General features: G+C 51.7%; 5 protein-coding genes across 15 annotated transcripts; 2 read left to right on the forward strand and 3 right to left on the reverse strand.

Moving 5' to 3' along the window:
- Positions 1 to 5,335: 5,335 nt before the first annotated feature.
- Positions 5,336 to 53,203, reverse strand: NCOA6 (nuclear receptor coactivator 6). 7 transcript variants are annotated; one of them, XM_054845049.1, is made up of 17 exons: positions 52,642 to 53,202; positions 44,856 to 44,958; positions 40,682 to 40,794; positions 39,247 to 39,399; positions 38,870 to 39,143; positions 35,893 to 36,048; positions 35,194 to 35,316; positions 33,612 to 33,740; positions 31,186 to 32,001; positions 28,238 to 28,384; positions 26,307 to 27,426; positions 19,502 to 19,623; positions 15,629 to 18,607; positions 13,960 to 14,028; positions 11,958 to 11,994; positions 9,188 to 9,336; positions 5,336 to 5,936 (listed from the first exon to the last, which is right to left on the reverse strand). In XM_054845049.1, the coding sequence occupies exons 5-17, from the start codon at positions 39,102 to 39,104 to the stop codon at positions 5,890 to 5,892; spliced, it is 6,129 nt and encodes a 2,042-aa protein (XP_054701024.1). In that variant the 5' UTR covers positions 39,105 to 39,143; positions 39,247 to 39,399; positions 40,682 to 40,794; positions 44,856 to 44,958; positions 52,642 to 53,202; the 3' UTR covers positions 5,336 to 5,889. The 7 variants fall into 7 exon arrangements, with proteins under 7 accessions (XP_054701024.1, XP_054701023.1, XP_054701025.1 ...); XM_054845048.1 differs by lacking the exon at positions 40,682 to 40,794; XM_054845050.1 differs by lacking the exons at positions 40,682 to 40,794; positions 52,642 to 53,202 and adding an exon at positions 51,302 to 52,151.
- A 6,908-nt stretch (positions 53,204 to 60,111) lies between these two features.
- On the reverse strand, positions 60,112 to 80,279 carry GGT7 (gamma-glutamyltransferase 7). 2 transcript variants are annotated; one of them, XM_054845504.1, is made up of 16 exons: positions 80,073 to 80,207; positions 77,515 to 77,638; positions 77,049 to 77,275; positions 75,476 to 75,627; positions 74,421 to 74,535; positions 73,284 to 73,351; positions 72,560 to 72,633; positions 71,916 to 72,109; positions 69,558 to 69,645; positions 68,772 to 68,899; positions 66,586 to 66,674; positions 65,689 to 65,841; positions 65,073 to 65,190; positions 64,209 to 64,346; positions 63,123 to 63,222; positions 60,112 to 61,597 (listed from the first exon to the last, which is right to left on the reverse strand). In XM_054845504.1, exons 2-16 carry the CDS (start codon positions 77,528 to 77,530, stop codon positions 61,434 to 61,436), a joined length of 1,824 nt encoding a protein of 607 aa, XP_054701479.1. In that variant the 5' UTR covers positions 77,531 to 77,638; positions 80,073 to 80,207; the 3' UTR covers positions 60,112 to 61,433. The 2 variants fall into 2 exon arrangements, with proteins under 2 accessions (XP_054701479.1, XP_054701478.1); XM_054845503.1 differs by lacking the exon at positions 77,515 to 77,638 and having other exon boundaries at positions 80,073 to 80,279.
- Positions 80,280 to 83,812: 3,533 nt separating this feature from the next.
- On the reverse strand, positions 83,813 to 92,650 carry RAB5IF (RAB5 interacting factor). Its single transcript, XM_054845671.1, has 4 exons — positions 92,444 to 92,650; positions 88,915 to 89,018; positions 86,756 to 86,885; positions 83,813 to 85,573 (listed from the first exon to the last, which is right to left on the reverse strand). Exons 1-4 carry the CDS (start codon positions 92,576 to 92,578, stop codon positions 85,532 to 85,534), a joined length of 411 nt encoding a protein of 136 aa, XP_054701646.1. The 5' UTR covers positions 92,579 to 92,650; the 3' UTR covers positions 83,813 to 85,531.
- Positions 92,651 to 97,006: 4,356 nt separating this feature from the next.
- On the forward strand, positions 97,007 to 106,416 carry MYL9 (myosin light chain 9). The gene is made up of 5 exons (XM_054845898.1): positions 97,007 to 97,158; positions 98,220 to 98,293; positions 103,958 to 104,161; positions 105,303 to 105,464; positions 105,688 to 106,416. Exons 3-5 carry the CDS (start codon positions 103,978 to 103,980, stop codon positions 105,858 to 105,860), a joined length of 519 nt encoding a protein of 172 aa, XP_054701873.1. The 5' UTR covers positions 97,007 to 97,158; positions 98,220 to 98,293; positions 103,958 to 103,977; the 3' UTR covers positions 105,861 to 106,416.
- A 6,902-nt stretch (positions 106,417 to 113,318) lies between these two features.
- On the forward strand, positions 113,319 to 121,681 carry TGIF2 (TGFB induced factor homeobox 2). 4 transcript variants are annotated; one of them, XM_054845904.1, is made up of 3 exons: positions 113,319 to 113,379; positions 114,693 to 114,931; positions 118,927 to 121,681. In XM_054845904.1, the coding sequence occupies exons 2-3, from the start codon at positions 114,728 to 114,730 to the stop codon at positions 119,509 to 119,511; spliced, it is 789 nt and encodes a 262-aa protein (XP_054701879.1). In that variant the 5' UTR covers positions 113,319 to 113,379; positions 114,693 to 114,727; the 3' UTR covers positions 119,512 to 121,681. The 4 variants fall into 4 exon arrangements, with proteins under 4 accessions (XP_054701879.1, XP_054701878.1, XP_054701881.1 ...); XM_054845903.1 differs by lacking the exon at positions 113,319 to 113,379 and adding an exon at positions 113,496 to 113,683; XM_054845906.1 differs by lacking the exon at positions 113,319 to 113,379 and adding an exon at positions 113,721 to 113,884.
- Positions 121,682 to 121,896: the final 215 nt, after the last annotated feature.

Consider the following 121,896-nt stretch of genomic DNA (forward strand, 5'->3'; position numbering starts at 1 on the left):
GCCACCGTTTCCGGAGTGGCACAGACGTGCCCCCAGCTGGCTGCACCTCCTTGGCTGTCTGCACTCAGAAGTAGCTGCTGGTGGCGGGGGGAACATGGCAGCACCCCCACCAGTCCTCAGAGCTTCCCCCCAAGTCCTTCTCCACAGGACTGTGTCTGGTGACCTCCTCAGCATGGCTGCTCGCATGGACAGGCCGAGGACAGACACCCACCGCCCTCCCAGCCTCTCCCCCGCAGGGGACTGCCACCGTCTGACCAGCCAGGGACGTTAAAGGGCCTTAAATGGGGTTGGGCACCTCAGGGCTTGTCTTCTTCAAGGTGGAGCTTTCCATCTCCACCCATTTTTCTCAGATCTGCTCAATACAACATCAAAGTCACGGATAGCTTCCCGGCATCCTCAAGGGCTCCGTCCTTGTCCCACTAACGCGACCAGAGCGACCGTCACGGGTCGCGTGAACGTGGCTGCCGAAGCTGGACAAAGTGGCGGGAGAGACTCTGCGCGGCTGGCAAGTCCCTCTTTTGGCGAGAGGTGTCCTCAGACCCGTGGGAGGTGCTGCCTTCTCCTCCGCTCGACTCCAGGGTGCCAGTGCGGGAGCACCCACCAGCGGCGGGCTCTGGACAACCAGCCACGGCTTGGGCAGGAGGTGTCCCCATGGCCTCCCGTTTCATCCCGGTCATCAATGCGTCACCAAACCACCTTTCTTCTTAAGAGAGATCCGTGTCAGATCCGTGTCAGAACTAAACTCGCAGCTCTTCCCTTGAGAGGATGAGGATGACAAAAGATGAGCAGCTCCAATTAATAGCAAAGATGGCTCTTACGTGTAGTCCTTTTTTTTAAATTTTTTTTACAGAGAGGTGACACGCAGGTGTCCCCCCTTGCACTCACTCCTTGCTAATACCTCTGGGCTGGTTGGGGGGGTTGTTTTTCCAGCCCCATACCCCGAGCAAGCGCGCAGCTCCGTTAGAGGGATGCTGCCGCATGCCCCGGAGCACGAGAACACTGCCCGAAGCTTCCGCTCCATCAGAGCTAACCACGAAACCCCCTCTGCCTTCCACAATGATCCTATTTTATCACCTGGGGGGGGGAGATTTTATTTCCTTGCAAACAGAGGGGGAAACCAGCACAGTAAATTGTAAGTGTAGCTTAAAAATGGGTTGCACAGGGGAGCCCGAAGTTCCTCCGCTCTTTCACGTTCCCCTCGTGTAGCCCCGTCAGGGAAGCCGGGAGCAGCTATGCCCATGTCTCACTGAAATCTTAGCCTCAGCTTTGTATCGACGCAATGCCGCTTTGGGAAACCTGGGGATGAGGGAGCAGCACGAGGCATAACAGTAAAATAGTAATATTTTCTCTTGTATCATAAATATATCCGTACAGAGCCACCGAGCACTGCAATATTTGATTTGTATGTATCAACCCTAGGTATTCTGCTTGTAAAACTCATCCACACGCATTATCCATCTCCATGCTGGACTGACTGTACATGTGCCTTTCACCCTTTTTCATGGTTTGTCATCTTTTCTTAACACAACTGCAGAACTTGAATAAATCAGTGAACTATAGTTAAAAGTCCTATGCAAGAAAAGATTGGGGAGTCAGTTTTGGAAATTTCTGTTTTTCTCTGTTCTTTTAAAAGTAGATGCTGGGATTTTCAGAGAAGCCTAACAGAATAAATGCCCTAAAAAGCATTTAGCTTTTTTTAAAAAAAAAAAAAAGCTAAAAAGCATTTAGCATTTCAGCTGCTGAATCTCTTAGGCAGCTTTGAAAAGCTCAGCCTAAACCCCAGTTCCTCGCCGGTTTGTGCGTGGAGAGCGAGCAGTAGCGGCAGAACGAGCACCAGCACTTTGCCAGGACAGACGGCGTGTTCAATAGCCGGCGTTTCCTTTCAAGAGAGCGGAGAAGAAAGCGCTATTTGGTCGGAAAAGGTTGCCTTAAGCCTTCCCTAAAACACGTCGGAGACCGTTATCGTCCCCGGCCGCCAGCCCTGCGCCCGCCACCGCCCCGGGCGGAGTGTTGGACCCGGTCGGGGTGTCGTGGAGGACCCACGCCGTCGAGCAGATGCCCACGCAGCAGTTCCGCGTCAGCCGCGCTCCGCTGGATGCCTTACCGCAGTGGGACAGCTTCCACACCGGGATTTTGAGAAAAGGAAAAGAAAAAAAAAAAAGCCCCACGTTTTTCTACATCACCTATGCTGTAGGACTGAAACCGTGTCCGAAACTCGAAGCTAACGAAATACGTCCTTTTTGTGTGTTACATGTTAAATCGGTGTAAGCAAGGTTAGTAGAGAAAGGGTGTCTACTCCTCGTAGGACATTGTTTAAACATTTGCCGTGTGTCAACAGACTGAAGGACACGACTGCCTGGAATACGTTATGTAGTGTGTATGTAACCTGGGTTTGGTTGTTAGGTTGTAATGCTGTCTTTTGACTGAAAAAAAAATCTAATATAAAGAAAAAACACAAGAAATAAAAAAATATATATTTAAACTCTATTTTATGTGTATTCCTCAAAAGTCTGCAAGTGAACGCGTTTGCAAAAAGCTTTGGGTTTTAAAATAAGCTTTTAAAATTCAACGCCGTAACTGTCAGAGACAAGTCGATAGAAAAAAAGTCCCCTTTGAAGACGAGGATGCACGGGGGAGGGGATGGTACAGGCTGAGCAATTTGAGGGGATTTTTTTTTTCCCTCTCCCCAGTACCAAACCCTAAAACTCAGCAGCTGATTGCAAGGGCTAAAGCCCTAAAGACGAGCCCCACATCGGCCGATCTCTGCGGCATCAGCGGTTCCTCCAAGCACGCCCACAACAGCCCAATCCGTTCTTACCACCCACCTTACGACTGAGCGGCAGAGATGCCTCCACAGCGATGAAGAGCTCGGAGCACCTGACCGATGAGGAGAGGCTGGGAGCTGGGACTGCTCAGCCGGGAGGAGAAGGCTCGGGGGACCCCATCCACGTGCAGGTACCTGATGGGGGGAGTACAGAAGACGGAGCTGGACTCCTCTCAGGTCAGGGGCAGGATGAGAGGCACAAATTGAAATAAAAAAGAGAAACTCCACTTAAATATCAGAAAATGCTTTTTTACTGCAAGGGGGGTTGACCACAGGAGCAGGTTGCCCAGTGAGGTTGAGAAGTCTCCATCCTTGGAGCTACCCAAAAGGAGAGCGGACACAGTTATGGACAACCTGCTTGGGGTGGGGTGGGACGGGGCTTTCCGAGCCCAGCAGCCTGTGGCCGCGCCAGCTCCTCCGGCAAAGCCGAGAGGTGCTCCGGGTGTTCCACCCGCGATCCCCCAGCTGCTGGGAGAAGCACTTCAAGGAATTGGTGGGTTAGGTATTGGGAATGAAAAAAATACGTAAGCACGAACTTTGATAAACCTTCTCACGGGAAATCCAAATTCAGCAGTGGGAGACAAAGCTTGGGGTCGTTCAGGCTGGGATGGACCTCAGGAGTCTCGGTCCAACCGCCTGCTCACGGCAGGGTAAATACAAACTCTGACGTTGTGCAGGGCTTTGTCCAGCCGATTCTTGAAAATCTCCAAAGAGACAAAGACAGCGCCCGCCACCTCTCTGAGCCCCGGTCCAGTGCCCAGCTGTCCCCAGGGAGAATTTTTTGTTCCATCCAGCCAGAACTTCCTCTCTTTCCATTTATTCTAGTGGTGACCCCTCCTCCCAGCACCCACCTCCGTAAGAGCTCCATCTTCTCCAGTAGCCGGAAGGGTGATGAAGCCCGCCTGTCCCAGTCTCCCCTTTGGCCGGGTGTCCCCAGCCCCAGCCACCTTGGTGGCCCCGTGTCCCCTCTATGTTATCAACATCTTTCGTGTGTGGGTGGTGGAACCCAGGTGATAACATTCCAGATGTGGCCTCCCAAGTGCCAGGAAGAGGGGAACGATCATATCCCTTACCCACCGGCTACACTTGTGCTAGTGCAGCCTGGTGCGGCAGCTCTCCTCGCTGCACTAAGCCAGGCTTAGCTTGCTCTCCTTGAGGGCTCTGACTGCCAATACAAGGATCCTCGGCTCCTTCGCAGTGTAGGATCTTGCATTTGTCCTTTCCCAAGGTCCATGTCCCTGCAAACGGTGACCCTGTCCTCAAGCTCATCTGCTTCCCCCAATGGGGTGTTTTCTGCAAACTCAAGGGCATCCCCTCTCTGCCCTTACTTCGTGGGACGTGGACCTTGCCTGTGAAGACTTTCCAGTTTAGCGGACTTTGTCCGGCTGCTCGTTCTCCAGAACTTCCCAAGGGACCTGATGAACGCTAGGCTGCCTGCACCCTCACCCAGGCTCGGTGGGCAGGACGTCAAACAGCGACACCTCTCCCACCCCACCAAAGCCTTCTGACGGGTGGGAGGACCCTGCCTGGTCCTTAGCACTAACCGACACGTGGAATAAAACCAGCGCTGTGAACTGGCCAGCTAAAGGTGAGGGTTAAGAGACGTGAGGTGGAAATGGGCCGTTTCAGAGACTGCTTCCTATTGACCGTACTCGCGTGCCTGAGGGCACACAGAAATATCTACACGTGCACGCAAATGTGTACGTATGGATCTATAATCCTCAAGGAGTAGATGCTTTTTGTGGAAACCAACTTCATACTACCTGGTCCGGTAAAGTGAGAGGTGTGAGCACCCAGGGGGAGGAGGGGTCTCGGAGAAGCAGGGCTCTCGGGTGCGGGAGGAGGCACCGTTCCTCTACCGACGGCTGACTTCTCCCATGCAAAAGCCACAGAGCATCCAAACTCTGACAGCGAGGACCCGAGACATCAGCCTGGCTCAGTGTGACCTTGTGCACAAATAGGTAATTTCTGTCATTATAAAAGGTGACGGTTTATATTTAATGACAATTTATATATAATCAGCCTTTTGATACACATTTTTTAAATTCCGTAAGAAAAGAAAAAGGGTACGAGTATCCATTTGTGCACAAAGCAGCAAGCCATCTGAAGAGACTGGCTCCTCAGGTTCTCACCCAGAGCCTGACCTACTTTGCGCAGCAGAACACACAAACCGGTCGCGGCCGACGGCAGCAGAGCCGCCCAGACGCACGCACACCGCGTTTCACAAAGTCCTCAAACTGTTTAATACCGCATTTTTCTCTGCCACATGTTACCGCCGAGCAGCTTTATTTGGGGGCAGGGAGCGCCGGGGGCCGGGGCTCCTGGCATCCCGAGGGCGGCCCTTCCTCCTGCTCGCAGGGACAGCTGCCTCGGCAAATTCGTTTGCGGTTAAACAAATTCCTTCCTAAAGCTCCGTATAAGGAGCTTGCAGGCCTAGAGCTCTAAATAATCCCTTCGGTCTTCCTGTTCAGAATGATGCTGTTGTTGCTGCTAATAATAATACAACCCAAATTATAGGACAATAACATTTATTTAGAGCATGAGGGATTCCACATTATACAAACCCTTAAATTTAATTCTTTTGTCTCACTGGTCCATTTCTACAACAAATACATCGGATCTACTATATAATAAAATTATTTACATTTCCAAACAAGATTGGGTTTGTTTATAAACCCTCTTAACTGCTATTCACATACAGTACTTAAACAACAGCACAATACATTATTTTAATACCTAAAAATGACAACCCTGTATTCTAATTTGTTTATGAAACGTGGAAACAAATTTACAATTGTCTTCCCCTCCCCTTCCTTTTCATACAAACACATTAACCTAATGTGCTAACCCTGGACTTCACTTTGTAAATCCAGGGGGTTTTAGAAGAACCCAGTTTTTATATCTATTTATCTGTTTTTTAGAAAAAAAAAATCATTTATTGGGAACAGGATAATATTAAAATGACTTACTGTACAGGATTTTATTTAAAAAAGAAAAATCACAGCTCAAAATTGCTATTGGTAAATTCACACTCATTTACAAGTTTCATGTTTCCATGCAGTAATTTACTTGGATTTTCTTCTTTTTGACTGCATTGCACTGGCACTCGTTTCTGAAATTAAGAGAAGAAAAAAAGCATGGATACGAAGTCGGTAAGCCATTCACCAGAGGTGCACAGATTGCCCTTTTATTTTTTCCAACATCACACCAGAGCGGAAACCTCTGAAGACCAGGATTTCCACAGAACCGGGACGGACTCTTCACGAGACGTGACCCGAACGGACCCTTTCCCCCGACGGCCGCCGTCAGCAGCGACACAACACAAACTTCCCCCTACCTCCTCTTGGGACGCTATTTCCGAGCGTAGCGAGTTTAACATTTACAAAGTCCTGATATAACGGCCTCACAAAAAAAAAAAAAAAACGTTCTTTAACTGCGGCTCCCCACACGCCACAACTTGCTGGGCCGTACCAGAGGGAGAAGTCCCCGGGAACTGCGGCGCTGGGCACAAACTGCGGCCGTCAGCCCCAAGCAGCACGGGGATGGCGTCATAAAAGCCCACTTAGGAAGGCATTCCGGAGCCTGCCACGCGAGTGAAGAATCTAGTTGTTTGAGTCCTTGGAAAATCAAGTCGTTAGAAAACAAGACTCTTTGGTGGTACCTTATGATTCACAGAAAAACAGCGTACGCAGAAAGGCAGAAAAATGTTAGCGCTGCAGCAGAACAACCAGAAGCACTCGCAGAAGCTGCAGTGAAAGCAGATGATGTTGTCAGCGCACTTACCAAGGCACTAAGTTTCCATTTCAAAACAAAAAAAAGAAAGAGTAAAGATCGCGGGTATTTGCATCTTTAGATTACTTTTTTTCAAAATGTGATTTTAAATGTTGGCGATGTATCTTTGGCTCTTTACGATATTTTCCAAAAAAGCTATTAGAGCTGTGTGTATTTTAAGAGTCAAAAGGGAAAAAAATTTCCAAGACATCTAAAACTAGAAAAGCAACGGTACAACTCCACGGCTGTTAAATGGTGAATTAAAAAAAAAAAACAAAACCAAAACAAAAAAACCCCCCAACATTTCAATATTTAACAAACTCGAAGTTACAGTAAATGCTGAAACAGCCCTTGCTGGAAAGGTACTCCGCAAAGGGAAAATACCAGTACAGCACCAGTTCTCAGAAGCGAAACATCTCAACAGGCCCCTCCAGTCCCCGCAGCTCCCTCCAGGCAGCGGTGCGACCTTGAAAGCAGCTCGGGCAGCTGCAGCACTGGCTGTAGCCGTCCCTGCTGCTGCTGAAGCCCCCAGCACGCGGCCCAGTCGTCCCCAGCACCCCGTGAGCACCCCCAGCACCTCCCTCGCCTGCTTCTACCCAAAACCCGCACGCCGAAGCATGCCACGCACACATGGACAAGGGCTGATTGCAGCGTCCTCTTCTCTTGGTTATCCTTCTGCCGCCTCCTTCCCTACGCTTAGCGAGGGAATTCCTACATGAACGGGCCCGAGTCCGCTTCTCCCTCCCTGCTCTGTTTAAGTTTCTCCTAATTGCCCTTTTTAAAACGACCTCAGTCAGCCTCTGCCTCAAAAGGTAACGTCTCCCAGCCCCGCGGTCTCTTCAGCACGGATTAGCGAGTTTGTGGGGACACAGCTAACGTAAGCGTGGGTGTCCAGGAGGAGGCCAGGAGCACCCAGAACAAACGGGCTGCCTTAAGCCATGGTTCACTCTAATAAAAACGTAGAACAGAGTAGGCACGAGCGGCAAACCTCGTTACGCTTCTTCGGCTACCTCCCTGACCCTCCAGCCTGTCCTCCTCCACAGGAGAGTCTTGTTTTGCTCCTTTTCTCTACAATTTGGAAGTAGGCAGTCGCCTCCACGGAGATAAGGTACTCAGAGCCCAGGGGACTACACGGAAGGCTGGACCTATGTTTTCAAGCAAAACCCTCCGATACTGCGGCAGTTTCAGATGCACGTTTTAAAAACAACGATTTTACTTACAGAGGTAAACGAATAACAGAGTCAGTACAAAACCCTCAGGTGAGTTCTGGTATTATTTGGATTTGATGTATTTTCACGTTCCCACATTTTCAGAATTTGACGTGCCACTGGTTGTCATGTTTAGGTTTATTCATTACAGTATGTGGGACAGGTCATACGTCTCGGATGCCCTCAAACTCAGGAAGGTATCACCAAATCAATTTTACATTTGCTTCACATTTTGCAAACTTTTCTTCACAATCATGAAAGATAATTTATTTTTACAATACAGACTTAGATTCTTCTGCACAAACCTGCCACAAGAAGTAAATTTAATTAAATTCAGCAGCCACAAAAGTGCAGAACATAATAGGTCCCTCCGTGTAACCTTGGAGAGTCATTGCACAATTACGGATAGCTGGAAGTCTTCTCTGAAACTCTTAAAATGCAAATATTCTTACCATCAAACTTTAGTATCTTCAGTATGGAAAATGGTTGCTGAATTCAACTTGACTTCCTTTTATAATAATTTTATATTAATACCTCTTTGTTCTGTACGTTATCTTTAAAATATTGGTCGAATGTTGTCTCTTGATGGTCTCTCTCTCTACCCTCTCGCACAACTTTTGTCCATCAGAATTTTTCTGACCCTTAAGCATAAGGAGCTGACAGAGTTAGCTTCAGAAATGCCGAATGGCACCGTGGACCGTGCATTCCAGTAACGACCGTGCGTATCACGCAAAACGCCGCATACCTCGTTAAAGATTGTAACCCGTGTAGAAATAAGGCACGTCAGCAACTGCTAACGCCGTGGGTTAATATCTGTAACTTTAGGATTTCACATGTTCTTGGAAAGAACAGCCGAGGCGCCGTGCAGTAGCACGCAGCACTCCTCGATGCTCCAGGCTGCCATCCCAGCAGCGTCCTGAGCGCGCCTGAAGCGCAGCGTTTGGCTTCGCAAGAGCTGACCGTGCGCTTGGGAAGACTCAAGCATTTGTCTTGTGTCTTTCAGGCTTCGAGGGGAAAAAAAAACCCAAACAAAAACAAAGGTCCCTTTTTGACTTGAGTACAGTCCTTTTAACGGCAGTGCGTTTCTGCCAAGGGAATTTGACTTCAACTAGGCAAGCTTGCTGAGCACTACGTTGACGAGTACTGCAGAAAACAAGTTCCACAAATTTAACAACGGGAAATTCATACAAGATTTACTGCCGGCACAGATGTCGGTGAATACTTCAACACCAACCTGTCTCTAAGTCATTGAAACTAGAGTTAAAAGCACGCAACACTCACAAGCTGTAAACCATCGTTACGAGGCAGTTATTGGAAGGGTTATTATTTGGGGAAGCGCGTTACTTCCTGCCCTCTCCAGAGAAATGACGGCTGTGCATTTTACCTTTTGCAGTGCTGGATGCGGATGCTGGTCTGGAGGACCTCTTGCGCTGTCCGTTCTCTACAGTGTCCTGTGAAGCGGCAGAATCCTCTGTTCTTGAATTTCTTCTATTTGGAGTTTTAGACTTTTCACAATTCTCTTTTGTCTCATTACTAATAAAGTGGGACAAAATATTTCTGATGAAGTGTAAGAAGAATTATGTTTTTCTATGCAACTCAGACAAGCTGGAGGATGGACCGACACAGGTACCAGTTCCGGACTATTAGCACTGAAGATATGAAATGCTAGAGATACCAGAAGTTTTATCAGATGAAGAATGACCTGAGTAAGCCAGAGTATAGTCCGTTTCTATTAAAAATTATCAGAGGATACAGAATTGAGAAGTCCTCAAAGAGAATATTTTCAACATTAGAAGACCAAGAAATTAGATGCATTATAAATTGTCTGCTCTGTTTTCCACAGGTGCCACCATTACTGAAGTCTAGGAAAAGCAAACAAGTTACATTAGAGACTGCTACGATATGGGAATACAGAGTTGAAATTGCAGATGAACATAAGGAGGAATTACGAACTCTTCAGTGAGTATGCTGGCTTTAGTTTTTACTGAAAAGACTCACTCCATTGATCCAAATGATTTCTTCCCATATTAAAAAGCTTAAGGTTTATTAAAAACTTTCTTCAAGCTTTAAAGCTTGAAGTGAAAAATCTTTTCTTTTTTATAACAGAAAGCTTTTTCTGCTATAAAAAATTAATTTTTGGTAGTGTGGAAATCCATGTTTCTTGTCACTGGGACAATAAATTTTGTAGTTAAACTCCTCTTTTATTTTATCACTCTTAAACCTGTAAACTCATCCTGAGGTTTGGGTGTTTTCTCCTTAATCCATTAATGTCAGACAATTTCCGATCACTAAGTGGTTTCTGAAGATTAAGCTAAACTTAGCTCCTGTGAATTCAAAGGTAAGTAATTAAACAAATACGTTATTCTGCTGATAATGGAAAAGGAGAAAGAAAACTCATTTCATGCCCTTTGGGTGATACTTGCAAGATTTCAGGAAAGGCTGCCTTAATCAGAGATCTGCCTGAAAACACACAGAGCAGACTGTGCGTTACGGAGGTTCCACTAGTGTCCCTGTTTCCAAGGAAGTCCTGCTTTGAGAGGAAAAACTACTACAAATACTTGCAGTTTTAAGTAACAGCCATGTGAAATAAAACACAGTTTGTCTATGGAAGGAGAGACAAACATTCTCAAGCGAGGAAACACACAGCAGAGGAGAATATGGAAGCACGTGGATTGTCTCAGATACAAAATTAATACTGAAATCTCTTTTCCCGTAGTGTTACGGGCAATCTATAAACCAAATCCCCAGTCACAAACTGGTCTCTGCTAAGTAACCTGGGCAGCTGAAACCCGGAGGTGAGCAAACAGGCATCCTCAGCTGAAGTTCAGCTATTACAGGTAAGTTTTACAGATTCTAGCAGCTTATCCACAGTTTGGATTGTCTCAAAGGAACCAACACATCACTTCTTTCCTTTTATAGGGGGAAATCAAGTTGGCCCAAGTAAAAATAATTCTAGTGCTCTGTAGGGTGCAAGGTTCCCTGAGACGTGTACTCTATGGTGTTTAACTCCAGGAGCTCAAAGCTGACCGCTGTGACTATCGGCCATCACTAGATTTACAATTTGCCTGAAAACTTTCCTTCTTTTCCGGTCTTGCTCAGAAAAGCATCAGTCCGGAAAAATCCAAACAGAAATGCGCTCGCGGTAATTTGATGTGCTGAATGACTTTGGAGAATGGTCACGCAAGGACACTTTGTTTGGAGAATCTGCTCATCTGCCAAGTGTCACACCTTCGGCTTTTTAGAAAAATTCTACCCTAAAAAAAAAAACTCGTCGTGAAATTTCAGTTTGTCTCTGATCACCTAGAAAGATCCCAATCCACGTGAAGGTAAATACAGTTAAATATTCAATTCGGAGTCATTCCTGATCTGAGAAAATGTATTGCATCACCTCCCTTACAAAAGGCCTTACTCCTGATGAACCAGGTGAGCGGACTGCACCTCTTGCCCCGGCTTCGGGGATCACTCCACTGACGAGGACATCGTCAAAACCCGGCCGGTTGTGCCAGCACAGTTATCCAAAACCCTGTCTGTCATTACAGCTGCTTAGACTGAGTTTAAGAGCCTGGTGGGTTCAGAATCTAACAGAAATAGATCTTGGAAACCGTATTTTCTTCTGACAGAACACAACCATTTGGAATTTGATCTTTTAATTATGGAATGTCTTAATCGGGACAAGAAGAAGTTTCTACCTGGCTCTCCTATTAGGTTTCGGCAAAGCGTCAACAAGCAAACACAGAGGGAATCTGGAGAAAGCAGTCACGAAGGCAGACGAACAAACTTTAGAAAGATTTACTTTCAGAAAACAAACATTCACAGGACAGCTAAGCTGCAGGCTTTGGGGGTTTTAGTTTTGATTTGTTTTCAGGAAATACCGAACAGTGGAACCACCAAGACCCTTCCAGGACATGAAACACTCCGGTCTGAGGGGATAAGAGGAAACACTGCCCAAAGCACGAAGACAGACTTGGGAAAGTTACCTTACGTTCCGCATTTCAGCAATGTTTTGAAACATTCAACTAGCCCCATGTCTTAGCAGGACAGAAAGGGTATGGACAAGAAGATGAAAAGCAGTAGCAGAAATTGTGCAAAGAGAAAGGGACTTCCTCCCACGAAAGCTATTATCTATTCTGCATCTACACAAACTATCTCCTTACCTTTGACCAGCAACTACTGCAGCATTTGTTTCAAGTTCTACAAAAGAAAAAGATAATTTTAAAGTCTGCTGTAGAAGTACATACCCAGTGACAAGGCAGGACTAGCTCACATTTTTCTCATTATGTATTAGGTCTGAAGAACAAACTTCTCTCGGCTACCGTTTCTCGCAAAGCAAAGCAAGCTCACATATCAAACAAGATACTGCATCAGCCAGGTGCTCCTTCTGATTATGGTCTGCACCAGCCAAGGCACAGAAGTTAAAAGGAACCCTGCAAAGAAAACTGCAGAGAAACTTCCTGACAAGGGCTACAGTCCTCTCCCTTTTTTAAACTTCCATTTTAGACAGTTTATTACTTCTAAAACTTCTAGGGTTTATTAGTTTTAAACCTTAAAAATACTAATCTGCATCTATTAAGCACATAAAATTTAGCCTTAAGCCAACTACCTCTCCCAGCAATATCTGGGACAGTTTTATGAAGCCCAATTATACTTCTGAATTGGAAAAAAAAAAAAAAAATCTCTCAGGAGACGACATAAAGAGAAGTCTGACCTGCCTTCTTTTTCTCTCTCCCTCTCTCATAGTGATTTTATACCTAGAGATCAGGTTTCCTTTTGAGCCTTCGCTACAATAAACAACTCTCTTTTTCATCATACAAGATTTCTAATCTTTTTACTGTCCATATTTTAATTCTCCCCATATCCACCAGATCCTTTGTTGAGAGGGAGTACCTATACCTAAACACAGCATCTCTCGTGAGAAACCGCTGTGGTTTAGGGATTACCATTACGATGCAACGTATTAACTCGCTGTTCATTCGTCACGTTGCCTATCGTGTTCTCCAGCTCACCCTTACGCACCCTACAACCTCTGGGACAGCAGTGCACAAACCTGCGGCTTTGCCTTTAAGATCGATTTAGCACCCAAAGTTTTGCTGGAGTGTGCACAAGGAATAAAGGTGTAAAAAACCCAAAAAAGTCAGAAAATGGGTAATATCTGTCCCCTTACAGTAAATACGCCTTACAGTTTGTACTGGTGGAACGTCAGACCCTTCAGTGTAAATGTATATAGCACCGTCTGGGAAAAAGAGGTGCCTTGGTAACAAAAGAAAAATAGACTAAGCAACAGAAGGACAGAGTTACTTCTCTTTCTAGCCAAAATCTGAACAGGGAGAATATCCAATAGTAAAAATCGATAACGTCGGTGCTTCCCCCAGCAGGAACTCCCTAACACCGCCACATCAGCACTGGGGCAACGAGTCGGACGTAGACTGACAGGGTGCATGAAGGTCTATAAATGAAGTTCAATTAAAGCAATTTAGTACTATTTTTACTTTCTGAAAGCTTTACTTCCATCAATTTGCCATCTCCAATACGATTAGAGAGTGGCACTTCCTGTGCACAAGCCCACATCTATCCATTTTCCCTACTCATCTTGGATATTACTTATTTAAAACACCACCGAATTGATGGTGAAACACCATGATATAGATGGCAACAACAAAAAGTCATCTGCCAGGGCTGCATCCTTGAAACACTGCCAAGGGTTCATTAAAAGCTGAACAGGGAAAAAAAAAAAGGATTATAACTCTAAACCTTAGATTCTCAGCATGGCTTTTGAAAATATTTTCAGAAGTGTCCCATGTAAAAGAAAAACTCCTATTTGCTCTTAACAAAACTTCAAAGGTCAACCATAACACATCATCACTAATCCAGTCCCTCCAGCTTACGACTGTCTAAAAACTGCCTTGGTGATTTTTTCATTTGTTTTACTTGATCCCATACTGAAGCTCCAACAAGGCTTTGGAGACTTCTAAAGCACGATGTATCTAAGAAAGAAAAGCAATCCCAAAAGCACAAATAATAAAAAAACCCCAAAACCCAACCCCCAAACTACCAAGCATAGTAGCGACCATTAAATACGCACTAAAATAAATGCATTTTTAGTTACAAACATAAAGAGATTAGTTCACCTATATTCTGCTTTTCCAAAGTAAGATTTACCTGTTCTTTGAACAGTACTGTCTGATGTTGCAACTGAACTTTTTTTCTGTGTTAAATGTTGAGAGGATGCTAGAATAAAAGTGGAGGGAAAAAGCATTATTTTCAAAGGGAGTCACAAGAATTTTCTGTTGTGCGATCGGGCTGCTTTTACAAAACGCTGTATCTTCCAGCTTACTGCATTTTGGCATTTACAGATGCCCTGTTTGTAACCTACCCTCTACTTTCCCCCCACCACGCACACCTCCCCGCTTTTAACCAACAACTTGGGCAAAATTATCCCAAGCAAGTTCTCTCAAACTGGATTAAGTGATGAAATTAAGTATCATAAACCGCATTTCTAAAGGTAACAGTTTTTCACCAGACTGAAAAATTAAAGGAAGTCCTAGAAATTAAAATTTAGTCTCTCTCAGTGTAATGCTTGTTTCGACAGAAGTTCTGGGGGAAAAGAGCATCTTTGTTAACGAATCAATGCCCTCGCTCTTTCAATTAAATTGCAAGAGTGCAATATATGCTCCAGAGGCTCCCTTGAAGTCCTTTGGCAATAAGATGATGTGACTTAACATTTCTCAGGTTGCCAAGTTAAAAAGTAAGACAGAAAACCAATTCTCGTTGGGCTAATGCTTTCTAGTCTTTTGTTATATGTGATAACGAACTTAGGAAGAACATGAAGACAGAAAGTTAAACATTCCAGTTTAAAAAAAAAAAATCCACTTCCATTTTTCTCCTAACAAACCAGGATTCCTTCTGTGAAGCTCCAAGTGAATATCTCCATTTTCTAGTGGCGTGCAGCTACGACATACATCTAATAGCCCCCGGGAAAGTCACATTTGAGCTGACGTTCTGAGTTCCACTGACTTCTGTGGATTTTATCTTCCATGATTTTATCTTCTGTGTCTAAACTCGCGATGTAAAGCATAACGGATATTCAGACAGCTTACTTCAAGAGTGATGGTTTATTTCCACACCGTTTTCAATAGATTAACAATGTCATAAATAAAGGCTGTCAGATCCTCAAATTAAAATAGTAAAGGAGAAAACAGTTCAGATGGGAAGGTATTTTATGTATTTGAATTGGGCGCTTATTATCACTGTTTCAGGTATTTCCCTGAAATTAGCATTTTAATTTTTCCCTAGACATAAGGGGTTTTGGAGTTTGGGGTTTTTTTTTTTCCCTTCTGAAGGTTATTCAGCTATTTCCCTAAGAGGGCTAAGGTTATTCAAAGAGGGAACTAGTATTATTGACTCAAAATATCATAATTAAGTCAATGAATTAAGTTACAAAAATAAAAAGTCTCTGGCAAGACTGAAGCAGAATACCAGTATATCTACCAGTATAAGAGCACCTTAAATATTACTTTTGCCATTACTGACACATCCACCTTTTCTCCCCACTTCTAACGGTTACGGGAAGTCACTCCTCTGTCACTGCGTTGTATGTTCATGACAAATACCCCATTTAAGCAGTAAATGGAAACAGAAATAAAACATCTGAAACGTGAATCTTAGTGAAATACAAGCCTGCGTATCACTCTGATATTAGAAACAAAAAAGGAGTTGTCAGCCTTGGCTACGGTGTCTAAACCTTATTACGGTCATGGAAAAAGGCACCTCGGAAGCTGACAAAAGCAATCTCATTTCTTCCATTTATGCAGGGTAGCACTGGACTCACCTGCGCTTTGCAGCAGCTCCTGATGTGCTGCTCCTTTTTCCTCTGCCACACCGACCCCGGTTTGCTCAGCTGGTAAACCGCCGGGGTTACTACCGTTAGTGCTCGGTGCTGCAGGCGCGAGGTCTGGGATGGCGGGAGTGGTTACAACCGATAGTACGCTCGTAGGAGGAGTGCTTGTTGATACGCTCGGAGACGCAGAGGCGGGAGCAGCAGTGCTGACGCTCGAACTGCCAGGCCCAGAAGTGCTCTGTTTTATAAGACTGGGTGCTGGAGGTGTCACAGTTTTATTTTCTAGTTCTGCTGGTGACTGCTCTGTTCCCAAACTATTTGGGACCGACGTTTCTAGTCCCTGACCTTCTGCTTCTCCATCCAAAGCGTATTGCTCTTCCCCTTTCTCAAGGGAGCCAGTGACTTTCTTGCACGCTTTAGTCAGCAAGAGTTGGCCAATCTTGTCTACTTTTCCCTTCCCCTTACTCGATGAAACAGGACTGCGTCTGTTCCCAGATCCCGGACTACTCGTAAGAAGCGGTGAAACAACAGGTCCAGGCTGCGCTGCTGTAACAGAGCACTGGTCACTCGATCCACCACTTTGAGAAGAAGCCTCCTCCGTGCTGAAGTCTTTGAGCTGCTGAGCAGGAAGATGTGAAGGAACAGTGGAAGAAGTCGTAGCGGGAGAAGGCAGCTGGACAGGAGGTGCCAAGGGATTAAGAACCAGTGGTCTGCTGGTGGGAATACTAGAAACAGGACTGCTGGAGGATGTGCTGGGAGGAGCGGGCCCCGAGGAGAACTTTATATTCTGCGGTATATGCAAAGGACCAACGACCGCAACCGACTGAGGCATTAGACTCGAGTTAGAGGTCATTGGGGCTGCTGGAATCGTACTTGACTGAGAGCCCTTCATAACCTGAATTATCGACGATGAATTTATAAAAACGGGTGTAATAAACTGCGGCCGGGTGCTAGACTGAACTGCTGACTGTCCCTCAGAAACCATAACTTTGTTCCCTACGTTGGGCATTGTGACAACAGTCGACACTAACGCAGGTTGCAAGTGAGATGGCAACGGTGTTGAGGTATTAGCAGAAGACGTAATAGGGTTTGAAGTTACAAAAACTGTTATCTGGTTGGGGGGTAAAGGACCTGAAATAGAAGAAGAGCTGACAGGCCTCTGCATTACTGGAGGAACGCTCTGTGCAACGTTTGAGTTTACTTCTCCCAGTTCCTGGTGCCCTGGATTTGAACAGGGCTCATTGTTTTGAGGCAAGCCAAGCGAATTAGATGGCTCTTTGCTCGAGGATGAATCCTGCAGTGGAGGAATGACAGCTATCTTCTTCAGCTCCTCACCAGTGGTAACTATCGGTGCCATTTCCAGACCAGTCAGCCCAGGGGGCTTAATGGTTACGTTGGGGGCTCCCGAATTATCAAGAAGTTGACTTAAAGAAGTTGGTGCCTCCCTCATAGCTGGAGATACCATGGGTTTACTTTCCTCCAAGACTGGAAGCTTACTGGTGTCTAAGGCTTGCCCATCTTTTTTTGACTGTTCTTCTGGAACCAACATTTTCATTTCTGGCGCAGGGATACCTTTTAGTTCAACACTGGGCTGGGCTTTGTTACCTTGGACACCTTGTGCACTTTGACACTCGTTATCTTGAGGCACACTAACGCTCTCTTTATTGTCTTCAGGAATGCCAGTCACAGCAGTTACAGAAACTGCAGGACTCTGATTACTTAGCACGTTGGTATTTTGAAAACTTGTAGTCACGGGCGTTGGCAAAGGAGAGGGACCAGCCATCATATTTCTTTGTAATTCCATGTTCTGCAAGAGAGGTGGATTCTGCTGAGGTGTCAATGATAATTTAGCTGCTTTTGAATTCTGTCTGCCAGGGCTTGGTGTAGTTTTCCTACTCGATCCAGGGCTGGACCTTCGACTATTGCTTGGACTTGCTCTCTTTGTTCCTCCAGTGTTGGTTTGTTTTCCTGAATTGACCACCCCTTCCAATTTGTGTGACTGTGGAGCAGCAAAACTAGACTGGTTGTTAATTGTGAGATTTGATGGGGCTTGGCCAATGGCCTTCAAAGTAGTGGGATTAAGACCCTGCTGATCAAAGCCTCTGTTGAGATTAGGTCTGGGAGGTAAAGGAATATTAATCTGGGGAGGGAACAGACCAGCTATAGAAGCATTGAGTCTCTCTGGAGACAAGCTAATTTCTGAGGGTTCTGTGCTAGGTGGACGGTTATTAGGAGTCTGAGGATAGTATGGCCTTGGGCTTGCTCTGTTCGGGGTTTTAGGCCGTGAAGTTTGCGATGGGGTGGCAACATTTGGAAAATGGTGTGTGAGCGCGCTAGGCAGAGAATTAGACTGCTGCTGGGGACTTGCACCTTGGGCAGTTGAAAGTGGGGATGGTCCAGGTTTGGGTCCTGTCATCATTAATTGGTTCTGTGAAACTACTAAATGAGACGTCAAATTATTCTGAGCTCCTGATGCTGGGGGGCCTTCAGCTCCACCACCTTCTGAAAGGGAGGATACTGATGAAACCTCTCCGAGGGGTGAACTGGAAGGATTCTGTGCATTATCTTGATAAACCATTTTTCTTGCATTATTTCCCAGAGGAGGATTGCCTGGCAAGGAAATTCTTTGTTTATCAGGAGATGGAGGCACCGATCCAGGACCTTGGAGGTTAACCATCACCGGCATGTTACCACTCTGCTGCATCGGCATTCGTTGAGCATCTGGGTTCAGAGGCCCTCTAGGTGGGTGAACTCCTTGTGGTACAGGAAGCCTGACCGACTTGGGATCCTGCTGCATCATCAGCATCATCATCATCTGCTGCTGCTGCTGCTGCTGCGGCGTTTGTGGTGGCGCCTGGGCTTGCTGTGGTGGCGGCTGTGGCTGCTGCTGCTGCGGCTGCTGTGTGTGTGGCATGAGTTGAGGTGGCATCTGCTGAAGTGGTCTTTGTTCCACTGGCTGAGATGGATAACCTAAGAGGACAAGATGATACATTCATTAAAACAAACAAAGAGCAGAGAAAGCGGAATTTCTGTAACGAACAGGATCGGACAGACAGTATAGCCAGGAGCCTGTTTGTCTTACGTGAGAGCCACGTTAATGAAAGAGGCTCTACAAATAAGGACAAACGTTTTACTTAATTCTTACAAATATTTTTACTTAATGTATGAATGGCTTGCATAACATTTAATTGGACATCTCTTAGTGTATCGTATCAGCTACTAGCTATCACTCCAGATTCATGCCACCCAAAAAGTCTCTGCAACTGCCATGGGCTTGCTTTCACTTACAAACGTAGAGTTGGACTTTCACTAATTAATACTCCTTAAAACAACCTCAAGAGTTTGACAGGCCCTGTGAGACATGCACTAGCATTCCTGCTGCACACCTGACATTTTCTAGTGTACAAGGTAGAATCTGCCACGTATTACTTGGCCAAAAGCGGTGCTAAGAACACCCGAGTGGCTTATAATAGAAATTCCTTTAAAGACTTTGGATTTAATCCTCCCTACGTGCAAAGGAGAATTCCAACTGCAACCTCTATTTTTTAATTCTGAAAAATCAGCTACTGGTTAACGCTAAACTAGAAATAAAGAATTTTTCATCCATTATGTTATTGCTGAATAACTCTACCATATTGAATATGATACCTGCAGGATGATACAGGAGAATGTGGCCACTTCTTCATTTTGAGCTAATTCAAAGAAAACACTTAAACAATGTTACCAATTAGTTAATACGAGAAAAAAAAAAAGCTTTGGGCTCAAATGCGTTGATACACAAATAAAACAGAATGGTCACAAAGATCAGTTAAAAGCTCTCCTACAGTTATTACACTCCAATAATCCACACAAAAATCCTACTACCTGGTGGCCTACTTGCAAAATCAGGAAGTTTAGGGCCTGAATTATCTAAATTCATTCCTTGTTCTCCAGACATCGATGACTGATCACTCTCCTCCAGGCCAGCTGGACGTGGTTCTGAAGAACTGAAAGAAAAATAATTGCAATTAAGATCCAGCCCTCACATCAGTGCTTGACTTCTGCTTCCATAACGAAGTACTGGAGTAATTAATTCCTAGCGCTTTTCACAGACCTGCCAGTACCTCACTGACGCACCGCTACCTCTGGTGTAACACCACAAAACTGAACACGGAGCCCAGGCCTGCTGAGTCTTTCCTGTGCCTTAAATACCACTGAAAAGGAAACAAGTTGCCTGGTGCTCTATTGATTTGAAACATTCCTTTCCTGAATCTGAGCTGTATAACTAAGAGAATGCAATGGATACTCCAAATGATACACATAGATTTTAACTAAATAGGCTTCTCTCTAATAGTGCTGTGACATCTGTAGAGACACATGTCATGGGTAGAGGCACAGAATTTCTTGTAATGGTAGCACCATTTCTTCCAGCATTGTACCCAGAAGTCATTAGCTCAGGGTTATCAGGGACCTCAGATAACATCACAGCAAAAATGCACTGACATATCAGAAACTGTTACTCGCCAGAGCACAGAACTTCGTGGGATACAGAGGTTCTGTAAGCGATTGCAGAATCCCAGACTGGTTTGGGTGGGAAGGGACCTCACAGCCCATCTAGTCCCACCCCCTGCCATGGGCAGGGACACCCTCCACCAGCCCAGGTCGCCCAAAGCCCCATCCAACCTGGCCTTGAACACTGCCAGGGAGCCAGGGGCAGCCACAGCTTCTCTGGGCAACCTGTGCCAGGGCCTCGCCACCCTCACAAGGAAGAATTTCTGCCTCACATCTCATCTCCATCTCCCCTCTTTTAGTTTAAGGCCACTCCCCCTTGTCCTGTCACTCCCTGCCCCTGTCACCAGCCCCTCTCCAGCTTTCCTGGAGCTCCCCGGAACCTTCTCTTCTCCAGGCTGAACAAGCCCAACTCTCTCAGCCTGTCTCCACAGCAGAGGTGCTCCAGCCCTCGGATCAGCTCCGTGGCCTCCTCTGGACTCGCTCCAACAGCTCCATGTCCTTCTTGTCTTGGGGACCCCCGAGCTGGACGCAGCACTGCAGGGGGGTCTCAGCAGAGCGGAGCAGAGGGGCAGAATCCCCTCCCTTGACCACGCTGCTGGACACGCAGCCCAGGACACGGGTGGCTTTCTGGGCTGCCAGCGCACATTGCTGGCTCATGCCCAGCTTTTCATCCACCAGTACCCCCAAGTCCTGCTCCAGAGGTACCCGATGCTCCAGGAGACTCTCTAGGACAATTCAAAATTGTTCAGGTTCAATGCCTAATACATCCAACTGAATCAAAACAGCTTTTGCAGACTTAGAAAAAACACAAGTTCCTATAGGTATTGATGTATATGGACAGAGGATATAAGATAAAGAGGGATGAAGAGTAAAAGACCTTAACTGCTTATCAGCTTCATGAATATATGAAGGCTGTAAAAAGATCTAGGTAATAAAAGCTCCAAGATAACATTAAAGACATCAAAAGAAGCTCACTGCCAACAAAGAGAGGCAGAAGCATGCAGAAATGCCAAGGACAAAAGAAATTCTCAGCATAATAAGAATGTGAAGTATATAAAGGCGGAGAGATCCATCTTATTTCATTTTACTTGAGAGTAACAGAGCATCTGTACAGCTGACATGGAGAGACCCAGGTTGTCCTGATGTCCCATTAACTACCCAACATTCAAAAAGCAGCGTGTGACTTGAAGGTCCATTAACAGTTGCAGGTCCAAACTGGGGAGAACATAAAGCAAGAGAGAAGAAAGGTAAGAAATGGGGCAAACACCGAACCGTTCCAAGCACTGCTCTGAGCAGGCAAGTGTTGCCAAGGGAAGTATCTGGAGTTAAACCTTTTGTCTAATCCAGCACACCAGCAATTTTTGGGAAGCAGTTGTAGGCTTACATGCCTCCAGCAAGAAATTTGACGAAAAACAGCAAAATGCATACATGTGCCCCAGAAGCATTATACTAGCAGCCACAATCGAAAATTCTGGCAGCAAAATCACCCAGAGGAGCTGCAGCCTTTGATGTAGGTGTATAATTGTGAATACAGTCTTAAACTTGTAGTTTTGCCATTTCTGATTTCTTTATAATGGCGGGAGATTAAAAATGGTACAGTTAAAGATGAGATCAAAAGCTGATGGAGAGCATCACTGCACAAACAGGTTTAACCTAGAAAGCAATCATGGTACAAAATTGATTCTTAGAAAACATCTCCTGCCAGATGGGTCTAATCAGGCAAACTGTACGAACCTTGCAAAACAGACAGGAGGGGGGTTTGCTAGCAAAGAGCAGCAGTTGTTGTAGGAAAGACTGCTGCTGTAATTGCTGGAAAATTTAAATAGAACTTGAATTTTCAACATAGCTGAAATTCACTGGGCATACTTAGCAACCACCACTCATCAAACCTGCCCCCCCCAAATTCTGAATACCAATAACAAGCAAGATGAGAAGCTTGTGTGAGAGGGACAGATATTCCATATTTGTTCTTCTTTTCTATTGCTCTGGATGTAAAAAACCCACAACTGCACATTAGGTACAGTACAGATTGTTGTAAGCGAACCCTTGGCTCCACCAGCTGCATTTTCAAGGACGACCTTCAGATACAAAATCCCTCATCAGAGTGGAGAGAGAACTCCAGAAGACAAGAACAAAACCAAAAAGGGCTGCAGGTGCTGAAAGAAGGTGTGCAAAAATAAAATTACAGTACAGGTGCAAGCAGAACCAGCCCTGCTGACATGGTACAATGCTCCACAACAACTGTTGCTTTTACAGAAAGGTGCTTGTCCTTTGATGCTAAATGAGTTTCATCTCCCATGGGTCTGGGGGGACCGTCACCTCCAGACCTACGGTTAAAAGCTCTCTGAATCCGGCTGAGAAAAACTTCTCCGTCCTGCAGTGCTGTTCACCATCTGCACGTCACAGCGGATTCTGCAAACCTGAATGCCAGCGGTGATTTTACGGAGTGGATTATTGCTGTTCCACCAGCACACATGTTTATGGTCAGGGCACAGGGGAACATTAAACAACTGTTTGTTTGTGCCTGTATTTAAGAGAATTAACTAACATGTTTTATCTACAATCACATTTCATCTAGTATCTTTTTCCTTGGTTTACATCCCATTACCTACAGTCTTCAGGTTCAGAAAAGAGATGCAATCACTTTTAAACAACCTACTTCTCCAAAACGTCTTGGTTTTCATTCCAATGCCGAGTTGCTCAATTAAGCAAACCCTTAAAACTGTTTTAGACTCAGCTGAATAAACTCTTTCAATAGCTCACTTATCCTATTTACATTCCAATATGGCTCAGTCTACAAACCATATTACTAATGGTACTTTTGTTACTATATTATTACATCTCAGAAATTATTTCTAAGGAAAAAAAACCCCAGAATCATTTTAGTGTGTTTATCAAATTAACTGCATTTCCACACAAGGTTTGCTGCTCTGAATTCTAAAATTGCTGAGGAAGAGTGACAGAGAAGAAGCCAAGATGAAAAGCATCCTATTTGCTTCTGACGCAAAAGAAAGTGATCCAAATCAGATTTAAAAGTATCAGCAGTTCCACGACAGGAAAACGCTGAGCTTGCCTAACGATGCTGGGGAAGCCGCGAGCAAACGAGGCAGGAAGGTATTACAGACAGCTTTCATTGCAGTCGCCCTCCTTTTGCTGGAGAATAATCTCAAAAACATTTATAAGGATCGCTCCCTTCTTAATGCTCCTGCAAGGATAAAGTCATTAATATACAGCCCATTAAGAAACAAAATGCTAATCCGTATCGGGTGCCAAACCAGCATTCTGCAGGTAGCAATGGCAAGAGAACGCTCACTGAAAATTTAAGTGATAGAATAAGTGCAAATTGGTATTTCCTTTGTTAAGTACACCGAAATCTCATTAAAAGGCTTATTTAAGAGCTAGGAATTATTTTGAGTTGTCATAGCTCAATACAAAAGCTGTATTTTAGGCTTCTTTTATTCTGAAAACTTTTTAACAAGCAAATAGTCTTGTGGGGCTTTGTAGGCTCATAGGAGAGACTTATATATCCGTTAATTGATATTCCCAGGCCACACTGAAGCTGGGTGATCATCAGTAAGACCAATGAAAACAAAATCCTAACATGGCTTTTCTTTAACGATTAACGGACTTTCTTTTCAGAAGAGAGTGCCAACTTGTCCGCTCCCTCTGAATCCTTTGTCATGTCCATGGCAAGACAGCTCGCTGCACTAGTGGCTTCTATTATTTTATTTGAATCCATTTGGAATTGATTTTTTTTTTTTTTTTTTTTTTTTTTTTACACATAGCACCAGATCTTTCCTACCTAGAAATACAAGGTCTTTTTTGTCTTTGTCTTGAGGAAAGAAAAAAAACAACTTCCATGAAAGATGCAGATGACTAATAGCGACAAAAGGTTTGCATATTTTACTTCACTGCGAATTACCAGCAGTGCCTACCGGTACTATACAAATTGCTGTTGGGTACCAGCTACGCAACATGAATGTTTTTGATACAAAGGAAAATAAGACATTGTTATTGTTTGAAAGACATCTGGATAGTTTTGAATGTCAAGTGAACAACAAACAGGAAAATATCTGCTCGCTATTTATTTGAGACTCTGCAGGATGTAACGTAACAAAAGCAGGAAGATGCACGTTCTACTGTTACGCTACTATTATTCTTCACAACTGGGCCACACAACACTACCTTGTGCGATAATACCGTTACAACCCCACTCTCGCCAAACTACTCGCACTTAAAATTTCTGGAATGGCAAAACGAAGACACCTACGTGCCCTCATACCTCCCTTCCATGCAGCCAGAGACTAGCAGAGCTAGAAAGCTCGGCACGTCGTCACCGTGGCCATCCCTACCGGGCTGCCCTGCTCCTCGCGGCAGCAGGACGGGTCATGGTGACCGCTCTCCTGGGCATGAAGGAGCCCTGTTCTACGCACTGCAGCAGCTGACGAGGCGTAACGAGTTAGGCACTGCAAGAGGCGAGCTGGCACCTCAGTTAGGGTCTCCAAGTCACCCCGAAGTTGCAGTCTACCCCTGCGTTGCCCACTTGGTTCTAGCCGAGTTACTTTAACCAGGTTTTCACAGCTGGCCATAGGTTGCGTACTCCGTTGGATTTAATCTGGAATCACACGGCCTGTTTTGCAGCAGTGTTGAACTGACAGGCCATATGGTGACCATATATAACTATATAGCAGGTATTTGAAAGACTTTTTCCAAGGCCTATTAAATTAGCATGCTGTGCTTTACCTTCGCTATGCAGCATTTCTGCACCTGTAAAACGCACGTAACAGCTCCTGCATTTTATTTTAGCACTAGTTAAGCCAATTAACGGTTGTCACAAAAGGTCACTTGCTATAGATGATGCGAGTCGTTTCAGTCCAGAACTAAAATGTCCAGGAGAAAATTAATTCCATCTTCACAAAAGAATCTTGACATTGTGCAGAAAATGCAGGTTGGGGCTACGCACTGAATTACCAAGGGAAAAAACAAAGTATTGAACAGTCGCTTAGCACATGAATGCCATCCACTCTTTGCACTGAACTGGACATGTGTCTCTGGAAAAGGTAGCATAAACTTCAGGTTAAAGACTTATAATGATTATTCAAAGGAGTGGGACTGCTGGAACCAGAGCCAGGCCAGTAGCTTAACGTGCCACTGCTACCTTTTTGTTTGTTTAAGAATTTAACTTTGGAATCTGGATAGTCCTGTGTTAGAATTTTCTGTGCAAAGTTTTTCCCATTTTTTCTAAAGCAAACTAGAAACAATCCCCAGAATTTCCATCAGGTGGATTCCCGTCAGTGCCCCTGGGGCTCACCTGCAGCATTAGAATAATTAGATATAGCATATGTGCCTTTACCATTTTAGCTGAATTATGGCATGGCTGCAGTAGTCTACCACCCTGTGCTGGTATCAGTAGGCTGTCAACAAGCAAAAGCTTAGAGGACAGCTGGCCAATGAAGAATATGCTGGCCAAAGAGGAACGAAGGGATTCGGCTATCTTTTATTTCCACTGCACAGGTACACTCGTTCATTCTCTCTCAGTATTGTCCATTTGCCTCTTCCCTCTCAAGGGTTGTGGGGTTTTTTCCTTCCTAATCTCTCCCAGGCCTGGAAAACCAGCACTGCTTGGGCTTGTTATTCTCATACCCAGAAAGTTTCAGACTCCTCCCTCTAAATTCTAGCTGCAGCTTCAACTAAGAGAGAAGTCCACCTCAATTCCAAGCAGAAACATGTCAGGATGTACATGTAAATCAGGAAACACCCCTCCCCCCCCCCCCCGCCAAATCTCTACTGCACATGTTATATGGAGGCTTCTAATTCTTCTGAAAGTACTTCCCAACCTTTGATCGTGGCTGTCAGACTGCTTAAAAAACGCAACCTCCTCTTCCAAGGGCTGTGGCCCCATCTGCCACATTCTACACTGCCTTTACCCAGTACATGTAAGGAACGGGGCTGTTATAAGTGGGTTTATAACTGAGCTGGGATGCTTGTGTGTTGGGTTTTTTTAATCTTGAATGAACTTTCCAGTGGCAGACTTGCCAGTGGGTTACCATTTAACTCTTGAGAGAAATTGCTAGAGGTACAGGTCCTTTCTCACCCCATACTTGTTGAAAAAACATTGACAAGTTGCCTGCGGAGCTTCCCCATGCCCCTTATAAAAACAATGTAATATTAAACCTACGTTGTTTGTTCTAGTTGTTGATTATTTTTCTTCTTCCTTGGAGGCTTCTTCTTCTTCGGCTTGTTGGCATTCTGATTATTTTGTTTGTTGTTCACACCAAAGTGTCCTGCTGATATATCGCTCTGTAGAAGGTTAACCAAGAGCGGACTTGTGAGCGTAACATCTTTATTGACAGGAAAAACAGGATTCTGCCCACAGGAAATCTGATTCCCATTTGGCGTTCCACTAAACCCCGTATTGAAAGGCAGCCCATGGCTGGAGAAATGACTCCCTGAAGCATTGTTGTTTCCTTGCATTGCTTGCATATGAGAAGGCACCATGTTTGGCTGCTGCACAGGAACATCGGGTAACATCTGTGTCAAATTCACATCATTATTTGTTGTAGTAGCGGTATCCCCAAGTTGCTGAGATATGTGAGGACTGGGTCCAGTGGGTCTTAAAACTTGCCCTTGAATTCCCATAACCTGAGAAGGATTACCATTCACAGGGCCTTGCTGCGCCATCATCTGCCCAGTGAACTGCACCATGTTTCCTTGCATGTTTGGTGTTGGTCCTCTCATCAGTTGAGCTGGCCCCGTCATAACATTGGACTGGTTTTGAGTACTAAAAGGCTGTTTATTTCCTTGCATCTGAGTGGTCATCATCTGTTCCATCATCGAGTTTTGCTGTAACAAGACCTGGCCCTGAGGTCCCATCATCTGATTGTGTGTAGACATCATCTGTTGTCCCTGCTGGGGAATCATCTGTTTGGGTGGGGTCATCCTTTGGGGAGAAGGACCGAGATTTTGGTTTTGTGGTGTCACCATCATTTGGCCTTGTGGCATGAGCTGAGTTCGAGAAAGTATCATCTGGTTTTGAGGGTTCAGCGATCCCTGAGCCTGAATGTTTACCATCTGTCCTTGAGAGGACACAATTTGCTGATGCATTCCCATGAGCTGAGACTGTGGTCCTTGCTGAGGCTGTCCCTGGATGTTGCCCATGTTAACTTGTGGCACCCCACTAGCACCAGCCTGCTGGTTGTTCATATTTCCATGAAGTCCCATTAGATTGGTCTGCATCATATTTGGTGGGCCATGCGGTGCTTGCATCTGATTTTGAGGAGGTCCAGAACCTTGGCCACCTTAAAAAAAAAAAAATTTGCCAGTAAGAAACTGATTGGAGCGGCATAAGAGTTTTCACAACTTTTGATGTTGAGTAAGTACTCCAGATTGTTTTCCTCCCTTTTCCAATGAACTGGAATATCTGACACATTTGCAGTCCTGTGATGCAATGTTTGATGCTACAGATACATGTTATTTGTCAAAACAGAACATCATACTTCTCAAAATAAACACTCAGACTGGTATTTCCTGTGTACCCCCCACTGCAGAAGACATAACAGAAATTTAATTTCAGTTGTTATCTGTATGCAAGTTTGAAAATTTTCTATAATACCACCTAACTCGATAGAATAATTCCTAATCAAAATAAGCTTCAAACCTTGAGATTATTTTATAATGGGTTAAAAAATAAATACACATGGCGTACTGATGACATGACATTATCAGGGTATCTCTAATCCAGACAAAAGACTAATCATTGAATTGTTAAATGGAGACATTTGTGAACTAAAGATTTAATTTTTACAAGATTGTCTGTAAGCAAACTTCCAAGGCTTTCAAAGGAACTAATGAATAATCTTTTCAAAGCAGAACAAGTTATTTTGTTGTTCTGCTTCTAAGATAATAACATTTTTCCCCCCGCCCCCCCAGACAAGAAGTTCCTTTTGTGTTACATCTTTATTACCCCTAACCTCCACATTTCAGTGCTACTTCTATTCAAGTTCTTAACTATCTGTGTTACACAAGTAAAGGTGTAATTTTCTACAGAAAAAAAAAAAAACCAACAAACCCAAACAAACCAAACTGGGGGACACCACATTCCAAACAGACCTGTGTGTTGCACGTTTTGGCTAGTTTGCAGCTGTGGTGCTCCACTGTTCACTGGTGTTCCTGGAGCTGTGGAAGGCACCTGACCTTGCATGAAGTTCTGGTTAGCCTGGCCTGCAGGGAACCCTGGCGGGAGGCGCTTGGGCATTCCTGAACACAAGAATTTTCTTATTAGTAAGTATGGAAAACAAGAAGAAAAAAAAAAAAAGAGAGAATATCTGTAATTGGAGTGTGACGGGAAGATTACCTTTGAGTTTGTATTGTCATGTTACAGGTTTAGGCAGAAAGTGGTTTTTTGCCAAGATATGAAACCCACTGCAGAGATTTATAGTTTTATCTGTGCAATAATTCTGCCTAACAAGGTACTATGGCTCGGTTCAAACTGTAATTTAAGTACAAAACTTACCCACAGAGAAGGCAAAAAGTCCATGTTTGACTTTTTAGAAACCAGAAATTAAAGTACCACAGTTTGCTGTTTTCTTCTCTACTGCATCGCAACTCTAATCAGGCCCTTAACTTACTCCATGTACGCAAACACAAGTAACTTGCACTTTCGTTAACAGTGATGTGCTCCTCTCAACAACCCGCACCGTAATACACCAGGTACATGCTCCTTAGCACTCCTTTGTGCTGCTGCTGTGTGTACGCACACTCGAAATAGCTTCTCAACCCAGAGTGGGCTGAGTAACCTCATGAGACAGCATGTCCAGAGCCCACCACGGCTGCTCGTCCAGGTAACCCTGCTATGCCTACCGCAAGAGCAAGGAATTCTCCCGGGCCCCTATCTGGCGCAATGTCCACCCTTTGACATACGAAAACATCACCACTGCCCTGGGACAGAGAGCAAAACCTTCCCTCTACCTACCAACATGAGCAGCAGCATCAATGGATTTAACAGAACCCACTTCTTTTTAACCCACTGTCAAATAACGATGCCACAGACCTGGAAGCAATCCTGTCCTCTCTTATTTTTCTGACCCACGATACACAGTCAGAATTTGACTTTGGTTCCTTCTGCAGTTACAGCTTTATTGCACACTTAATTGTATTGCTTGTGTTAATTAATCTGGTCTTAGGGTTGTAATTAATATTTCAAGATAATCAAGTTTACAGGTCAAACAATAAGACCCATCTGCAAATATGGAACACATACTTCTTGAACATCACATCACTGGACTCTAGTTTTAGTTCTGCTAAACTTTTAGGAAGGTTTTGCACATAGGAATGCTTGAACAGAGGAAACAAGGAAGTGTTAACTTGGCCTACTCCAAATCTAATATATATCCTGATTTGCTACATTAACTAGGTGAAATGGAAAGCGTTTGAATGTACTCATTTCCACCAAACCTTTAAAAGCAAGATGGCTTAAAAACTGAAAGATCCATAATTACAACTTAATTAACATATAAATTGCAGCAAGGAATGAGCATGTACGGAAGCCAGGCAAAAATGTCAGCAAGTGGAAGCAGCACAGCTTTGCTGAAACCAACAGAATCCTGTCTTAAATCAGCTGAGGATATAGCTCACAGCAGGATTACTGATTTTAGCAATACGGTCTACAGCAAGTCCAAATAATGTATTTTGATAGTTCATTTGGGGTGTCACTTTTAACTCAAAAAAAGTAGGGTTTTGTTTGTAGTAGGTTTACTTCGAAAGGGAGGAGAATACAGAGAGGAAATTACTCCTGATGGGACATACAGCTGGTGAGGCAAAACTGTAGGGAAATGTGACTATAACAAATAATAAATAACTGCTTCCAGATGGAGACAAGACAAGAAATACCAAGTATAGGGTACTGGCAGATCCTAAGAACAGTCCGCAAGAGGAGAACCTTGAAACGGAGACAATTCATCTGAATCAAATTCATCTGAATTCAGTGAGGCCCACAGTACCAACAGTGAAACCAAGAAGTTTGTCCAGATCAGCAGACCAAGAAACAGGCATTCCTTACAGAATTTTGGACAGATTTCAGACATACAACATGAGAATGCAAGAAACTAGAATATATATGTGTGTGCAGGTGGACAAAGAATATGGCTCATACTTTGTAAGTACAGAAAGAAAACAGCAAGAGCTTGTGTAGGGGTATCTGAGAGCAGCCTTTCAAGAGAAAGATGAACAAATGAGTGAGCAGAGAGAAGTGCTACAAGTCTGGCACAGAACTACAAACGGTTCAAGGGGAAAAAAAAAACCACCAAGGACACAAAAGAGATCTTGGGATTCACAAATGAAATTCCTCCGCTGTTAGAGAAGGATTCTACGAGCACTAAGATGTGAGTGCGGAGGTCCAAGCAGAAAACTAAAGACAAGACAGCCAAAGGTGAAGTTAAAACATCCCTTGACCTCTTAGAGGCAATGGCAGTAATAGCTCTTTCCTCTTTAATATGGGAAGAAACTGATGACAAGTAAAGACACAGTCAAGAAGAGACATCCACAATTTAGAAAAGAAGATGCAAAATAATGCCTCACTTCTGTAGTAGAAAATGTAAATAGTGACAGAGGAAGCTGAAGAGAGAAAGGAAATGTTCATTTGTTCTATTACACTTTCACTCTTTCTCAAAAAAAAAATCCCCCCCCCCCCCCCCCCCCAAAAAAAAAAAAAAGAACAAACCCAAACCACCCACATCATCTCTGAATATCCTAAACTTGCTAAAAGGCAATGGAAGAACTGTCAAGTGGACGACTGGCAGTCATAACCAGCAACTGCACACAGCAACTTCTTCCTGCAGTGGCCCAGAGTCTACCCTTAGGTCATCAGGGTGACACTACAGGACAGAGGCAGGTAGTAGAAATGAAGCGATGCTGACGCTAATTCACCCATACCCACTTTACACTCAATCTATGCCTTTATTCTGTCTTTTAAAGGATCTTTTCAAAACTAACAGCAACATTAGTTCCAGCCATTTTATGTTTCTTTTCTTTTTAAAATAAAAGGTCTCAGTACTTCTTACCTCCTAAACCAGGGTGTAAACCTTGTGGACCTTGGTTTTGCTGCTGCATCACCATGAAGTTGGGGGGTACGTTCCCCTGCTGCACCAGAGGGTTACGACTAGGAGAACTGACAGGCTGCTGAAATCCCTGGGGAAGCGTGCTACTCTGGGGAGGCCTTGGTCCCATCTGCTGCTGCGGCTGGTTAACTGTTGGAGATGATGCAGGAGATCCCTGCTGGAAGGAGGAGGGAGAGGAAGCAGGAGACTTGTTGGTCAGGTGGGGTTGTTGTAGTGGCGTAGGAACCCGAGAGGGCCCTCCCTGAAGGCTTTTCATTTGAGGAGCGGTAAACTGGCCAGGATTGCTCATTTGGGGAAAGTTTGAGTGAGTCTGGGAAGCTTGCTGGCTTCCAAAAGGATATGGAGGTGGAGGATGAGTAGGAGTTTGTACTGTTGCTAGAGATGGTCTTGCTTGAAGTTGCTGCTGCATTTGTCCAGGCAACGGGGCCTTTTTCCAACCCTGGTTTACTGTCAATGTACCCAATGCTCCCTGGGTTGGAGGAGGCTGAAGTGCTCCAGAAGGAAGCTGGTTCCAGCCAGGGGGAACTGGAACCTGTGCTGGTGAAGTAAATGAAGGTCGAATACCCTGCTGGGGCTGCTGATGTGGCTGGGGAGGACGCGTCTGCAACTGCGTCTGCTGCTGTAGCTGCTGAAAGTTGGCTGAGTTCATCTGCCTGTTTACAGGAACTGACTGCATTGAATGAAGCTGGGGAGCTAAAGATCCAGATGGATGATTTTGCTGCTGGATATTTAGCCCAGATAAGAGTGGGTCCATTGTATCTATTAAAATAGCAAAGAAAAGTAAAAAAAAAAAAAATAACCTACTGTAGACAAAACCCACCCCAAAACAAGAAACGGCAAATTGCTTGCTTGCATTTGCTTACTCTGCACAGAAATTCACGCTCCAGTGTTCCAATTTCTCCAACAGAGAGACCAGGTAATGCTCTAAAAGTTTTCAAAATGTTTGGGAATCCTGAGGAGCCAGGTCTTATCAATTTATAACCTCTACAATAAACCATGATAGCTCGACAGTGCTTGTTGCTACAGACTAAAGTAAGCCTTCTACACACTCAGAACTGTGGAATCACAGAATATCCCAAGTTGGAAGGGACCCACAAAGATCATCAAGTCCACCCCCCTGCTCCTCGCTGCGATGACTTCCCTGGGGAGCCTGTTCCAGGGACCGACCACCCTTCTCAATGAAGAACCTTTTCCTAATGTCCAACCTGAACTTCCCCTGACGCAGCTTCATTCCATCTCTTCGTGTCCTATCGCTGGTCACCAGAGAGGAGATCAGCACCTCCCCTCCGCTGCCCCCAATGAGGAAGATGAGGGCACCCCTCAGCCTTCTCTTCTCCCAGCTGAACGAGCCAAGTGACCTCAGCCGCTCCCCGCAAGTCTTGCCCTCGAGACCTTTCCCCACCTTGGCCGCTCTCCTCTGGACACACTCCAATAGTCTGACATCCTTTGGGTACTGAGGTGCCCAAACCTGCACCCAGGACTCGAGGTGGGGCCGCACCAGGGCGGTGGAGAGTGGGACGAGCACCTCCCTTGACGGGCTCGCCGTGCTGTGCTCGCTGCACCCCAGGGCACGGCTGGCCCTTGGGCTGCCAGGGCCACTGCTGGCTCCTGTTCCACTTGCCATCGCCCCGAGCCCCAGAGCTCTTTCTGCGGGGCTGCTCTCCAGCCCTCCAGCCTCTCGACCTCCAGTTTGTATGTATACCCACTTGTTGGAGCTATTATCCCTACCAGTTAAAAAGTGGCATAATGAGGAATGAAGGTAGTATCCTAAATTAATATTCCCAGAATATTTAAAACATTTATGAAAAATGCTGTCTGTAAGACTAAATCCTGCAGAGATCTACAGAAGTTGGCAAGTACTGCCATCATTTTATGGAGGGACAAGTAATAACCCCCCTCTCTTTTTCTGTAGTCCCAAAATACAAGTATCTTGTACTGGCAGAATTGTGAAGAACAATAATAAATGTTTATTCACACCCAATCCTTAAACTGCCAGTCTACCTACTCCTCCCGAAAAGCACTGGTGCATTGGCTTCCTCCCGGCGACATCCGTCTCATTCCACCAATCCTTCTCTTACCTTTATCTAAGCATAAAGCTCAGTCACAACAGTTGTACTGCAAAAACAGCACTACTGCTGCGCTTGAACAAAACACCAAGCAAGCTGGGGACTTAATAGGCGCCCAAATTGTTCGAAAAGTTTTACCAGATTAATGGGGGCAGAGAGGGTTCCACAGAAAGAGTAACTCCCTGAAAGGGCAGGGGAAATACCATTCTGGAGTACTCTTATGAGCACACGCTCAAGCCTGCATGCTGAAGAACAAAAATTCAAGAACATTTTCAGGTCAGTACTGCGATTAAATTTTACCACCTGGCTGCGAGGAAGGCCGAGGCGTTCTTGGCTGCAGCTCAGCACTAGCACCGCTTGCCACCATAGAGGAGGGCACATTTCCACTCTGGGACATCATGACAGCTGCAGCATTGCTCATTCTTATTAAACCTTAAAAATAAAAATAAGAATTATCAAGTCCTACAGTTTTTACATAGAGAAGAATTTTAGATTATTTTTTTTTACAAGAAAAAAATTGTATTTGTTAATAAAACATCTCTTTAGACTTTAAGAATTGTTTGTCCGAAATAACCTGAGGACACACACATCTGTCTGAACGCTTAGATTCTCTGGGATAAAGCAAACAAGTTAAGGTCACGCGGAAGCTTTTCCTTTAGCACCAAACCTTTAAGGAGGCTACAGAAGGAAACACTCCCGACTCCTGAATTATTTGAGCCTGACTTGCCACTAAAGTCACCAAGTGATAAGATTTTATCAAAGTTACACAAGTACCAAGGGTTTTGCAAAATCTGATACACCACCTCAGTTACTTTATAGTAAGAGGGAAAAATGTCAATGTTTCACTTCCACAGGCTGCTATTTTGTAAAATGGTTTATGTTGTAGACCTGTTGGTTATATTGTTGTTATATTTATACTGTTTACATTTATATTCTTGACCTGCAGGCAGGAAGGGAAGCTCATGAGCCTCACAGTGAAGATCAGAGCAGCCACTTTCAAAGTAAACCCATCTTTAGAAGTTTTACATTCCTTGTTAAGCACAATGTTTTAACTACTGTTTCATCAGGTTACCACAGAGGTGAAATGTTATTTCTATTCCTTCTCCTCAGACACACGTGCATCTTACTCTAAATGCTCCCAGATTTTTAACTGCTTTAAATCCTATTTACTAAGATAATAATTTATTTTGCCTTATGATTCAACTATTAAAATAAATTACGCAGTAGCTTTCTTTTAATTCTTTATAAAATCTGACTTTTGTAGTTAAAAATGACTTATGTATGTACCATGCTCTAAAATGTAGTTTAATAGAACTACACCTCTCCGTGAAAATTAATTCTCTACGATTGGATCTCAAAAGTTTATCAGAAAATAAAGAGAGACTACCAGTAACAGTGTCCTGTCCTTCCCATAATTATAATGGATTTAATCTAAAATAGCTTATTATTGTACATTGAATAGAGGCTTACGCTCATTTTCATAAAGGTAGCAAAACAAAAACCTGTGATTATTTGTGCACGCCAAGGTGAATTCACTATACCAGACTCATTTGCTTTAACGGTCTTTATGTAAAAAAAACCAAACAAACCCAAACCCAAACCACCAAAACAAAAACCCAAACCACCAAAACCTCAAAAAAACCCCAAAACAAACCAATCTACCACACCCAAATCACTCCAGTGTTTGTGGGACAAAACGCAGCCAACTATTCCGTTTACATCATGTTGGATGCGGTTTGACAGTACGGAAACAAGAACACATTAATTAAAACGGCAATTATAATTCTGCAAACAATAGTTGCTACAATCAGTGAGGTGTTACCATGAGTTTAATAACAAATTTCAAAGTGTATAAAGCTGAACAAACAAAACTAAAGGAATTTACCTTGGCCCCCCTGCATGGGAAACCCTGTTTCCATCCGCACGGAGTTGCTTGCTCCCAGGGGCCCGTTGATTCGGACATCTTGGCTTCTGTTTTGAGCTAAAGCTAAATTGATAGCACCTTCCCCTGGAAGTAACGCACAGTTTGGGTGAACTGAATGACGTACAGAAAAGCAGAATACAGACATTTTCAAAAGGACATTTACAAGTTGTCAAGGAAGGAAGAACCAACTTTACCTATAATGCACACTTTAGGAAGACTGTTACGCATCATACTACCCTTATCTTCTGGATTTCAATTTTAAGAAAAACAAACATCATGACAAGCATTAAATGTCCCTGGTTCCATCCTGACAATTGTCCAGAATGGATATTTTAATTGTGAAATCCACTGAAAACTTGTTTTTAAGGAAGCCTCATATGAAACATTTGGGAAAAAAAAAATTAGGGCTTGTTCTGCTAGCTAACACTCAAAAAACATTTTTCAGGAGGTTTCCTGATGCTCAGAGGACTTTCAGCTATCATTTTTATTATTAAACTTATTCTTGAAAGAATAAAAGTCCTGAGCTACCTTTCCACTCAAGTCATTCTCCAAATTACTAAATTAGAAGTTTTGCAACATTGACCAAGTACACAAAGGCACTTGTTGAGAGTACTTAAATTCTAGCTTAATGCCTTTGGAAGCAAACTAGGTGTGAAATACCTTCAATTTGAACTGAGAGAATTCCCAGGTCACGAAGCTGTTGGTTATTATTCTGAGCCAGAATTCGCAGCCGCTCAGCAGCTTCACGGGGTATATTGAAGGTAACACGGACACTGTTCCAAGGCTCTATCTTCTGCAGTTTTAACTTGTTGGATTCTTAGAAGAAAAAAAACGGTCAGAGTCAGTGCAAAGGCAGTTTTCAAACACGTATGATAGAATAACTTGGTAGAAAAGCAGAGCTGACAAAAAAACGGCTTTGGAAATTATCAGTGCTTAGTCTCAGGTAGAGGAGATTTCCCCAGCACAGATGTACAGTGACCAATACTGCCAGACCACTTCAGGTATTTTATAAAAACTACCCAACTGATAACCAACGCAACAGCCAACACAATCGCTTGATAACATTCTTAAAAATTGACTATTCTGTGGATAAACTACTTTGGAAAGATACGAAAACATCTAATAAACCAGATTTAGTAAATCTGTTAAGGAACCAGATGGATGTGTGAAAAAACTGAATACAAGAATGAAACCCTCATTCCTGAAATATTTGCCCCACAAATGCTTGTGAAACCGTCCTTTTTTTGTTGTTTTTGAAGGCCAGAGCCAACAGAGCCCTAGTGGTATTTCATTAATTTCTACCATATTATTTAGTTTTTCTGAATAGGTATGTTCCATCCACTGCAAAAGCAGCATATTAAAGTCATGCAAAATATTTAGCTGCAGGTTTTCTGACAACCTACTCTATGTATGAGTGTTTCTACATAGATCAGTCATTTTAAAAGTAATAGGTGGGAATTAGCAGAAAGGTAGGGCAGTCATGTTGGATGTCTTTATCTGAAGTGGTACCTAACTAAATTACTGCTCCACAATGTATTTAAGGGTTATTAAAAATATATTCCTAATACAGATTTATAAGCTTCCAGTTTCTAGCTTTCTGAAATGGAAGTCCCTTTGAAAACAGTAAACATTGGCCCAAATTCTGACCAGTCAGTTCTTCCACTGTAACATCAGATTTACTACAAGTTTGCTGACTGTGTGATTCTGAAAAACATGTCATTTAAGAATGCCAATAACTCTTTCCTATTTAGGAATCTCTTGTCCTTAACTGATTCACCAAGTCCCTTCTGCTGCTACAGTAACAGTATTATTAATGTCATCCTCTTTCTGCCTATAAACACGTTTTTGCCTGGAGACATGACAGGAGTAGTTTTAAAACCTCCTTTTGTGGAGGTTTGAACAGTCCTATATTTACTGTTATTAATGTTCCAGTATTTCACATATAAAAATTGCATTATCAGTTTCAGTATTTCTAGATATCACTATTTGAGTTTTATCATTTTTCAACCATTAGATCTGCTAAGTCTAACCTAATGTTATTTACCAACTCAATGCTCTGAATAGCCTGTTTTGCTCTGAATCAATTTAAATAAGTTGTCGCGTGGATAATTTTCAAATTAATTTGACATTGACTTTAAAAATTTGCTTTCTGCTTTCTCAGCTGACGTCTGAATCATGTTTATTAATCCTGCCATTAATATTTATAACAAACCCAGCATGCAGATGCCTCCGTATAACAAAGGCGACTCCGTACAGCTACAGATTGAATTTGCTTTCATTCAAAAACTACTCAGTTCATCTACAGAATTAACATGCATCCTTTTACACCAGTAATTATCTGTTAGTTTTATATCTATTTCCAACTGTTTATAAAAATCAGCTCAAAACAGTGGTATTTCTTCATAGTATTTTTGTCTTATCCCAGCTTTTTTATCTCTCCGAGAGATAACTGCAAGGACCCCAACAACAGATGCCCGACCCAGCTGACTACAAAACGGACAGAAAAGAACAAAGTGACAAAGAAATTCAGTTGGGTTATTCAGAAGTCACAGGTTATTTTTCTGAAAAAATATTTAATGTTATTGAAGAAAAAAAAAGGCAAAAAAAAAAAAAAGCAATGCAATGAACATTTTAAAACCTAAACTAGAAAATTAGTTTTGTTTAAACACAAAGACTGCCTGCCTGAAGAAGAAAGGCAGATTCTTCATTGTACAGTGTGATTTCAAAAGACCAGGCAGCAGAAGAGCAGCGTGCTGTCATGGCAACCTATAGTTATCAGGAAAAGTTTGGGTCACAACCAGCAGAAAGAGGGAGGAGAGGAGTGTACGGGCAATTACGTGGCTTTTAGACTATATGACATCATGCTGACCCAACCATCACAACACGGCACCCTCACTGAGGGAGGGCTGTCTATTAAGAAAGGTTGTACTTGTATGAGCAAGACTACGTAACTGAGCAGCTGTAAGTAATCTTGTATCATAAGACTCTTTGCAAAGATGCTCAGACTGTGGACAGATGTCTTTTCCAGATCTAGATGTGCTGGTAAAAGATGTTATTGTCCCAAAAGCCTCTTCTCACTAACTTGCTAGCTACACAGCTGTCCCCAGACCTGGGTGGGCATACCGGGGTACGTGAGAGCGCTCCACGTCCTCCATCAGAATAAAATAAATCAGGTAGTGTATGTCAATGTAGCAGCAAAGGGGCAGTAACGTCTTGAACTGATGCAGTTACGTGAGAGTGAAACTATTCTCAGATGAACTGCAGTCATTTTAATTGGCTGGTTTTGCTAGTAAAAAACATCTCCTGTGTGGACAAGCCTGGTTTCACTTTCATATAACACAGCAGTGTGTAATGGAGAGAAATGAAAGAGAAAAAAAAACAAGTAAAATATGACAACTGAATAGGAATAAATAAACTCACTAATGAAATCAGTTTTGAACAATAAAACCACTGCAGAAACTTGTACTCTGTGTGTCTGAGAAGAACAGCTCCCAAATTCACTAAGAATAACCCCAATCAATCTTACTATGAACTAACTCACTCAAAACCAATATAATCTATTTCTTTGTACAAGCACTCTGACTCCATAAATAAATATTTTAAGGACAGCCGAAAAAAGGACAAGAAGGTACATTACCCATGTGTAAAAGGCCAGGCACATTCTTCAATATGATATCTAGTTTCTGCTCAAAGTCTCTGTCACCTATATTTCCTTTAAAAGCTAGAAAGATCGTGGAATCCTCAGGAGCGGCCTCCTGTTGCAGTTCATCTTCCTCCAGTCCTGAATCAAAATCCACCTCTAAGTCTTCCATAGCTGAGGAGTACAAGGAGGCATATGTATCTTTTAAGTTAGGTAGATCATCCAAAACCATTGTTCCAACGATGGGAGCATGTCAGACGTTAAGATGATGCTTGGAAGGGAAAAGAAAGGTTATAATAAGTATAATAGTAAGTGTGTAAAGACATTAACCACTGCTTTCAACGGCACATAAGATCACTGACAGAAAAACCTACCTGGTGACCCAATGCTAGGTTCTGCGAGACAAACTGTGCGACTTTGAAAATGGTGGCCATTGCAGTATCCAAGCTGCTCGTCCGCTAGAACAAACAGAAGTGGTTTCCTGACAGAGTCCTGCTGCACGTGACTTGAGGAGTATTCCAGTTGACCTAATGATAGTCAGGTAGAAAGGAAGGTAGGGGAGGGGAAAAAAAGAAGAAAATCAATTACCTTCATCTCCATGTCGTACAGAGGCCAAGCAAGCACCCGGTACCAATTCTGCAGGGCCTGACTGCCAGGAAATTGTAAGACTCACAGCAATAGTTTAATTACAGAAAGAGAGGAACACCCACCAAGTTTAGTTTTAGGGACTGCAGATGCAATAGGCACTCCTTTGTCCAGCAAAGCAGTAGGAAAGCCATAGCACATATTTACCAGAAGAAATTTAGCATTTTTCAAATATTTTACTCACATCCAGGGAAATCTCAGGCGTACTATGCCTTCTTTCTAAAAGTTTGTAAGGATTTAGGTGTTTCCAGCTGCTTACGCACATTACAACCTGAAATTTGCTCCCCCTGTGCTAGCCCACAACTCCCCCCATGCCCCTGTTGAGCTTGGGTAAGAATGAATTCAGTAAAGCAAGTCACACACCTGATGGTTTTTACCATGTCTAGACTTTGCAATTAATTTTACTTGACATTATGACAGTAATCTAAGCTGTTATGCGTGCAGAAGTACAACCTAAGATAAAAGTTACCCCTACACCTTCGGTGAACAATACCAATATTTAGTTAAAATACGCATTTTTTTCCACTCCAACGCAAGCCGTTACAAGGGCTACGGCACTAACTCCTCCAGGCGAGACCTCTATTCTCACACTCAATGCTTCGCAAGCATTGCTAGAAGATTAAAACCATCTACACCAACAGCCAAAGCTGACATCAAAACAAAAAAAAAAGGGACCTGTTCCTGACCACCGCTGTCAAAACCAAATCAATTCAACAGCCAGGACTGTCAAGACCTCGTAACTCCAAAGCTGTCGGTATTCAGCACAACCCACCCAAAACGTTTAGTTCGGGACAACATACCCTGGAATGGGATATAGATTGGGGGTTTGGCTGAGGTTCAAGTTCCCAACGCAAATTAAAAGCACAGCTCTGAGATTAAAGGTGAGCTGCAGATACTGGCCAGAAAACAGCCTTTTTTAATAAAAAACCCATAACTATGTTAGACAAGCTTAGATCCAGCTCTACGTCGTTTGCACGCTCGCCTAACGTTGCTGAAGGGACAATATTACAAATGAAAAACCAAGGAGTTGGAACTCACAAAACACCCTCAGCTTTTGGTCAGGTCTACACACACACTTACTGGGATTTTACAAAATATGGGGGTTTTCTCCCTTACAACCCTACACCACGCTAGGCAGGCTACAGTGCGTTAATGAATAATCACCTATTTTACACAGTTATTCTCTTCATACGCCAGCACCAAGCCTTCATTCTCAAATACGCCTCAAATCTCCGATTAAAAACAGTTAATTTTGTCTCACAAGCTCTTCCGCAGTCCTGCAACAGAAAATAAGTAAAAAAGTCTCACAGTTACTGATCTATTCCCACAGTGCTTTCAGAAGTTACTCATTATTACCATGGAAATTATGAAGATGGGGAATAGAGACAAAAATTTTAAAAATTCATTACCAGGTGAACACGGAGACAATTAAATCTTCTTTTTTTCCTCCCAAACTCCTCACTGCTCAGCTCTGTATCTAAATTACAGGTCCGAGTGTTTGGCACCTCCGCTAAGTTAAACTACACCTTCACGTCAGGTGCCCAGAAAATGAGAATGATAATTAACAAGCATCTGTGAAAAGCTGTTTGAATTTATTTTTACACATAATTTCTTGGACATTCTTGGAATTTCTTCCTCTTTCTTACCTGAGCTGGCTTTACACCAGCCAGGAGAGAATTCCTTCTCCTCCTGCATTCCTACATCACTCATTACACACACGCTGACTTCAGGGAGAAGGGAGCCAGGAGTCCTACACAAACGATCTTTTTAACAACCAAGCACAATCACCCTGTGCACTGAACGAGGCAAGCATCCAGTGAAATATAAGCACTATATTTTGAAGAAAAATACATAGAAAATTATTTATCTGAAAATCTTGAGTAAGTTTTTGAAGGAGAGAAAATCTCAGCTCAATATACTGGTTCTTAGGTGTTGAAAAAGCACAATTACTTGGAGGGGATGGGGTGTTTCACCTGCAGCAAGAAACAGGAGTACTTCTGACAATCCCTGACACCAAAGAAATAAAAATTACTCTATAAGAACACCAACATTTCAAATCTTTTTTTGAATGGAAGTGTCTGCAGCATCCATCTTCTCTGTGAAAGAGAAGATGACTCCCAGACTGCTCAAACCGTGGTTTAAAGACTTCATGAAAATGCTGCAGCTTAGACCAGATTCCAACAACCTCACTGTGCCAAAATCTGACAGGGTCTGTTGAAATTATGGCCCTTCATGAACACTATTAAAATACAGTTTGCTAAATCCTAGAGGACCACAGGCCCTGTTTCATTTGACTCAGAAAAGCACAGGACTGCAGGGAAAGCTTGCGTTAAGGAAAAAAGAAAAAAAACCAAAACAACAAAGCCAAACAAGATTGAGCTTTAAATTTTACTTTCTGGATAAGAACATGTAGGTACAGCTCCCTTCGCATATTTTTTTTTTTCCACATTATGCTCCTCAAGGATCTCTGCTACATCCATCTTCCCCCTCTCCCTCTCAAACAGACGGAGTTCAATCCGTTCCTATACTCAGGTATAATTTATCTCAAGTATGACAGGAGGAAGTAATGATTTGCGAAATCTTCCTCTCCAGGCAGAGCACAGCATGCCGTCCGTCTCAAAACAAATGAATCCCAGCTGCATCCCTCGTCCTAACAAATTCTGTAATCTCCTGGTTATAGGGTTGACTTCCATAAATCATGAGCCAGAATGTGACGGTAATTAGCGTGTACCCTCGCTCAACACTCTTCCACGTAAACACAAAAAGCCTTTAGCATAAGCACGCACAGGTAAAACTCAGGTCAATTCAACAATTCCTGTAAAGTGGCTGAAGTCCCAGCGGGGCACAGAGTATCTCTGATGAGGAAGAGCCACACCTGAACTGATCGGCACAATCACAGCACATCTCCTGAACTCGAGCATCCATGCTCACACGGCAGCACAAAAGGGTCTCTGAATATCGTCCTCCATTCAGAGAACACGCACGGCCTCCCTCCTGCCCCTGCACCCTGTCATTTTAGAGTTTCCAATTTACTATTTCCCATTACACAATTGTTTCTGGAAACTCAGAGCAAGTCCAGAGCTACCACGTGGCAAACACATGCCCACGAACCTGGCCTGGGACAGGCTACGGCAGCATTAAAAATGTTATGCCTGTTTACTATAAAGTTAGTGTTATTCAGTATAGTCTGATTATTAAAAATATGTAACTGAAGTAAGAGAGGCGGGGATAAATAGCCAGATAATGGACTAATAACCAAAATGCATCTGCAGTATGGTATGGGGGCAGGGGGTGGTAGGGGACAGCCCACAAAGACCGGAGTGTCCAAACGGAAGGACACGGCACACCGCAGGCTGCTGGGGCTGGAGCTCCCAGTACACTTGGCATACGGATACAACAGTTCACCAGCTGAAGTGTGCAAGTCAGAGCCTCTCCAGAGGAAGAATTTGTGTAGGATACAGCTCTGCCACAGTCCAGAGCTGGGCGGATGGACAGCTGCGTCCCACGCACACCATGGGGAACCCAGGCGGCAGTTTGTCACGCCACGTGCTGTCCCCACCAAGGGCCCTGACGGTCAAAGGAGGCCTGCGAGACAAACCCAGCACCGTGGGACGGGGCAACACTCAGAAATCCCGTCCAGTCCCTGGGAGAGATGGGATTAGAGCAAAAGCTGAAACAGCCAGTTGTCGCTAAGTGGGGAGCAGCTGAACACTGGAAAGCCAGCAGGCTCCACCAGATGGAAGCGCTGCTCTGCGGGGTTAAAACAAACAAAGGAAGGAAAAAACAGACGGGTGTCTTCGTATCCTCACCCCAAGATCCGCTCAACTGATCCAAACTTAAGGTTCTGTCAATTTGTTTCTTAAACAGAACTTGAAACCTCTTGCGTTGCTTTCTTCTAGCCACTGTGCTACACAAAGCCAGTAAACCAACACAAGGCTTTGTCTGATAACTCGTCCCAGGTTTTCTGCCACACAGTCTATTGATTTACAAGCTGTTTATACATTTCGGGCAACTCAGAATAAACACTTTCACAACTGATGTCACACCAGAACATGCACTCTCTCAAAACAAATATGCAGCGAGCCTAATTAAATAAAAAGCACTAAAAATCCTGCTCTACGCCTGAAAAAGTACTCTTCCAAATTACACAAAAGATTGGAAAGGGTGAGAGCCGAAGGAGGGATGGACTGATGCCCTTCACTAGCAGGTGGCAGAAGTTAGCACTGGGCAAGGTCCTCATCCTCACACTAACCGTTATTTAAAGCTGCAACAGGGAAGAGGAAGAAAAATCAGTCCAGAAGTAAGACTACAATCAAATCCCTTGGGGAATCTAGAATTGAGAGTGAGGATAAAAAGTCCTTGATAGCAGTAGCAACATAACTTCCGAAGGATACAGAACCCTCCTTGCTTTTGCCTTTATTGAAAAGGGGTTCTCAAGCAACTTAATAGGGGGGGAAAAAAAAAAAGGAAGTCAGGAAAAAAAAGCATGTATTGAATAATACACTTGAAAGTTTTCTTATTTCCTTTGTTTTAGGTGCCAGTGAGAAAATACATAAAGGTATTTATTGAGTTTTTCAGGACGGGGACGGAGGAGGTTCAGCATTGACAGAATACTGTTGAGAAGATGGCTTTCTTTTAATACATAACATATACACGCATGCACCCATGCAGGCATACTTCTAAAGTGTACCACCTATAAACCCCAGAAACACTCCGATCATAACACTGTTTTTATTGCAAATTTGTTAACAGTGTATTATTCTCCTACAACTGTTTTGACCAGTTTGTTGCCTAGCATAGCGATCTTGGAGCTTGCTACATCTGACCAATGAATAAACCTACATACACACAACTATTCTATGACACAAAGATTAAAATGACGTAATTGTTTTTGGCAAAAATACACAAAAAGAACACTTTTAAACAAATTCTAGACAAGCGTCATACTGTTACACAAGGAGATTAAATAGGGTTAAGAATCACTGTTATAATATGGAAGAATACCTAAAAATAAACTTTAACATGCAGTAAAATTTCCTCTGAAACAACTTAGCTAGGGACAGTTCCAGTAATTTGGAACTTCAAACTTTGGCATTAAAGAGGGGTAACACCACAAAAGCGTCTCAGCCGTCCTCTTCGGGAAGGAGGTGTGAGAACAGCTACAAACCTGACGGCAAACGCCCGTAACCCCCCCGGCAGACAGGACGGTGGGCTCCGGAGACAGCCCAGCCCTTCAAACACACACATGCAAGAGGCAAGGGCCTATTAGCTGGACAGCAAGGAGGGGAATATATAAAACCAAGAGATATTCAATGCATCATATGCTTATTTTACCTACCAAAACAAATTCCACAACTTCAGTATTTTGTGGCGTGCATCAGGTCTTCAGGTAATTCCAGACTGGCAAACATGGTTGAACAGCAACTGCCACAAACGTAATCCTGAAAGGAAACCATCACATTTCATCAGACAGTTATGCAAAATAACAAAAATACTGAATACAACAGCATATACCTTGATTTTTAATACACAGTTTTGCGCCAAATCCAACTCTCTCCTTAGTAATGTAAAAGGCACATGTTACTATATTCAAATGCTAACAGCAAAACCCAAGGATCTGGAAAAATCAACCTTTCATTATAGGCAAAACACTGAATACTCCCTTTGGCTGGAAATAACGTTTTATTTTTCTAAACGGGGCAAGTTTTATCTAGAATAATGTATTTACTTAAGTCTTCAGATTAACTCTTCTAGATTAAATTCATCGTCAGAAAAGAGAAACTGGCACAACTCGGATGCACTTCAGCTCATCCTAAGCAGGCGCCTAAACCGGCTCAGGCTAAGCTTGTTCCAGAACCACGTCACGAGCCCAGACGACCACCTCAGATGGACATTTTCATTGCAAGTGGCCAACAAAGTGGGGTGAATCCACCCCCAGAACCTGCTCCTGTTCACAGTCTCATCAAGCTGCGCTTAAACCTCTCAGGGTAACGAAAACGCAGCAGCAAAGCTAACAGCTTCAGTGAAAACAAACCACTGCTCCTCAAATCAAGATGATTTATATTAATATCCCAGTGCTGTTTTTCAAGCAAATTTTCCGCTTACATGCCAGCCTGCCCATCAGCGGGGAAAGGGACTACCCAAAACCAAACCGGGGAAGCAGAAAAGGACTCAGAAAGACAAAGCAGACATTTGCTCTCTTCTGTCTAGATGACAAAGTAAATCACTTTAAAAGCCACTTTAAAAAATCACTGTGCCACGGCCTTTGTGCTTCTGCCAGCCCAGCAACCTGACGGGAAGCAAAGAGCATTCACGTTAAATCCGATCATACATGCTTTGTAGCACTTTTCATAGCCATCTACCACTCTTCAACCTCTGGTATCTTCTTGTATGTCTAAATAAGCATTGTAGTTCAAGAAGCAGTACAGTACCGAGTAGAAGACATGAGCAGCTAAATCATAAGCAGTAACTTTGCTGTTTCCAGCTACATGCAAACCTGCCTAAATACCATGACCGGACACACAAGCTGACAAACAAAACCAAAATCTGAAATATGCAATTTTAATATTGTTTATTAAGTGTAAGCCAAACCTAAAAAAATTTTCCACGTTCTGTAGCTGATACCGCTTTAAATCTATTTTTTACCCTTTTTATAAAAGGATGTTCCACAGACTATTTGAGACGGCCTAAAACTGAGTCAAGTAACAAACTGGCTGGTTATCTCCAAAGCCATGCTAAGAGTTCACGTGAAAGGACAGTCCTTCCTTGCCCAGTAAAAGCTGTTTTTAAAAGGCCTCAAAGCTGGCAGAAGTCACTCAAACCTAGCAAGGCAGAAGTAAGAGTCGACATTCGGCCAAAGGGTGGCGAACTGGAGGGAAAATCACCTGAACTCCTTAGTGCAAGGGACCGAGGGGCTTTCTGTTCCTCCAGTTCTCCCTTCTGAGGGGAAGGTGACCCCCCTCGCCACGGGTGCAGGGTATGAGACGGTCCGTGCACACAAGAGAGGACTGGCAAGGACGGGCTGCCCTAGCAAGCTCCAGTACGACACTGAGGATGGTTGGCCCGGGCTACGGGGAGAACAAGAATTAACTGCTGCTGTACACATGAGACGATACCAAATTTGGCTCAAGAAAATAACTAATCAACGTCAGTTCATTAACTCCAACTTTCATTACAGTAAGTTATCTGATAGAGACCTAGAGACCTAGGCCTAGAGACCGGACGCATACCTCAGTAGACACCGAGGAATCCATTAAATCAGCCCTGTGAAGCGTTCCAGCTACAGAAAGTTTTGTCCAGAGCTTACGCTTTCCCAAACGTCAAGAAAACAAACCAAGTAAGTGTACAGGAGGGCAGGCTTCATTCGCTCCGGCTGATACAGAGCTGCTCTGCTGCACTCCCACAGCCCTCGAGCATAAAAAACCTAAACCCAAGTGTTTCCAACAAGGAGAAAATTACAGCTTGTTAGAACACAGATGACCTTTTGCAGTGATATCTTGATGTATTTTGACAACGGGTTTAGTGGAACACTGGTTTGTTAAAGTTTCATAAAGTTTGCTGAAACCCCACGACTCACGCCAAGCTGCAATGGACACGTCTCAGCTGAGCCATTAATTTTTATTTCAACAGAATTTGACTGCTGAGATCATCAGGGCTGCTTTAAAAAGCAAGATGATAACTCCAGAATGAGTTTCAACTGCAGCTAAGTTAGCCACGTAGAAATTCCCACTTTTGGCAGCCGAGATACCAACACAAGGCGGCCGCCAGTCGTCTTCCCAAGTCACAAGTTAACTCGGAATCAGCAATTTCCTTGGAAGCTGTAGTCTACGCAGTGTAATATCTGATCAATCCGTTCCCATTACCTGAATTACTACTTTCACATGCTACGGATATTTCCATTTGGAAGAAATACACCATAGCTTGTAACAGAGGAACACTATGACACAGCTTTGCAGTATGGAACTTTTCATGCAGACCCATCAATGCAATCAGCAACAAGTAAACTGAGATGCTAGTTAAAATCAGATGCATCTTGACAAAACCCTACATTTTATCTTGCCTTGGCCATGAGAAAACTCCTTTTAAAGTAGCAATCTATTTGTTGTTTGTGTTGTGACAAGCTTTCTGTTTAAAGTTGAATTTAACTGCTGCCAAACCTTTCTGGGCTGATGTGCCTCGCAAAATTCTCACTGAGCTTCATAAATGCCGACATAACCAGCCCGGGTATTCTCATGATTACCAGCCCCGAACTAAGGTTGGACTGAAAACTGCACCTCTTGCTTATTGCAATATTCTTCCTTATGTAATAAAAGCCTAGGAAATTTCACTAAAGTTTTTAAAATTCTGAAATGTTATAAAGTGTGAAGAAAAGCTTTAAGCTAAACCAAACAGTTTTAAAGTAATTCCTTTCATAGGAGGCACTCACCAAGAAGGAGACATTTCCTGGACCAAAACCCCCTAATCTGCACATAACAGATTATGTTAAAATCAGGACTGTTCTGGGAGTTTCCTGATTGTATAAAAACTTGCAGCTTACTTTGTGCTGCTCTGGCCTTTTGGAACAATCAAATTTCAAAAGTGTCATTTATTGTCACTGCTGCTATTAAGAGCCACGTAATCATGGGTCAACTTTGCACCTTCGGGTAAAACTAGGATGCAACAGGAGTAGAGAGCAATGCATTCCTGCAGGGACGGGAAGAGCACCCCAAAAAACCCTTAGAAGGTACACCTTCCCATGCTGCAACCAAAAGATGAGGCACTATTTCTTGTCCAGTATTATTCTTAACTGAGCCTCACTAAAAAAAAAACAATGACCTGGCAATGTTTTTGCCTCGGGAGGTTCAGCTCCTACAGCCACAGTCCCAACACTCACCGCTAACTCCTCGACTTCTCTTGGAAAGAGACCCATCAAAATTGCCACTATGAGCCTCGTATCTCATCTCTCACGTGCTCTCCACTCACTGCCGGGAAAAATGATGTTATTACAGACGCCAAAACTTCCAATTTATCAGGAAGGAAGGCAGAAATAACTCCTCACATTTTCCTTGTGTCACCCGGCAAGGAGGGAGGCTCGTGAGAGCGTGCCTGCGCACATGTATGCGGAACACGGAGGCTTACACCTACTTCAGTCTCTGTAAGTACTACCCAGAAACCATGAGGAGAAACGCAATCTCATACCAGCTGCGCAGTCTTGGTAGGTCATTTGATTTTTAAAAGAATAAAAATTCTAAAATTCAAATTATATGCATAGGACTTGGAGAATTTAATAGCATGATTCTTTTGGTGGGAATAACTAGATCGTTCCCTACATCAAACCTAACGTATGGCTCAGGCTCCCACACACGCAACTCAGTATCAGCAACCTCCCGTCCCAAAGCGCTGGTTTACGTGACGACAAATGAACACAGACAAGGCATCATTCACCTCCTGTACTTTTCAATTTTCACACAAGCATGATCCAAACCCCTGGCTATGCTTCAAGACTCAAGCTGGAGAAGCAGGCAACTGTTCTCTCAGCTCCAAAACGACGATGGCTCTCACGAGCTGTGAGCCCTCCTTCACCCCAGCTCCCAAACCAGCCACACTCTGACATGCACCGCTCGCCTTTCTTTTTCCCCACACAAGTAAAGATGGGTTATTTACTGCGATGCAACCTCAAGGCCACAATACATACATGACAGAACTAATTTCTTGTTTCTATTTTTAATGACAATAGCAATTTTTGATGTGCTACTCAGAGCGCAGGTGGGATGCCGTTAACAGCATCAACTAACGACAGAGGACACACTGGATGGAAAATGACCTCCAATGCCCAATGGACTGAGAAAAATCGCAGGCTCCTGGACCTCTGGAAAACTCCCACTACTATCCTTCTGTGTCATCCAAAGCTCAGATGAACTTTCAACTCCAGCAGCATCACTGAAAAGACTTTTTTCCTTCCTTCCAATTAGCTAGGACACTAGACAATCTGAGTTTCACAGGCCAACTTGAGCCAAGCCTCCAGCCATCAATGTGTACAAACAAGGAACACGCTGACTACATCCGTTATCTGCAGCGGGTGGTTCCTGCCGATGAACACAGAATCATAGAATGGTTTGGGTTGGAAGGGACCTCACAGCCCATCCAGTCCCACCCCCTGCCATGGGCAGGGACACCCTCCACCAGCCCAGGTTGCCCAAAGCCCCATCCAACCTGGCCTTGAACACTGCCAGGGAGCCAGGGGCAGCCACAGCTTCTCTGGGCACCCTGTGCCAGGGCCTCAGCACCCTCACAGGGAAGGATTTCTGCCTCACATCCCATCTCCATCTCCCCTCCTGCAGCTTCAGGCCATTCCCCTTGGCCTGTCACTACACTCCCTGATAAACAGTCCCTCACCAGCTTTCCTGTAGGCCCCTTCAGGTACTGGTAAGCCGCAATTAGATCTCCCCGGAGCCGCCTTTTCTCCAGGCTGAACAACCCCAACTCTCTCAGCCTGTCCTCATAGCAGAGGTGCTCCAGCCCTCTGATCAGCTTCGTGGCCTCCTCTGGACTTGCTCCAACATCAGTGATCTGCTCTGGAGGGGACAGCAAAGCTCCTAATAGCGGCATGACAAAACACAAAATACCCGTGGCTTCCCTAAGCAAAGGTGAGCTGCTCATCTGGCTAACGGATGGAAAAGATCTCACGTGGAGTTTGGCGATGCATCCTCCCTGCCTCAGGTCTGCGCCATCTAGGCTTACTTCTCCTTCTGCCCCTTAACTTTTCCCAACCCTACGCCTTCCCTCCCATCACTTCTGCTCTACTCCAGAGATAAGGAACAAGTTTATGCTCGAGCACAGTTTCTGCAATACGCAGTGTTAAGGCTTGCCGTTCAACACTCTCCACACCAGCAGGCATTCTGCTCGCTCGTAGTCCCTCTACACCGCGGCATTTGTATTTCTCGATAGAGACCACACGATTTTGAAACAGACACCACCATCACGCCTGCTGCCCTTCAGAGGTACACTAGTGACCTATAAAATTTCCCTATTCCCAATCAAACTATTACAGCCACGTTATCTCTTCGCTATCTTCAGCACCAAACCCTTTGCCATTGCAAATCTATTAAACTTAGTACATCTGCGTAACTCAGTTGTAACTCCAGCTTCCATCCATCCAGCAATCAATATGGTATTAGAAAATAAAAATATACTGTAAATCTGTTTAACAGTAATCAGTTTGAAATATTTAACGTCTACTACAAAGGCACGCTATCTTTGAGAGTATCATACTTAAACAAAGAGCGGCACTACAATTGTTGAGCAGAATTTACCTCTACTCATATTTTCAAGTATTTAAACCACTGAAAAACTACAACACTAACACGGAGTTCAGAGATGCACGGCGGAGCTGGATTTCTCAGGTATCCCTGCACACAATTGCTTTTTATTTTAAGGAAGCACCTATTTTTTTACTAGAATAGTGTAAAATTACTGCATCAGTTGGAAGCCTGTTGTAAACAACTCCTCCCTCCAAGTCCTATAGAAGAACAGCCCTTGGGGAGAGAATGGCTAGGAGTTTTTCCAGCCAAAATCCAAAGCCTGATCGAAAACCCTTCGGTAGGTTGAAAATATTAATAAATATCATTTCTCAGCAGAAGATCGGGTCTGTGTGCAGCCTCCCCCGCTTTCATTTCATTTTTTCCTCATAGGGGAGTCAGGATACTGTACTCCTGTGAAAAATTTCCTGGTAAAGCGAGTTAACTTTCAAAGAAAGCCACGTGGCTCAGCGAGTATTTGAAGAGTGCATGAATTTCTAGCAAACACCTTGCTGTCTTGCTGCAGGTCGTGCGTTTAGTCCGGTGGCTCCTAGACCTGGCCATTTTGGCTACGTGCCCGCAGACCTTTGTTTCTCTCTCCGCAAGATGCATAGAAAAGCTGGGAACGCTTGCTATAACTGGAAAAGAGCTGCTAAATCCAAAAGTTGTGGTCGTTACGCTTGGCGACCTGTTCTGAAAACGACAAAATTGTTCTCTGTGGTTGTTTTCTCAGGTAGGAAATACTGAAACATGCTTTAGGTAAAGAACCAGCCAGAAAGACTACAATGCACGGTAATTATAAATACCAACAAGAGGCACCGTCTTTCCTCTAATAAAATTCAAATGAGAAAGGTTTCCCTCGAGTTTTCAGTTAGGGGAACGAGGCACAAACGTGCGCGTGCGGAAGCCGAGGGGTTATGAAGAGCCAAAGCTCGTAAAGCTCCAATTTGCAGCCAGCTTTCAGAACCACGCCGAGGCGAGCGCCAGGAAAGCTCTCTGCTTCCCGTTCCCTGAAGAAGGCTGAAGGAATCGGAACCCTGACTTCTCTGAGACGTTCTAAAAGTAGATGAAATTTAGGGAAACGCAGAAATGAAACTGAGGGACTAAGTTAAGAAACCTTTCTCTGACGGCTTTAAAGAGTTACCGAGGAATTCAAACAAAAGCTTGGGTTCGAAGAAACGTCAACGCATCCTCGCTGACATCTTACAAAGACGTCAATGCCCGCGTGAGGTCAGGGCTGAGGAACTAAAATCAGAAACAACGTCCCAAGTCGAAAAGAAGTTCCCGTGGCTGACAGCACCGCGACCGCCCGCCGCTGGCTCGGGAACGCTTTCCTGCCCCGGGAAGGAGCAAGGAGGGGCGCGGAGCCGAGCCACCGCCGCGACCGAGGGCGCGGGGCCCGTTTCAGGGTTTAACGGGTTCGGATTCAAGCGCCGGGGGAAACGGGGCCGGTTCAGCGGCCACCCCGGCGGGGCGGGGGCAGGGGCAGGCTGCAGGCCGCGGCCGAGCGGGCTCACCCGGCGCCGGGGCGCCAGGCCGCGGCCCCCGCCGCAGCTCGCTGACAGGCTCCCGCCGAGGAGCCCCGCGGATCCCGGCCCGGCCCAGCGGGGCGCTCCGCCGGCGGCGGGCCGGGCCCACGCAGCGCTCCGCGCCCCGCCAGGCCCCGCTGCCCCTTCCCGCCCGCCTGCGGCCCGCGCCCCGCCGCACCGCGGGCCCGGCCTGCTCCCTGCCCGCGCCGCCGCCGCCGGGACGTAGCTTCCGCCCCCACCGCCTCTGTCACGCCCGCCACCGCCGCCGGGTCCCCGCGGGTGGCGGAGAGGCCCGGCCGAGGGGCCGCCCCGCCCTCACCTGGCGCTGCCGCCGCTGGTGGCGGCCGCGGTGGCGCCGCCGCTGCCGCCGCCTCCGCCACCACCGCCGCCGCGCCCGCGCCGCGAGCGCGCGCAGGAGGGCGGGGGCCGCCTCGGCGAGCGGGGGCGCGCGCGGGGCCCGCGGGGGGCGGGGAGGGGGAGGTGGGGGGGGGGTCGCGCTCGGCCCGGGGACGCCCGGGACACCCCGCGCAAGGCCGGCGCCGCTCCGCCTCCCCGGCACGTGACCCGGCCCGCCCCGCGCGCGCCTGCGTCCGAGCGCGCGGAGCTTGGGCCGGGGGGGGGGAGCGGCGCCCCCGCGCGTGGGGCCGGTACGCGGGTGGGTCGGCGCGGAGCGGGTCGTGTTCTCGGCCGGGGCCCGGGCCGGCACCCGGGAGTCGTGTGTCCGTGTCGTCGTCCCGTCCCCCCCCCCCCCGCTCTGAGGGGCTCTGAGCCCTCACCCGCGCGCGGCGGCCTCCCACGCGGGTGAGGGGGGGGCCCTTCCCCGCGTGGAGCGGGAACGGCCGCGCCCCCCGCCCCAAAGGAGGAGTCGTTCCCGTGGGGACATCTTGTCTCCTCCGCCCTGCCCGGCCCACGGGAGGAGGAGCCCTTCCCACGGGGAGCGGCGGCACCGGCGGCTGCGGGGAGGGGCGGTGTCCCTGCACCGGGGCGGGGGGGCTCGGAGGGACCCCACGGGAGAGGCACGCGCCGGCCTCGTGGGAGCCTCCACGCGTGGGAGGGGCTCCGGGCGGTGCCGGCCGTGGGGCTGCATCCGCTGCTGGGAGCAGCAACCAGGATTTCCTGGGGGGAGCTTCAGGAGGCGCAGCCCGTCAGGCGGCACAGGAAACGGCTCGGCGGCGCGGGCCGTGGCGCTGGGGGGTTCCTTGGGAGCGGCTTTGCGGGGGGTTCCGGAGTTCCCCGAGCCCCAGGAGTTCTGTTCCGTTTAGTTTTACCGCGGGGGAGACGGGAAAGACGCCAGAGAACGACCTGCCACGGGTTCAGCAAAGGCCACGGCGCTGAATTTTGACTAAAATCGTGTTTATGGGGTTCGTGAACAGCCCCACTGTCAGCCCCGCCGTCCCCAGTGGGCGACGCTCGCTCCCCACAGAGCCCCCTCCGCACACGCGGGGTTACGGCTGATCCCCGCAGAGCGGCTGGCAGGGCACGGGGCCCGCCGGTTTGTCTCTTCCTACAAACCCGGATTAATGCGGGAAACGATAAATTGACATAAAAAGGCAGCGGCACCGCAGACACGCCTGATTTTCTTCCTGCCAGTCATCGCTTTAAGCAGAAAGCTCTTACCTGGCAGCGGTAAAGAAAAGAAATGTGTGGCGATTAACCGGTACAGGCCAGTAAAATAAGCTATAGTCCTTTGTGGGAAAAATCAAGACTTTGGTCCTGCAAAAATACGTATAATTAACGTCAGTAACCGGAGTGGGTTCTGCTGGCCTCAGGAGGGGCGGTGCAGGCCCGCGGGCTGTGCGGCGGAGCCCCCCCCGGCATCGGCTTTCTGCAGGATAAATGGCATGGAAAGAGGAAAACATCGTTTTCAATTATTTAGGAAAACTTTTTACTTACAACAATCCCACATCTCGTTTGTCACTAGAGCTCGCGACACAGAAAAAAAAAAATCTTTTTTTAAGTGCATACATTTAAAATGCATACGTACAAATGCATTCCATAAAAAAAATCAACAAAATAATGAGCATCGTGGTTAGTATATTATCTTAATAATTAAATATTGTTGGTGTGTGGAAAGCTGCAAGCAGGTTGCTTGTTTCCTTTGCGTTTGCAGCTCCAAAGCTCCCTGCCGGCAGGCGAGCCCGGAGTGGTTCTTGACTAAGGGATTGTTCTGCTGGTGCCCGTTCCTGTTCCCGTCCTCCCCCGTTTCTGGGGCAGGGACCCCACGGCCAGCACCCCTCCGGTGTGCTCGGACAAGGGAGAAGCCCTTCTCGAGCCCCGGGAGACCCTCAGAGGTGTCAGCAGTGGAGATGGGGCGTCAGTCGCAGGGTGGTGGCGAGGAGCGTTCCTTACGTCTGGCCGTGTCGCGGGGGGTTTCTGTTTGGCGGGGATGGTGCCCGTGCTTTGCCTTCCTCTGCTCCTGTCCGCTGAGACAGGCTGGAGACACGAGGATCCTGAGAGAAGACTTCTCCCATACCTTTCTTCCCCGCTTGTCTTCGTGCTTTCCTTTATTTCAGGAGACGCTTCTTAAGCTGCGTTTAACTTCCTCCTCCTCCAGCCTCATCTTCCCCAAACGGCTCACGCGTTTCCTGCTCCGGAGCAGTTCGATCGGAGCGCCGCTTCCAAAACCTCCCCGTGTTTCCCACCAATGCGGCTGTGCTTGTCTTGCAAGATTGTCCTTCAGGTTTTTTTGTTCGCTTGGTTTTGTACGTATTACCTACACTCGGCACACCTCGTACGCCACAGCAAACAAGAACAAGCAGAACATGATTTTTTGAAAACCCGGGTTTTCTGGAAGCACGACGCTGAGGTACCTCACTACGATCTGCCCCAGCCATCCGAGCGCTGTGCCTTTCTGACCGGCTTTGGGAGGCCCCACGCGCGTAACTTCCCTGCGCCTCATCACACGTGGAGTCTGCAAACAAGCCCTTCCTTCATTAGCAGCTTGGTGCCTCGTACACCCACTTGGCACGCTGCAGCACGCTGCTTCTGCTGGCTTTTCCTTATGCTTCTGCTCACTGCTGGGAAAGGCCAGACCTGGCACAAACTCCGCATGAGTAAAATTAATCCCCGTTCTCTCAAAGTAGCTTGGCCGCAAGCGTAGGGAGGTAAAAGGACGGGGAGCTGAAGGGACGCCAGGGTGACAGGATGCGACCAAGGACCCTTCTGAGGCACCTCTGCTTCAGACCGGCGGCTGGAGGAACCCGAAGTGGCTTTGCCATCCCGCGTTCTGCGGCTAGCGAAAGGTGTGCGGCTCACTGCCCGCCGACATGCGCGGCAGGGCACCGCCACGCACCTGGCAGCGGGGAGAAGGGAATAACGTGACGCGGGGGGCTGCGAGGGGGAAGAAACACGGGACGGCTCGAGTGCTGCCGCCCTGGCATCCTGCCGCCCACGTGTGCAGGCGCGTCTGCAGTGAGGTGCACTGCGAGCAGGTCTCCAGAGGTGAGACCACTGCACAGCCTGGATCCACACGGTGTAGCTTAAACGTTTCTAGATCTCACCTGGCCTCTGTGCACCATAAGTGAGACAAGAAATTCCTGGGAGCCTAGATGTATCCCGTCATTCTGTGTTTGTGGAGAGCAGACCCCGTTTTGGTTTGGATTCTGAAGCTTTGCTGCAAAACAAGCGACACACACTAATACAGCGTCACCGGGAGAGGAGAGCTACGTACAGCAGGCAGAGACAGCTGGTTGAGCTGCCCCGTTGTCCGCAAACAGATCAGAGAAATGCATTTGAGATCACGACAATCAGAATTGTGGTTATATTTACATGCATTTTCCTATGACAATATTTTCAAAAGAAAAGTATTATACCAAAAAGTAGGTAGAGTCATGACCAGCTTTAGAGTTTTCCAAACTTTAACAATGACTTGAACAAAATAATTTCTCCTCTAATACCGGTATGATGCTCGCTTAGAGAGAAGGAAGGGAGACCTGTTGCATTGCAGTCGCAATCACTTTTCATCTGGGATTTTGTTAAACTTGAGTGTGGCAAGAAAGAGAGAGGTGGGCAATTGGCTACAGACATGATAGATAGGGTGGGGTATGCAGGAGTCTCAGAATCCCAGAATCCCAGACTGGTTTGGGTGGGAAGGGACCTCAGAGCCCATCCAGTTCCACCCCCTGCCATGGGCAGGGACACCCTCCACCAGCCCAGGTTGCCCAAAGCCCCATCCAACCTGGCCTTGAACACTGCCAGGGAGCCAGGGGCAGCCACAGCTTCTCTGGGCAACCTGTGCCAGGGCCTCACCACCCTCACAGGGAAGGATTTCTGCCTCACATCCCATCTCCATCTCCCCTCCTGCAGCTTCAGGCCATTCCCCTTGGCCTGTCACTCCCTGCCCTTGTCACCAGCCCCTCTCCAGCTTTCCTGGAGCCCCTGCAGGGACTGGAAGGGGCTCTAAGGTCTCCCTGCAGCCTTCTCTTCTCCAGGCTGAACAACCCCAACTCTCTCAGCCTGTCTCCATAGCAGAGGTGCTCCAGCCCTCGGATCATCTCCGTGGCCTCCTCTGGACTCGCTCCAACAGCTCCATGTCCTCCTTGTGCTGGGGACCCCCGAGCTGGACACAGTACTGCAGGGGGGTCTCAGCAGAGCGGAGCAGAAGGGCAGAATCCCCTCCCTTGACCACACTGCTGGACACGCAGCCCAGGACACGGGTGGCTTTCTGGGCTGCCAGCGCACATTGCTGGGTCATGTTGAGCTTCTCGTCCCCCAACACTCCCAAGTCCTTCTCCTCAGGGCTTCTCTCAATCCATTCTCCACCCAGCCTGCAGTTGTGCTTGGGATTGCCCCAACCCATGTGCAGGACCTTGCACTTGGCCTTGTTGAACTTCATGCAGTTCGCACAGGCCCACCTCTCCAGGCTGTCCAGGTCCCTCTGGATGGCATCCCTTCCCTCCAGCATCTTGACCACACCACACAGCTTGGTGTCGTCAGTAACTTGCTGAGGGTGCAAGAGAGGGTGAGAGTCATCCTCTCCTCCTCGGCCCTGAGGAGAAGGAAAGGTGAGAGCCGGCGGTGGGGAGCCCTGGCTGTGCCGGGGACAGTCCTGGTGGAGGACAGGTGACATCTGCCCAGCAGCTGTTGCCAAACGGGACATTCTCTGCAGGCAGCAGGGTCAGCTCTGCCAGGACAATCTGCATCTAGAAATGCTGCGGCCACTGGAGGGCCCTTCTTGTGCAGCGTGTGTCAGTGCTGTTCTGCCCCCCGCACAGATGTTTCCTGCCTCTCTGAATCCAGCCCTGCCTGTCAGAGCTCTCCTTTCCCTGGAGATGTCCATCACTGAAGTACAGAAGATCTTTCCAAAACCGCTATGATGAAAATACCTGGGTGCTACAGGAGTTCCTCCTGCTCCACCTGATTCTTTGCAAAACCTTACAAAACCTTCAGTGGTTTTGATGTGTTCACAAAAGACACGCAGGTTTCATCCCTGGTGTCTACCGAGGCCCGAGTCCCCTTCCTCTCCAACAAGTCGGTGTCCGGGATCAGTCTGTGGAAGCCTGTCGAGCTGTGCAGCGGGTGGAAGGAGGCTCTGAGATGGTCCAGCCCAGAGGGTCCAGCTCCCCGCTGGCAGCCAGCTGACTGGCTGACGCTGAACAGGCGCTTTCGGGCTCAGCGCCCCAGCTGAGGGACCCTCAAGGAGCCGCTGGCAGAGCTGGAGCAGAGCTGCAGGACATTGCTCGTCATCCCTGGAGACTGGGGACCTGAGCCTGCCGCCCCCTGCCCTCACCTGCCCTGGCAGCCCCCGGTCCCCCGAGGCACGAGGGAGGCACGCTGCCAGAGCTGCTCGCTGGTGCGCAGAAGCACCCGGTGTGCCCAGTGCTGTTCTTCGGCTGGTGTCACGCCCGGGGTCAGCAGGGGACCCTCGGCCTTTCCTGTGCCGGGGGCTGCGCAAAGCTGCACTGGCAGCGTGGCTCCCACCACCCTGCAGCACCTGCCCACACGCGGGCTGGTGGGAGCGCGACGGCTGCAGCCCCTCAGTGTCTGGGCACTGAGCGGGACAGTGGTGGGAACAAAACGGCGCGGCCGAGGGGCTGGAGCATCCTCGTCCCCCCAGCCGCAGGACGGCAGCGCCAACCTCTGCCTCGCCCCCCCTTTAGGCTTTTACACGCAGCAATCAGCGCTCGCTGCACAGGGGCGACCAGCAAAGCATGGCTTGTTACCTGTGCTCAGGAGTGGCATCGAGCCTCTGTGAGAAATACCGATACATTGAGCTAACAACGGCAGAGCCCATCTCCGGATGTAAAAACCAGTATACGTTGATGGGGAGCGATGCAAATGTGGGCAGAGACAAGCCGATCGTGTTCCTAATAGTCACAAACGCATCTTTTTTTTTTTTTTTTTCTTTGTTCGGTTTTATTTGCTTCCTTTAAAAATTTTCATTATTGTTTTTCTCAGCCACTTTATATTTTGTATGTTGCGTTCTGAGCTCCTCACCGACACTTTCATGTAGAAGTTTCAGGACAAATTCTGCTTCAGAGCCGTTAGACGTTGGTAATAGCTGGGCTGAAATCAATGCGGTTACTCTGCGCACACACGTCTCCAGAATATGGCCCTTTATTTCACAACGTCTATCTCACTCGTACAGGAGGAGACGTCGGGTGTTTCGTGGTACCTCACATTAAATTCATCGGATCTCATCCCAACAGATGGACTCAAAGTATCAGAGACACCGGGCCAATTAGCAGATTAAAGGTTTCCGTATCAAATACATCTGCGCTGTACTGACGCCGTTTTTAAACAGAGAAAATGGGAAATTATTCAAATTACCTTTCCTTCCCTTAGCCATGACCTAGGGGGCCTAAGTCCCATCTTCCAATTATTTTAAATTTTCTCTTTTTTCGCAACATAGGCCATGATCCAGCAGAGCACTTAAGAACATGCTTTATTTTAAGATTTTGAATTGCTGTGAAATTGTACTTTGGGGTGTGTAAGTGCCTTTTTGACTCAAGACCAGAGTCTTTAACTCCCAAATGAACACAGAGTTTCCAGCATCAGAAGTGAGTTGGTGAATTAATAAGGAGGAATTTTCGCTTTCAAAGTGGTTTGTGATATTCCATGCAAGGTACTGAAGCGACGATGACTTGACCACTTATTTTGCAGCTGTGCACAGTAAAACCTCCGCGCCCAAGAGACAGATCACTGCTGTACTGTACCAGAAACCCCCAAATTTCCACCAGTGAGATTCAACACGCAAAACGGCGTCCTTCCCTTCCCAGGAAACCCGAGGAGGTCTGCTCCGAGACACGTAAAGTTTTATGAACTCTCCAACTTCAAGCAGTGACCAACTCTAGTGCTGATGACAGAAAAATAAATAGATTTGATGTCCCTGTGGTGAAGAAGGTCTCTTTTTGCCCTACGCGCGTGCAGTGGCACAGAAGACGACTTCCCAAAGACAACGTTGAACTTCCCCCGTCTCTCGGCTGAGGCCATTGAGCATTCGTAACAGAAAACACCATCGCTGTTCCCGTCTGCTAGGTAGCTGCCGTGCTCTTCTCATGGGTGGCTGTGCCTCAGCGGAGCATAAAAGCATCTCTGTCCTTCCCGGCGCTACGTGCAAGGCTACACGTTAAGGTGCTTTGAGATCCGCGGCTGGCAGGTGGCAGGAACGATTAATCCGATTATCTGCCGCAGCGCCCCGACCACCCCAAAACGACCCGCATGCTCCCCGCGTCAAATGGCGACGAGCGTTAGGAGGTGCGTTACAAACAGATGGGTGTTGCGGGGTCCCTCGGGAGCGAGGTTGGGGGTCACCGGTGTAATCATCAAATGAAAGACCAAGACAACCATAAGCAGACATACATATATAATATGTACAGTTGGCCATAGATGCATTTGCACCATGAAGGAAATCATCACATTTTAGACTGCAGAAAATGATCAAATTTCAGAATTTTTTAGTGGTGGGTGTCTCTAACTTGCGAGTAAAAAGAGAAGGAAATGTCCAAATGTGGGTTGAATGAAGTGGTGCAGCTGTCAGATGTGGTATTATTTCTTCACTCTAATTCAGACAAGAAATGCAGAAGTATTCGTGTATTTTGCACTACATGCTGCGGACAGAAAATTCTCTCGGTAGTGTTTGGTTTGTGTACCTTTTCTCTCACTCTCTTCAGCTTTTCCAGTAGAGCCACCAGTATCGAAATACGGAGCTGAAGCAGAGGCATGACTTTAGCAAGCAGAAAATCCCAAGCCTCTCTGCAGGGATTACATGATTCAGGCTTTCAGAGCGGACGGAGATAAGGCAGTGTAAGGAAAGCCCTGAACCTACCTAAACGCTCGCCGTGTGGTTTGCAGTCCGTGGTCTGTGGATTTTTACAAGTCTGTGGAGTACTGCTATGAAGTATCTAAGAAAATTAAGCCCACTACCACTAAGCTTAAATTCACCATGGAGAAGGCTGAACCTCTGTAAGAAAACTATTGGGGCGTCCACAAGTTGTTAGGAGTTGAAAACTGGTGCTCCGTTTACAAAAGCCGACTGCCAGGGAGTCTGTGCGGCGACTTGATTCAAAATATTGACTCCCAAAATTCAAGGTGTGTAGCGATGTGAGAAAAGGAACTAAGACAGGAGGCTGCATGCTGCTAAAAACCAGCTGGCCCATACGGAGTATGGAGGACTCCCCGATACTCCAGCCACAGGTACCTACAAACACTACGTTAGGCTGTATTAATTATTGGTTTACACAAGAGGCAGAGAAGGAACTTGGGAAAGACAGGGAGAGGAAGATGACAGTATCATCAGCAGATGTTTTTTCCCTTGCTAATGTTCCCTCACTAAAGTTAAGATGCTGGCTAGAATTGGGCTTTTGAAAAGACTGAAATTATTAGCAAGACTCTGCCAAAAGAAAAGTGTGCTCCCTGCATTCCTCTAACAAGGACTGAGCTGCTTGCAATTCAAATAATTTAAAAATAAAATAAAATAAAAATCAGAGAGCTGTACGCAGGTGCTGCTAACCACTCTGGTGTCGTCCTGGGTGGGGAACGCAGAAAGCCTACTCAGCAGCGTGTATGGGGGGCTCCCGCCCTGGGGAGGGAGAAGGGGCCGTTTCGGAACATGCACGTCACTTGGGTAGGTTCGGCTAAGCCCTGTTCGGTGAACACGTCGTCTGGGAGGTGCTACAAGATTGTGGCTCCGGCAGCATCCACGCTCCTGGGGTCCTTCAGGCCAATGATGAAACTGTTGGTTCTCCTGGCCCCATGAACTAGAGAGACCACTTTGACTTTATCTACTTGATGGCCCCTGGCTACAAGAAATTCAATATCTTCTTCAGGAAACTCACCTGTAGGGATTTTAAAAGAGGAGTTTGTAACTGAAAGCACCGTTGCCTTTGATGCAAAGCTCTGTTCTAACCCTGTTGGGATCTGCCGTGCGAAGGAAACTGCCTGCAGCCTCTTCAGGAGGTGTCCAGCCAGGGCAAGCCAAGCGGCCGAGCACCGAGCTCACCGCTCCGAGGAGCGCTTTCAGCTCTCGGCAGCAAAGGCTCTTCAGAGCTGGGCAGCGCTCTGTGCGCTGCGGGACAGGAGAGGATCCCAAAGACCATTTAAAGATGTGGAAGATCATCCTCTTTGGAAAAAGGGGAAAATATGGTGTTGGCACCTATTGTAGTTATTCTTACAGTACACGAGGCAGTCCCTGCTCTTAAGAGCTTAGTTACAAATAATAGTATTAACAGTTATTAGTCAAAATAAGATGCAAGGCAGCTCAAAACAAATTATAGTAAAACAAGTTGCCAAACGACAAATTTTGTGATAAGCCTTCCAACTTCCCCTCGATGCATTTCTTAATCTCCCAGCCATCTACCTTAGGTTGTTTACTCTTCTGCTTTTATTTTGTTTATCTGATGTTTTGTAATTTCTGTATGAATGGAAGTGCCTGAGGATACGAAGCTGGGGATGCAGCTGGACAAACCAAGCAGGCACACGGAAAACCCACAGTTATTTAAGCTATATACGTTGCAGATGTGTCTTAACATATATCTTGTTGATGCCAAACATCCAAACCCACAAATTAGGACCTTTTGAAGTTTTGTATTTGTTTTAATTACATTCTAGTTTCCAAGTCTGCAGGTCACACTCGACAGACATTTTTATATTTTCCTCTGAAATGGGAAGGCCTAGAAACTTTGGCTATTTTGTGAGAAATGAGAACCAAATTTCACTTATGGTTCACTCAGGTAAGGTCTGGGGCTTTGTGAGAAACACCAAATAGACCAGAACACATAACAACGAGGACAAGAGCTGGCAGTACAGTCTCCGGAGTGTCAGCATTGAGGCTGCATTTCCAGCACCGTCAAGCTACAAGCCTTGCCATAATCCTTGTCTTCTCCCCAGCTGGCGGGGTTAAGGGACCCGGACCGGAAAGTGAAAGAATATAATTTATGGCAGTGGTGGTAAAGCTTAGGAAGATCTGCTAGCTTTTGGGACCTGTCTGCGTGAAGCCGTGGTTGCAATCTTGTTTATTTGGATACCCTCAATGGCATCAGATCACCAAAAGGTTTTAAGACCAGGAGGTGACCCAATACAGAGGTTGGGGAGAAACACCTGAAAGAGTTTGAGAGGTGCTGTTGGAGGGGCCAGGGAGCATTCCCAAGACAAGAGGGAGAGGGCATGGCTCAGCAAGGGCTCCAAGCTTTGGCGAAGCTGGGCTGCCGCTGTTTGTGTTCCCCAAAACCCTCCGGACCCTAGAACACGGCGACCTGTGTGCTGGGCTGTCACGCCTTCCACGGCAGCATGCTAAGAAAATCCAGCTCCTTTTCTAAACGCGCTAGATTTGTAGGCTGCACCACACCCAGGGTTCATACTCACTGTCAACCTGCAAGGTGTTGGACTGAAGCTGTGGGTGAAGTCGACCAAGTGACAAACTTTCACTCAGATTCTTGTTAAATGTCAAAACATTTACCAAAACCTGCAAGAGAATAAAATATCCTTACTAATAATAAAAAAAAGCAATGAGAATAGGAGAAGCCAACTTCCGGAGCATCCCTCTATTTGGTGGTTCCAACACCTGCAGATGCAGCAAAGAAGATTTTGAACCGTTTACCAAACTGCATGAACCAATGCAGGGTTTTGCACATACGAAGAGGTCCTTGAAATACAGCCTGTATATTGTTGGTGGAAAAGCGGTACCTTTTCAGGATTGCATGGGCTTTTTGTCACAAAGTTCCTGCTAAATTAGGAGAGCCATGTGTCTGGAACGTGACGTAATCTCCAAATACGTGTTTGCTACAGCCGTGAGTTCAGCACGTGACTTCTCCAAACAAAGCGTTAGGAAGCAATGGTCGGCTTCAGTTTTGCTCTGAATAATGCTTCCAAACGGTAAGGAAAATGGGAGTCATTCTTGTTGTGCCTTTCTTTTTAGCAACCCATTGCTGTCGCGCACACAATCAAGCTATTGGCAAGTACTTCACCTCATTAGAAATCATAAATTAGGAGGAGCTGCCCAATTTATAGCAAGTGCTGAGCAGGAGGAATTCAGTCAGGAATGCATTAAAAGGAGCTTTTCATCAGGAAAAGGACTAAAGTGCTGCCAGTCTCCTGCAATTCTCTGAATACAAAATGCTTCTTTTTTTTGACTAATGATCCTTAAGATGAGCTTTGAACAGGTATTAGAATGACACAAAACCATTATAGATTTTGCCAGGATGCTTCTCCTCTACAATTACGAGCAGTGCCAGCAGGAAAGGTGCAAAAGAAGTAAACTAGTAGCTCTCAGAGATTTGAAAAACCAAATGTGTGGAACTGGTGACATCAAAGACTGAGCTGGTGATGCTGTGGCCACCGGTTTCAGCACAGCCTGGGATATTAGGAAGGGAATGTCGGTGCTGCAGGAGGGGACCCTACTCAGCGTTGAGCTCAACAGCTGCTCCGAGAGGGTGGGTGCTGTTCACTGACCTGAACGATGCTGCTCAAGGCTTTGTCCCCGTGGTTGGCTCCCAGACACAGGTACGTCCCGCACATCCCCTCGGACGGTCTCACGATGGTGGGCAACAGGAAAGACAAGGGCCGTTTCCGAGGCTGAATGAGATTTTCCTGCAGTTGAAGAAAAGACACACCAAAAAATTTCAACAAGCCGACTAAAGCTTTGCTGGTGCTCAAGTTGCGCAGGTTAACTTCTCACTCTTTATGCTTGAGCCAGCAATTGCGCTTGTGTAGTTTTACAAGGCTGACATCCTCACTGCTGTGATAACGCTCTCTGATGTTAACAGGATCAGTCCTGTTTCACGCTGTGGCTCTCTTACAGAAGGTAAACGGAGCCATTCACCCACTTCTAAAGTACCAACCCAGCAAAGTGGGATGGTTCTACAATACATGGCAAGAAGAAACAACAAGGCAGCACTGGAGGCCACCATTACTGGTCTGTAGTTGTTTCTTTCCAAGACCTGAAGATTTTTTCTTCTGCTGTTACTTTTAAACCTGCAGAGCAGCAATTCATGAAGGGAGTCCTTAATTCAAATCCTTAATTCACGGAAAAGGACAGTCACTTAAAGTGCATCTGGACTGCAGGGAAAATAAGTAGCTGAGATGTGCAGCGTCATTTACTAAAACTGCATTATAACGATAACTGATACACACAAAGCCACCTGTTTACTCTGTTTCAGTGGCTCATATAATGAAAAAACAGGAGCTTTCTACAGACTGCTGTCTCTCAGTTATTAATAAGGTATTAAATAGCCTCCCTGTTGTGGAGATGAGAATAAAACTGAAAAAAACCAGTTCAGACAGCTCAAATAAAGAATTTGTCATGTCAGTCATTACCGGCCTGGGAACGGAGTGGTTCGTTGTTTTATTTTGCCAAGAGAAGTCCAACATCTGGCTGTTCAGGAGGATTCCAGAGGGTGTTATTATTCCACTGCCAAAGGGACGATTCAAAGAACTGAAAAGAAACATGAAGAAATCTCATAAAAGTCCTCCCAGAGATTATTGTACGCCTCGAGGCTTTCAGGGCTTCAACTGGCTTGATAGAGACTCTTTGGTAGCTCTTTAGGGCTGGTTAGATGGGAGGAGTGAAAGTCTCCATGCACTTAGGAGCAGGAACCATGTGGGCGATAGCAGTTTAAGGATTCCCCTCCAGATGATGGATGTCTCCATACCCCCGTCAGACCTCAAATTTGGCCATCACCTCTTCTCCGCGGAGCAGATTCACACCAACCCAGACACGTTTCACTGAGAGAGGGCTGTAGGATTGCTCAGGGCAGGGCAGCACCAGCTCACACATCTCCACCCCGTCGTCCCCATTTCTCCTGTTGCAGGACTAACTGGGACAGAGCAGCCCAGCTGCTCCAGGTCTGGTCCCATCCTGGCCTGCTGAACCTGCTTTCTCCTTGCTCCCACCCTCGCAGTACGTTATGGAGCGAAGAAGTAAATCCTTTACCTGACAACTGCAACAATGAAGTCGTCGGGTCCCATGACAAGGACCTGGCTAGCAGCAGGTCCGCTCTCCAGGGAGAAGTGAGGCATGCGGAGATCAGACGAGAAGGACTGGGAGTCATTAATCAGCTGCCGCAGGGAATTAGCTTCTGATTTACTTCAGCGATGAGGGAGGGAAAGAGGAAAGCAAGCTGTGAGCCTAGGACGCTGACCATCTCTTGGTCTCTCTGCAGGGGACACCCACACAGCTACTGGCGGTGTCTCCCTGAGGGGGCTGGCACCGAGGACAAGGAGCTCCTTCGGTTCACCCGACAGAAGGAGACAAAACAGCTCAGTCCGCACAGAGGCAATGCCATGGCCCCCCCAGGCTCTGTCTGCAGTGGTAAACTCACCCCCATGGACAAGGACTGAATGCCAGTCAGTCCTGCCCCTTGGAGGGCAAGCCAGGCCCAGCTCTGGCCACCAGCCGTGGCTAAACCTGGCTCGGAGGTGGGAGGCTGGGCTGAAACCCCCGGCCTGGCCTCTCCCGCACGGCTGGGTATTGCAAAGGCACCGAGCCCCACGGTGGGGAAGGGAGAGCCAGCAACTGCATGTGTGGTCATGATGGGAGGCTGTCTGTCTGACCTGCTGAGAAGGAACATTGAGAGGGGTGAGAAAGTGGGAGGAACCCTCAAGATCAAGCTGGCTCCAGGAAACCTGTGTGAGGACATCTCACGACCCACCCCCAGAGCCCCGTGGCATCAGCTGTGATCCTTGTGGAAGAGTGAAGGAGGACACTCAAGGACCAACCTTTCCTCAGGAAAACAGGTAGAAAAACCTCAGGTTGAAAAGAGCAAATCCAGGAAAGATATCAAACCACACACCTTGCAACTGTCAGCGTGCCTGTCAGCCTCAGACCTACCTCACCATGCCTTCTGCAGCATGAGTGACGGACACGTCATCAGATGGGTCTCCCAGGTTGCTAGCTAGACTCAGGGCTATTTTTAATGTCTAAATTGAACAAAGAAAGAAAGAAAGAAAGAAACAAACAAACAAACAAACAAACAAACAAACAAACAAACAAACGCACACATTTAGTTGGCTCTGGAAATACAACTTTCGATACTCCAAACAGGAAGAGGTATCTGCTCTCCTGGCACACTGGCTAAAACCTATGAAGAAAAATTTCTAAAAGCCTGGTCCTGGGATTATCTCAGTGCAAAGGGCTGCCACATGTGGGTCTGGGGACCAAAGGGCATCAGTTTGGCATGGCAAATGTGTGCTGGGGGAGCTGAGCACATCCAGCAGTGTTTGAACAAGGTGGAACATGCCTGGCAGGAGCTGCACAGCTGGCTCAGCCCAGCTCAGCGGTGCAGCTGCCTTGCCGGTGGCAGACAGGGTCACCGGGATGCCACTTAAACTGTCTGTTTCCGTTCCTGAGGGGTCACCACAACAGCAGAGATCACCCTGAGTCCCAGTGGGACAGCGGGTCCCAGGCTGGCCGTTGCCCCTGGACGGCAGCTCCACTGGCACAGAAATGAGCTATTCTGCTCACCAGCTGCTGCCCACGTTCCTAATTGTAAGTCATCCAAAGTGTTGGAACAGAAAGCGTTAGTCCCAGCACATCTAAGGGAACGATGGTGTAAAAAGAGGAGGGGATCTGGTTTGTCACACATGCAGAATCCCGCCTAAGCCAGTTCATTGAAAATGGGAGGATACAATTTCAAAAGACAGAGTTCGTCCAGGCCTGGTTTTACAGTGCGTAGCCAGGGGACAGCCACAAGGAGAAATGTGCTCTTTGATCAAGCCAGCTTGTGCCTAGCAGAAACGTACTAGTCTTTCCACCTGCAGGTCAATTTAATGAATTAAAATTAAATCATTTTAATTCAAGATTCAAGACAGTACATTACCCTGCAGGCAGACAGCTAGATGTGACTTCTGTTTTGATACACTCCACACATCAACAACCTCTCCTGAAGTGTCATCATCTATCTTCTGATGCACAGTGTAGAGCATGATTAACTTCTGAAACAAGCAGACCACGTCCACCCCGCGGGCACAGCTTAAGGACATCTTGGTCACGGTTCTCGCAGGGCTGGACTATCTGGTACTGACCTAGCACTGAATCTCAGCCACGTGTTCAGCCGTGTGATACCAAGTAATCAGGGTTGCACATCTTCTGAAGTGACTGCCCTTTATCTGCAGGTTGCTGTTCCTCAGCTGGGACATGATAACCAACGGGTGAAATTCTTGGCCTGGTGCAAATGTGGAGCAAACAGGTTCACCCAAAGCTTCCTGAAGAGAGCTCAAAACTAACTTAGGTGAGTCAATCTCCTCTGCCTCTGCACAGGCCTAGCAGCGTGTAACATCTCCCGTTGCATTTTTGCTGAGAGGCAATAAATTCCAAGCACCCACTGTCCTGTCTGCTACGAGGATGTGGTTACATCCTTGCTTAAAATTCCCAACTCGTAAAACCCAGCTGCGGTTCTGTTACGCATCTAAAAACATAACTCTGCTTACAGAGCAGGAAACGGAGCACTCGCTGGGCTTCCTGGGAAGCTGCGATGTTTTCGTAGGGCTGACAGCCCTAAATACTGGAAAAAATCATGATCTGGACCACTGAAATCACAAGGTGGGCTAAAATGTAAAGATTTAAAAAAAATATAAACTGTTGGGTCAGTTTTCCTTGCCATCACCACGGATAGGTTTGTGCTTGCAGTGTCCCATTGCTGACTCTCCTTGCAGTGCCCCAGCAGGGCTCTGGTATGGCCAGGGCCACCGGAGCATAAGAGGTGGAGGAAATAGATGGGACCACCCTCAGCTGCTGGGGGTCATTCTGAAGAGGCGATTGCGTACAAGACATGGGCAAACCCCACAGTTCGTTCTGCTGAAAAAGTTCTGCCTAAGCAAGAAAGAGCTCAGTGGAGCAGGAGGCTCCAGCATCTGCACCTACCTGAGGCAGCAGCACAGCTTAGATTTACGCCTTAGCAGTCTATTTACTCATTCTCCTCTGGGAATTACCTACAAACATTTTTGTACAACCAAGGAATAAATAAATTATTCTCTAGCAGCACAAGAAATTCAGCCAAACGTCGAACCTCCTCTTACCTCTGCCATCCAGTGCAAGATATTCCCCCTGGATACTTGACTTGTGATGTTGAAGCCCTCGAGGATGTTCAGGGCTGTGATCAGTGCAGGACCTGCATGTGGAGGTGGGGGACTGAAAACAAGATGACCTGAGAAGGGAAGAAGCAAGGAATGAAGCTGCTTTTGTCAGAAACTCTCCAGTTATAATACTTTCCTATTAGCAGGGAAACCTTTCTAGATTTGAGGGAAATAATGATTTGAAAAGGATTTTCCAAAATGTTCCTGTTGTATCTTTCTGTTTCTTTAGGATGGATGAAGGGAGCTGGTTGGTTTCTGGACTGCAGTATGGAAGAATGGAGATAAAATGGGTTTGCAACATTACAGCTATAAGGAGAGTAAATACAGGGATTTCTAGGAAAGAATGACATTTTAGAAACTTTTTTGCACAAAGTAAGTTTTTCTCCCTTGTAGATCAACTTTGGGAATTGTTTTCAGACGTAGGCACTAGCCTATGGTCCAACTTCCATCTAGACATTGCATCGATATGTGATCATGTTGCATCTTTACACTCTGACATGAACAAAACACCATCGGTCACTATCAAGGAAAACCAGGCCCATTGCAAAGTGGTGAAAACCTCCCGAACTGCCTATGATGCACCAGTGTCAGCAGGCAACGGCAGGAAACTCCCTTGGAGGGCTTTTCTGAGACGCCTCAGTGTAGCTTCGACTCCAACTCTTGTTAAATACCGTCACCACCTCTTGCCAGATGAAGCAAACCTTCAATGGCAATGGGTCAGGCGTTTACCTCGATAGACTGTGTGGACAGGATTCTCCACTGTGACGCTGTAATTGCTGAAGTCTTCCTCTACCAAGACTCCTCCGTAGTTGTGGACCTGCATAGGAGAGAAAAGCAGCGCGGCCTGAGAAAGCTAGGTCAAGGTTTTCAGTGTTCCTGGTGCTGGCCTGGGTGGACACACAACACAACTGTCAAACAGCGTCGAGGTTCCTGAGCAAAGAGCCAGGTTCCTCAGGATACCCTGAAATTTCTGTGCTTTCATGGCCTTGCTGGCCTGGCTCACCACCCAGCACCACTGGAAGGCTCTGCAGGTCACCTCCAAAAGCTCACCCACCCCACAGCACTCTGAAGGCGTACTGCCCATGGGTGAGGATGGGGACTGGCACTGCCTCGCAGCCTTCTCTCCCCTGGGTGGCAAGCATGAGTACGTTAAGGGTTATGAAGCATTTGAATACTGCCAGGATAAAAGATAGACATGGAGCCAGGAGAGAAGGAGCCCGGGTGTAGCAGGTCGCCATCACTAGAAATCTTTAGCATGCAATTCCCACCCTATTTTTAATTATTTCAGGTGATAGTGGGTCTGCTGTACCCTTGGTCTTTCTGTAAGTCTCCTAGAGGTACAATTTACTGGGCTTGGTAATTTTTATGAACACAGAAAAGATGGGTAATTCCCTCCACTGCAGGTCTTCTGTGGTTGAGTCATGATGGAGATGAGGTAGGATGATCATACCTGCTGATCTTAAAATCCCCTGAAGTGGGCAATACTCTCAGGCAGCATACAGGCGCTCCTGTGCTCATGGGCCAACTCTTTCCTTCCACCCAGGAGAAGCCACGCAACCTGGTGAGAGGTTCTGCTGGGGTGAGTTGCTGCTATGGGCAAGAACACATAACCGGTGCGTGCTCTGGTTTCTAAACTAGCCAGCTAAGTTGGCAAGAAAACTCCTTCTCTGGCAGAAATGGATGAATCACCGGAGCAGGAAAGCTAATGCAGGGCATGTTGAGGGGGGCAGCATGTCAAACCACCCCAAAGCTGCAAAAGAAGATGTATCCCCTACTCGGGACCCGCCCCCTTCCCGAAGCAGAGGACAGGCCAGGTTGAACCCAACGCTGCCATGAGCAGGCAGGTACCTGTGCCAGGAGCTGGGTCCCTGCAGCTCAGCCAGCAGAAAGCCCAGGCGAAGCAGTGGGGAGTGGGGCACGAAGAGCCCGACGGCACAGGCAGGGGAGCAGCCCCAGTCAGCCACACGCTGCAGACACCATCTCAAATTCCCCAGAGAGCACCTTTTTGTTCCTGTGCTTTCCCGCCACAGGACGGAAACAAAGGGTAGGGTGTTCTGGAGCTTTACTTGATTTCACCACACCGATGCCCTCCCTTTGCTGGGACAATAAACTCTGGGGGAAGCCAGCACCTTGCTCTGCTCTGCAAGCAAAGCTGGAATTGCGCACTCGATCCCAGAGCTTGCCAGGATCTTTGGTGTTGCAACTCTGGGCCTTGCTCCTCCATAGAGAGTTTGTGCTTCCCTGCGGCAGCCCTCAGGTCAGGGGAGCGGGGTGATAAAGCAGGGTTTAGGCCTGGAGATGCACCACAAGCTTGGGACATTTCCTGTTCCTCGTTCTCCACCTCTGCTGTGGTCCAGGTGAGCCGTAGGAGGAGTTTTCCACAGAGCTCACAAATGTCTAAGGCTTGAGCTGAATGAACCCATTCCAGATTACTGACGACAAGTTGAATGTGCATCACTTGAACCACAGTGGTAGAGAAAAATGGTGCCACCAAACACCCTGACTGCAGCCACATAGACGTAAGAGCTGTTAGGATTTTTTACCAGAATTATCACTTTTTTTGTCGTTGTTATTTTTTCCAGAGCACCTCCAACAACAGGAGTTAAACGAGGGCAACCCTAAGTGGGACCAAGCCCATCTGATCCTCTGCTCACAAGGCTCACCGTTTTATTTTTAAACCATCTTCCTGGAGTCTGTGTCTTACAGTCCCATTAACAACAAAAATTTGCTTCTCAACACTGGGGCACCTCTTGTTATGGGGAAAAAGGGGTTGTCACTAATACTAACACAGCCCAGAGCGGGGCTTGAAATTTTTTTTTTTTTCCTTGAAAAAACTAGTCTGTCCTGGCTATAGAAGAAATGGAGGTTTCACTTCCATAGGCTGTGAAGTCACCTGTGTGTCACCTACAGCACTGCAGGGACAGGGACAGGAAAGCGAAAGGAGGCTCCACGCATTTGTCCCCATCTTCTGCTGACACTTGGCTATGGCTTATCTCCGGGTTGTCACCTTAAGCAGGTGACATGGCAGGTGGCACCCCCAGCCGTGCCGTGCAGTCTGGGGCAGAGACAGGGACAGACATGGCTCACCTCGGAGATTATCTCCTGGGTCAAGTTTCCGCTGTAGAAAGCTGACACTCCTTCTGCCCCCACCAGCTCCAGGACAGCTGCGAGGTCCAGGCGCCTGACAAACATGCCAGGCAGCAAGGGCTGGCCGTCCGGCAGGAAGATCTCCCGAAATTTGTCAGAGTAGTTCAGGTCCTTCAGTTCACTTACGGCTTTGGCTGCGGGTGAGAAGGTGAAGGACATCCAGAAAAGCCAGGGTGGAGGAACACACAGGGGACCCTGTGTGCCTGATGGGGATGTTGGAGATGGGCTGCTGCCTCTTGCCCTCTTTCAGAACTAGAGGGAGGCTGGACCATGCACCCGTTAGAGCTGGAGAGGACACCCAAGGAAACCCCAGCACCCTTCCCTGGCTGGCCCTGGGTGGCCACCCCACATGGGCTGCTCTGACCTGTCCCTGACCAGCCCTGGAAAGGGCTCCAGTTTTGCTCCACCACACTCTCCTCTTGCAGACTGTGGCTCAGCTCCCACCGCCATCCCTCTCCAGGTCCAAAGAGCCTTAATTTCCCATTATAACCACCCACACCTCCAGCTGCCTTGCACCCCAGCGCAGTGACCAGCGCGCTCCTCTGTGCTGAGCAGCCACCCTCGGCTCCCCGTCGGGTACTCACCCAAATCGTGTGTGACGTTAAACCCATCCTGGGCGACACCGGCTGCAAGGCCCAGCAGCTCGGACCACGGGAGTCTACCAAAGGAGAAAGGACAAGGAGAAATGTGCCTTGGAGGGGTGCAGCAGGGCAGGGTGGTGTGGAGCAAGCGCAGGGCTTGGCTCTGCGGTCAGGGCGCTCCTGAAAGACCAGGCTGTGGGGTCAGCGGTGGTCAAAAGGAGCACTGAGCTTTCAGCAGGTTGTTTCTCCTTAACAGGGTCACCTCAGTGCTTCACAATGTGCACCAGAGAGGAATGGCAGTGCAGGACAAGGGAAGGGGCGTCCCTGGAGCAAAATCTCAAGCCAGGACCCATCCCTGAACAAATAATTCAGATCCCTCCCTCCCTGTCCCAACAGGGCATCAAGGATAGGCACCCTTCTCAGGGTCCAGCTAAAGAGAAAATTAAAATATTTAGATGTGCATGAAAACGTTCTAAGAGAACATTTATTGTCCATCTCGTTAGCCAAAATTTTGCTTTCCAGAAAACCTGAATAAGCTGAATTCCTTGTCAAATGAAGTACCAAAAAATGAACATATTTTTCAACAAGCCTCCAAGCACCCCATGGTTAATGGCTTTGGCTGGTGGTCTGATGGCCAGGGCTTGTGTGCTCCCAGCTCCCCCACGAGGAGCCCAGGGCAGAGCCTGTGCAGCACCAGGACAGCCCACCTGCGCCAGCTGTGTCTTACCTCCCGTGTAACTGGTGCGCCTGCTGCATTCCTTGTATCATGCCTGGCACCCCCACGAGCAGACCTGGCTGTAAAATAGGAAGAACAAAAAGGAGTAGTAGTCTCCTTCCTAGGAGGACACGGGATATGGTCCCCAACTGCAAGTCAAAGAGACACACATCATGTTCACACGGGAAGTGCCTGCATGCTCTTTAGGAGGGGGAAGAGGTCTGTAACACACTGAATTAGGGAATAAAAGTTTTTAGAAGGAAAGAGGTAAATTCAAGAGTACTTGAAATACTTTGAATACTTTGAAATAGTACAAGAAAGACATGGAGCTGTTGGAGCGAGTCCAGAGGAGGCCACAGAGATGATCCGAGGGCTGGAGCACCTCTGCTGTGGAGACAGGCTGAGAGAGTTGGGCTTGTTCAGCCTGGAGAAGAGAAGGCTCCGGGGAGACCTTAGAGCCCCTTCCAGTCCCTGAAGGGGCTCCAGGAAAGCTGGAGAGGGGCTGGTGACAAGGGCAGGGAGTGACAGGCCAAGGGGAATGGCCTGAAGCTGCAGGAGGGGAGATGGAGATGGGATGTGAGGCAGAAATCCTTCCCTGTGAGGGTGGTGAGGCCCTGGCACAGGGTGCCCAGAGAAGCTGTGGCTGCCCCTGGCTCCCTGGCAGTGTTCAAGGCCAGGTTGGATGGGGCTTTGGGCAACCTGGGCTAGTGGAGGGTGTGGAGAGGTGGAGGGGCTAGTGGAGGGGTGGGGAGGTGGAACTGGATGGGCTTTGAGGTCCCTTCCAACCCAAACCAGTCTGGGACTCTATGAGTCTATGAAATTCAATCCTGGTCTCAACCCAGTTTTGTCAGGAGAAATAAATCAGCGGAATGACACAGGAGTGTGCTCCTCCCTGGGACTCTTGTTCTTCTGGCTCCTCACCGCTGGAGGGCCATGCCTCTTTACTGCCTGTGCCCTGCAGGTTCCAGGTGTTTTGGGGCTGCCAAAGAAGTATTTTCCCTGGACTCCCCATGTCTGTAGGGCCCGGGATCGCCCATGGTGGGAGAGGCCTTCTGTTGCTTCCCCAGGCATCTCCCCCTCAGCCCGAGAGTTGTGGGGAGAGGAGAGCTGAAGCCTTGGAGGCATTTGCTGTGGGACACTGGTCCTCACCTTGGTGTCCTTCTGCAGGTCCTCCTCCAGTGGGATGCCCAGGGGAGCCACCTCGCGGAAGTCGATTACCCAGCTCCTGTTCTTCCGGATCTCGTGGACCAGCATCACCCCACCCCTGCAGCAAGACAGACGTCACAGCATGGTACCGGCCGTCCCTGCAACAGCCGCTGCCATAAAGCCAAAGTGAAGAGCGTGGGTGCCACTGGGGCCGGGGCTAGTCCCAGCGTGATGGGGCCGTCACAGCCTCAGGGCTGGCCAGCAGGGCAGGGAAACACTGCTGCCCTTCCCCTGAGAGCAGTGCAGGACAACGGAGCCTGTGGGACACGGGCAGCCCCTGTGCTGAGCCTGCAGCAAGGCAGGACCAGTCCCCGCCAGCCTGGCCAGAGGGACACTGGCTCTGTTCCACTGCCAGGCTGGGACTATCTGGGATTTTCTTTCTAATCCGAGCAGTTTTGCAACAAAACACGGTTTTTGCTTACAACAGCAACCAGTGGCGCAGCCCAGAGAAGCTATCGGGTGGCGGTGGTTTATGCAACACTCCCCAGACCTCCTGCAGAGCCGAGAGCAGCAGGCTCACGTGGATGCCACCCCGGGGATGAGGCTGGGAGGAGGCCACCCCTCGCCACCATGCCTGCCCTGGCTGCTGCCCGCACCTCAGCCTCCTGTGGCAGCAGGAGCAGAGCTCATGGAGGGAAGCACTTGGTCTCTGAAAGCACTGGGACTGAGCCCAGGGAGCTGCAAGCTCCTGGCACACTCGCAGACGGGCTCAGCAGCCTGCAGTCACTTTTTCAACCCTCTCAAGCCCAAAGCTTGGACTTTCCTGGCAGACACAGCTTCTCCGTCCCTGGGGACCTCTGTCCCTCACTGTCAACTCGGTGCACAGGAAGGGTGCGCGTCCCTGCGCAGACATGGACACGTCCACTGCCTGATGTCAGAGACCCGGTACCATGTGCTGGGACTCAGGCTACCATGAAGGCACGTCTCAGGTGGTGGGGAAACCACCAGCTGGAGGTCAACCGCAGACGACAGCACGGGGGTGAGCGACCAACACTTACCCGCCAATCCCCGATGTGTGGGGGTTGACAATTCCTGCGCAGAGGGCCGAGGCGATGGCTGCGTCTACCGAGGAGCCCTGCTTGTTGAGCACCTCTATGCCCAGCGCCGTGCAGCGGGCAGCATCCGTGACCACGGCACCACGGTGGAAGATCTGCCGGAAGAGGAGAGCGGTTGTGCCTGAGGAGGGGTGTGGGGCTGCCCAGGTCTTTGCCCAGCTCTGTGGGACCTGAAGCCTGAGGCCAGCACCAAGGTTGTGGCCGATCTGCATTTTCAGGTGCCTCCAAATGCCCGTGGGAGTAACACGTCCCTTGGCACGTCCCTGCACCAGGGCAGCTGTGGCCGCTCTGCATGTAGCCGTGGCCATCAGCTCAGCCAGCCTGCAACAGTACACATGCTCAGCTGGTGGGCCACATCTCATGCTGTCCTCCACAACCCCAGAGCAGGGTCAGACTAATCTTCAAGAGCAACAAGTGACGGCATGCTGTCACCGCACTGCAGCAACACCATCACTGGAAATGGGAATACAGCTGCAAAGAATGCAGAGTCCCCCCCAGCACTGCGGCTTGTTCTCATCCTTCCCTGGTGCTGGTGCCAGTGCTAAGGCGGTCACAGGAAGTTCTTAAAGATGCATTTTAACCCCATGGTACAAACTGCAGCATCTCAGCATGAGCCAGAGAGGCCTCGAGAAGTGCGAAGACAGAAGGGCCAGGGCAGGCTGGTGGGCAGGACTGGCCCTTCCAGCAGTGCCGTGACAGGGGCTGCGTTGCACAGCCTCCCTCTGGTGCTGCACCCCACACAGCCGTGGGGCCAAGCCGCTCCACTCCCAATGCCTGTGTTTTGCACGCCAGTGAGAGAGCAATAAATTAAGAAAAAAAAAAAAAAGGCAAATCTCTTTCACGTGGACTTGCAGGCAGCTCTGCCCTGCTGGGCAGCGTATGGAGAAGATGATGGTGACGACTGGCTGCCCCTTGGCCCTTCTCAGGCTGCAGTACTTGGCAGGAGATGTTCTGCAGGAAGGTATGACCCCATGGCCATGCTGCCTTTACTTTGCATTTAGCACTGGTCTGTGGGACAGATTATAAGGAGGTTCAGCTCTGTTTTCAGCTATTCCCCTGCTTGATCCTGGATGGATCCTTCCAGAGGTGAGCCTGGGCATACAGATCCATAAAACTCTCTCCAAGTGGAGATGTATGAGAGATGCCTACTGCTTAACTAAGGATTGCATGCTGAAAGCATTCACATCTGGCTCAAACCACAGCCGGAGGCACAGCAGTGGGGCTGCCCGTTTGCCCCCGGCAGCACCCCCAAACCTGCCAGGCACAGTCACCCGTGCCCCGGCTGTGGGGCAGGTGCCAAGAGCCCAGCTCGCCTCTCTGAGCACAACCCCCAGCTGCAGGAAAAAGCTTCCAAGAGCATTTGGGGTGGAATTGCAGAGAGAGACTTAGCTCCCACACTCCCACCAACACTGGCTGGGGTTCACCAGCACTCACCCTGCTAAACTGCTGGCAAAGAGGAAAGTTAGGGAGCTTCTCCTGTTTTCAGAGCTGAAGCCCAACTGCAAAGCCGTCTTACCTGAGGGTCCCCAAAATAGATCTGCATGATCAGGGCCACCGTGACGCCCGTGGCGAAGGTCAGGCAGGCGGTGATGATGACAGTCAGCCCATCCTGCCGGCAGCTGCAGTCTCCAGAAAAAGGGTCCTTGCTGGTCTCCTGGAGAGGGGACACGTCCTGGCTTCCCATCTCGGACGAGGATGAGGGCAGGCGCTGGAGACGCGCAGACTTCAGGAAGGAGTCCGGGTCTTTGTGGGAGAAACAAGTGTTAGTTATTGAGCAACACGGGGCTCTTATTGCAGTGTTTACCCAGCGCTAATTACATTACACCATGCCCCTTCCAGCAAGGCTATTACCTTCCCTATTGATCCCAGCTCTCAAGAGACTTTCTGGCTCAGATGCTGCTTTAGGTCATTTTACAGATCCCTTCCTTTAGCTCTAGTTATTCCAAACTGACTTCTCTGGAGATTAAGAGGGGCAGAAAAACCTGAATTTTGCTCCATTTCAGTCCATTCATCAGTCTTCAGTGATGGGCCCACAGTTACTGCTCCGTTTGGAGGGGTTCTTAACACAGCACTGACTTGCAAACAGGTCTCTGAAATGCAGCAGGACTGAAGAAGAGGAAATTAAGATATTAAGAAAAAAAATCCAGCAGCCTTATTTGGAGCTATGCTTGAGCTAAAGCATCTGAGCAAAACAGAAGTGAAGCAAAACGTGTGGCCTGGGCACAGGAAATACCTCTACAGAAGCACCGCAAAGTGAGGGCAGAGAGGAGCAAACCTGCAAACCGGAAGGCCTCGGGGCATCCACCCGCTCTGACGGCAGGAAAGGTTCTGCTTTAATTTCTTGCTTCCTCCGGCTGATGAGGCCCACTGTGAAATCAAGCCGCTCGCCAACACCCAGCTCCAAGATGGCAAATGCAACGGGGCAGGGTTTTGCTGAGCATCCGCCAGACGGCAAACAATGCTCAGCAGGATGAAAAAGTCTCTCTTTTGCTCTGAAAGATGCCTCGAATCTCTGCTTGCGCCTGCTGCTGCCTGTGCGGTGGGGAGCACGCTGGCTGAGCGTGCCCTGCTTGTGCATGGGCACTACTGGGCACACAGAGCTGCTGGTGCAGCCGTGGGGACATGCCCGTCCCTGCCAGGCACCGAACGGGACGAAGTGGCTCAGGGCATCATCCAGAGCTCCTCGATGAATTTTTTCAGGGGCTGCCACAAGCCAGCGGGGGCTGCAGTGCCCCGCACATCTGTGGTGGGAAGAAGAGGAGCACCGAATGGAAAATAATGGAAAAGAAGCTTGTCCCTCCACACAGGGGAGGTTTCCCAAGGTTTGGGGTAAGGGAGAAGGGAGCGAGCAGAAAACCCCACATCCCACATCACCCGCCTCCATCTGCTCTGGCAGGCAGCACCTCCCTGGGGACTGCCAGCCCTGTCCTTGCCACATTGAAAAGACCTCCTGGGTGCAGCTCTCCTGCAGCCGGGGGGAAATTAGCTTTAATTTCAGCAATGCTGCAACCAGGAGTAAACCCCCTGCAGCCAGGGAATCCCCTTAGGGTGAATTTAATCTCATTCATGCTGCAGTGATTTAAGAGCACATCTGGGAAAGGCTCCGCTTTCCCAGCCTGCGCCTCTGAGCACACACCGGCCCCTCACGTGGCCTCTGCCTCCCACGCAGAAGTCCCTCTGTTCTCTGCCACAGACATCCCATGTGGCCTTGGGCAAGTCACTTAGTCTCTTGATGGCCGGTGCTGCGTGGGGACAGTGGGGCCATGGTTTGGGGACGGGAGCGGCTGGAAGGAGTCAGTTGGGAGCGCAAGAGGGCAAGGAGCAGCCCATGAGGCCAAGACACAGGTGCCCGTCCCACCACCAATGTTCACACTTGAGAGAAGCCACCAAACCCTACTCAGCCTCCGCGGGGGCCATGAAGGAGACGTGGCATCATGGGGGAAGCAGTGCTTTGGGGAACCAGGGCCACCTCAGCTCTGGAGCCACTGCAGAGGGGACAGCACAGACCAGAGCCGCTCACAGCTCTGGCAGGCGCTGCAATGTGGGACTGTCTAGTCTTTGGGGGGTCTGTCCCCAGCATCAACAGTGCAACAGGGGCTTCCTCCTCCCAATGAGATCTTCTGGGCAGTAGAAACCAAAGGTTTGGGTTCCCTCCCTGCCGGTCTGGCAGATAATGAGGCATGGAGAAGCACAGCCGGCTTTTGCAACACGCACGCAGCGTCGGACGAGTTTCCGTGTGGCAGCAGAGCAGCAGCTCCTCCAGCCACCCCAAACACGGGGACCCAAGCAGACCCAGACCCCGTGCCCAGCAGGGTGCCAGCACAGCCAAAACCACACCAAACCGCTCGTGCTCCGCACACTAGATGAGAGGCCTTGTGCTTTAGGAAGAGCTGCTCCTGCCAACCCGCACGCGGCAGCTTCGCCCCTACAGCACAGGACGGGATGAGAACAGGCACTGGGAACTTCACCCGGCCGTCACAGCGGGACGGGGCAGAGGACGAGGGGCCTGCTCAAATGTGGGCCCCGGGGTTTTGGGGTGGACAGGGCAGAGACCTGCCTGCGGGCCATGGAGCAGCCCTGGGGCTGAAGAGACACGTTGTTTGGGGAAATATGACGTGGGGGAGAAAAAACCCGTTTCTCTGAACTATTGAGAAGGAAGCAGTCAATTAAAAACGGGCAAAGGGTTTTCTCAAGGATCGAAGGACCGCCTGACTTTATTACAGCTGTGCACCCGGCGGGAGGGAGCGCTAGCTCCGTGCCAGCCCCCGGGAGCCCTGGCTACCTTCCGTGCCCGCAAGGAAAACGAGGGGCCGGGGAACACGTGGACGTGGGAGCCCGGCGAGTCCCTGCTCCCTGCGTGGGGCCAGGGAGAGGTAGCCCCTCGGCCCGGCCGCGGCGGGGCGGGCTGGAGGGCGAGCGGGGGCCGCGGTTTGAGGCCTGCTGGAGGCCAGGGGCGGGCTCGGAGCCGCGGGCGGAGCGGGGGCCCGAGGGGGGCCGGGGGCATGCGGGGCCGCGGGCGGGCTCGGCCGCCGCCCCTCACCCGTGTCCTGCTCGCCCAGGAACGCGTCCTCCTCCTTCCGGGCGCGGAGGCCGCCCTCGGCCGCGCCGCCCGCCTCCTCCTCGGGCAGCCGGGGGAAGCTGGTGATGCTCATGTAGTCCACGGGCGAGCCGGCGGCCAGGGCCCGCTGCCGGCCTCCCCCCGCCTCCGCCGGCACCGCCATCGCCGCCGCGGAGCCGCCGGAAGGGGCCGGGCCGGGCCGGGCCCGCCGGGGCCGCCCCGCGGCTCCGCCCCGCGGCGGGGCCCTGAGGGGAGCGGCCGGTGGCGGGCGCTCAAGGCCGGGGCCGTGGAGCGGCGAGGCCGAGGCCCCAGCACAGCCAGGAGGCTGAAGCCAGCCCGGCTGCGGGCGCTTCCCCTCAGCCCGAGCGCGGGGGGGCAGCCGTGTTCGAGGGGCCCGGGGGGCCGTGGGGTGTCAGGCGCAGCTCGGGGCGGGGGAGAAGGGCCGGGCCGGTCTGGGCTCCCGCCGGGGGGAGCTCAGCGGGTCTGGGTTCCCCCTCGGGCCCTGCGCTACGCGCTGGGTCGGAGCCGGAGGGGAGGCCACTGCTTCACCCACTACCACGGGGGCAAGGAGGTCCCACACCCCATGGGACACCATCGGCAGGAGACACGGTGACGCTGCCACGGAGCAGCCTCGTGTGTTCTCTCACAGCCAGCTTGGCCTTCCAACGTGGGCCTCTCGTGCATGGCCGCCTGAAGATTGTGGTCCTCCCCACAGGACAACAGGTTTTGGCTGGTGCTGGCAGGTGAAGCTGGCCAGGCTCAGCCCTGGCACCAGCGGCTCTCACTGCTGCTGGCTCCGGCAGCACCGGCACGTGCGTCAGGATGGGCTGAGGCTGCCAGGCAGCACAGAGCCAGGTGGGTGCAGGCAGAACCCGAACTGGGGCCACAGAACCCGCCATGCCTGGGTCAAACCTCAGCTAAGGTTACCAACAGCTTCCATTGGGCAAAGTTTTAACTGAAATACATACAGGCCTGGTTTGCACGGACACTTCTGAAATCAAACTGGCTGAAACATTTCATTTTTCCCATACGCTTCTTTCAGAGGTTGACCTAAAAAGCACCAGTAAAATAACTTCCATCTTGTGGAAGAGATTGTTTCATTCTGGGCTGAACAAAATGCTTCAGGTTTGTGCAAATTACTTCCCCACGCAACGACACCGGCCTCTCCTTCTCAGCTTGGCACATGTGCATGGCTGTTTGGCTGCCAGATTTGAAAAATCCATCCTCTGCCCTGATCTATCCTGGACATCTGTTGCTTTAGGAGACGGAGCATGTTGAGTGCTGGGCTGTTTGGCTCTAGGAAGTTACTGGAGAGGTACGCGCCCCACTTTCTCACCCTCCAACAAGCCAGCTAACGCCCTCTGCTCTTCCCTACTGAGCAGCTCCAATAGCTCACTCCATGCTCCTTAACGCAGGGAGATGTAAACCTTCCTTGGCTGTGGTGGTGGCAAGGTTTCACTACTGTCCTCCTGCAGCCTGAGGGCATCATGGGCGCTACCAGTCGTTAACTAAATACTTGTGGGAGGATAGCTTGGCTTTTGCAAACCAGTCTCGGCCTGCTCCATTTTCAGACATCTCCCTAACAATTGGAGGTGGTCCCTTCCCCACCGAAGCAGCTCCAGGGCCAGGAGCTTTGTGCCACACTGCATCCTCCTCCGCCCATTTGCCAGTGGAGTATTAACAGACATCCTTGAAACAAAACACTCTGGGGAGTGTGGGCAGGGACACTGCTGTCCCAGGTCTCAGCAAATACTATCCCCAGTTGTCAGATATACGTGTGACTTCACAGTGCTTCAAGACAAAGCTCTACTTCCCGCTTCTTGGGTTTTTGAGACCCTGCTTGCCCCAGACCAACCCAGCCTCTTGTGTTTCTGACAAACAAAACCCACCAGCTCTGTCACCTGCAGGCAGCTGAATCCAGCAACCAGGAGAGCCTTTGCAAGCTTGGAAATCAAGCTGGGGAAATGCAGAGATGACGACACCTCCACGGAGGGGACAGAGGCTCCTCAGCGGCATGCTCCCAGCCCCAGCAGGCACCACTGGCTTTAAGGACGTCCCAAGCACTGTTAAAGACAAGTGATGTCAGCAACATTCCCTGGCTGGACAAAACCCACAGGTAACAGATTTACATCATGCTGCATGCTCAGCCGTCGCCGCCGCAGAGCTGCCCTGTGGCGGGCAGCAGCTGTTGTAGCTGGGGTCTGCCAGCTGACATTGCCAAGACACACGATGCCCAGCTGCACAGCCACCTCTCAACACCTGTTAGCACATCTTTGCACCCGTGCCATTTTTCCCTTTAACAACAAAAGTAACTTGTATTAAAGTTTTAACAGATATCCTGCTTGAAGCCCAAGAAAGACCATGAGAAATTTTCTCTGCCAGCTGCACACCAGAACACAGTTGCTCCTCCCCTCAGATGAGGTTAGGCCAGGGAACATCTCATTCTTCTTCCCGCCAGGGACTGGCTGCTTCTTGCTGAAAGCCAACATGATGTTCCTCCGGGTCTGCAGCTAGCAGCGAGCTTCACAGAGCCTGCAGGCAGCGCAGCCTCTTCTCTGCACCATCATGCAGACCCCGCAAGGATGCGGCCTCCTGGTGGAACCGTATCCTGCCAGGCATTGGCTCCCACAGCTCAGCTCTCCAGCGCAGGAAAGACCTTTTTCTCCCCGAGGCGCTGCTCCATGGTAGCGCAGACCCTGCACCAGCCATTGGTTTAGTCCCCTGCCCTTCGAGGAGAGGGGAGTGCAGAGCAAGCACGCTCTTGTGCCAGTACCCAAACTGCTGAGGACAGAGGTGCTGCCCAAGCCCCTGTTCCCCCCACGGCAGTCCCTACTCCTGTCAGCAGCTGCTCTCCTGTCCTCCTAGCGCTCAACTTCATGCTCTCTGCTAGGCCATCCCTGTGTCAATCTCTCAAGTCTCTCCCTTGTTTTTACAGTGCTCATCATTGCAAGGTGCTCAGCTCCATTCTACAGGCTGCCACATGCCCTTGAGCTTCTTAAAATTAACCTCATTTCTTCAGGGGCAGATGCCATAGCTTTAGTTCTCTTGGTGACCAGCACTGGGAATACCTGCTTCTAGCCATTGAGGTACCCCTTAAAAGAGAAACCTTAAGAGATCTAAAGCTTGCAGCTGAGCAACTGCAATCACTAACTTATTTACCAAGAGCCTTCAGGAGATCTAGAGACCAAGTTCTCTTCCACATGGTCATGATCCTGCTCAGCAGAGGATCCTCCTGAACTCAGGTTCCACCTTAGCTTTCTGCCACTAGAACTGCTGGTGGGACTGCAGACAAGCAAGGAATAAAGCAAAGGGGCAGGTAAGCGACTCTCCAGCTCTGTGCTCTCTCACTCTGCGCGTTTTACAGCAGTGCTGGACGTCCTGCTCTGGGCTCCCTGCAATGCAGCCGTGGCTCTGCCAGGATTGCGTGTCACGGGGCAGGGACAGCTGCTGAAGGAGCAGGACAGCTTACACAGAGGCAACACTTGGCTTAACCTGCTTAATCACCCATTAAAGCACGGACCTAAGCATTAGCTGCTACTACTACTACAAATGCTTCTAGGCCCTTCTAAAAGTGCGGGACTCAAGCCTGCAGCACAAGAGACCTGAGAACCCCGAAGAGCTGCTGGCTTAGTTATTTACCAAAAATCAAACCTCTTAAAGGAATCCCACACTCCCACCATTTTACAAAACTTCAAAGACTAGAGGATACAGAAGCTGCACAGTGGATTATCCAGGTGACATTTATTAGAGCATTTCAAGTATACAATGATTTTACAGATGGCTGTGAGCAGCTAAGATGCAAACAGATGCCAGTAGGAAAGGGTGACCTAGAACTATCAGGCTATGCGATTCTTGTAGGAAATTAATGCTTTCAGCTGAAAGAAGAGGGGAAAAAAGGTATCAACTAAAAGATTGAGCAAGTTTGGGGATGGGGAAGAGAAAATAGAGTTTTTCTTTGAGATCACTTACTTAAATTGGCAACTCACAAGTAGCAGAAGCTGTCTGCTATTGCACTCTTCCCTTGGTGTCCCAAGGACCTAAAGTAGCCAGGTGTGGTTTTTTTCCAAGAACAGACAGTGTTTTCCCTAGAAAGGCTGGAGGCCCGCACCGCTGGGTGATTCCGCAGCCCTAGCTCAGCACTTAGAGATGCAGATCCCTGGCTTTGCATACTCACATGCGAGAACCAGGCTGTTGGACTTCCATCGGCGAGGAAGCAATGCAAGAGCGCACTAGAACTATCAACTCCTCACTATAAGGCAGCTTTAGGTCAGGACTCTTTTTGGGTGCCTGAGCTGTTTAGAAAAGCAAGGACCATGTGGCAACAAGACTACAAGGTCCTCTGACAATAATGAGGACTGTGCGTGTTTCCCAAGAACTATTTCTGAAAGACATGTCCTTAAAAATATCTTAAAGCAGAGGCTCCCCCAATGATGCACAAAAAGGGCATGACTAGGGAGGAACCGAGCTATGACGTGATAAACTCATAAAAAGCACCTCACAAGCCAGCGGCTATGTACTTTGCCTGATTTGCAAGTTAGTAATTCTGCATTGAAGATAATAGCTGCCTCAATTGTGTCTCAGTCTCCTGCATTTATACACAAGGAGCAGTTGAACTCAAGAGCTTAAAAAAAAAAAAAAAAAAGAGAATTTAAATGCTTAACATTTAAAAGTGTATCTCCAGAATGACTGTCCTTCAAGACTACTAAGCTCTGAGGTATGCAATGGTAACTTAGTAGTCAGGCTAGCAGAATGCAGCAGTTTCTAAGCCTCCTGAATACAGCTTCGTTAACCAAATGAATCACAATTCTTTCTAGTAAAATTGCTTAAAAATGTGTCTTCAGCAAAGACCATTTAAAAATTCTGGTCGACAACTGATTTGCAAGTAAAACAAAAAATATTAGAAATGGTAACAACACAGTCTGTTTAATTAAATCAGATCTGATTACTACAAAAACACACTAAAGACAGCCACTCAACTCATATCCTGGATGCTGCAGTGCCTTTCTCCCACGTACCCGACACCTGCTTTTTAAAAACTGTTTGTCTAAAGGACAATAATGGAAGACAAGTCAGGATTTAATGACAGATTTCAAACAGAAGGGCATACATACATTAAATTAACAGATTCAACCGTCGGCACACAGGAGTTTGATGGAGTTACTGGCTAGAGTCACAGAAAGTTCCAAATCTGAACAGTCTTGAACCACTTCCAAAAATTCCAATGGCTTTTTAATAGTTCCAACGATTAACGGGTATATAAAATGGAGACAGACTTCTCCAGCAGAAGAGTTGGGGCTCTTCCAGGCTAATCAGACTGCTGGTACACAAGGGAGTTGATTTGACTTCCCCCACCTTCCCACCAGTCCACTAAAGACTATGATTTGTTAAAACTTTCTCGATTTACTGACGACTGATTTAACAGGTAAAAGTTGCAGACTGTGTCAATCATAGTGGATGGCAGTATAGAAGATTATCCAAACAACCTGTGGAGATGAAAGGAAGTGAATGTTATTTTGATGCCTCTGGAGATGGTTCAGACACAGAAAACAAGCCCTGCACCTTGCTCTCAGTAGAGGGCTGCATTCCAGCTTTGAGATGGTCTCAGAGAGATGTTAGGATCACCAAGTGCCACAAACGGTGGCATTCAACTTGCTTGCTTTCTGGGGTGACTAATCTCTCCACATTAAAATCCCACCACAGTCCCTCCAGTGATTTAGAAATACCATCAAAGCAAGTGCTAAGCATATTCGGAGCAATTCAGAGCCTGTATTTGTGCAATCCCAAGCACACCTACAGGCTGGGTGGAGAATGGATTGAGAGAAGCCCTGAGGAGAAGGACTTGGGGGACAGGAAGCTCAACATGACCCACCAATGTGCGCTGGCAGCCCAGAAAGCCAACCGTGTCCTGGGCTGCGTGTCCAGCAGCGTGACCAGCAGGTCGAGGGAGGGGATTCTGCCCCTCTGCTCCGCTCTGGTGAGACCCCCCTGCAGTGCTGCATCCAGCTCGGGGGTCATCTCAACCCTGAGTGCTCCTGGAGGTCTCCCTGTGGCACCAGTGTGGTGGGGATGAAGCCTCTTGTCACAGATGAGTGAGGGTGCTGAGCCCTGGCACAGGTTGCCCAGAGAAGCTGTGGCTGCCCCTGGCTCCCTGGCAGTGTTCAAGGCCAGGTTGGATGGGGCTTTGGGCAACCTGGGCTAGTGGAGGGTGTCCCTGCCCATGGCAGGGGGTGGCACTGGATGGGCTGTGAGGTCCCTTCCCACCCAAACCAGTCTGGGATTCTATGACTTGGGGGAGTGGAGTAAGGGAAAAACAAAGACAGTCAAACCAGCAGTTTGGGTGTAACGAGTTCTAGTTGAAACTGTACCAGGATATCTGGGACAGAGGATGGGAAGATATAAAAGGTAAGCGGTTGATGCAGAAGCATAGCTGCCTGTCCCTACATCCTTTCCTACAGAGAAATCCCAGGCATTAATACAGTGTTTCATAGCCAGTAGCCATCAGATTTCGGGACTTTCTTTCCCAATCAACTCCACTTACTAGATGATGGTAACATATCTTTCTTCTATCAGTGCACCACCTCACCTGCTTTTCTTCCAGGTCTTTTCCCTCAGAAGGTGTACCAACACAATTCACTAATCAACTTAGAGAAAGCAAAAGGCATTACCAGAAACAGTGCAAAAGATGTCATGAATCCTTCCTTTGTTAGCTCCCACGTCCCGCCATACTCCTCCTCATCTATCTGCTGGAAGCTGCTGAAGTAGAGGTACAGAACACCAGCATTGATCAGGCAGAATCTGGAAGAAAGAGAATAGGAACTGTCATTTTGGTGATGCAGGGTGCAGGCATCCAACATATCATACAGCAACGTAGCAGTGAAATGTCCTTCATCCGCAGCAGAGAGGAAGCAGAGAGGAACACCATTCCTGCAACGATTCCCAGGCAGCCGGGTCACTTCCTCAACAGAGCACCCCAGGTCAGCCTGCTGTAGCACGCTAGGTTTGGATGAAGTTCACCCTACAAGGCACAGCCTACTCTTAGTAAGGCTCAACAGATGGCAGTCAAAAGCTGGAAACATCAGCAGATCTGCAAACCCTGCAAGTTTTCCTATCCTGCAGATCAGCAGCAGTCCTGCTCCCACACAGAATCCAATTTCCTCGTGTGTGCTACTTAATTTGAGGCTGCTAAGAGGGAAGATTGTTAGACTTTGCTCATTGTTAGAACCCTGTTAGCATCCCATTACCAAACGCAGCGACTTAGAGATGAGAGCCAGAGCAGACTCAGCCCTCAGAGCCATAGCCCTCGGGTTCAACTCGAGACAACTCAGCACTCTCTAGTCTGTGCCAACAGTTACGCTGCAATGGAGAGAAAAAATGTCACCTCCTGTTTGTCCTTAGACACATTTGGCTTTACACCACCCCAACTTAGGGCTGGGGCAACCTGGGAAATGACAGGTACATTTCCTGGAAAGAAGGCTGGTGCAGGAGGGGCAACGTGGGAAGATGTATGCACAAGTTCAGTGACTGGCAGTGAGCCGTGAGCAGCTGTGTGACTGCAACCACACAGAAACCATGCACACAGTTCTAGAAGCTTTTTGTTTTTCTGCTGTACACCAAATCACTTTCATTTCTTAGTAACATTTAGCACAGGAATTGGCTTAGGTGCCTGAAGGCACCTTGTGAATTAATGGATGACTAAGTAAGAACAACACTTCTCAGCTACTCCACATCTGTTACTGGGAGCACTTTAGATTTAACCGTTTGCATGTAGCTATCGAGCTCCTGTTGGAGCATCTCTGCTTTACAGCCTCTTTTCCCTAAATGTCAAACTTTTTTTTTTTTTTTTTTTTTTCTCTCCTTAGAGACACTTACTGCTACTCCCTCCGCTTTCTTGCCACAGCCAGGACACTCAGGATGAGGGACAAGATGACAAGTCAATTTTGCCTAAGCGAGGTCGTGAGCTTGACTACACCTTGACTAGGCAGAGCCATTTGCAACCGGAGACTCCCCAAAGCAGACACAGTGTCTCCCCACGCCCGGTGTTCAGAGAGCAGGGCTGTGTTTCCCATCTCTGGTGTCCCTCCAGAGGCTTTTAGGCACATGCCAGGGCCAAACAAATTTTCATTTCATAACTCAGAGTGCTCACCGCCGCCTTCGGACCGCTGCTGAGAGGTGAGCTGAATCCGATGGGGATCCAATGCGTATGCACCCTTCTAGGCACTGCCTTTCCCCCACACCACGGCCGAAAGAACAACTTCAGTGAGCTGGGAGCGCTGCAGGAGCGCTGCCAACGGTGCCGCTTCACCTGTTTGTTACCTACAGTCTTTGGTGCTGTGAAGAAATCTTTTCTTGTTCAAAGAGAAGCTGTCCCTCTTGTCTACTAACAGAACCTCCTCTCTGAGGAGGGCTCCTGACTCCAAGAGAAGGGCTACTACACCTTCCCCTCTATGGGCCGTACTTAGGTGGCCACAGTAGGCACCATACTCATAGCCCCTATTCACACATGCAGGAACAGGCTGTTTCACAAGTCAACTGAACCTCTCCTTCCCTTCTTCTACCCATGCTCCCTTTAACAATAATAAAATAAATAATAATTTTAAAAAGTACTAATCAGGCTGAGGAAAGAGAAATGCTGATGAAGACATGTTATGATTTGTGTGAATTTCATGACAAATAACAGTCCGGAATGCAATGCTGGCTTTAAGACACATGGTGGACAGAGACTGCGTTTGGGCAGCTCGTTGTTTATAGCACAACTTTAAACCAGACACCAAGTAAAGTCCAAATGTGGGAAAGTACATGAGACAGAAAAGGAAATAAACCTTACACTGCTATTCCCACGAATCCCTTCAGTGGAACTACTCCCCAGATGATTCCCAAAATAACTGCAATGATCTGCCGGAACCAGTAGATCACATCTAAAAATTCGTCCTGAGGAGATAAAGCACAAGAAAGATTTTGGCATTTACTATGTTTCCTTTTTTTAAAGCATTACACAATTAACAGGTGAAAATTTCACACGCTGAACACTTAATTTTCCATTTGAAGTATAAGATATTGTGCTCAGAGCAGATGACAGCAGCTTGTGGCATCACGCACCCTGGACTTCTCTGCTTCCAAATTAAATACATGGCTTTGTCCTCCAATGGGCTAACTGCAGAGGCGAACAAGTATCTAGTCCTCTTTTTTACTAAAGATTAAATTCTATACAAATTCACTGGAATAAAAGTTTAAAGCACCATTTACGCTTCAAGACTGTTATAGCCACCCTCAGCACCCCAGGCCCTCCCCTGCACAGAAACAAGTGCTACCAGTAGCCAGTACTCACCCCAACTCCAAACCATAAACCATATCACAGAATCCCAGACTGGTTGGGGTTGGAAGGGACCTCTGGAGACCATCTAGTCCAGCCCCCTGCCAAAGCAGGATCACCCAGAGCAGGTCGCACAGGATCATGTCCAGGCGGGTTTGGAATCCCTCCAGAGAAGGAGACTCCACAACCTCTCTGGGCAGCCTGTCCCAGGGCTCGGTCACCCTCAGACGGAAGAAGTTTTTCCTCATGTTCAGATGGAACTTCCCGTGTTCCAGTTTGTGCCCGTTGCCCCTTGTCCTGTCACTGGGCACCACTGAGAAGAGTCTGGCCCCTTCCTCTAGACACCCACCCTTTAGATATTGATAAGCGTTGATCAGATCCCCTCTCAGGCTTCTCCAGGCTAACCAGCCCCAGCTCTCTCAGCCTTTCCTCATACGAGAGATGCTCCAGGCCCCTCACCATCCTTGCAGCCCTCTGATGGACTCTCTCCAGTAGTTCCCTGTCTGTCTTGAACTGGGGAGCCCAGCACTGGACACACAACTCCAGATGTGGCCTCACCAGGGCAGAGCAGAGGGCGAGGAGAACCTCCTTCGACCTGCTGGCCACGCTCTTCTCAATGCACCCCAGGATACCATTGGCCTTCTTGGCCACGAGGGCACACTGCTGGTCATGGAGAGCTGCTTGTCCACCAGGACTGCCAGGTCCTTCTCTGCAGCGCTGCTTCCCAGCAGGTCACCCCCACCCTGTACTGGTGCCTGGGGTTATTCCTCCCTGGGTGCAGGACCCTACACTTGCCCTTGTTGAACTTCATTTGGTTCCTCTCCTCTCCAGCCTGTCCAGATCTCGCTGAATGTCAGCACAGCCTTCCAGCGTGTCGGCCACTCCTCCCAGTTCTGTATCGTCAGTGAACTTGCTGAGGGCACGCTCTGTCCCCTGTCCAGGTCAGTGATGAATATGCTGAACAAGACCCAACCCAGCACTGACCCTTGGGGCACACCAGTAGCTACAGGCCTCCAACGAGACTCTGCACCGCTGATCACAACCTTCTGGGCTCTGCCATTCAGCCCGTTCTCAACCCACCTCACTGTCCACTCACCCGACCCACACTGCCTAAGCTTGCTTATGAGGATGGTATGGGAGGCGGTGTCAAAAGCCATCTCACACATACTGCAAACGCATCTGCATTCTTTCAGAGCAGCAGAGAAGCGGTCATTCCTGTTTGTCCGTAGGGCCAATACAACTGTACGTATTGCAGCTGGAACAACGCTGACTCATGCTTTAAATAAAATTCACTTCTGCTCGCATCTGTTTTGTAGCCTCCCCAAGGCTACAAATCCCCTTCGTGATTTTACCGTAGTACGTGCAAAGTTGTTTGGCTCCATGTGGAAGACTAGAATCCATGTCGGATAAGGTCATTTCTCTCAGTCACTACATTTCTCAGTCATGTTAGCCCACAGTTCACATCCGATTGCATCAAAACATTGGCACAGCCTGTCATTGCTGCCCTCACTGACTCTGAAATTCCTGCCCAATTTGCCAGAGGGGATTGAGGTCAAGTACAGGAGACCCTCATCAGTTCTGTGAGCAACTGCAAGCAATAAGAAAAAAGCGTCAGAGATTCACGTCCGTCCTCCAGGGAAAAGCAGGGCAGACTCCGCACCTTCTCCACGCTGAAGGCAAAGCCAGCAAACCGGGGAGCAGACGTCCTGCTCCGTCCATGCGGCCGCGTGCCCAGGCTGCGCTAGGGATACGGCAGGAGCTGGGATGCTGCAGAGCACCTCATGAGTGTGCTGCTGGGGGGGGCGGGCACTGACCAGGAGCATTACAGCACACGGGAGATGTGCCCAGGAAAAAGGCCTCACCAGCGCTAAAACCACTGGGAAGTCTGTGGCTGACAAAGGTCTGCGGGCAAACACGAGCAAAGCATGCAAGTTGAGCACAGACGTGAAATTCTGTAGAAACCAAATCTCTTTTTTCACATGAGATGGCGAGGCCAGGAACAGCAAATCAGACTGCAAACGGCTAAACAACTGCCACGACGTTACTCTTCTGTGAGAACATACCTGCGCTGTGACACTGCAACGGAGAAACTCGCACGAGCCTGTTCCGGCTGCTGCCCTTTCCCTTCAGACCCAACAGGTCAGCTGGATTTACAAATATATTTTTCCCCTGACTTCTTAAAGTAGACTACATTTCTAGTTTTCTTTTAATTACGGAAAGGAATATTTTTTTTAATCCTAGAAGATCTTAATCCAAAAGCTAAATTTAACTGAGGTATCTTAATATAAACGCAGCTTGTGTTTTCTTTGGCTCCATACCCAAGCGGCAGAGAAGAGCTGGGTCTGCTGCAGGCCCCAGTACAGCAGATGTGCCACATCTGCCTTCAGGAAGAACTCAGAGGGCAAGTTCTCTGGGTAAAAAAGGCCACAAAAGCATCGCGCACCGGTTGCCCAGCGTGGGAGTCACAGCTGATTTACCGGGGAGCGCTGCCTTTACCCGGGACGGCTGCCAGACAGCCCCGGCTCACCCAGCCCAGACACCCGGCTGGCCCCACGGCCCCGGGAGGGGCAGAGACCCGCACAGGCTGGAGCGCGGCAAGCCACGCGTGTTTCCTGCAAGAGATATTTAAACACACCCGAACAGGTGCCAGCCCGGCCCCGCGGGACCCTTTCCCCGCACCCCTCCGCCGTCCTCCGAGCGGGCCAAGTCCGCCCTCAAACGCGCCGCCGCCTCCTCCTCCTCCTCGTCTCCCCGAGCCCCGCCCGCGGCGGGAGGCCGCTCCTGTCCCGTGCCAGCGGAGCCTTCCCCGCCACAAAGCCCGGCGCCGGGGGACAAGCGGGTGAGAGCCCGGGGCCGGGCGGGCAGGTCGCAGGGGGCAGCGGCACCAGCGACCGGCCCCGGTACCCCCAGGCGAGAGCAACCCCCCCTCCTCCCCCCGCCGACCCGCGAGGGCTGCCGGCGGAGTCACGCCCGGCCCCGCACCTCACGGGACGGACGGACGGACACACCCCCCACACACACACCCACCCCGCCGCGGCCCCACCTTGTCGTGCCAGGCGGAGTCGCTGCGCAGCGCCTTGCCCCACACGGAGCCGCGCCCGGCCGCCCCGCCGTTGGCCACCGCGTGCTGCTGCGCGTGCGGCGGCTCCTCCCTGCGCCGGGCGCCGCTCATCATCATCCTCCTCCTCCTCCTCCCTCCTGCCCGCCCGGCCCCGGCCCCGCCGCCGGCCCGGAAGCGGCCGCCGCACACCGTCACCCGCCCGCGCCCCCGTTCCGCCAATCGCGGCGGCGTCTCGTGCCACACGTGACAAAGACGAGCGCCGCTCCCCCTACGGCAGGGGAGAAGGGACGGGAAGGAGCGCGGCGCGCGTTGGGCTCGGGGGCGGGGCCGCGCCGGGGTGGGCGGAGCCTGGGTTCGGGGAGGGAGGGGCCGCGCCCCGGGAGCCCGCCCGCTCCCTGCGCACCCTGCGGGCCCGGCCGGCGGCTGCTCTGCCCGCGGGACGTGCGGCGGGAGGCCGAGGAGGGGCCCCCGGGGTGGCCCCTCGGCCGGGCTCCCTCCGCGCTGGGCCCGGGCGCGGGAGGTGCGGGGGCCCGGCGTGAGGGCAGCGCCCTGGCTGGCAGCGGCCGTGAGGGGAAACGGGCCCGTGTCGGTTAGCGGGCGGCCTCGGGCGCCGCGCCCGGGGATGCACCGGGGAAGGGGAAGGCCTCGCAGGGCCGCTCCTCCGCGGGCAGGCGGGAGGCAGCCCCCGGATTGTCCCCGCGGGTTGGCCGGGCAGGGGACACACGCGTGAGGCGGCGTGCCGAGCCGAACGGCCGCACGGTGCGGCAGGAGACCCGGGGATTCCCGGGGCACAGCTTCCCCTCCTTGCTGGGCGCCGCACCGCACGTTTCCATCGCGCTCTGCTCTCGGCTGAAAGTCTGGAGCCACGCTGTGAGACTCCGTGGGTCCCTCCTGCAGGACGGGAGGCGTTGGGAGCACCAGAGCCTTTGGAATAAAACATGGTTGCGCAGGGCACTGCAGCACGTTGTCTCTGGTTATTCAGCAGCCAAACATGCGTCGTCTGCAGAAATGACGCTCTTGGAAGTGCATGCAAATAAAACAATCATGCGGAGTGCTAAAGATTTGACTATCATTTTATATTCTTGCCTTACAAAAGCCATGGTATTCCATTTACAACAGTTGCGTTCCTCGTGAAAAAACATGTTTGGAATTACTTCATCAGCACGGGGGGTTTGGTTGGGATGGATTCGCTATTAATGTCTTCGGGGTGTGCTTATGTGGGCGGGGGGCCGGGAAGGGCCTGGGTTTGTGACAATAAACGATCCAACTTCCTGTGTGGGTGTGGGTCTACGTACCTCCTGGTGTGCGGCCTGAGGAGCAGTTCAGCTCTGCGGTGCTGGGGCTGCTCAGCATTGCTGGAAGACTGTGATCCCGCAATGAATCCTTAGTGGTGGTGAGGCCTGAGCCCCGCAGAGACCCTCGCGCGGAGCCCTGCAGAGACCCTCTCATGGAGCCCCACAGAGACCCTCTCACGGAGCCGGTCCCTCCTCGTTTGCCCGCTGGTGCTGAGGCGTGGTGAGGTCGCTGTTTCGTTTCCCCATGAGCAAACCCCGGCCCCGGGGTCCTGCACAGACGCGTGACCTGCTGAGCGTCTCGGGAGTCTGACGGCTCTGGTGGCAGCACAGCCACCTCGCTGTTGGTTCCAGCAGGACCCGGGAACCTTCGGGCAGAGTGGACTTACCTGAGCTGTGGGTGTTATCACAGAGGGAGCAGGCAGACGAGTCCTCGTCACACACCTCCCATCGCTTCCAGCTGAGCCCCTGTAATTTCAATAGAGCTTATGCAAGATACCGTTGGACTCCAGAAGGATCTTGCCCTGCTCCAGCAGTCAGGCCCCCGAGCATGTGTTCGACCCCTTGGGCATTGGCCACAAGCCAAAGGCTGGTCCAAGTCAATGGCCCCCTGTTGCATTAGCAGGAAGGGGACACGCGGTGGGGGGGCCATCACTGTACCTCTGGCAGGACCTTTGCCTCTGACCCCCCTCCCCATGACCGGGCCCTTCGCTGAGGGGCCGGGGCTCATGTGCCCCGGCTCTGGCCTTGCTCCCGGGGGGCTCAGGGCACGGCACCCCCTCCTGCTCCGGAGTGTCTGACGGACACGGGCACTGAGCGCAGGGGGAGGCAGCAGCTGCGGGACCCCGGGGCTGATCTCTTCCAGGACTTCAGGCTGTGTCCTCGGCACGCGAGGAGTCTCACTGTCCCCAGCTCCATGCTCCTGCCACCGGCCACGTTGCAGGGGTGGAAGGACCTTGCACAGTGATGAGACACCTGGATCAGGGAACTGATCTTAAATTCACCTGCTAAAAAAACCCCGGGTTTGTTTTACTCCGTCTCCATTGCCTGATCCACTGCCCAGTGAGAAAAGCAAATTAAATTGGGGCTTGACAGAACAAGGAGGGGGCAGGAGAGGTGCCAGAGGATGTCATGGGGGTACAAACAGGCCCCTGCCTGGTAAGGGGTGCGTATTGGGCGGCACGTGGGAGTGGGGGAGAAGGGTTACGTGGGGAGCCCTGGGCACAGGCAGGGGAAGGTGGGACGGGCTGGATGAGGCTCGGGGAGAGCCCGTGGGGCCACATGAGGAGGCCTCAGAGGCTGCAAAGCGTGCGAGGAGCTGCCACGTCCGTCCTGCCCCTCTGCCCCAGTTCCCCCAGCCCAGGGCACGGCCTGACACCTGCCCAGTGGCCAGGAACCGGGGCTTGGTGAGGGACACAGCGGCCACCCCAGAGAGGCTGGAGGGGGGGTCTTGCCTCCTGCCAGGCTCCCGGGGACCACCTGGACGCAACTCGGGCCGGGCCTTTCCTCCAGCACAGAAAAACCCGGGACCAGCCTCGGAGTAGCAGCTCGGGCTGCCTGACTCCTGCCATGTGTTCTTTTTTTTTCCTTTTTTTTCTCTTTCCTTATATTTTTGTTAAAAAGGCAAACCTCCTTGGGACCCCCTGGCCAGACCATGGGCACAGCAAAGGCTCTGTGCTCTCCCTGGCTCCCCCCTGCCCCAGCACGGCACTTGGTGGCGTTTCCATCCCCATCTCTACATTTGACCTGATTCCTGCCCAGCACAGCCTCTCCTGTGGAGGGGACGCAGGCAGACACCTGCCTCCAGTGAAGGCTGAATGACCTCCGCGGCTGCCCGGAGGAGGCAATGCCCTGGCAGGTTTTGTCCAAGCAGCACGGGGGCATGGTTAGGATGTCCCCAAGTCTGGCAGGCTGTTGGCAGAGCAGGTCACTGGTCTTCTGAGCTGGCGGGAACAAAATCTGTGTCCTGGGCAGGGTCTGGCCAGGCTGCTGGAGGGCATGGCTGTTGCTTTTGCATTGGTGATGGAACAGGTTTTTTTCTTTTTAACTGTTGTTTGTAGCAATGCCCCACAGGAGAATGGCAGCTTGGATTAATCTGTGTCACTGCTCATTTCTGCTCTTCACCTGTGCTGCTGTGAGTGCAGCCCACGCACTCCATGCTGTCCCCTCGGCACAGCTCTGCCACGCTGGGAAGTTCCAGGGGTGACGGCAGGGTATGCTCCTCGTCCTCGAGCTCCCACCTCTCCGTGGGCAGCGACAGAGCCAGTGGCAGTGCCTGGGCAGAGCAGTCCCGCTCGGCTGCCTGCTCCAGGGTTGGGTGAATCCCTCTCGGAAATGCTCCTCGTGTCTCCGTCTCCCACTTGCCTTGCCCCTCTGCAGGCTGAATTCTGGCCCCAGCATCGTGAGGTCCTGCAAACCAAAGATAAATCCCCCAAGTTGATGTCTAGGGGGAGGCATCCCCCTCCCGAGGGGGAATCCATGGGACTGGGAGCTCCTCTTGGTGACTGCAGGGCTGGGATGTGCCACAGGGTTGCTGATGGGAAGGAAGCGTGAGCAAGTCCTGCTGCCCTGGAGAGGTGTCCCAGGACCGGTGCCTGTCCTGCCCTGGGTGGAGGGTAGGAGCTCCCCATCCCTGCTCGGGAATGGGGCAGGTCCCTGGCTGGTCTCTGCTCCAGGCCCTTTTAGAGGACCTTCGAGGGGCTGGTTAAGCGGGTCCTTCGGGGGCTCGCAGCCCGGGGCAGAGGCAGGGCTCAGCGCTGACTGGCGGGTCCCTCTGGCCACCGTTCCCTTTGCAGCGTGTCCCACGGGGCCGTTAACAGGGGCTTTCAGCCAGCCTCTGTGCGGCCTTCCGATGCCCTCAAGGCCTCTCATGGGCCACTGGTCCACGGGCAGCCCCATGCCTGCTGGCAGGGACCTGCCCCCGCCACGCTGCCGCAGCCAGAGCTGCTCCAGGAAGCCCGGGGTGAACCACCACCTGTGGGCCCCTGGCTGGAGTCATCCGTGGGTGCCCACAGCTCCGCAGAGCGCGGCGTCTCTCTGTGTCACCAGGCTGGGAGGCGCAGGGATGCCCACGGGGACGCCGGGACGCGCCAGTTCCCAGCCCCCGGGCGCCGCCCCGAGTTGCGCATCTCCCCGCGGGAAAGCGGACACGCGTGGGCCGCTCCCGACGCCCTTTCGTCTATATAAGGCTGGGAGCGCCGTCCCGCCGCCCCGGCCCCGCGGCCCCGGCCCGCCGCATTCTTCTGCCTTGTATGGGCCGGGCCGGGCCGGGGCGGGGACGGGCCGGGCCGGGGCGGGCGGCACCGCCCCGGGCCCCCGCTGCCCGCCCGCCCCTAGGGCCGCGCCGCAGGCCGGGCCCCGGCAGAGCAACGCCGGCCGCCCCGCAGCTCCCCCGCTCCGGTCCAGGTGAGACGGCTCCGCCGCGGTCCCGGCCCCGCCGCTCCCCGGTCCGCCGGACGGCACGGGAGCCGAGCGGCCACGAGGAGCGACCGGCACGGGAGGGAGAGGGCAGCCCCGGCGGGGCGGGAGGGACCGGGGCAGCCCCGGTGGCGTGCGATGGATGGAGCCGTGGCAGCCCCCAGGGACGGGGCGGGATGGACCGGGGCAGCCCCGGTGGGGTGCGATGGATGGAGCCGGGGCAGCCCCGCCGGGGCGGGGTGGAGCCGGGGGCAGCTCGGGGCGGGAAGCGGCAGGACGGGAGGGGACGGGAGGGGACGGGAGGCAGCAGCCCCCGGCCGCCCCGCCGTGCTGGAGCTGGTGCTGGGGTCAGCCCTGGGGAGGGGGTGGCACAGCGGTAGCAGAGGCCCCGGTGGGTCCCTGCCAGACACCCCTCTGCCCGGGGAGGCCTCTCCGGGGCCCGGCAGGGATGTCCCAGCTAGGGGAGGCGAGGATCGGTCTTGAGCAAAGCATTTGGTATCTGTCTGCAATGACTTGGAGCTGGGACATCCCGGCTTCCCTGGGATGGCAGCGGCGCAAGAGCAGTTCGTGCAGCCCGTGGCTTCACCCGCCTCTTGGTTTGTGAGAGCTGTTCCTGTCTGGAACATCTGCTTTTCCCCCCAAGTCTTTTTGCTGACGGCCAGAGCCAAGATCCAGATGCATGCTTGATGCTCCAGAGATCTCCCCAGTGACCTGTGAGCAACTTCAGGCAATAAACTGTTGTAAGACAGAAAAGCTTTATTTAGCTCATTTCCCTCAGTCTTAAACACAGAGGAATGCTGTGTTTTGTTTAGCCTTGCCCATGAAAACTTGAGGTCCTCTTGGCTTTCCTCCCCGTGTGCCCTTTTGGTACAAAATGTTACGACTGTGATAAAAGCCAGGGAGGCTCTAAAACATGGATGTGTAGGAGAAGGCGAGAGCCGAAGCAGCATTCTTTGGAGCGGAACATCCCCAAGTGTCAACAACCACCGCTGCTGACCAAAGATGGTTGGGTTTCTTCAGTCGAATTTTTTTCCTTTCGTCCCTGGCAGGCTCTGTGCGGCTGTAGGAGGAGTTTGTGGTCACCTCCCCCTCTGAGGCACTGCGGCCAGATTCCCCCTCTGAGGTGAGTTCCTTAATTCTCCTGGGAAAATATCAAACCCAGTGCAGGGCATGTTATGCTGGTGGCCCAAGGCCATGAAGACCTTCTGCCCCATGGTCCTGTTTCCCAGCCTCCCCGGGCATCAGAAGGGCACTGGGTGCTGGGTCTTTTGCGGTGATGGTGTCTGTGCACGGTCTTCTCGTGGTGGCCGCAGGAGTTGCGCTTTGGAAGGGTTTGCGTGTGGCACATGGGCACGGTGAGGTCCTTGTCCCCTGAACTTGGTGGGAAGGAGCTAGCCCAGAAACTGTCTGCCGTGCTGCACGTGGGCCTGGCTGGGTCCCCGGTGTGCGGTGGGAGCTGAAGGAGGGCTGGGATGAACTCTCTCCTGGGGGCTGTGGCACACTTGGCTCTGGCTCCCTGATGCTGCCCTGCTCTTTCCCGTCCGCACATGAAACCTGCTCGCCGGCTTCAGTGCTGGTGCCTGCGGTTGGTCTGGGGACACAGCCCAGGGCTCGGGTTCTGCTTTCCCCTCGCCTCCAAACTCCCTTTCCCACATCCACCTCTAATACGGCCAAAAAAGGAGCAGAACAGCAGCCCGCCTCCATTCCTGCAGCACTGAGCGGGACGGGGCTCCTCCCGCAGCTGCTGGTGCCTCTGGCCGGCAGAGCGGCTTCCCCGGCACCACTTGGCAGCGGGGACGGAGCTGAGCAATGCCACATCCCGAGGGCATCCTGTGCAGGGCTGTGCTGGAGGAAAGGCACGGTTTAACAACAAATTAGGCAGGGAAGATGAGCTGCTCCCTGCTCAGTCCTCCAGCACACGACAACCTGGTCCGTGTGTCCCGCTGCCTCCGGAGGCGGGATGCTCACTCCTGGGCAGTCCTGGTGCTGGGAGAAGTGCCTGGCAGACAGCAAAGCTTTACGGGTGGAAGGATGCCCCGGCTGCAGCACTGCCCTGCAGCCCCCTGTGCCGGTGTGGGATGCCGCAAGGTGTCACCCACGCTGGCCCCCGTGCCGCCCTGGGAGAAGGGATGGGAACTGCTGCCTGCGCTGGCCTGGACCCCTGCGGCGCTGTAACGTGTCGAGCTGTGGCTGGCCGTGCGTTGTGGAGGGCCAGCGCTTGCCCGCCAGTAAACAGAGCTGTGTGGTGGCTTGCCGGTGCTAGCAGCTAATTTTGGGGAGAGCCATTGGGCAGAAATTTAACCACAATCCCTCTGAGGGGCCTTCGTTCACCCTGCGGGGCTGTCCTCTGGGGCAGCCCGGGCTGATTGAATCGCGTTTTCCCTACCCTGACCAAAAGCATCCAGCAGATGCACATCATGCATCTCGCTGCTGGGTTCTCGTGGCGGAGAGGAGCTTGCTGTGAGCAGGAGCTGATGTCCCTCCCGGCTGTGCTGGAGATCGCAGGGCAGCCCCATGCCATGCCAGAGCCTCACGGCACTTTTAAAGGTGGCTCCTGCGGTTGCATGGACGGCTCTGGAGGAGCCACCCTTGGGGAACCCTTAGCAGCACATCCTGGGTGATTGGAGCTTCTGAGTACGTGGGAACCCCCCGGGGCCTGGGGACAGGCTGCCGCCACCGCAAGGGGAGCTGGCCCGTCCCCTCCCTGCCCGGGCACCCCTCCTTGGTGCCAGCCAGACCTGCCACAAGCCCGCTCATCCCGCTGGCCCAGCAGCAGCTCCTGCTGCTTTATTTTTCAGCTGGGACAGTGAGCTGGAGCAGCACGGGAGAAGTTGCGGGGTAGGGAAGGGTGGAAGCGGCAGGAGGGAGGGGGACCGGGACGGGATGGGGGCCGCCTGCCCTGGCAGCGCTGCAACGTCCCTTTGCCTTATCCCACCCTCCCCAGCACCGTCAGGAAGCAGCACCAGGATGGAGTTGCTCATTTGGTTTTTACCAAGGAGGAAACACATGGCGGTTTATTTTTCTGATAACTGTGGGTCTTTGATCTTTCTCTTTAAAACTAAACTGGTTTCTGTACTAACTCAGGAACTTTTTAAGCCAGCCTCGTGGCCCCTTGGGTCTGACTCTCAGGCGAGGAAGGCACAAGCCCAGTGGCGCAGGAGGCAGGGAGATCGTCTCGGCAGGAGCGGTGACAGAAGGACGAGGGAATAAGGACAGCCGGTGATGGGGCGAGCGTGGTGACCTGATTGGCACATGGCTTTGGTGCCGGGCTGGCTGGGGTCTCACCCCCGCACTGACCTCCTCAGCTCTGCTGCCTGCGACCGGCAGCTCCTGGGCTGGGGCGGCGCTGGGCTGGGGCTTTCAGCGGGGGGTGGCAGGGCAGGACCAGGCTCCGTGGGTTTCCTTCTTGCCGAGGAGGAAGCCAGGGGTTTGGTGGCTGCACCAGTTGGCTCAGCCGAGTCCACCCCAGCATGCAGGGCGTCATGGCCAGACACTCCCTGAAACGGCCTGGGCATCGGGATTTTGGGAATCCCGGAAAGCATGGGCTCGAAGACCAGGGGAGCGCGGCCATCGAGCCCCCGTGCAGAGCACAGATTGCCCCTGTTGAGTCACGCCTCGCTGCAAGTCACTTCTGTCTCATGCAAGAGGCACCTTTCCCCGCACCGACCCAAAAAAGTCTCTTCCCAAGTCCCAGCCAGCCCCAGAGGTCTGCTAACAGCAGAAACAGAATGATTAGGAGATGACCAGGCCGAGGTGGACCTTGGGACCAAGCATCTTTCCAGGGCATATTTTGGATCAAACAGCAAAACCACGTGCTGCCAAAATCGCACTTAATCCCCCTAACGAGAACCATCTCTCTGGAGAGGGTGCCAAGCCGCGCTTCTGCTGCTGGTCACAGCTGGGGCAGGGTAAATATTTGGATAATATTAATTCATGTGGTGAGAGCAAAACTCCTGCTTATTTCTCTAATCTTCTGCTAATAATTCTGCTAATAATTCGGTGTGTTTTGAAAGCCGAGCCCAGTGCCGTGGGCCAGCGGCAGAGCTTTTATTGCTGGCTCTGGCCCAGCACAGCGAAGTTGTGGTCCCCACGCCGCTGCCGGGGGGATGGTGACGGGCGGGCAGCGCGTGCCGGCGTCGAGCGGGGCACGCGGGAGGAGGCTGTCCCGTTGCAAAGAGCTTTACGGTGCAGCAGTGCTGCAGGAAGAGGTGTGCTGGGGGGGGGTGAGACCTCCAGCCGTGGGCATGGCTGGGCTCTCCAGTCCTGCTGCTCTCCTCCGCTGGCTGGTGACAAACGTCTCTTTCCTGGTGGGCACTGGGAAAGGACCGGGCGTCTGGGGGCTGGCGGGGTGATTTGATGGCTGCTGTCAGGCGCTGGGCAGCTCAGGGCAGCACAGGGGAGGGGGCTGGGGGCTGAGGGTTTCCATCCCAGTGCCTGCAGCCACCGAGGCTCGTGGGGGATGAGGGGGGGACTGTCTCCTGGGGGACGTGGAGCGTGTCCCCTGCAGATGAAGGGCCCAGCTTGGACTCGGTGGGTGCTGCCAGGCTCCCTGGTGTGGTGCACCGGTCCTGCACTGGGAGGGGAGCGGGTGTCGGGGTGGGGGGAGAGCCCCCTGCCCTCGCTGAGCTTGGCTGAGCACCGTGGTACCGGGCAGCCCTGCCAGCACTGACACCGCGGCTGGGATTTGGCGCTTACCGGGACGTCCTGCCGGCACAGCCCAGCTAGGGGAGCCTGGGGACCGCAGCAGGGTGGGGACCCGGCTGGTGGCTGCTCCAGCCCCCACCTCTGCCACCCCTTGAAAGAGGGATAGCAGGAGGGGAGGGAAAGAGCCGGAAAGCAGGTACGGTCTGGGGAGGGCTGGCAGGAGCCGTGCGGGCGCAGAGGGCTGTTTGCTCTGCCCTAGGCCGTGCCAGCGCCGGGGTCCCGCAGGGAGGGATGCTCCCCAAGGCCCTGCGGCCCCCCTGGCTGCAGCAGCTGGGAAGCAGATCCTGGAGCATCACGCCCAGGGCGGCCGGGCCAGGCAGGCGTGGTTGCTGGCACGCAGCTCGCTGGTGGTGCTGCTCTGTGCTGCTTCATGCGACGACGTGATGCGGCTCCTTAACCGCCCCGTGGCCCCTGCCGGAGCAGGCAGGAACCCAGGCAGCCCCGCTGCCCACCGTGGCACGGAGCACACCGCAGAGCAGAGCAGTAATACTCTGCTCTTCCCCCACAGTTTTAATTCATAATCCATTAATTTGACATTGCCCCCCACCCCAGCTGCTCCCCATGCCAGACGCTGACCCAGATAGGGAAACTGAGGCACGGGCCTGCATGCGAGGGAGAAATGGCTGTGGCGGAGCCACGAGGGCTCTGAGCAGCATCTCTCCCTTGGACTGATCTCACCCCAGACTCCTGCAGGGCCGTGCTGCCCTGGTAGCCGGCACCGTCCCTCTGCCAGGCCGGTCTTTGCTGGCATCTTGCTGAGTTGTGCTTGGCAGGGTTTGACTGGGAGAGGTCTGAGCATCCTCCTCTTGGGCAACATGGGTGGTCGCTGGGGGTGCTGAGCACCCTGTATGGATCCCGTTTGGGTCCCCAGCACCCATGGTGCAGGGTCTTTTAAATACTGACTGCATCCTGTGGCCTGGCAGCATGGGGGGATATCACCAAACCCCTGCTTGGAGGCTCCGCAGGGGCTCGGGTACCATCCTGGAGTGGGAATGGGTGCTGTGCTCCAGCCTGGCTCTGCTGGGTGCTCTGTACGGGCTGGGAGCAGGGCCCCCCTTTGAAAGACCAGGTTTTCCTGCCCTGGTCCTGCCTCGGTCATGTTTGGGGTCTGCGTGGTCCCTTTGCCATTCCCCGTGGGACACGCGTTGCCCCAGCCGTGTCCCCAGAGGAGTGTCCATCCCACTGCTGTCCCCCTCTTTGCCCCTCCGGGCTGTTCCCTTCTCCCGGCATTCATTACCTGCAACAACAGCACCAGTCCTCAGCGCCCCGCAGTCCTGGCATTGCTGGACTGCTCTCCCCCCGCCCCGCAGGGGCTCTGCAGCCCCCAGCAGCCCCCCAGCCTTCCCTTCCGACCACGGCCGGGCCCTTCCCGTGGGCTCCCCAAGCAGAGCAGGGAGGGAGGTGGCGAGCGGCCTTTGGCCGGCCGGACCCTGTGGTGGCAGGAGGTGGGATGGACGGAGGGGGAAGGGAGGCAGTGGTATGTGAGGAATGTGCCCGGAGCAGATAACCCCTTCCCGCTGGGTGCTGGGTGCTGTGCCGAGCCCACCTCCCACGGACCTGGCTGGGGGCTGCTTTCGGGCAGCGAAATGGAGGATGTCGGGGAGAGCCATCGCCCCGGGAGCTGGGCTGGGGAGGGCCCTGCCAGAGGAGGAGGGCAGGCCTGGGGGGGCACCCGTCCCTATGGCCCCCCCGGGACTGACGGCAGTGGGGGGATGCTGGGTGCTGGGCTCGGCACCTCTCCCTGTGCCCGGGGCGCAAAGGGGACAAGGCCGCAAGCAGGTTGGGGGGTTTGGGGGCCGAGGGAGCAGGCAGGAGCCCTGCCTGCAGTCCGGGGGGCCAGCCCTGGGGAAGGGGTGCAGTGAGCGCTGCCTGCGCCTGTGACTTCCCAGGGGACTCCCTGGAGCCTGAGTCTCACCTGTCCCCGTGTCTGACCCTGCGACCGCCTTATCTCACTGTTGCCAAACTGTGTGGCAGTCAGGGAAACTGAGGCACGGGACCGGAGGTGCCAGGAGTTGTGTGTCCCTGCCTCTGCTCTGCCTGCCCCCCGCCCTCCTGACGCTCCTGCCTGCTGCCCTGCTCCTAGGTACCACCCCAGCTGCCAAGATGTCCAGCAAACGTGCCAAAGCCAAGACCACCAAGAAGCGCCCGCAGCGCGCCACCTCCAACGTCTTCGCCATGTTCGACCAGTCGCAGATCCAGGAGTTCAAGGAAGCCTTCAACATGATCGACCAGAACCGCGATGGCTTCATTGACAAGGAGGATCTGCATGACATGCTGGCTTCCCTCGGTGAGGAGATCCCTCTCTTGTCCCTCCACGTGTCCCTCAGCCCCTCTGCCCTCAACACCTCCTCGGCAAGTGGGGATTGCCGCTGAGGGCCTCATGCCCCTGGTTGAAGACCGGCTCTGGTGGGATGCCATTGAGGCACAGCCCTCCCGCTTTGGCCCAGCCTGATGCTGGCTGCAAAATCTGGGCGGGGGGATTTCTCTACTGGCACCAGTTGCCTGTAGAAGGTGGGTTTGTGGAGGCACCCAAGGGCAGCAGCTTGGTGTGTTGCTCTTACAACCGTGCACACTAGAAGGGAAGAGACCCTTGGGGTAGGAGCAACCACCAGCCACAGCCATTGAGTATTTGAGTGGTCTCACCTCAGAATATCGCCTGGGGTCATTCCCTGCGGGACAAAGCCCTGCCATTGCTCTCAGCCTGGGTGACAGAAGAGGCCGGTCCCTGTGCCGACATGATACCTCAGCTAGTTGAGACTTGCAAGTCTGGCCGCACTTCCCACCCAGAGCCCGTTCTCCTTCACTGCAGGCCATGGCTCCCACCTCCCGCTCCCTGTGGGACCTCCACGGTGCCTCGGGAGGTCTGTCAATGATTGACCTGGCAGCCAAACCTGTTCTGGAGGTCCTGCCTGGCTGGGGGGAGGACCTGCCTCCTCCCCATGACTGTAGGTCTAGGAGCAGAGAGGGGCCAGGCGCTGGGGGCACACGGACCTCAGCAGAGGAGGTTAGACCATCCCTGGTGCACCCGTGCAGGAGCAGTGCCAGGGAGCACAAGGGTCCCGTGGGGACATCGCTGCCCCTCTCCTCGGGTGGTGCTGGGCGTCAGCTGCCAGGGGAACGGGGCAAAGCCGCGGGTTCAGTTCCCAGGAACCACCAGGTGAATTCCTGCACCTCCCTCGAGGCTGAACCTGCCAGAGCTTGGTTACAGGTGGCCTCCGGCACGGATTAAAGCGCGGGGAGAGATGCTGAGGGGGGAGCACTGGGCACCGCGGAGACACCCTTCCCTTGTTTGTGGGGTGGGTGAACGTGGGCCAGCAAATTCATTTGCAGCGACAAACCCTGGCCGGCTGGGTGCATGGGCTGCCCTCGGGGATGGGTGCTGGAGGGACGCAGGGCCCTGTACCCACACCCCTGCCTGTGTCCGGCAGGGAAGAACCCCACCGACGAGTACCTGGAGGGCATGATGAGCGAGGCGCCGGGGCCCATCAACTTCACCATGTTCCTCACCATGTTTGGGGAGAAGCTGAACGGCACCGACCCGGAGGACGTCATCCGCAACGCCTTCGCCTGCTTCGATGAGGAGGCGTCAGGTACGGGCACTGCCTGCACGGCCCCATGCTGCCGGCCTGGGCGCTTTGCCCCTCGGACACACAGCCAGGATGAGGGCTGCGGCCAAGTCCTTGGGGACAGTCCCCGAGCAGCTCCGGAGTGGGAGAGCTGGGCAGGGGTGTCTTCAGGAGCGGTGGGGAAGGTCCTGCCGCTCAGCCCTCCCACAGTGTCCCCCACTAACGCCACCCCCTGCCATCCCTGCAGGCTTCATTCACGAGGACCATCTGCGTGAGCTGCTGACCACCATGGGAGACAGGTTCACCGACGAGGAGGTGGATGAGATGTACCGGGAGGCGCCCATCGACAAGAAGGGCAACTTCAACTATGTGGAGTTCACCCGCATCCTGAAGCACGGGGCCAAGGACAAGGACGATTAGAGCCCGGGGTCACTGGCCCCTTCTGCCTCCTCCTGCGCACGCCCCCCGCCCCTCGGCCCCCTTGCTGCCCCACAGCAGGCTCCCCCCATGGAAAACACTTCCCAGGACCAGCACCCTGCATCGGGTCACGCTCGGAGGGGAAGCGCTCCCGTCACTGCGTCGCTGTGTGCCCATCCATCAGCCCCAGACCTCCCCTCCCACCCATTGCCTCTCCCACCCACAGGCTCGCCCCGCTGGGACCCCCAGCCTGGCTGTGACCCCCCCCAGGCAGCCGTTGACCACCTTGAAGCCACCATGCCGCTGGTCCCTGTGGCTGGGGTGGGCATCCCGGGCGAGCGCTGGCCTGCGGGGATTTTGGCTGGCTTGAGTCCAAGCAATCCCCATCTTGGGGCCGTAGCACGGAGAGAAATCATCTCTCCCCTCTCCTCCTGCACTCCCCTCCTTCATGAAAGAAAACCCGCTTTGTTTCCTCCCTGGCTGTTTTATGGCTTTAGAGCCTGTGATGTGAGGGATTCGGGAAGCCGAAGTGGCGTATAAAACCTGATGGGTGTGATACGGAGACGTGCTGTGTGTGGCTCCCTGCGGACTGGCACCGAGCTGTGCCGTGCCGTGCCGTGCCGCGCTGCCTGGTGGGTTTGGGCACCACATCTCCCCACCTTGCTGCCGTTGCTGGCTGCGGCCCCTTCCAGCGGGGCAGCCTGTTTTCGAAGCCAAATCGCTCCCAACCTGCGTAAAATCAGCTTGAGCATCATTGTCCACCTGTGCTGATGGGGTGAGGGCTGCACTGCTCTGCCCCCATGGTGGGGGGCTGGCATAACTCTGGCAAGCTGCTGGGCACACCCCCCCATCAGCTGGTTTGGGGTCCCAGGGGCTTGGTCACCCTTTTGCGTCACCCTGAGCGGGCAGGGGTGGGGGGGAAGAGACAGGGAGGGCAAGAAATGGGGAGAGGGGGTTGTCCCCTCGGTTTGGTTATTTATCACCACCCTGGCAAGGGTGTGGGAGAGTGGGGGGCTCCCACCTTGCAAAGCTGCTGTCTTAAGTGCTGCTTGAAGTCAGCCCTTCTCCCTGCCCTGGAAGGGTTTCCCTCATTTCTTTATTTAAAATGGGGGAAAATGTGACAATGAACCCACAGAACCTGGCAAGGGCACGGCGCGTGCCGGAGATGCTCCCAGCACCCTGGGAAAGCTTGGACGGGGTCTGTGGGAGCTCCGTGAGCACGTGCTGGTGGGATCCGAGAGGTCAGCAGCCCCATCCGTGCTCAGAGACCTGCCAGGCCCAGGAGATGCTCTCACCTGGGAGATGACCCACGGTTTAACAGCTCCTCCTTGGTCTCGGTGATTCTATTTCCCAGGCTCCGCCAACACAAGGAGAGATGAACTAAATTATCAGAGGGACAGATGTGAAAGGCTGAAAACGTGCTCTCCCGGGGAGCTCCCCAGGGTCATGGCTCGTGCTCTGCAGCAACAGCCCCAAGCCAGCCCATCTCCAGGCTTGCAGATGCCAAGCTCCTTCCCTAATTCCCTGCTCTACCAGGGAAAAAACTAAAGTTCTCCCACTTCCAGAGCAAAGTCCGAGACCTGAAGGCTGCCGGATGGCAGGATGCTTTTTAAAACCCCCTTTGCTGGGACGCACACCAAAGTGAACGTCCCACAGACGTCACTTTGGGGCAGACGGGTTGATGCTGGAGATAAACCGAGTGGTGAGGGAAAGGGCCTCTGGCTTCTGCAAGGTCTCTTCAAACTGTCTTGTGGAGGCAGCTGCATCCAGGAGCGATGTTCAGCCCCACTGTCCCCCAAAGGATCCGCTTCTGTGACCAGCACGGGTTCTTGCAGTGTTGGGAGAGGGATGGACTTGGTGGACGGCCACCACCAGCCGCAGGCACTGCTGGCCCCGGGCAGAGAGCTGCCAGATGCTCCAGCGTGGGGCTTTCAGAAGCGCTGTCTCAAGCAGCTACTAAAGCTGCTGTGCCTGAGCTGGCCCCTGCGCCGGCATGGCCGTGGTTACACTGCAGGACTCTGGGGAGAGGGCATCCTGCAACCCTGATGCCAGCAAAGCAGAGGAACCCTGTTAGTGGACACTGGGGTACTTACGGGAAGAGTAAATGTGGCCCTTGCGGAAGGGAGTCCTGCCTCCCCCACCTCCTGGGGCTCGTCGCAGGTGGATCAAGAATTTATTTGGGTGGCAAAGATGGGGCTGTCTTGCAGGACTTCAGAGGCTGAGTGGAAAGCACCGAAATGCAGGTGCAGTCGTAGGTGGGTTGATGGAAAGTGAAGCACGTGGGGAAGATCAATCCTGAGTTCACAGGTGAGACAGCAGGCTCCAAGTGCCCCAAGACAGCCCCAAGGAAGGTCAGAGCTCAGCAGCTGTCAAAATCCAGAAAAAAAGGAGCAAGAAAATCACATGCTAGGAATTACTAGGAAAAGAAAGGAGATTAAAAGGGAGATCACTGTTTGGCCAGTGCCTAGGCCCTTTTATCACCCACACCTCGAATATAAAAAAGAGGTAGAGCCAAAGTGGAAGCGTCCTGAGCAGGGCAGCCGGGAGGTTTGGCAGCACGGACCAGTCCCACCCCAGCCAGGAGCCCAGGAGACATGCCAGTTCCTCCAGCAATGCTCAGAGCACTTTTTACACTTCATTATTTTTTCTCAGTCCTGGTACTAACTGAGCCCCCTCCCCTGGTTTTGCTGGGCTGTTGGCTTCCCGGCTTTCCCAGCAGTGCAGAGGCGGGAGGGCAGCCTGTCCGATCACATTGGCTCACATCGTCCATCAGCTGATGCTCTTGGGAGGCCCCTGGTGCCACCAACAGAAGCAGATGGGGCAGCTCTGTGCTGTGCATTCCCCAAAACCACTTCATCCACTTTGGTCAACCCCTTCATCCAAAGAGGGAGGAAGAAACATCAGCAAACCCCCAAAGTGTTTGCGCCCGTGTGAACCTCATGAAGTTCAGCAAGGCCAAGTGTAAGGTCCTGCACCTGGGTCGGGGCAACCCCCAGTAGCAGCACAGACCGGGGGACAGGTGGGTTGAGAGCAGCCCTGCGGAGAAGGACTTGGGGACACTGGTGGGTGACAAATTGGACGTGAGCCGGCAACGTGCGCTGGCAGCCCAGAAAGTCAACCATGTCCTGGGTGGCACAAGAACCATGGCCAGCAGGTCGACCTGACCTGACTCCATCGTTTCAAAGGTATTAAATTGCACCAAAATAAAACTAGGCATTTAATTTCAGAAGTGTTTGCTTGGGGCAGGGGGCACCAAGTTAAGAAAATAACCATCCTTTTGGGTCAATCTAAAAGAGCTGCTCACAGTGGAAAGATGTTTCCTGATGTTCAGAAGACCCTCCTGTGTTCCTGCTGGCCCTGTCCCTGGGCATCACTAAGAAGAACCTGGCTCCATCCTCTCCGCACCCTCCCTCCAGGTATTTACACGCACTGATGAGATCCCCTGAGCCCGCTCTGCTCCAGGCTGAACAGTCCCAGCTCCCTCAGCCTCTCCTCTTGGCAGAGATGCTCCAGTCCCTTCATCACCTCCACGGCCCTTCGCTGGGCTCTCTCCAGTACGTCCCTGTCTCTTGTACTGGGGAGCCCAGTGCTGGCCCCAGCACTCCAGGGGTGGCCCCACCGGTGCTGAGGGGAAGGACTCTCTCCTGCTGGCCATGCTTGGCCTAAGGCAGCCCAGGACCACCGGCACTCTTTGCTGCAAGAGCAGATGGTTGGCTCACGGTCAACTCGTGTGCCCACCAGGACCCCCGGGACCTTTCTCACCGAGCTTTAGCTTCCCAGCTGGGTGGCCCCAGCACATCGTGGTGAATGAGGCCGACCCTCCCCAGGGGCAGAACTTTGCACTTCTCCTCATTGAACTTCATGAGGTTCCCGTTGGCCCATTTCTTCAGCTCTTGGTCCTGCTCTTACACGCAGCCTGGCTGGTGGCCCAGGAGCAGCCCTGGGTGCTCTGGGTGGCAGCTCCTGGTGTGTCAGCTCCTCCCATGGGAATTATTCCTTCCTTTAGCCGGAACAAGAGCTGTCCATGCAGCCCAGGGAGCCTTCCTCCAAACCATGACCCAAAAGTGTCATTCTCCAGCACTGTGAGCTCCATTCTGATGCCTCCAGAGCACCACGGCTCCTCTTTCCATGTCCGGTGACGCAGCTGGGGGAGTATCAGAGAGACAAGGGATACGGCAGTACCCACTGAGAGAGAGGGTCTGCCCGGCCCTGTGGTCTCCAGGAAGGGCAACAGGAATGGCAGAGCTGCCCCACGGGAAGGGGCAGGAGGAGATGGAGGGGCCGTGGAGCCCAAGCACGGGGTTCCAGTGTGGAGCCGGGCAGCGCCCCGCGGTGCTGGGGGTGGTGAAGCAGATCATGCCGCAGCTGACTTGGGCTGAGCCCTGCACCGTGGCACGAACAGTCGGGCACTGGGTGTTTTTGCAGCTTTGCTTGTTCCCGTGAGTGCCCGGCCGGCACACACCAGCCCTTACTGGCACTCTAACGCGACGTCGGTCCCTTGCCGCGCAGGCGGTGGTTGCTTTGAAACCCGCCTTTAAGGCTCTGCAGGAGATGGTGCAGGAGCACACCAGCCCGGGGTTCCGCTCCATCCCTCAGCAGGGGAAGGATGAACCCAACTAATTCCCCTCCTGATTAACACCACCGCGACTCCAGCCCGAGGCCATCGCGCCTTGGGTTGTGCCGAGCAAAGGCGGGCTGTTAACCAGTAAACCAGCCCTGTCAACACCGCTCCGGGACCAGTCCTACTGGGGGAGCCGGGTGGCCCTGAGCAGGGAGTGGGACCCCAGAGCTGGAGAGCCAGGGCCGGGCCCCCAGCACAGGGCTGCAGCCAACAGCCCGCGCCGCCGGCCACAAATCCAACTTTCCTCCCCAAAAATCCAGATTCACTATGAGAGGGTGGGCAAAGGGTGGAATCCTGCCGGGGACTGCTCAACGCCCTCCAAGGCTGTCCCGGGTTTGCAGCATCCCCCTTCGGGCTCTTGCTGGCTGATTGTTTTTCAAATGGCTGAAGTTTAATAGCATTATCATGTCAATGGGTCAATGGGCCTGGCCAGACTCTGCAGGGCTGGACAAGCCGCAGTGAGAGCAGCCGGGGAGATGCCCCAGAGCCCCAGCCCTGGCCCCTCGCCCCACAAGGCTCCGAATTCCCCGTCAGCTGGGAGGGAGCCCCCCGGCTCCTGCTCCGGCCTGGGTTTGCCCAGGGATTTTGGCTCCCCAGATGCTGCACTCGGGCACCCAGCGGGATTTTTCCAAAGCTGCTTCTGCATTGCCGGTACCTGCAGCCCAGGGAGCGCGGGAGGGCTCGTGGCCCAGGGACCGTTTCCTGGTTGCGCCAATTAGGCAGGAGATTCATACAGCTTGTTTCAAAGGAGGGGAGCAAAAGCAGACTGCTGGAAAGGACGGTCCTGCCCGGGCATGGTGGCTGACACGGAACCGGGGGGTGGCCGGGGGGGCTGTGCGGTGTCACCCACTGGGAACAGGCTGGACGCGTGGGCAGGGAGCGGAGCGGGCAGGAGGGAGCCTTGTGTGCGAGGGCTGGGGCAGGGGATGCACCGTGCACTGGTACGAACGTGCAGCGGACAGGATTTGCACCCAGGGCTGGCCCCACACCTCGCCTGTGGTTCACCAGCCCACGCTGCATTTGCATTAATGGAGCAATAGCAATTTGGGGGTAAGGTTTCACTCAGGCCGTTGGAGATTTAGCAGCAATTAAACAAATGCTTTAAGGAATTCTTCTTTTTTGTGATTTAATCCTTTATTGCACCACGCAATCTGCTTTGCACAGACCAAAAACCTACCCTAAAATAAGTTTTTTTGCAGCCTTTCTCAATACCTGAACAAATACCCACCTTTTTTTCCCTGCAACCAGAAAAGAGGGGAGGGAGAGGAGCTGCAGCACAGCCTGCAAAGGTGGCGGAGCCTGGGAGGGGAGAGCTGCTGCACCCGGGTGCCATCAAACACCCGCTGCAAACAAGCTCTGCGTGGAGAAAGGCAGTGCAGGACCTGGTGACCCTCGGGGCTGCTGCGCCCCACGAACACACAGGTCCCTGGGGGATGCACGCACGCGTGCTGTGCCTGCCTTGGCAAGGATGAGCGTGGACGTCCCCAAGAAGGGGGGGATAACACCCCAAAGAGGACATCCCCAAGAGGGGAGGGTCTCTCTGCTGGCACCCCTCTGGGCTGGCTGCTGGATGGGGGGATCATCTTGGCTTCCCGCAACAGCACCTTCTCCATCGCATGAGCTGGAAGGGATCAGCCTGTGTTTCTCATCATGTCACTGTACAGCCCCGAGGGTGCCCGACCCACAGGATGGGGCACCACTGCCTGGAGCAGCTCTTCTCTCTGTGGTTCCCACCGATGCGGGGTGGATGCATCCCCTTCTGGGCTCGGCGCTGCTCGCCTGCCTGTCCTGAGCATCTGGCAGAGGGTGAAGGTGTGACCCAGCGCCACATCACGGAAAGGCACGGAGCACGGAGTGGGGAAATCCTGCGGGAGCTACATCCTGGACCAGCAGCGTGCTTGCACATAAATGGAGCGATTTGGTCTCCAAAGCCCAAAAGGTCACCTTGGGCTCTGCCGTTGCCGTGGAGAGGTGCAGGGAGAGCAGCGGCAGGCAGAAAGGCCTCTGAAGCCCTCACCCCGGCCACCGTCAACGGGCACGGCAAGGTCCCGCCTGGTGTCTCCTCCATCACCAACCACCCTTGCTTTGAAACCTTCCTCTTTCATGGGAGCAGCAACGTGCTGAGCTTCTGATTTCCCGTTCAGTAAGTCCCAAAGCCACCAAGCGAAGCACCGGTGGTGCCTCAGGGTGGTCTGGGGTCCCTGGGGCTGTCACCCACCCCAGCAGCTCCTGTCCCCAGGCCTGGCCCTACAACCGGTGCCTGCCTGTTCCCTGCCCGCAGATGCTGGGAACCCCTCGGTGCTCAGTCACAGGATTCAGCCTTAACACAGCTGGGGGAAGGACCTGGTGTGGTGCCTTGTGGGGGTGCTCCTGGGTGGGGGGGAGTCCCTGGGTGGGAATCCCTGTGTGGGTGCCCCTGAGCGGGTGTCCCTCTGCAAATGTCCCTGTGTGGGTGTCCCCAGGTAGGTGCCCCTGAGTGGGTGCCCGTGGGTGGGTGTCCCCAGGCAGGTGCCCCTGAGTGGGTGTCCCTGGGTGGATGTCCCTGGGTGGGTGCCTGTGGGTGGGTGTCCCCAGGCGGGTGCCCCTGTGTGGGTGCCCCTGAGTGGGTGTCCCTGGGTGGGTGCCCGTGGGTGGGAGTCCCAGGGCGGGTGCCTGTGGGTGACAGTCCCTAGGTGGGTGCCCCTGAGTGGGTGTCCCTCTGCAAGCGTCCCCGGGCGGGTGCCCCTCTTGGGGTGCCGGGGTGCAGCTCCACGCGGGAGTGGGGGGGGGTGTTACCGTGGCATTTCTGCAGCCCGGCGCGGCCCGCGGGGCTCCCTCCCGCCGGGCACCGTGTCCGGGAGCGGGGGCAGAGCCCCATCCCCGCCGCGGGGCCGCTCGGGCCGGGGGTGCCGCCGCCGCCAGGTACCGGCCCGGGGCTCGGCGGGGCGGGGGCTCGGGTGCCCGCTGCCCGGTGCCGCGGCGGTGACAGCCGGGGGCGGGCGGGCCGGGGCCGGGGGCGGGGGCCCGGCCGAGTTCCTGCCTCCTCGGGAACAAAGGGAACTCTGTCTCGGCATCTGTCACCGCCGCCCACCCAAAACTTTTCGCTGCGCCTCGGCCGCCCGCCCCGCCGCCGCGGGAGGGTCCCGCCGCACCCCCGGCACCAGCGGCGGCGCGACCCCGGCGCGGCCCATGCAAGGGCCGAGGCGGCGGCGGCGGCGGCCCGGGGGTAAGAGCGCAGCCGGGGCGGGCGGCAAACATGGAGTCCCGGCCGGGCTGCGGGCTGCGGGCGCGGCGGGCCGGGCCGGGCCGGGGAGCGCGGGGCGGAGCGGAGCGCGGCCCCGCCGCCTTTGTGCGGGCCGGGCCGGGCCGGGCCGGCAGCCGCCCCCGGCGTGAAAAGTTTGTGGGAGTCGCGGGTGGGCGCGCTCGGGTGGGTTTTGTTCCCTTTCCGCGGCGTTTCTAACTTGGCCGATGTTGGTCGGTCGGTCGGGGCTATTTTGGGGCCGGTTTCTGCCGTTTGCGGCGGAGCGGCCCGTGGGGCCGCGGACGAGTTTCCAGCTTCTCTTTCTTTCTCCTTCGCCTCCCCGGGCGGCGGGGGGGGGGGGGGCAGGGCTCGCCGCTTCCCCCGGCTTTGTGTCCGCGGCGGGCAGCGGCCCCGGCGCCGCGCTACCTGTTGCGGCCGGAGGGGGGGCGGCGGGGCCCGGACCGGAGCGGACCGGAGCGGCCCGGCCTCACCGCTCGGCCGAGCCCCGGCCCGTGACAGCGGCGCGGAGAAGCCGCCCCCGCCGCCCCCCGCAGCACAATGACCCCGCGTGGTTCCTTCTCCTCGAAGCGACTCCGACTTTCCAGCCCCGGCCTTTTGCTCCTGCTGAGATTTGGGTTTTTTATTTTCTTTTTTTTTTCCCCAAAAACGCTCGATTGTTTTCTCGCCCTCTGCGAGTGGCTCCCCCCGAACCCCGCTTCCCGCCTGTGCGGTCCCCGCAGCCCTCCGCGGGCTGCGTTGAGGCAAACCGAAGTGCCGTGGGGTGGGTGGGCTGTGGTCCCCGCCGGTGCCTGTAGCTTCTCCTCCCCCCGGGGGGGGTCTCTGCCTCCGGATTATCCCCCCCCCCGGGCCGGGTGAGGAGGGGGTGAGCCGCCCTCCACCTCCGAGGCGGTGGGGGGGGTCCGTGGCTGCGTCCCCCCACGCTCCCCTGGCGCACCGCCGCCTGATGCCCACTCTTTGGTTTCCACCTTGCCAGGCTTTAACCAGGAGAGATCTGCGGGCAGCTCCACCATGTCGGATAGCGACCTCGGGGAGGACGACAGCGCCACATCCCCGGACCCCTTGCAGTCCAACAAGAGGAAGAGAAGGGGCAATCTCCCCAAGGAGTCCGTGAAGATCCTCCGGGACTGGCTGTACGAGCACCGCTTCAATGCCTACCCCTCCGAGCAGGAGAAGCTCAGCCTCTCAGGGCAGACCAGCCTCTCCGTGCTGCAGGTAGGAGCCAGTCCCCCATCGCTGGGGACGCTGCTGGGTCCTCTGCCACCGTGCTTGGGATGGGCCGGACCGGGAGAACCCCACCAAAGATCCCAGAGGACTCGGCACGCTGGAACCACTTGCCTCTGAAGGGGAGGGAGCGGCGGGGAAGCAAAGCCACCTGCATGTGGACGGCCCCTTTCTGGCAGAGATCCGAGCCCCAGGGACCAGTTTTATGGCAGTGCTGGAGCAGAGCTTTTTGGCTGGCCAGAAGATGGAGGGAGTCAGATGGGGACAAACTAAGCTATACCCTGTTAGTAAAAGCTGCCACAGGTGGGGGGATTTTGGGGGGGGTGGGGGGTGCTGCTTTATCCCATTCCCCTGGGCACCCCCAGCAGAGGGGCCAGGGCTGCCACCCCCCTGCCTGCAGAGCTGGGCAAGGCACAACCATCGTAAGAGAGAGCAGAGGGGCTGGGCTGGCTTTGGCCCCAGGTGGGCCAGCAGCAGGAGGTACTGGCTGGCCCACCTGGCCCCAGTTATACCAGTTGCATTAAGGGAGCCCAGTGCAGCTGAGGACTCCTGTGCTGGAGCCCCCCCCTCCCCCTGCTCCTGGCTGATGTTCTCCTTGTGGTGCTGTGATGGGTGCCTGGCCAGGAGCCCTGGCCAGCAGTGGGGGTGAGCAGTGTTTTTCCTTCCACCTGTGGCTTTCACCCTGCCTGCAGTTAGGGGGAACCTGCCTGCAGCTGCCTGTCCCTCTGACCCATGTGAAGGCCAGCAGCCTGCAGGCAGGGGGACTCCTGTGTGCCCAGGACCTGTCCCCCCTCTCCCAGCCTGGCAGGGTGGGAGATGAACGGGGGCTTCACTCTGTTCTCTGGTTCTGGGGGCACAGCAGGGTGGGAAACAGCTCTTGGGGGGGGGAGCAGGCGAGGGCCAGGGGGTTTGCAGCTGAGCTCCCCTCCCTGGGGCTTCCTCTGCGCCTCTGGCTCCTTTCCCTGCGGCTCAGCGTGGTCCTGGCCAGCTGTCCCAGCCGCAGCCCAGACGCTGGTGGGTGGGCAGTGGATGTCTGGTTTCCCTCTTCCTGGTCATCAAGGCAAACTTTCTTTTTCATTTTAATGTATTTCTTTAAGTGTTGGCTGTGTAACAGATTTGTGTCTGGGCAGCTGCTCTGAGGGGAGGCTGGTGGTCCTGGGAGGGCTTGAGTCGGAGTGGTGGGGGAGCAGCGATGGGTTTGGGGCCGTGGCAGTCTGGGCTCCTCCTGGCCTGGGGTTGGTACGGCGGTGCCTGGCGCGCAGGGCTTTACCCCAGGGCTCCCAGCTCTCCCTGCCCTGAGCTCTTTGGGTGTTGGCAGGCCCGTGGGCTTGCATCGAGGTGTGACCTTGCTGTGCATCGGCTGTTGTCTGCCCCATGGGACCCCCTGCAGCTGCTGGAGTCTGCCTGTACCCCACGGGCAGGGGGTCCCAGCCTGGTGGCGTTTCCCAGGGCCAGCTGAGGGCTGTCACTGGGATTTCTGTCAGTCTGAGGGGATGCACAGGACACCATGGGGGCTGCTCCATCTGAGGAGCAGAAGCATATTGGGGTGGAGGTGTGGGACACCCTGTGGCAAGGCTGGAGCGGCTGCAGGGTTCGATGCGTGAGGGCCAGTCCGACCCCTCCAGCGCAGGGCTGTGCTGCAGCCACCGGCCGGCTGCCCCCGGGGTTGGTTGGTTGTGCATCCCCCTGCCCAGTCCAGTGGCCGGGGGAGCTGGAGCCCGGCGCCAGGGAGCAGGAGTGCAGCAACCCCGGGTCTCCAGGGAGACTGGGAAGCCACGTGTCTCCCTTGCAGAAAGTTGGGAGGTAAGGAAGTGGTGCCTGCTCCTGGTGAGAATTCCTGGACAATGGCACATTTCCAAGCCCGTGCCCTCCTGTGGGGATGGGCTTTTCCTCCCTGCAGAGGGGAAGCTGCTCTCACAGTGGTGGTGGGGACAGACCAAGCCCAAAGTGACGGTCCAGTGTGGGGCCAAGTGATGGCCGTGTTTTGGAAAAAATAAGCGGCTCGTTCAAAACCAAGACACATCCCAGCTCCCTGGGTGGGCAATGCTGTACGGTGTCCTGCAGTGTCACCAGTGGTTGTGTGTGCCTCTCTCCGCTGTGTTCTCCAGAGGGGAGATGCTGGAAGGAGCATGGTGGGGGAGACCGGCAGGATTTTGGGGGCTTCTCAGTGCTGCAGAGTTGGTTGAGCTTGTTGTTGGGAGCCTAACCCTTTGGTTGGGGATTTACAGCAGTTGATGGCCACGGGATTGCGAGATCACGACAAAGGGACCTGGCTAAGGCTTGCAAGGGAGGGTGTTTGGAAGGGAAAAGGGGGTGAGACTGGTATATTTGAGGGTGTTAAATGCCAAATATTGTCTTAAAGACAAAAAAAGGACAACTGAGATCTTGCTGTGATCGAAGTTGTGCTAAGTTTTCTCTCCCTGGGGGAAATATTTTACATAGCTGTTGATTTGGGAAAGATCAGTCATTTTTTTCCTCCTGATTTATTCTCTTCTAATTTTTTTCTAGGAAGAAGGCAGTTATTTTATTGTAGCATTTTATATAAAGATGCTGAAACAATACATGGCCAAGACTGAATACATGGCTGCTGTGTTTCTGAAGGGCTTCCCGAGGTGTAGCTGCAGAGCTCTGCCTCTTTGGTGTGCAGATATTTGGAAGAGCCTTTAAAATTGGCTGTAGCCTCGCTCGTTGGCAGGAGGCACGGGAAGGTGTCGTACTGCTGCAATGCCTGCTCCCCGTTAAGGGCTAGGGGGCTGCAGCTCTGTGAGCTCGTGGGTTTTAGGGTTTTCCATCCATGCTGCTGTCCTGCTGTCTGTCTGCTCCAGCAGTGCTCCCGGCCAGGGTGGCAGCATGCTGGCACCAGCAGCGGTGTGTGAAGTGTGGCGGGGCATGCCGACCTCCGGGGTGGGTTGTCTGGAGAAGGGAAAACTCCCTCCCCCAGACCGGGCACCTGCTGGAGGCCATTAGTCTGGAGGAGAGAAGCCTGAGAGGGGATCTGATCAACGCTTATCAATATCTAAAGGGTGGGTGTCTAGAGGAAGGGGCCAGACTCTTCTCAGTGGTGCCCAGTGACAGGACAAGGGGCAACGGGCACAAACTGGAACACGGGAAGTTCCATCTGAACACGAGGAAAAACTTCTTCCCTCTGAGGGTGACCGAGCACTGGGACAGGCTGCCCAGAGAGGCTGTGGAGTCTCCTTCTCTGGAGGGATTCCAAACCCGCCTGGACATGATCCTGTGCGACCTGCTCTGGGTGATCCTGCTTTGGCAGGGGGCTGGACTAGATGGTCTCCAGAGGTCCCTTCCAACCCCAACCAGTCTGTGAATCTGTTTGGCTCTGAGCTGGCTCTGTGCAGTGCTACAGCCTCTGGCTGGGGATGGCCGGAGCCCCTGGGATGGTGCTGGGAGCTGCATCCTGCTTCACCTCCACGCGGCTGGGCACAGGCAGTCACAGGTCTTGGGGCTGCTGTGGGGGGCCAGTGCTGAGCCCATTCCTCTCCGGGGAGCAGGCAGCTCTGCTTGAGAGCCGCTGCAGCTCCAGTGGCTCTGTGCAGCCTTGCTTTGGCTCGTGGGGCGGCTTGGCCCCAAAGTCTGGTTTGTTTGCTGGTGCGGTGAGCAGGTGCCGGAGGTGCCGTGGGGGGCTGGCACCCATGTACGGTTCCCGCCAGGGTGGGCTGGCAGGGCTGAGTGGGAGCGCTGCACCGCAGGCACCCGGACAGGGGTGCAGGGCAGGAAGCAGCCGGCGTTGGGGTTTCCGTGGGTGGCTGGGTAGCCCCTGCCAGGAGCAGCTCTGCCTCTCCCGAGCCCCGGCGGGAAGGAGGTGTGGGGTTGGGGGGAGCCCTGGGGTAGCTGGGGTGTGCGGGAGCTGCTTGCTGGGTCCAAGGGGACTTCTGCTGGTTTGGCTTCGGGCCGCTGCACCCCCCAGCCAGTGCTGTGCGTGCATGGCAGCCCCGGGCTGACGGCGCTGCACCCCTCTCTCCTCCCAGATCTGCAACTGGTTCATCAACGCCCGGAGGCGGCTGCTCCCCGACATGCTGCGCAAGGACGGGAAGGATCCCAACCAGTTCACCATCTCCCGCCGAGGGGGCAAAGCTGGTGACGTGGCCCTGCCGCGGGGGGCTGCTGCTGGCTCCGGGGTGCTGCTGGTACCTCCTGTGACGGCCGCGGGGGCCTCCAAGGTGCTGTCGATGTCCGTGTGCCCGCAGGTACTGTGCCACCCTGCCCAGGCGCTGGGCAGCAACCTGACGGTGGTGAGCGCCCGCAGCCCCGAGCGGGAGAAGCCCCCCGGCCCGCAGCGAGTGGAGCCGGACCCTGCCCCCAAAGTGCCGCTGGGTGCCGCCGGCAGCACCGTGACCTTGCTGGCCCGGGCCGAGGCGGCCAGCCCCACTAGTGGACTCTTCAACACGCCACCCCCCACGCCCCCCGAGCTGTTCGGCGACGACTTCAGCAGCTTCCAGCTGCTGGTGGAGGTGGCGCTGCAGAAGGCGGCTGAGCTGGAGTTGCAGCGGCAGGGCGGGCAGCTGCCCCTCTCGCCCCAGACTGAGCCCCCACGAGCCTCCGTCTCCAAATAACCCCCTGGGCCAGGTCCCGCGGGGTGCCCATCCTTGGGGGGTGCCTGATCCGCCTGGCCTCATGCCGCCCGCCTGCCCGCACCCCCCGACCAGCTCATCTCAGAAGCGGCCTCCTGCCCCCCGGGGGCTCTGGTCTCTGTCAGCCAAGGGGGGAGAGGAAGGACTGTCCCATCCCGCCACCCTCTCGCTGGGGAGATGCCCCCTACCTGCCGCCCTTGCCGCCACCAAGGATGATGCCGCGGGAGGATGCGGCCGCCGCAACCTGGCTGTTGTGAAAAGACCTTTGCAGCTTTACTGACCTCTCCCTGCCGTGAGCGACGGTTACTGTGGAGCTTCCCTTGGAAAACCTGCTGACTTCTTTTTCTCTCTCCTGTAAACAAGGGTCCAGCCAACACCATTTCTTCAGGGAGAGAAAGAGAGAATTTTTTTTTTTTTTTTAAAAGTTAGTGTCTGTTTTAAGGACTATGGATGAAAAGCTTTTTCTCCCAAATTTCTTAAACCCTCCCCCCCCCCCTTTTTTTTTTCTCTTTTATTTGTGGAGGGCCTTTCTGGTACTGTGTGCTGGCCAGGAGCCCTGCCTTGCCCAGGGAAGGGCAAAGGACAGATGAACTGGAAATCTGAAGTCTGTGGCATTTTTTTCCGCACAGAAAACATGGGACCCTCCTCTTCTGCCGTAGTGTGTTACGGATGCTGCCAGTAGAAATCTCTATGGTGCTGTTTAGCAATTTTTTGCTGAAACATTTTCCCTTTAATTGTGATTTATTATATGATTTTTGTTTTCTTCTATAAGCATTTCCACAACTTCCCCATGATCCTCTCGAGTTCCTGCTGAATACGTGCACGTTGTGTCCTGGAACAGAGAGCGCATCGCAGACCCTATGAGATGCTGACAGCAGGCTGCTGCTGGGGGTGGATGCGAAGCTGAGACTGTGAAATTTTGTATCCAACTTCTTTATTTTCTATTTTTTTTTTTAAAAACATTTGGAAAGAGGTGTGTTGTGGGTATGTGTGTTGTTCTGCAAGCGCAGCGCTCACAGCCTGCAGACCGTGGTTCCTGGAAAGCAGAGTTGTCTCAGCAGCCAAGCGCTGATGAACTGCCCTGGGAACGCAGAGGGAAGGAGTCCTTCGCTCCCCGTCCCCTCCCTCCCGCTCTTGCTGAGCGTGGCTGTGCCCGGCTGTGCGGTGCTGGTGACCTCTAGTGACAAGCTGGTGTCTGCTGGGAGCTGGCTGTGCCCCCCAGCCAGGCCTGGTCGTGGTTTTGGGGTGCTGGGGCAGTTCCTGGCTGGGCATCGCTGGCTGTCACTGAGCGGGAGCCTGGGCGCTGCGCCGGTCCTGAGATATTGCTGTTTCACTGTAAAATGTAAGTTAAATAGCGATACGTACGCACCTATGTTATCTATCCTGAGAAACACTAATCCTAGGTAATTAGCCTGATTATTAAGTTGCATGACTAGAGATAATAATGTCCACAGGATCTGGTGCTCTGCAGTGGTTGGAGCCAGCGGTGCTGGGAGAGCGGCACGCTGCGGGATGATGGGGCCTGGAAGGGAAACGCATAGATTGGGGGGACTGGTGTTTTCCCCCTGACTTTTCTTCAGAGAAAAGGTGACAGGGCAGAGGCGCTGCAGTGGGGGCTGCAGGAAGGCTTCCCGGTAGCGTGTTGTGTTGGCCGGGTGCCCCTGTGCAGCAGGGATGGCTGCAGCTCTGGCGTTACCGGCTGGGCAGAGGGCACCGCTGCAGGTGGGTGCTCGCGTGTGGCTGTGAACATCCCCTTCTCATCTCCCCCAGCTCCGTTTTGTGTCCAGCCTTTGCCCTCTGCCTCCTTTCTGGGGAAAGCCCTCAGTTTTAGGACTCCCTCCCTTACTTCTAGCTAGCCCTTCCCCCCGTCACCCCTCTGCAGTTCTGTTGCCTTTTTAGGCTTTTTAGTCTTCCCCCCCTTTATTTTGCCCCAGTCAAACCAAAGTGGTTTCCTCCCGCAGCGGCAGGACTGCTAGAGCTGTGCCTGTGCCTTGGACCAGTGCTGCTGCCCTGGGGATGGACCAGAGAGAGTGGGGAGGGCAGGGATTATTGGAATGAAAATTACGGAGCAAAAAAAAAACCTACTGTAAATATCTTTTGTTTGTTCTTCTGTTGTCAAATAAAAGTTTTTTAGTTTTTTTTTTTTTTTAAATAAGTTTGTTAGTCTAGACTATGTCATTTGTGGGGGGTTCACTTGTTCTTCCCTCACCACCAGTCCCCACCTCCTGACGCTCAGCCAAAGCAGCTTAAGAGGGCTAAGGAGCACTGCTGGGTGTGGAGAAAAAAAAAAGGGGGCTGGTGCCTGGCACGGCACTGCACCTACGCCACCAGTGTTTGCTCTGACAGCTATTACGTGCTTGCTTCCCA

The sequence above is a fragment of the Grus americana genome, chromosome 17, assembly GCF_028858705.1.
Source record: "Grus americana isolate bGruAme1 chromosome 17, bGruAme1.mat, whole genome shotgun sequence".
NCBI classification, from domain to species: Eukaryota; Metazoa; Chordata; class Aves; order Gruiformes; family Gruidae; genus Grus; species Grus americana.

Excerpts from the sequence above, each read along its gene's own strand:
- NCOA6 (XM_054845048.1), bottom strand. The coding sequence starts at position 39,104 with ATGGTTTTGGATGATCTACCTAACTTAAAAGATACATATGCCTCCTTG. Across the intron at positions 35,317-35,892 it reads TCTCTCAGTTCAAATTGAAG|GGGAAGGTGCTATCAATTTA; the intron begins GTATTTCACACC and ends CGTTACTTCCAG. Across the intron at positions 19,624-26,306 it reads CAACAACTAGAACAAACAAC|TTCTTCAGAACCACGTCCAG; the intron begins GTAGGTTTAATA and ends TTTTTCTTTCAG.
- GGT7 (XM_054845503.1), bottom strand. The coding sequence starts at position 80,253 with ATGGCGGTGCCGGCGGAGGCGGGGGGAGGCCGGCAGCGGGCCCTGGCC. Across the intron at positions 73,352-74,420 it reads ACCTGCAGAAGGACACCAAG|CCAGGTCTGCTCGTGGGGGT; the intron begins GTGAGGACCAGT and ends CCTATTTTACAG. Across the intron at positions 69,646-71,915 it reads CCCAGGAGATAATCTCCGAG|GTCCACAACTACGGAGGAGT; the intron begins GTGAGCCATGTC and ends TCTCCTATGCAG.
- MYL9 (XM_054845898.1), top strand. The coding sequence starts at position 103,978 with ATGTCCAGCAAACGTGCCAAAGCCAAGACCACCAAGAAGCGCCCGCAG. Across the intron at positions 104,162-105,302 it reads TGACATGCTGGCTTCCCTCG|GGAAGAACCCCACCGACGAG; the intron begins GTGAGGAGATCC and ends TGTGTCCGGCAG. Across the intron at positions 105,465-105,687 it reads CTTCGATGAGGAGGCGTCAG|GCTTCATTCACGAGGACCAT; the intron begins GTACGGGCACTG and ends CCATCCCTGCAG.
- TGIF2 (XM_054845903.1), top strand. The coding sequence starts at position 113,647 with ATGCAAGGGCCGAGGCGGCGGCGGCGGCGGCCCGGGG. Across the intron at positions 113,684-114,692 it reads GCGGCGGCGGCGGCCCGGGG|GCTTTAACCAGGAGAGATCT; the intron begins GTAAGAGCGCAG and ends CCACCTTGCCAG. Across the intron at positions 114,932-118,926 it reads CCAGCCTCTCCGTGCTGCAG|ATCTGCAACTGGTTCATCAA; the intron begins GTAGGAGCCAGT and ends CTCTCCTCCCAG.
- RAB5IF (XM_054845671.1), bottom strand. The coding sequence starts at position 92,578 with ATGATGATGAGCGGCGCCCGGCGCAGGGAGGAGCCGCCGCACGCGCAG. Across the intron at positions 89,019-92,443 it reads ACTCCGCCTGGCACGACAAG|GACGAATTTTTAGATGTGAT; the intron begins GTGGGGCCGCGG and ends TTATCTCCTCAG. Across the intron at positions 85,574-86,755 it reads CATCTTTTGCACTGTTTCTG|GTTGTTTGGATAATCTTCTA; the intron begins GTAATGCCTTTT and ends TCATCTCCACAG.